The sequence below is a fragment of the Panicum virgatum genome, chromosome 9N (genome assembly GCF_016808335.1).
Source record: "Panicum virgatum strain AP13 chromosome 9N, P.virgatum_v5, whole genome shotgun sequence".
Lineage (NCBI taxonomy): Eukaryota > Viridiplantae > Streptophyta > Magnoliopsida > Poales > Poaceae > Panicum > Panicum virgatum.
The window spans coordinates 56761984-56888725 of record NC_053153.1 but is presented as its reverse complement, the minus strand read 5'-3'; the positions used below and the strand labels follow the sequence as shown (position 1 = coordinate 56888725).

General features: G+C 44.5%; 11 protein-coding genes across 15 annotated transcripts; 2 read left to right on the top strand and 9 right to left on the bottom strand.

Moving 5' to 3' along the window:
- Window positions 1-21098: 21098 nt before the first annotated feature.
- On the bottom strand, window positions 21099-26307 carry LOC120691903. The gene is made up of 7 exons (XM_039975107.1): window positions 26082-26307; window positions 24535-25126; window positions 23039-24354; window positions 22874-22949; window positions 22421-22788; window positions 21736-21834; window positions 21099-21633 (listed from the first exon to the last, which is right to left on the bottom strand). The coding sequence occupies exons 2-7, from the start codon at window positions 25112-25114 to the stop codon at window positions 21478-21480; spliced, it is 2595 nt and encodes an 864-aa protein (XP_039831041.1). The 5' UTR covers window positions 25115-25126; window positions 26082-26307; the 3' UTR covers window positions 21099-21477.
- Window positions 26308-27349: 1042 nt separating this feature from the next.
- On the bottom strand, window positions 27350-33678 carry LOC120687214 (deSI-like protein At4g17486). Of its 3 annotated transcripts, none has more exons than XM_039969205.1 (7): window positions 33458-33678; window positions 32281-32437; window positions 32044-32106; window positions 31576-31692; window positions 31274-31486; window positions 28956-29243; window positions 27350-28036 (listed from the first exon to the last, which is right to left on the bottom strand). In XM_039969205.1, exons 5-7 carry the CDS (start codon window positions 31482-31484, stop codon window positions 27798-27800), a joined length of 738 nt encoding a protein of 245 aa, XP_039825139.1. In that variant the 5' UTR covers window positions 31485-31486; window positions 31576-31692; window positions 32044-32106; window positions 32281-32437; window positions 33458-33678; the 3' UTR covers window positions 27350-27797. The 3 variants fall into 3 exon arrangements, with proteins under 3 accessions (XP_039825139.1, XP_039825140.1, XP_039825141.1); XM_039969206.1 differs by having other exon boundaries at window positions 32281-32490; window positions 33458-33669; XM_039969207.1 differs by lacking the exon at window positions 32044-32106.
- A 4324-nt stretch (window positions 33679-38002) lies between these two features.
- Window positions 38003-42225, bottom strand: LOC120687213 (plant UBX domain-containing protein 10-like). Its single transcript, XM_039969204.1, has 4 exons — window positions 41303-42225; window positions 39133-39303; window positions 38581-38784; window positions 38003-38382 (listed from the first exon to the last, which is right to left on the bottom strand). The coding sequence occupies exons 1-4, from the start codon at window positions 42098-42100 to the stop codon at window positions 38152-38154; spliced, it is 1404 nt and encodes a 467-aa protein (XP_039825138.1). The 5' UTR covers window positions 42101-42225; the 3' UTR covers window positions 38003-38151.
- Window positions 42226-52170: 9945 nt separating this feature from the next.
- On the bottom strand, window positions 52171-55829 carry LOC120691255 (zinc finger HIT domain-containing protein 2-like). The gene is made up of 5 exons (XM_039974288.1): window positions 55575-55829; window positions 55370-55442; window positions 54173-54326; window positions 53703-53744; window positions 52171-53222 (listed from the first exon to the last, which is right to left on the bottom strand). The coding sequence occupies exons 1-5, from the start codon at window positions 55670-55672 to the stop codon at window positions 52351-52353; spliced, it is 1239 nt and encodes a 412-aa protein (XP_039830222.1). The 5' UTR covers window positions 55673-55829; the 3' UTR covers window positions 52171-52350.
- Window positions 55830-59143: 3314 nt separating this feature from the next.
- LOC120690815 lies at window positions 59144-61454 on the top strand. Of its 2 annotated transcripts, none has more exons than XM_039973645.1 (5): window positions 59144-59533; window positions 59672-59886; window positions 60500-60598; window positions 60749-60817; window positions 60917-61237. In XM_039973645.1, exons 1-5 carry the CDS (start codon window positions 59314-59316, stop codon window positions 60989-60991), a joined length of 678 nt encoding a protein of 225 aa, XP_039829579.1. In that variant the 5' UTR covers window positions 59144-59313; the 3' UTR covers window positions 60992-61237. The 2 variants fall into 2 exon arrangements, with proteins under 2 accessions (XP_039829579.1, XP_039829577.1); XM_039973643.1 differs by having other exon boundaries at window positions 59163-59533; window positions 60749-60822; window positions 60917-61454.
- Window positions 61455-62764: 1310 nt separating this feature from the next.
- LOC120690814 (5-oxoprolinase-like) lies at window positions 62765-67416 on the bottom strand. The gene is made up of 2 exons (XM_039973642.1): window positions 67086-67416; window positions 62765-66779 (listed from the first exon to the last, which is right to left on the bottom strand). Exon 2 carries the CDS (start codon window positions 66723-66725, stop codon window positions 62955-62957), a length of 3771 nt encoding a protein of 1256 aa, XP_039829576.1. The 5' UTR covers window positions 66726-66779; window positions 67086-67416; the 3' UTR covers window positions 62765-62954.
- Window positions 67417-67734: 318 nt separating this feature from the next.
- On the bottom strand, window positions 67735-71445 carry LOC120690813. Its single transcript, XM_039973641.1, has 12 exons — window positions 71248-71445; window positions 70873-71150; window positions 70704-70777; window positions 70550-70644; window positions 70071-70168; window positions 69801-69884; window positions 69603-69683; window positions 69406-69510; window positions 69241-69336; window positions 68773-68852; window positions 68533-68621; window positions 67735-68445 (listed from the first exon to the last, which is right to left on the bottom strand). Exons 1-12 carry the CDS (start codon window positions 71381-71383, stop codon window positions 68102-68104), a joined length of 1560 nt encoding a protein of 519 aa, XP_039829575.1. The 5' UTR covers window positions 71384-71445; the 3' UTR covers window positions 67735-68101.
- Window positions 71446-72097: 652 nt separating this feature from the next.
- LOC120690990 (probable trehalase) lies at window positions 72098-80085 on the bottom strand. The gene is made up of 11 exons (XM_039973934.1): window positions 79294-80085; window positions 78038-78157; window positions 77680-77795; window positions 77494-77594; window positions 77286-77395; window positions 77052-77124; window positions 73802-73972; window positions 73611-73698; window positions 73034-73151; window positions 72749-72962; window positions 72098-72536 (listed from the first exon to the last, which is right to left on the bottom strand). Exons 1-11 carry the CDS (start codon window positions 79881-79883, stop codon window positions 72411-72413), a joined length of 1827 nt encoding a protein of 608 aa, XP_039829868.1. The 5' UTR covers window positions 79884-80085; the 3' UTR covers window positions 72098-72410.
- Window positions 80086-96087: 16002 nt separating this feature from the next.
- On the bottom strand, window positions 96088-98192 carry LOC120691361 (actin-depolymerizing factor 10). Of its 2 annotated transcripts, none has more exons than XM_039974405.1 (3): window positions 98043-98192; window positions 97526-97794; window positions 96088-96564 (listed from the first exon to the last, which is right to left on the bottom strand). In XM_039974405.1, exons 1-3 carry the CDS (start codon window positions 98067-98069, stop codon window positions 96408-96410), a joined length of 453 nt encoding a protein of 150 aa, XP_039830339.1. In that variant the 5' UTR covers window positions 98070-98192; the 3' UTR covers window positions 96088-96407. The 2 variants fall into 2 exon arrangements, with proteins under 2 accessions (XP_039830339.1, XP_039830340.1); XM_039974406.1 differs by having other exon boundaries at window positions 97917-98049.
- A 247-nt stretch (window positions 98193-98439) lies between these two features.
- LOC120691524 (mitochondrial inner membrane protein OXA1-like) lies at window positions 98440-103363 on the top strand. Its single transcript, XM_039974600.1, has 9 exons — window positions 98440-98960; window positions 99061-99151; window positions 100592-100633; window positions 100733-100791; window positions 101063-101138; window positions 101227-101358; window positions 101783-101890; window positions 102599-102653; window positions 102753-103363. The coding sequence occupies exons 1-9, from the start codon at window positions 98503-98505 to the stop codon at window positions 102992-102994; spliced, it is 1263 nt and encodes a 420-aa protein (XP_039830534.1). The 5' UTR covers window positions 98440-98502; the 3' UTR covers window positions 102995-103363.
- An 8560-nt stretch (window positions 103364-111923) lies between these two features.
- Window positions 111924-114770, bottom strand: LOC120687356. Its single transcript, XM_039969326.1, has 4 exons — window positions 113480-114770; window positions 112584-112691; window positions 112351-112457; window positions 111924-112255 (listed from the first exon to the last, which is right to left on the bottom strand). Exons 1-3 carry the CDS (start codon window positions 114323-114325, stop codon window positions 112356-112358), a joined length of 1056 nt encoding a protein of 351 aa, XP_039825260.1. The 5' UTR covers window positions 114326-114770; the 3' UTR covers window positions 111924-112255; window positions 112351-112355.
- Window positions 114771-126742: the final 11972 nt, after the last annotated feature.

Below are 126742 nucleotides of genomic sequence, written 5' to 3'. Positions count from 1 at the left end.
TGTAACGTGCCAGTTTAATTCCGTTTGACATTAGATAATCTATATATACAAATTGTGTCATGATGATATTAGCATGCAAAATTTTCCTTCTACATATGGGTGAACCCTTATTTGTTGTCATTATTGATTTCCATGTCTTATGTTGCTCTAGAATTAGTGTTGTAGTCAGTTTAAAGCATTGGCCACTAAACATTCATATATATGTATCTATATATAATTTAAATAATTATGTAGTGCTCCATGGCTAAATATATAAATATTGACTTAGTTATGACACTGGGTACATATTAAAAATAACACTCTTACAGAACATTAAAATTGGCCACTATAGAAGAACTAAGATATTGTATGGAGTTTTTAGGTTACACATAGCTCGTGTTTGGCACAGAAAGGCAATATATACACAACCTTGGGTCCAATATATATGAGTAATAAAATCGGAACAGGGTGATTTTGAAAATAAAAAGGAAAAGAAACTTATCATTCAATGAGAAAATAATAGTTATTGAAGCCCCACCCCCCACAAGGGAAGACCCCTGAGACAATATGGTTGTAGCAAGACCTCTGATGAAAGGGGGAGAAAATAACTTTACACTTGGAGAATTAGTGATCTCCTTGTATGAACTAATACATCCTATATTGCTTTTGCTGCCCCATGTTTTGAGGGCATGTTACTGTGTTGGAAAAACTTTTATTTTCTTTCTTTCTACACATTCCATGTGATGAAAATAGAATCAACAGTAAATCCTTGGGGTACCTTATTTTCTAATCTTTGCCATATGAGATGTCACTATTCTTCACACCTAGGACATTTCATGATGATTGCTAGCATAATACAATCGATGTGCTCATAACACCAAGTTATAATTTCTACCATTTGTGTTTTATGATGTATAACAAGTGAATATTTCCATTTGTTCTTGGGCGTTTTAATAATATATGTCCATAACAACAGCCTGATCAGAATTTCATGAGACACACTGACGGTTACATGTGGATGTGGTGCGGGATGCTTGAGGGTCCATATCTTTGATGCACTAGTTTGTGAATTCATTAGCACCTTATATAGCTTCACAAGGGTGAAAGAAAATAGCTTTCATTTTGTTCTTATTAAATTTGGAGCTTTCCAAAAGAGGACCATATATATTGTATATTCACGTCTTTCACAATTGTTTTTGACCTGTGTATGTAGGTAGTTTAATACTAGAGCAATATCTAAAACAATTATATCAAATAAACTTGTGCTCGTTAGATCAATAATTCATCTATCTGATAAGATTAAGAATAGTCCAATCCCTTAAAAAATTCACCCTTGTGAAGCTATTTAATAACCTGATCAGGATAATCACAGGTATGCGAATGGTGAATCCACCAAGTGGTAGACTTCCTTTTTCCCAATTAAATCAGCTACAACTAGAGCTGCATGGGTTGCAGAGGGCCCATGGGGAGACAATGCACAAATTCCTCCAAGTTGGTGTGTGTTAATTTTATGTTTTGCTAGAGACGAATGCAACTCTTTAGATATTAAAAGACACTGATGGGTGAGATTACAAGGAACTCTTGTTCCATTAATTCCAAGTCATGGTTTGGAAGGAGTTGCAACTCATACTATGAACAACAAGAACAAAGCATTCTTAAAAATGAAAAAACAACTCCCATATCATCTAATTTTTCATTCAACAAAATCTTAAGCTAGACAATGACTCCATTTCCAATCAAACAAGCACCATCTATCATTTTTCTAGGCACACAATCTAAGCACAATGCAAAAAGGGAAGATATGCATTCGAAAAATAAAAATTTGCAATACTAATTTTTTTTTATGAAAACTCACATAGTATCACTGCCATGCATATGAAGTATGAATATTTTGTTTATGATATTGGTCAAACATTTTATATTTTGACTACTAAGAAAACTACTGTTTGAGGACTAGAGGTGGTAACTAAATTAAAAGGCTACCTTTCAAAGTTCTGTAGTTTGGGATTGTGATAAAGTACAACCTAAAATATTTTGAAATGGATATAAGACTTTGGTTTTACTACTGAACAATATAATGGGGTCTAATTAACCTCAGTTTTATGTTTAAAAGGTGTATTTTCTTATTTGTTTTGATAGAAAATGTCCTATTGGTGGGTTCTTTTATGATGACATGCTTTATATGATTATTAGGTTGCTCTTTACACTTGTTTGAGTTAATCTCTTGACGACTTTGGTTTACTTTATCTCCAGGTATGCTCTTTTGGTGTTGACTAATTATTGGAACGCTTCAAGAGAAGAATCTGACGAAGATGACTACTACCAAAAACAAAAATCTGATTCAGATTTCTTGGAAGGTACTTTTCTCAAGATAAGTTCGGATAAACAAAAGGTCACAAGAAATAAGAAGAACAGCAAAAACAAGAAGAAGAAAAGGAGCAAGTCCAGAAAGCAGTCCCATTCTTCCGAAATGCTGAGTGAGCTGCACACCAAACCATCTTCCACATGCGTTAATAATGCAGTCAGTGATGAAGCCCTGCCATTCTCATCCAGCTATGTTGCCATTGACTTACCACTATTGGAGTACAATTCTTCATCCTCTAGTACCTCCCCGATAACAGAACTTATCAATCCTGTGTCCAGTGCATCTTCTGGTAATGAGAAAGAACTATCTAGTAGCAACGACTTCAGAAGTTTTATTAGCACCTCATATTACAGTGTTGCCAGTTCATCGGTGAATGACTTTTCTACTGGAAGTAACGCATCTGTGAATGACACTGGCAGTAATGCATGGAATAACACCATGGGTGATGATGCTGGCAGCTTGTCAGATGCGAGAAGTGAGTGGTCAAGGTCTGCGACAGGATTGACAAATTCCCGAGGGTTTAATAAGTGGGGTGATGATGACAGAAACAAGCCAAATGATCATAAAAGCCTCAGTGTAACAATCAGTTCTCGTAGTTCCTCCCAAGAAGGCTCACTTTGTGGCGAAGATGCTAGCCATGGTGGTGAATTTCAGAAAGTAATCTCAAGGAAAACAGCAAAGAAAATGAAAAAGATACAGCGTTTGCGGAGACCTACTACTAGTCCTACCATGGCAGCTTCTGTACCCAAATCTAGCGCACTTGTCCCAAGAGCTTCAAGTCAGATTACAATAGGACATTACATAAAAGATGATTGCTTTGGCAGAAAACCAAATCATACAAAGGGTAAATACCAGAAGGGACCAAGTTCGAATCGTGTGCCAAAGACTGGTTTTACTGATGAAGAGAATGTTCATAGTAACAGCACAATGCTTCTTATAACAGTGCACACTGCAGGAAATCTTGGGAGTAGTTCAACTTCTCATCATCAAGTGTCCCTAGAGGTTCTCGAGGAAAGCTGTTCTTCAGGATGTCTTCCCTTGCAAGGAGAGCTGAAAGCTTTGGCTCCAGTGGATGGTGCTGCCAAAGACACAGATTCCAGAGCGGCATTGTCGGATAAAAATTGGTCCCTGAATCATCGTGTTAATTCTTCATGTGTTGATTGGGAAGAACAGAAGAAAGAAGAGAACGAACAAGCATTGAGTATTCATGAATCTGTGTTGGATAAGATTATTAAGGCCGTTAACTATTCCTATGAAATTCAAGCTGCATCTGACATTTACATGACATGTGGCCATCCAGTTGCTGACATTGAGATCTTTCTACAATCGGCCACCCCGGTCATTGGACAGATGCCTCGCACAACAAGTAACAGCTGCTTGCAAGGTCACCAACAAGTCGGCAACCAACCATACCGAAATCACATGCCAAGTGATTCCTTGAGGAGCGTGTGGAAATGGTATGAAGAACCCGAGTGCTGTGGTATTGAGGTAAAGGTCCAGAGAAGCTTCATCACCTCTAGTAGAAGTGGAACATACAGTAGGCCAGAGATATGTGCATATTTCGTACCTTATCTTTCTGCAGTTCAGTTGTTTGGACAGTCCTCTTTCAGTACTTCACCGAATCATGGAGGACTCCTCTTTGAGTACTTTGAATGGGAGAAACCTTTTTTACGGCCTCCACTCTTTACCAAGTATGTTGACCCTCTATTATTGTTTACTTTGTGTTTTCACTTTATTATATAATTTATTTAATGCATAGACGGGGAAGGAACAGTGTCTTTGAATCTTTCCCATCTGTGTTAATTGATGTTGCGGCAATCTGATATAGGATCAAGCAGCTTGTCGCTGGTGTGAACCTGTCTGTTATTAATCCAATATTTGGGGATCCTAAGCAACTTGAAAGTGTGAAGCTATCTGATCTTCATCCTGCTTCCTGGTACGTCGTCGTCCTATATCTGCCTAGCTATAGGATTTTCCAATTAATATCACCATTATGTTTCTGTTTCAGTGCTAACCGGATTGCTCCATACGTTTTCAGGTTCTGTGTTGCCTGGTATCCTATCTGTCAGATACCTTCAACTGCAGGGAGCAGCCAAGCTGCCTTCCTGACATACCACTCCCTGGGCAAATTGGTTCCAAAGACTTGCTCTACAGATATAGCCGATGGGCTCATTCCTATAGTTTGTCGTATCGTCGGCCTGCTTAGTTACAAAAACGAGGTAGCAGTTGATCAACCAGTGTACATAGTTTTGGTTCTCCACTCATACTGAGGTCATCACTGCGGAAACCCTTTTTTTTACAGGGAGAGAAGTGGTTTCAACTGGGAGAACAACCAGGGTCCAAGCCTACATCAGGAGGCTCCTTGGAAACGGATCCTGCTGAACTTCTGAATGAGAGGCTGAGGGCACTGAAGCACTGCGCATCAGCCATGTCGAAGGCGGTGGTGCCCAGGGCAACTGGGGAAGCCATGAACTACCATCCAGATTACGAGTTCTTCTGGTCACGCGCTCTCTAACCATGCGCCTGCAGACTTCAGTTTCGCATTGGGACCGACGCGAGGCTTACGTTGATGTGTTTTACTATTTAAATTTAATTTAATCGGATGTTTATTTTCCAAAACCATTGGTATCATTACTGATTGTAGAGTCGGGACCTGCACCAGAGACATATTGGGCAATGCTTTAATTCGATGTGTTTCATGGTCTGCATTTGGTAGTGTACGTCATGATGCGTTTTATGAGATTTTCAATTAGACAGAATGAGCTAGAAAGAGTTGCCAATCAGGCGTGTGTATGCTAGCATACGCGTAGCGTAGCTGGAGGTGGTAAAGTGCCTTAAAAATTAGCCTAGATAATATAAGGACCGGTCTTCAAAGGAATTGGTTCTAATATTATACAATTTTGAGCTAAAAATATATAAAGATTAATTTGGTTATTGTGAAGATATCACTAGAGTCATGATCTGTTAGGACAACTACATTGCTATATGTTAGCGGTCTCATAGGTAGTCTTATGCAAGTCTATGTAGGGTTTTTCATTAGGTGACGAAGAGAGAGGGATGAGAGAGAATAAGGTGGTTGTTTCGCGAGGCAACCATCTCGATCGTAGGATAGAATTTAGGACTATGAGATCACTTTCTCACTATTATATGAGTTGTTATTGCCATCCAACTAAAATATTCTTTTTTCTATGCAAAAATCATAGGTTGTCTCACGCAAGTCCGTGTAAAATTTTTTATAGAGAGAGGGATGAGAGAGAACAAGGCGGTTGTTTCACGAGACAACCGCTTGTAGGCTAAAGTTTAGGACTATTAGATCACTTTCTCACCATTATACGAGTTGTTGTTACAATGCAACTCAAAATATTCTTTTTTTTCTATGCATAAATTATGAAATTAGGTACATACAAGACAACTCATTGTATGTATTACCTCATACATCATCTTAAGATAATGTGGCAATGCATGAGACCGTCTATTAGAGTAGACCAATGTACCTTTAGTTGCCTCCCCAAGGCGTAGCAAATCCCGTCGGTGCACCAGGGCTCTGCGAGTAGCCGAGTACACAATCTCGGAAACAATATTTCTTTTGGAGTAAAATACATGGCTGGTCCTCAAACTTGTCAGGGTGTATCAGCCCGATCCCTAAACTTATAAAACCAGAAATCCGAGTCCTTAAACTTGTCAGGATGTGCCATCCTGGTCCCTAAACTTAGAAAACCAGAAATCAGGATCCATGCAATGACTAAAAGTGGTTTCAAACCATATCTTTAGTTCGAAAACAAATCCAACAAATAATAGATATAGCTTTTAAACCATAAAAATATCTCTAAGCCCCCAAAATTCTTCAAAATTTTCAAAAAAAAAGATACTTGAGATACAGCGGAGCCTAAATAAAAATAATTGGAGCTCATAAAAATATTGGATGAAAATATATTTTCACATTCTTCTAGAGTTAAATCTAATTTTAGAAATTTACAAAAATGTTTTCATGAGCTCTAATTAGTTTCAAAATATTTTCATGAGAATTTTAGAGGCTTGGAGATATTTCTATGGTTTAAAAACTATATCTATTATTTGTTGGATTTTACTTTTTTTTCTTTATTCTCTCGTGCAGTTCTCACAATCCAACAATTTCCTTTTTAAGCTATTTTCTACTCCCTCCATTTCAAATTGTAGGTTGTTTTAGCAAATCTAGATGTATAATTTTTATGATGCATCTAGACATAGTATTTATCTAGGTGCATAGCAAAATTTATATATCTAGATTTGTCAAAACGACTTACACTTTGAAATGGAGGGAGTATTCCTATATAGTTAGTCCCTCGGACCCAACCACAAATGCCCTTCACATCACCTAAAAAATATTTTACTCAAAACTTTTTCATAAAAAGTATTTGATTTACTTTTCCAAAAAAATGTCTGATTTACAATTTCCATGAAGTTATTTAATTAGTTTATACATAAAAGATATATTGTAATAAACTCTTTCATTGGGAAATTCTAGAAACCGAGGACTAAGCCATGCATTCTCATTTCAATTTAGACGAGTTAGTAATAAAATCACGATGCTCTCAGTTCAAAGGTTGAGTGGACATTCCCGGAGTCCCTGTTAAGGTAGCTGTCGAAAACCTTGCTATTTATCGGGTGCATAAAAAATATTATTGTGATTAGTGGCGTAGCTCACTCAGAATTTTAGGTGGGACGGACTCGTGAGATGGAAGTATAAAAATCGATAACACACCAAAATGGTACTTATTCGTAGGGAAAAAAACAGATAGCAAATTAGAATTGTATACTTGTTCCAACCTCTATTGTAACAACCGAAATATCTAAATTATTTCCACCAGACCAAAAGATCCACAAATCTATGGTCTGCCACCACCAAAATTGACCAATGCATAACGAACACTGTTTATTGACAAAAAAAATTCGTGTCACATTTGCCCTGTAAATGAATTGCAAATTGCAATACATACTGTTTATTTTTGACAATAGCCTTACCTTTTTCTTTTTGATGTCTTTACTTAATTACTTTTCACCGATCTCCCTCAATTAATTAACCAAAACTAACCAACTAAACGAATAGAACAAATTAAATAATGAGCAAAAAAAATTAAGCAATAAGCAGCTATGGGCCACAGCCTCTTACCTTGGTAATCATGTATTTATGTAGGTGGTCAATCCTGGCCTGGGCTGCTTATCTGTTTAAGACTCGGAACCACATAGTCAGGGATGCCCAGATGGACTGCAGAAGTGCAAAACGCACGGCCCAAATAAAAGGCCCAATAAAATAAGGGTTCACTAAGCCCAGCAGTGTCATCTTCTCAGGTTTGCTGTTCAGCAGCCATAGTAGACGACGGACGGAAATAGATTGCAAGCGATTAGCAGGTAGTATATGGACACCTGGACGGGAATCAAGCTTCCGAGGCACCGTAACTTGCCACTTGCCATACAGGGCGCTCCGCCCGTTGCTCTGAGCTTCCAATTTCCAGACACTGCTTAGTTTTCCGGATCGTCGATGCCATTAAATCCCACAGAAAATCCCACAGAATATTCACTCCTAAGAGAAATCAAACTCAGGACTTTAAATACTACCTAGACTCATATAACCACTAGACTACATACCCTTTTTTTAGTTAAAGCTTGTCACTTTATTTAAGGCACCAGAGCTTCAGCGGAGTCGCGAACCAATAACAGCCGGGTGGTCCAAGTCCCTAATACGACAAGCATAAGCTAATTCATGAGCTACTGAATTAACAAGTTCTTGGCCCTGTGTGAGATGTTATCCGAGTCACCCCTCTAGGAGTGAGAGTGAAACGAAACAAAGTGTTGAGCAATCTATAAAATGGAGTGAGGCCCTTGACTTGCCCAAGCACAATCTCACCATAAGCCCGATCATACATGAAGTGCATCTTGGAGGGGTGAAGTTCATTACCTTCATGCAAATCTACCTTGGAATCATCACGATCCACAATATATCCACCACCATAGCCAACTTGGTTCCCAGTGTGACCAAACAATATGCTAAACTGAGCCATGGTGTATGTGAACCTTTTTCCTCCAATGAGAAACTGAAAGATCCTTCCACAGTAACTAATACGAAGTGTGGCATAGAATTGGGTCACAATTTCTTTATTCCAGTGGCAAGAGAAACTCATAATATCAACCAAATCCATCTCTTGACAATGGTCATATACAGCATCAACTACCTCCTTGAGTGGTGAAGCTAACCCCTTCAAATAGTTCCAATCAATCAACTTCATCTCTGTGGTGACATGCTTCTTAGTCATGATGATTGACTCATACCAGTCAGCTTGATGGGGAAACCAAAAGCGAGAATCACCACGAAAGCTACGCTCAACGATGGTTGGATCTTCACTGTATCTCAAATGATCAACAGAGTTTCCACCCTTCTTGTAGTTAACCATAGGAGGATCACGACGGTCACGAATTGGGTGAGCAATAGTAGCCATGATATTCTCAAGATATGACAGATCAATATCATGATCAGGATCAATCCTAGGATTACTGGGATCAGCTAGAGCAGAACTAGATTGCCCCCTTGAAGTTCTCCCAGTACCTCTGCCTTGTCCTGGAGGATTTGTTGTACCACGACCTCTCACATTTCTCTTGGTCGCGCCCTTTTTAGTGCTATGCTTGGGCCTAGTGAAAACTTCCTCATCAGAGCTCCCCATATAATCATCATCACTGTCAGAATTAGTGGGAGGACCCTTCTTCTTGCTCACTTTGATTTTCACCATCTAGAACACAAGATAAGTAGCCAAAGTTTAGGATATGATGGAGAAAAAATTGAAAAATTCAATGAACAAGTGATTCTTTTTGCGCACAGCCGGATCATCCGGGTATGGTCCGGATCATTCGGGCCTGTCCAGGTTCGGACCATCCGGGCATAGGCCGAATCATCCGACTCTGCTCGAGAAGATCTTCAAATCCATGTATCTGATGATTTAGCCAACAAAATCCAATGAAACTCTAGGCATGACCTCTAGATAGATAAAGGAGATGATTCATCGGAGGAAATCACCTAGAACTTCCTACATTGAGAGATCGGGGCGAGGGGATTTTGAATGAAATACCTTTGAGATTCCTACGAGAATCGAAGGAGTTCCGGAGGGGTCCGGATCTTCCGAGACGTGGAGAATCAAAGGAACAAGAGAGCTCAACAAATCCTTGGTCCAAAATCCAGATCGCCGCACGAAGCTTTTGGGGAGAAAAAGGGTGGCGGCGGTGGAAAAAGAAAGAGAGGGTTAGGGCATCCCACCGTCGGCTATATATATAGTCCAACTGTTAGGGCCGGATGATCCAGGGTAAGGTCGGATCATCCGGACATGACCAGAGAGTTTTGGGTGCAGGGGCCGGATGATCCAGGGTAGGTCCGAATCATCCGGGTTTACTCAGTAAGGTTTTGGCCGAAAATGTCGGATGATCCGGGGTAGGGCCGGATCATCCGGGTTTGACCAGAGAGTTTTTGCCAACAAAGATAGATTTGATGAGAGATTTTTTATCTGATATTCTGATGTGATAGAGAATAATGTATGGACATATAAGATCCTTAACTCAAAACAATCAACAATACATAACAATGATCATTTGAGGTAAGGGATGATCCAACGATCACAACATCAAAAATTTAAAAAAAAAACACACAAATAGCATTTTTCTCTAGTCTAGGCAACAATACAAGATATGTGCAACATGTCAAGCCAAGTTACGAGAATTCAAGATATTTAGCTCACTCCGAAGAAAACAAAACCTTTGCTCATCAAGGGGCTTTGTGAAGATATCGGCTAGTTGCTTATCGGTACTCACATGATTTAAAGCGATATCTCCTTTGGCTAGTTGCTTATCGGTACTCACATGATTTAAAGCGATATCTCCTTTGGTTTCATGATCTCTTAGGAAGTGATGTCTTATGTCAATGTGCTTGGTTCTTGAGTGTTGGACTGGGCTGTTGGCTAGTTTAATGGCACTCTCATTGTCACACAAGAGAGGTATCTTTTTATACTCACAACCAAAGTCACTCAAGGTTTGCCTCATCCAAAGTAGTTGAGCACAACAAGCACCTGCTGCAACATACTCGGCCTTGGCGGTGGATAACGCAACGGAATTTTATTTCTTAGAGCTCCAAGACACCAAGGACCGGCCAAGAAATTGGCAAGTCCCCATTGTACTCTTTCAATCAACTTTGCAACCTGCATAATCCGAATCGGAATAGCCAAATAAATCAAAAGTGGAGCCCTTGGGATACCACAAGCCAAGGTTTGGAATTAACACTAAATATCTTAAGATTCTTTTAACAACTACCAAGTGGCATTCCTTAGGATTAGCTTGAAATCTTGCACACATGCACACAATAAGCATGATATCCGGCCTAGATGCACAAAGGTAAAGCAAAGAACCAATCATGGAGCGATATACCTTTTGATCCATGGATTTTCCATCTTCATTTAGATCAAGATGTCCATTCACGACCATAGGAGTCTTGATGGGTTTAGCATCGGCTATGTCAAACTTCTTGAGCATATCATTTGTATATTTAGTTTGACATATGAAAGTCCCTTCCTTCATTTGCTTGATTTGAAAACCAAGGAAGAACTTCAATTCACCAATCAAGGACATCTCGAATCTCTTGGTCATGATCCTACTAAACTCTTCACAAAACTTTTCATTAGTAGAACCAAAGATAATATCATCAACATAAATTTGACAAACAAAAAGATTTTTATCTACTTTTTGAGTAAAGATAGTAGAATCGGCTTTGCCCATTACAAAGCTGTTCTTGAGAAGAAATTCCCTAAGCCATTCATACCATGCTCTAGGAGCTTGCTTAAGCCCATAGACCGCCTTACGGAGCTTGAAGACGTGGTTTGGAAACTTGGGATCTTCAAAGCCCGGTGGTTGCTCAACATATACCAATTCGGAGATTGGTCCATTTAGAAACGCGCTTTTCACATCCATTTGATATAGCTTGAAATCATGGTGAGTAGCATAGGCAAGTAAAATACGAATTGACTCAAGCCTAGCTACGGGAGCATAAGTCCCACCAAAATCCAAATCTTCAATTTGCGTGAATTCTTGAGCAACCAACATTGCCTTGTTTCTTGTTATCACGCCATTTTCATCTTGCTTGTTTCGAAAGACCCACTTGGTTCCTATAACATTTTGCTTGGGTCTTTCTACTAAGGACCAGACTTTATTCCGTGTGAAGTGGTTTAACTCCTCTTGCATGGCCATCACCCAATCCGGATCATCCAAGACTTCCTCTATCTTTAATGGCTCCAAGGAAGAAACAAACGAGTAATGTTTACAAAAGGTAGCCAAACGAGAACGAGTGGTTACCCCTTTAGTTATGTTTCCAAGGATGTTGTCCACCGGATGATCCTTTTGGATACTTTGATGTACTCTTGGATGAGGAGCTTGCGTTTGTTGTTGAACTTGTTGAGCCTCTTCTTCATCTTGAGGTTGATCTTGATGATCGAATGATGGTTCTTGATCCATGGATACTCCGGTCCTCTTTCCGGGTAGACCGGAATTGAGACCCGGAGTCTCCGGCTTGATTTCTAGGGTTTCCGGGATACAATGTGGAATGTGTTTTTGATGGACTTGGAAACACCATACCATCCTCATCTTGATCCTCTTGTTCTTGAGGTTTTATCTCTCCAATGGATAGCTTCTTGATTGCCTTACTTGATGGTTCCTGCAATCCTACAGCATCATCAACTTGCTCTCCTTGAGAGCTATTAGATTCATCAAATGTCAAGTCACACGCAATCTCAACGCAATCGGAGGTTTTGTTAAAGACGCAATAGCTGTGAGTATTTGAGGCATAACCAAGAAGAAACCCTTCATCTACTTTAGGAGCAAACTTAGAAGTTTTGTTTTTCTTATTTAGAATGAAACACTTACTCCCGAAGACCCTAAAGTATGATACATTTGGCCTTTTACCAAGAAGTAGCTCATATGCCGTCTTGTTCAAGATCTTGTGAAGATATAGGTGGTTGATTGCATGACATGCCGTATTAATTGCTTCAGCCTAAAATTGATCCGAGATCTTGTATTCATCAAGCATTGTTCTTGCGGCTTCTATGAGTGTTCTATTCTTCCTCTCAACAATTCTATTTTGTTGACGTGTGTATGGTACCGAGAACTCATGACCAATTCCTTCTTCATCAAGATACTCTTCTATGTTGGTGTTCTTGAACTCGGTGCCAGTGTCACTTCTTACTCTCTTGATCTTGGTTTCAAACTCATTTTTGGCTATCTTTGCAAGTTTCTTAAAAGTTTCTCGTACTACACTTTTGTCATGCAAAAAGAATACCCAAGTGAATCGAGAATAATCATCAACAATGACAAAGCCATATTTGTTACCACCAATGCTAATGTAAGCCACCGGCCCAAAGAGATCCATGTGGAGAAGCTCAAATGGCTTGATGGTGGTGACGATGCTTCTTGATGGATGAGGAACACCAACTTATTTTCCCACTTGGCAAGCACTACACACACGATCTTTCTCAAAAGAGACATTTGTTAGTCCTAGGATGTGATCCCCCTTTAGAAGCTTGTTGAGATTTCTCATCCCAATGTGAGCTAGTCGGCGATGCCATAACCAACCCAAACTAGACTTTGCCGCCAAACATGTGTAAAGTTGAGCTTTCTCTTGTGAGAAATCCACAAGATATAGCTTTCCCTTGAGCCCACCCTTGAAAGCAACGGAGTCATCGCTTCTTCTAATGACGGACACACCCTCATTAGTGAAAAGACAATTGAAGCCCGAGTCACAAAGTTGTGAAATGGACAACAAATTGTACCCAAGTGTATCAACTAAAAGTACCTTTGAGAGATTGAAATGCGAGTTTAAAGTAATGTTATCGGTTCCAAGAACTTTTCCTCTTTCATTACCGGCAAATGTGATGTAATGGTCTCCACTTGACTTTGTCAAAGAATCAAACATATTCCTTTCTCCGGTCATATGATTTGTACATCCACTATCGATCGCCCAAATTGATCCATCGGAGGAGTATCCCTACAAAACAAGGTTACTCTTTTCATTTAGGTACCCAACAATAATTGGGTCCTAGAACGTTAGTTACAAGCACCTTGGGCACCCACACACAACTCTTTACTTTAGTATGAAACGTGCGGTGACTAATAAATTTAGCAACCACTTTACCACGGTGGTTCCTAGTTAACACAAAATCCGCATAAAAGGATACATGTGAAGACGGTTCTTGTGTTTGTGACTTGCTTGAGGTCTTGAACTTGTCTTGCTTTGATGAGGATGAACAATCTTGGCGCCCTCATCACATGTAGTTCCTCTCTTGATGAACTTAACATGACTTGATTCTTGATTTTTCCTTTCTCCCTTGTGGATGGGAGTAGTCATGTTCACAAGACCCCCATTGGCTCCTATGGAATGGATTGTGGAATGCCTTGCTCATTCTTCCCAAGGCCTTTGTCTTTCTCAAATCCAAACTTGCTCATGTACCTTGAGCCAAATCCCTTGGTATGCTTCTCAAACTCACCTACCCTTGAATCGGGATTTGTTTTGGATGATTGCTCATTTGGAGATATTTCTTCTTGCAACAATTGAGTGATCCTACTAATTTCCTTCTTCATGGCATTCATCTCAACATTGTTAGTAGCACAAGTTTGAATATCAATGTTATAACAACGTACACAACCATTACTTGTTGATGGAATGAATGAACTAGATTTCTCGCTAGTTTTTGAGTTGCTCTCTAGAGTAGTGTTGTGATCAACCTCAAGTGCCTTGTGAATGGCTTGCAAGCTTGTGAAGCTTTCTTGGAGTTTAGCATTTTCACTTCTCAAATTAGCATTTGTGTCCTCTACCAAGGAGTATTTCTTGGTTAAGTCATTCACCTTTTCTTTTTCACTAGTGAGCAACTCTCTTATCTCAAGAAGTATGTTATCATTGGTTTTGAGAGAGTCCTTAATCCTCTTGTTCTCCTTCCTTTCATAGGCAAGGTCATTGTCAAGAGTTTTAGATGTTTCTCTCTCAAGCCTAAGCAATTCCTCTTGAGATTCAAGAGTTTCTTCTAACTCATCCATTTTCATCATTAGTTTCATTATTTTAGCTGCACCCTTTTTACCATATTGGCTAATTAGACTAGCAACTTCATCTTCCTCATCTAGTTCATCATCCGATGAATTTGTAGAGTTTATCTTCACATTTTTGGCCATAAGACATATGATTTGATCTTGATCCTCATCATCAGTGAGATCTTCAAATAATGTAGTGGAATGATGAGGAGAAGCCTTGAATGCCATGGTGGCAACATCTTCATTCTCGGATTCACTTTCTTCTTGAGAATCCCATTCTTGACCAAGGTGAGCTTCACCGGCTTGTTTCTTTTATCTTGGTCTTTCTTTCTTGGAAGAACCTTCCTTGTTATCTTTATTCTTTTTCTTCTCTTCCGGACAATCCGCAATGAAATGTCCAAGTTTCTTGCACCCAAAACAAGGCTTGTTGGATCTTCTTCTTGGTTCATACTTGCCCTTGTTCTTGCCATAATTCCGAAAGTTGCCATTTCTAAAGACTCTTCTAAAGTTCTTGATAAACAAAGTCATTTGCTCATGATCAAGCTCATCATCCTCTTCATGGCTAGATTCTTCATTCTTGGATGATTGATTTGCTTTTTCTTTGCCCTTGGAGCTTGCTTGTAGTGATATGCCATTGTTCTTAGCCGCTTGCTCTTGAAGCTCGGCCAAATCTTGATTTATCTTGACTCTTCTTAGTTGATCATGATGAGCTACAATTCTTCCAAGAACATTTTTGGCGGTGAAGTGCTTGAATCCTCTTTCGGATTTTATCAAGCTAGGTAGAGTGACATCCCTAGCCATGTATACGATCAAAAGCTTGTCCACAATCTCACGATCACCCCATTTGTCACCACCAAGTGACTTGATTTGATTGGTGATCTTCTTCATCCGATTGTACATTTCCTTGACACTCTCATCATTTTTCATAGAGAAAAGACTTAGTTCATCTTCCAAAGTCTTTATTCTTGATTCATGGACTTTCCTTGAACCTTGATGGTTGTCTTGGAGAGTGTCTCAAGCATCTTTGGCAGTTAGTGCATCCTCTATCTTGTCAAACTCTTCCGGACTCACGGATGTGTGAAGAATGTTCAAGGCTTGAGAGTTTCTTTGTAGCACATATTGTTGCAATGGTATTGGAGTCTCATCTTCATCCAGAATTTCACATCCAACTTCCACAACTTTCCATAGATCCTTATGAATTGCATTCAAGTATCCAAACATCTTAGTTTTCCATTGATTATATCCGGTTCCATCGAAGAATGGGGGCTTTACCATATGAATAGATGCACCATGGTCACTAGGAAGTTGAAATGTAAAATCATGAGACACACGGTGATACTCAACTTTCTTCTTGTCTTTTGATGACTCACTCTTGCTAGAATTTCGAAATGATCTTCGCTTGTGGTCGGAGTCCGAGTCATCACTTGAGTCAATCAAAATCTTGGAGCTAGCTTTCTTCTTCTTTTTGCTCTTCAATTTTTGCTCCTTCTTCCATGCCTTCCATTATGACATCTCATCATCACTTGATTCCGAGTCGTCGTCATCATTCTTGTTTTTCTTTTTCTTGCCTTTTGAGCCACTTGACTCATCTTCAGGTTTACCATCATAATTCTTGTTCTTGTCCTTGTCTTCCTCACCCGTCGCATTGATGGGACTCTTGGGAGAGTGTTCGCCCGAAATCTTCTTTTGTTCTCCAAGCGGTTAAGCTCAAACACGGAGATCCAAGTTTTGATACCAATTGAAAGGATCGACACTAGGCCTAGAGGGGGGTGAATAGGCATGTTTAAAAAATTCTTGAAAAAACTTGGCATAAAATCGTCAGGTCCGGATGATACGGCCCTATGTCGGATCTTCCGGTACTTCTCAGGCCCGGATGATCCGGTGTAGGGTCGGATGATCCGACAGAGAGAAAGAATTTTGCACTAAATTTGAAATCTACTTAGCTTTTGACGAAATCCTTTGAATATAAAGTTGACAAATGAAGTAGCTAAGCCTGTGAACTAGTTTAGCACAAGAGGAATTCAACTAACGAGTAGATCAAGTCAATATTAGCTCAAGAACAATAAGAACAACAATAAATAAATGAAACACAAGATTTAACCCGAAGTTCACTCCACAAAGGAGCTACGTCTCTGTTGAGGTGCTCACAAAGAGCAGGGTTGCCCTATAACCCTTTCCCTCACTCAATCAATCACGTAGAAGGATTGAGTTGCTCACTAGTAAATGTCCACGAAGGACGGGGTAATACAAACTTCCGGGACTCAACCACAAAGGAATGGAAGCTCACCAGCACCTCTAACCATCTAGGAGCCAAGCTCCAAGAGTAACAAACATGAATCGACGAATCAAAGGTTGCTTCAAGTGCTTCTTGAGATGAACAAGTGCTAGCTCACGGAGTGCTCTCAAATCACACCTCGAATCTCATTTCCTCTCAATCCCTAGGTGTTTCCTTGCAATAATCAAGCTCTAGGATGGAGAGAAGTGAAGGAATGAATGCTTTGGAGGCGTGGTTGGTCGGGGAGAAAGAGAAATAAATGAAGGGGGTGAAGGGGTATATATACTCCTACCCCCGAAAGTGACTGTTGTGTGTTTTCTGGTGGTTCCCGGATCATCCGGAGTAACCTCGGATCATCTGGGGTAGTGGCAGAATAGGCCAAAAACACACTTGAATTTCCCAGGTCCGGATCATCCGGCCTGGCCCTTCCAGGCGCTCACAAAACCCCAGGCCCGGATCATCCGGACTTACTCAGTACTGACAAACACTATTTGGCTGGATGATCTGGGGTAACTGACTTACTCAGTACTGACAAACACTATTTGGCTGGATGATCTGGGGTAGTGGCAGAATAGGCCAAAAACACACTTGAATTTCCTAGGTCCGGATCATCCGGCCTGGCCCTTCCAGGCGCTCACAAAACCCCAGGCCCGGATCATCCGGACTTACTCAGTACTGACAAACACTATTTGGCTGGATGATCTGGGGTAACCCCGAATCATCCGACCCAGTGCAGAAACTTTGTGCAGAGTGTTTTGTGAGTGAAGTGTGTGACTCTCAAGAATATCATCTCAAAGTGAAGCATTTTGACAACCTAAAATTCATTCAAATGCGTCCCCCTTGATAGTACGGTGAACCTATACTCAAATTCAAACCAAAAATTAAAATTAAATCTCCGATAGAATCCACCGTACTTAATTTGAAATCGGGGACCTTCTTTTCATCTTTTTCTTGATTTTCTCATTTTATTCCTGCACATACTTTCTTGAAAGCATCATATCCCCAAATTGTGATTGTCAAAAATCACCAAAATCATTTAGGGGCCTAGATGCACTTTCAGGCCCCCACCTCCCTCACAGCATCAACCACTTTGCCATTTCTTGCCTCCATGGTCAAATTCTAGGCATTATGCACAATGGTCGTGCATTGCTTCTCCTGAGCCCACCCTGCCTCAAACCGAAAAGCACAAGCACTAGGCTTGCTCCGGCTAGCTCCCTCATCATCCGGTATCACAATAATTGGCCTTTCGTCAGTGCCTAGGGTCCCCATTAATCACCCGGTAGCCTGGGAAATGTTGACACCAATCAGAGTCTGCCATAGCCCGATCCAGTCGTTCTCTGATATAGTTATCGCTTGTGTGGCTATTGTTTCTCCAAGTAAATGGGTCACCCACAAAGCCAAGATCAGCCAGTGAGCAGCCCTCCAAAGCTTCCCTAAACTGATACATGCATCTCTGCGGTTTTGGTTGGCCACCATCCTTTTCGCAACTCAACAAAATTTCATTAAAATCGCCCACACACAGCCATGGCCGCCTCCGAGCTGCATTCAGTGTCCTAAGACCTTTTCAGGACCGATCTTTTTTATCAGATTTCGGTTCACCATAGAACCCAGTAAACCGCCAAACAAAACCATCCGATTCTACCACATCAGCATCAATGTAGATTCAAGAAATACCCCACAATTGGAGACTTATTTCCTTCCTCCAAAAGATCGCAAGACCCCCACTCTTCCCATTGCAATCTTTAACCACCATGTTCGTCAGCCCAAGTTTCCATCTCAAACCTTTAATTCGCCTCTCATCCATTTTTTTCTCGGACAAGAAGAGAATATCGGGATCCTCCTCCTGATGGTTCAGAAGGCCACGAATTGATGGGCCGTTTCCCAACCCCCGACAATTCCACGCTATAAGCTTCATTGGTTCCCGCAGGGCTGCTCCGGCAGCCCCGCTTTCATTTGTGCTTGATCTCCGACCATTTTCTCCACCACATCCAGCTTCCCCTTCTTTCCTCCTCCTGTTTCCATCTCCACATCTTCTTCCAGCCCCCTCTTCCCCGAAACAACCTTAGCAGATTTAACCCGATCATCACTCTCAGTCGTGGGCCGAGGTTTCTTCTTATAGGTTCTACGAGTGCCCTTATTGTTGGCCGCACCTTCATCAGTGACACTATCTCCTCCTCCAGATGCTACATTCTCCTTTCCATTTCCTCCATCCATGTGCATGACTTGCATGGCACTGTTAATGTGCGAGTCCGCCTCCACCTGCATCTTATCCTCCGGCTCCATTGCATCCTTGGTTCTATCATTTTTCCCCCACCACGCCATCTGCGCCATTAATTCCATCCCCACGCGCCACCACAGCCACTTCCACTAGCTGAGTTGAGGTAAAAGCTAGTGATTTCTTTGTCCTATCTCCCATCTCAGTAGCCACCTTTGCACCCGGCTTAAAAGGGCTTGTGACTTCCTCATTATCTGATGCCTTCTTGCCATCCAATTTACTGCCAGAATCATCTGATTTTTTTCCACGATGGACCATCACTTCTCGAGCCATCAGACCCCCAACGCCCCCCAGAACCTCCACGTGCTAAACTGAGGCTCGACCGCCAGCCACCACCTCGCACAACCTCTGATCTCCACTGGCCATCACCGTCAATCCTCCCTTTCATCGGAATAAACCTCAGTGCCTTATCGAACTGTGGACTCTCCCCCTCAGTGAGTTGAATGGAGCAAGATCTATCTGTATGGCCAATTAGTCCACAAATATAGCAAAAATCTGGCAGATACTCATACACCAATGGGCACCATCTGTCCCTATTTTCCTCCTCATCATGAACCGTGACACCACGCATCAGGGGTCGCCGGATATCAAGACGAACACAAACACGCAGAAACCTCCTAATCGGCACATCTCCATCCTCCATATACACCATCATAAACTTCCCCACCTCCTGCCCAATAGTTTTCCCCACTTCCTTGTTCATCAACCCAATTGGCAGATTCATAATGTGGATCCAGATCGGCACCAACACAAAATCAATTTCATCCAATGTCTTCCTTCGATCCACATCAGCCACCACCATCAATTCCTTTGATATCATCCAGGGCCCTTCATCTAGCGCCTTGCGCTTACCCGATTCTTGGAGAAAAGTGATCACAAATTTTTTCTCACCCATAGCTTTGCACTCGATGCCCTTGATCGGGCACCAGACTCTCCCCAATGCTTGTTCCACCGTTTCCACATGGATCATCTTCTCTGACAGCACCTTGCCAAATGCCTGCACCGGCCCACCCTTCGCCGACCCCGAACTTCCAGCCGTGCCGATCCGCAGGCCCTTCTAGTCCGCCTCCGACAGCTGCAGGTTTCTCATCAAGCCCTCGACGCCCTCCATCTCCTCCTGGCATCAAAGACGTGAAGAACACCAAACCACCATCACCCAAACCCTAGGTTAGCAGAGGGTTCAAGGCTGCTTCACGTAGAGAGCTAGGTGGACACGACGGGGATGGGACGAGACGGGGAGATCGACACCAGCGTGGTGTGGATCTAGACGGAGACAGGGAGGAAGAGAGAGATCTACGGTGACGAGCGGCGATCGCCGGACGGTTGCCTCGAGTCGCCTAGGGATGCCCTAGACGCCGAGGAAAAAAGTACCAGTGAAATGTCGACTACATACCTTTTCGCTATACAGAGGATTTAGATGCACGTCCCTGCTCCACCAACGGGGGAGCTTCGCATCTGATTATGATGGCCCATATACTCAAGGGTAGAGCCAGCCGCACCCAAGCCCAAAACAAATTTCAAGTATTGCTATAAATTTTCCACCCTATATGCACCCCCATCCCAATTCAATGCATCCACAGCCCAGCAACACCAGCCCACAGCTAGTGTTGCACCCCCCTCAAGTCTACGCTAGATCAGCTCTGCATATACTTAATTTAGCCCAACCATAATACTCAATAAGAAAAAGAGTGGTCGAATGAACGGAATCAGTCCAATTTTTTAGAAAGATTGAAACATTAGGTATGACATAAGGGAAAAAACAAACAATCACTTATTCTCAAATCTCGTGTGAGGCAAATCATTTTCATTTACCAAGATCTTCAATGATTTCAAAATACAGATCAGGAGCCAGCAGTATCCAATCCAATGCAAGTCAGTACCCAATCCAATGCAAGTCGGCAAGGCGTTGAATAAACACTACTCTCCTAATTTCTGATTTTAACACATCCACAGAACAGAAGTGAATATTTTTTAATCTAGAGAGAAACATGAACATCTACCACATCAAAGTAAACTATAAATTTACATCTGCTGTGGATATAATGATGCTCACTTGGTACTGTAAATATTCTTTTCTATAAACTTAACTAAACTTAGTAGCCTTCTCAACAAACAATTACAGATACAAGCAAAAATCCTTATATTTTGGGATGGAGGGATTATGTTGGAACAACACTACCAATAATTGCACTACACATTACATGGTTCAGTTTACAGATTACTTGTAGCCTTCTCAACATACAATTATGATAACCGCCTCTTTACATGGACTCTTTGATCTAAATATACAACACAATGCCTGAGTTGCCACAGCAATGCCATCAATCATTTCACAGCAAATTACAGACTGCATTCAGCATCTACTAGCTCCTCCATTTGTGTTCTACGGAATGGAAGCTTTCTCCAGTTGTTTTGGTTCAACCAAGCGGCTTGTTTGATTCTATTGTCAGCAAGCTTGCTTTTTCCGATCAAATTTCTTGGTGCCAACAAATCTTAGTACATTTATAAATCACTCTGGCATTCAGAAAGAAGATTGGTTTGTCCATCCTTAAAAACCTTAACATGGCAGAGCATTCCTCCAGTTTCATCTGCAAAAGTTATCTTTCTTTGTTTCCTTGGGGCTTCAGGATGTGAAACAGCATTCTTCTTTGCTAGGCTCTGCAATTGATAATTAAACATAGTCATGACAGAAATATCAGGTCAGTCCAAATTGGTATATAAAAGAAAGTCAGTGCAATCTTAAAGTAGATATATACGAACCAGTATTTTACAAAAGCGGTTGCAATCTTTGTTCATTATCGACAACCATTTTCTCGTAGTCTTCTCCACTTCTAATGCATCCTCAGAGGCTGATCTGATCTGTTCATCAAAACAGTGCACCACATCAATCAAACATATGACAAGATTGGAGTTGCTTTGCTTCCAAAGCCTAAACCAGTATGTCAGCAAATGACAAGTAAACATTTGTTCTGAAAGAAATTTATAAACTGGAAGAAAATATATAAAATGTTCTGTTCTGTGTTATCTACTTCCATTTTCATTGAAATATATTTTGAATAAGAGCATTTGAAAGAAAAACTATTGTTAGGGTTCCCTCAAAGTTGTGCCAACAATTGACTCTCATGAGAAACAGTCCAGATTAACAGAAAATTTTAGTCATATAAAATATCATTAAGAAATGAAGGCAACCAAATTAGAGATGGTTGTAAGGTTAGAGGAATATCATCAGGGTAACAATCTTGGGCATTATATTGAGTTCCTATCTTAAATCATGTTTTTTAGGAAACTATATTAAATCGTGTTAGTGAAGTTACATTCATTTGAGCAATCCAATTCAATATATGGTGAAACTTTAGCAAGAAGTGCTTATCTATTCATTATGGGAGCAGCAAACTCTATTAGAATTTAAGATGACTACTGTATGTTACATTTAGTAATGTCTCACCTCAGCAATGTTAAACTTAGGAAGTAGAGAATATGCTTCTGATGACAAACTTTCATCCACTATACTTTTCATGTGCTTCAAGCTCCTTATAAGTTTTGCAGCTATGTTTTCTATATCATGCATCTGTCTTTGAGAAAACTCGACAGCTTTCTCAGTGTCCAAGACCATGGATGAACTCCTCATGCAAGAACAAGTGGTCTGTTGATGGGGTGGGGATCCTGTTGAATTGAGACCTCCTTTGCTTGTAGGAGAGATGGAAGTCCTGCCCTTAAGTCTCCTATCTGTGCTAAACATTGGTCTGTCTTGCATGTGTGCTGGCTGAGGTAATGATGTTCTAGTTTTATCACAATCTTCAACAATTTTCCTCTCTGCAACAAGAGAACAAGTATGATTATAAGTTTATAACTGATATTTGTATAAACAATGGAAAGATTAACAAAAAATATTGCTTACTCAGTCTAACTCCATCACACAAATCAATACCAGTCAGAGCATTGCAAAGCTTCTCTTGAGACGTTGGTGACATAATCTGAAAACAAAAACAGGAGGGAAAATATGTTAGTATGGCAATCTTGTTCATCATTTCCATTGTAACATTGTTGAAGGAATGATTCAGACCTTTCTCTTGGACAATAATTTCTTTGGAGCATGTTCTTCATTTGATTCTTCATCAAATAAAAGTTCTGACTTCTTAATTTGCCCATCAGTTTGCAGAGAGGTAGCAGAGGAATTCGGGTCTCCAGCAGATAATTTATGTGATTCTTCGGCATTAGAGATCCCTGGCATGACACCGGTATGGTTTAACATATTAGTACAAGACTGGAATAACTGATGTTGAAGTACTAATTCTTCTGGTCCTTCATTATTAACAGATCTACAAGTGTCACAATCTGCAGAGTTTAACATATCCTTCAATGGCCACTCCACATTAACTGGAAGTGAGATTTTATTATCTGAAGCCATTTTGTCTTCAGAACAGTTACCATTGTAGTCTACAACTGCGCTCTGAATCACAGCAGTATCTGGAAGTCCAACAGAAGATCTATTTTCAGATGCCATCCTCTGCGCATGATTATTTAGAGCATCATATACTATACTTTCTAGCCTTCCATCTTGTGCAATGAAATTGACAGACTGAGCCAAGTCAAGAGTCTTGTCAAAGGAAAATGTACAATCACTGGCTGAATGTCCAATTTCCATATCTAGTAACATATGCTTTGGTCTTACACTGCAGCAGACTACTGAATCCAATTGGAACTCACCGTGCATCTGCACAACCTCCTCGAGTGAAGTGCAATTCATTTCTGTGCTTTCACATAAATCAGATTGAACAATCTTAGGTGGAGACAGCATATCTGTGCTAGACTCATCAATAGGAGACAATTCTTCCAAAATCTTTACACTTTCAGGTTCATTCCCATGAGAAACTCCTGTATTCCAGGACTCATCATTATCTATACAATCATGGCAAGACTGACTGAAAGAACTAGCCAAAATTTCATTCCCGATAGAAGATTTATCTACATCTGAATTAGATATATTACCAGATGTTTTCTGATGATTACTCACTTCACCCAACGGAGAAACAATCTCAGCTGCCTTTTCAGCTGTATTGTCATCAAAACTGCTTTCTTTGACACTGCAGGTTCGTTCACTGGAATGATCAGAAACATCAGCTAATTGATTTGGTTGGTTCATGAAACAAGACTGTGGTATATGCTCATCACCCTCCATTAGCTCCTGTTGCAGCTCAAAAGATAAATGCTCGGAGTTCTTCATGGAACAGCTAGAAGTTCCAAATCCCTCAGAGTAATCCATATCTTCTATTTTTATTTCAGACAGAACATCAGGTTTTCCACAGACCACTACAGCTCCAGCTGTGTTTTTCACTTCAGCGCAACAAATTTGCTCCCCAAGTATTTCTTCAGTACAGTCTGAAAGTGCATTAAACAAAAAAAACAATTATCCACATGATTGAAAGGGAATGTTCATTTCAAGAAAAAGGTATTTGCAGAAATAAGAATAAAACTACGTAGATATTCATCTGAGAAATCTAGATAATTACAAACAGTGATATAAGAATTGTATTTAGTATGAACAGGCTGGTTACTCACTAATAGCAATATTAGACTGCTCCAGATCTTTAACTTTCTTTCCAAACTTCTCTGATGTTGTGTCATGCATTGTAGCTTTGAATGGGGAGCTCTGTGCAGGGCTAAGAGTATTGTCTCTCTTTGATGTTGAATCTTCCACTTCCGCAGCACATAGAGAATATGTTAGTGCTTCCATCTTTCTGTTTGCTTTAGCAGGAGATGTTTTTGCCCTCTTCTGTTTCAACACAATAAGAGGCTTATCAAGATCAAATTCCTCTTTTATTTTAGTCCCATTCTTAATGCCACATTCCAACGTGAATTTTGAAGTCTTCCGATTCTTAGCTTTACACTGAGCTCTGAGATCCTTGAGAGATACATCATGACAATCTTGTTCGCCATCCTTGTTGCTGACAGAATCAACACTTAGTTCTGAGGTTGAAGGAGAGGCAATTTCTTCAGAATCAATGACTTCAGTTTTGACCCGCTTAAAAGTAGAAGAGTCCCTATCAGAATCTTCATCATATATTATGTGAATCTTCTTGAGCCTTGGAGATCTTCTAGGAGGACAGGAATCAAGATTTGTGGAAGCAGAAGCAGTCATTGTAAAATTTCTCTGTATAAATGAAGAAAATCAAGTATTATGATCAGGGGCATGCTCCGTGGATGCATGAATATCATCACTTAAAATGCGGATACTGCTTAAAACATAAACCATATCCAACGAGAGTGTCAAACTTTCCAATAAAAAAAAGCAGGAGATAAACTTAATGTAACATGCAAAATGATTTTGACAAAGAGTCATAATATGTTGAAGGACATGATAGCTTGCCCTTAAATTCTTTATAATATAAGAGATAAAAAAGAACAATGATGTGACCCTACCAAAACAATGTAGAAACAATTCATGAATGTGTGTTCATGATCTTCTAATTAATAAGCAACTGTATGTATGTGTCATACAACTATACAAGAATGAATCAATAAAGCACACTAGAAATGAGTAAGACACAAGCCACTGCTGTACATCAAAGACCAGACTTCCACTAGCCAGCAGCCCAGCACAGAGGCTGAATGAAATGAACACGGTGTAACAGGGTATTTTAAATCGCCAGTCTCGAACACATTTCATTTTAAAAAAAGTACTTTTTGTTCACATTGGCTCTTGTGAATCAAGCACTCTGCACTGGAACTCCCGGCACTATGCAGGGAATCAGAAGGAAGGACAGATTTGCATCCCTTTATGCATCAAGAAACTCTCGGAGCCATTAACCGTCGAAAACTAGTAGACAATCATGACTTCTTGAAACGAGCACTTTTTTCCGAGCGGAGATTTCTTCCCCCAATCCCCGGTGCCACTAACCATCCAAAATCAACAGCAACCCAAATAGTCCTAGCCACGGCTCATCCGGCCGAATCCATTAACAAATCTGTGATTTTCCCCCGTGGAAATGCCAATATAAACATAGATCTACAACATCCTGCAGCTAACGGAAGTACAGAGAGGGCCGCCGCCGCCGCCAACAGTCCGCAGCTACACGGCGGCAGCCTGTTCAGCGGTAGGAACTGACCTTGGATGGCAGCGAACGGCGGCTAACGAAGGAGGGGAAGACGGTGCCCGGATGCCGGATTCGTGGCACCGCCGCTCGGCTCCTTGACAGTGGGAAACCCGGCGTCCGTCAGGAGGAGGGAGAAGGGAAGCCTAGGGTAAGGACTGGGTGGTACTCGTATTATTGCCGCGACGCGCGGAGGAGAGGGCGCGAAGTCGCTGCGCAAATTTCGCGCCAATGTGCGGGCGGGCGGGAAAGCGTAGCCGCAGCCCGCTTCTTGGAGGTTTTCTTTTTGTATTGGAGACGACGGGGGGGAAGAAGATGGGCTGGTCTGGCGGCCCAGCCAGGGGTGGCGGCATTGGTCCATTTGGCTTGTAGAGAATGTCAACGGGACACCTCTTCACGGTTTGCAGTTGTTCAACCGCAGCACAAGAGAAAAACCATAGCCAAGCAAGGGGGGACCTTGAAGCACAAATGATTATTTTTTATGCACTTTGTAATCCAATGCCTAAAGTTACTTGAGTACAAAAGCAGAATCTCTGAATTACACGCCATTCACTATTACATACTAGTGTATCATATACGAAAACGCGGGGAAATCTATTCGTCGCGCGAGCTGCTGGCGCGCGAGCTGTCACAGAAGGGGGCGGCGCTCACTGCAGGTGGCCCCGCGCGGCACTGTACTTCTTCCTCTCGATGTCGCGAGGGTGATGGCCGCGGGGTTGGGGGAGGGGGTGGCCGGGGTGCGGGGTTGGTGCGTGGGGGAAGCGACCGCCGACGAGGTCCCCGGCGGCCGAGGTGGTGGCGGGCGGCGGCAGCCTTTAGGTTCCGGGTTGCCGAGGCTTCAATGGTCACCGGACCTAGAGGAGGGGTTCGGGGGCGGCGACGGTGGCGGGTTGGCCGGCGGAGGGCAAGGCGGCGCGGGAGCGCCGCCGACCGGCCGGGACCGGACTCCCGGTGGACGGTGTCGGCGGCGGGGGTGAGAAGAAGGCGGCGCGGCGGCAGCGGCTAGACGGCGAGCTCGGTTGGCATTGGCGGCGGTGGAGAGCAGCGTGGCGGACGACGGTGACTGCGATTGAATTGCAGGGAGTCGCAGAAGGCGACAAATAGACCCCCCCCCCCCACACACACACACACAACGCCCAGCCTAGCTCCCTCTAGAATCACCCCATTCTTGGGTTTAAGATGCTTGCTTCAGTTAGTAATGCTTTGTGGAATTGTATTTATTGATGCCTTAATGGGGAGTGCTTTGCATTTTCATTTGTACAAATCAAGCAACCTCCAGGCTATACAGCAATGAAGCACAACATTTCACAAGCGAATCAGTCATCATGTACAAACCCAGAAAGGACCACGTCATGTTGCCTGCGCAGATGCAATACAACCGTAAGTCACACACGAAACGCATGTACTACTAGTACCATCACTCCAATGTCACTATAAGTAGAACACCCTTTCAACAGAGCAAAATATCAGACGGCAGCGTCGGCATAGAGAGCAACCATCACTGAAATATTTTAGGACTTTGAGCTCATTGCACTGGGAACTCAAGTTTAAGAACAACTTCTACACACTCTGTACATATTTCAAAGCACAGCTGGAGCCAATGCTCAGACATGCACGACACCTTGTAAATACCTTTGTATCCTTCTTTGATGACTGTTGTAGAAGAGATTGCTGATAAAAAAAATCTTGGTGCTTCAATAAGGGAAAGCAATGTACAGGGTACCTCAATTCTCAGCTCTTCTTCAATTGGGCAGAACTCGACTGTTTTGTATCCCAAGAAGTTCCTTTCGCAGGGGAACGTAGGAAGAGCGAAGACGTTGAGAAGTGTCTTTGGCACAGAGAGATTGAAGAGAAGCAACTCAAGGCACCTGTCAGCCTTCTTTTCTCACTATCTTCAGCTTGGCTATCTGGGTCATGATGGACTGCGTCAATCTTGAGGGACTCTGGTAGAATGCAGTTGCAAACAGCACCTGCACAAACAATGTGATGCGTCTCAGAGAGTGCCATTGACAAAAGCTGATATGGAAGCTAGGAAGATATTCATTACACGAGCACAGACATACTGAGGTTAAGTGACATGAACACACTAAACTGTGCAGTTTCTTTTGAATAACCAAACAACCAGTCTCATTTTGCACAAACTGCTAGGCTTTCTAGATGCGTAAACATAAAATCAGTTCTAGTAAGCATTGTTGCAGATTTCCCACACTTTCCCACAAAGCCAGTTCTGGAGAATGTTTTTGCAGAAAACACAAACCACTCAAAAGATCATAACAGATATAATCTGTACAGCAGCCAAATCAGTGAATGTGCTAGTAGAACCCCTCAAAAGATCATAACAGAGTCTGTACAGCGGCCAAATCAGTGAATGTGCTAGTAGGTGCATTTATAGTATCGAACATTCCCGATACAGCTTGGCCTAACATCATAAAACATCAGGTAGACTCCATTAATGTGCCTTCAAGCAGGAACTGCAGGGTCAGGCATGCAACAAAACACAGGATCTAAGATAAATGTAATCATCACATCTAGTAGTAGTTAAAAAAAACCGGGCAATTAGCATTATTTGGACCTTGAGTGAAACACAAGGACCACTGGTGTATTTGGCTTACTCCGAAACAACTAAACTCTACCATTTCACCTTTATCTCTGACAGCAAACCAACATATATAGTAGTGAAAGAAAAACTAGAAATCTATCTCAATATACTAGCTCCGGTAACCAAAGGTTAACATTCAGACCAGCAAAAGCTGCAGCAAACAGGTTGTTTGGCTTGCCCTGTCTGAAACATCAAGTTTTCTTGACTGGAGATAGTACAATCCAATGTTGCAGCAACCCTTAAATAGCAAAACAAATGGCTGAGAAAGCATGTATATCAAGCATTCATACCCATTCTGGCAAGCCGATTAACCCATTTTGGAATTAAATTTCCTGTCAACCTTTTGCAGATATCCTCACAGAAATGGTTGCAGTTTTTACTTATCAAATGATAGGTATCCCCATTGTAATTTACTGACTGAATCTCCATGAACTCTCTGACTTGGAGAGGATCCAGACATGTAGTTCCCATGTATATTGATTTCCTAAATTTGAAACCAGGACACTGCCGAGGTTCCACCTCAAAAACTCCACTAATCGAATAGTCATGTGCTCCAAATGCATACTCCACGCCATGAACTGTCAAGAAACAAGGTAGAGAATACCATAAGTCACAACCTATAGTCCTATATTTAACAGTTAATTAAACAATAAGTATGAATCATAGTATCATACAATAAGAATAATTGGCAATGCCAATGGCTCTCCACAACTGAGGATTTAACGTGAAAACAAACTGAAATACAATCAGCATTCTGATTCCAAAGGTGCAATTCAGTCAGTCAAGATGAATCACTTATGTCAAGAAGTATGAATTTAGCAAAAAAACAAATTTCTCAAGCCACATTCTTAGCACTATTGCAGCATTAATAGTCTGCAAAATTATAACGTGGACGATCAATTTCTGTTGGAATATGGTTGTAAAAGAAAGTGAGATTTTTAATAATATGGAAAGTATTTTTCAAGAAAAAACACATACGATTTTCACGTTTCTAATATAAATTTTATAATAAATTGATAGTGAAATTTTCTAATGTTTGACTATATTAATGTCCAGTTTTTGCTCCCAAAAAAATATTTATGTCCAAATGACAAGTATTTGTGGCCTAAGGTAGTAGGAAAACACTTTTTCTAAAAAACAAAAAATTTCAACTTGATGGTGGAACTTTTTATATCTTAAACTTTTGTCATGGCATTTCTCCACAAATAACAAAAGTTTAAAATGCCCAAAAAGTTATTTCACAAAATAATCAATTGTGGTGTTCTTATCCATTCTATGCTAATTTTCAAACTTGAATTTTGCCAACCACATAACAGACTGTTTGATACATTAAAGTAGCAGTTTGGTTAATGGACAAGGCCAAAGCTTATGTATGGATAAATAGAGTAAAATATGGTCCCAGGTACTCTATATCAATGTTGGAACAGGCTGGCCGACTTCGCGAAGGGCATCGGCAGCTTTCTTCATCTTCTTGCTGTAGTCTTCAATAGAGAGATTGCCCTGAGTCACGGAGTGGAAGCCGTGACTCAAGAAGATGGCGCGGGAGCTTGGTTCGCCTGGAATAGGGCAGCAATGGCGGTCCAGAGCTAGAGCACCTGTGATTTGCTTCCATAGAGAAGTCGAGGATGGAGTCGGAGACGGATCCATATATCCAGCTGCGAACGCAGCAGTCTGCCTCATTCCAAGCGTCGGTGCGTGGCTCAAGGGGAGGAGTCCCATCGATGTGGCGAAGGAGACCGAACTTGGCGCGCATGGCCTGGAAGAAGGAGCTCCACTTGGTGTAGTTGGAGGATCGAAGCTCAAGCTTCATGGGGATGTGCGACTGGACAGCGACGGTGACGTAGGGTTGTGCCATGGCGACGTCGTCCAGATCAGCAGCGGAGCCAGAGGAGTTGTCGCTGGCGACCGAGGACATCAACAGATTGGATCGGTTGAGGGGGGGCGCAAAGGAGGGCCGGCGCACGGTGGTGTGGTGGGTGGCATGTGAGGGTTCACACGGTGAGGGGAGGAAGCTGCTGCACGCTAGGGCAGCAGAAGGAGGGGGGAGGGGGGAGGGGAACGGCCAGACCTAGGATAGGTCCCGGACTCGTGATACCATGTAGAGAGTTGGGCAAACAACACACACCCTAGGAGGGTGGGTAACCTTTCATTATATAGGCCGTATAGGCTTGGGGGACAAGTAATACAATACAAGCACATATACAACTCTATATATCTAACAGTCACTCTATCTTCATACTTATTTGTAAGATAGTAGTGTTACATGCACTGATATTACTGATTCTCCCTAAGATAGAATCAGTGTGATATTCAAACTAGGGAAGGACTATGCACAAAAGATTCTAAAAACAGCTGACTACAGAATAAATTTTACAGCAAACTAGTACCAAGTGCTACATAGATGTAAATGGACAGAGCAAATAACATCACTCATGAACAACAGTGCGAATTAAATCTTTTATGGCAAGAAAAGTAATGTTGACATTATGGAAACATAAAAGGAATCAAGGAAACTTAGTAGGGTGTTGAAGTTCATAAAAGCTGGCTTAACAATGTAGCTCTATATAATATGTATTGCAACTATGAAACAAAGTGTAGGGCATCATACCTTCAATGCCAGAATGAAATATCCCTAGACCAGCCCAGTAAACATAGCCATTTACTGGTGTCAAATCATATACATTTAGATAAACTGGTGTATTTCCAGGTGGTGGGCTGGCAGATCGGACTTTCGAAAACAAACAAAAATGAGCATAAGATTTCTGGCTTAATTGGAAACACGTGCTGAGATTCTTTTCCTTCTTTGAGCCCGACATCATGACTATACATGAAAGGAAAATGGAAAGAACGATCAGACATCCATTATGCACCAGATAGTATTCAAACAGAAGCTGGAGAAAGCTAACACACCTGATGTTCTATGCTAGCCCAACTGTATGTAAGAGTAATCATACTGATTTGAAAAGAGGGTCTGAGCTAAGTCTTGTTGATCAATGATACACTTCTGTCAATAAACTAGAGCCCAAACTAACAGATAAAATGGAGGAAAAATAAGTCTAGGATCAGTTCAACAATAACATACCAAAAATAAACAGCACAAGCTAGATCATTTCAGTATTCAGAAATAAGCTTCTAAAGAAATACCAGAAGAATTTTCAAGACAATATCCAGATATAACACAAAAAAGTCATCTTTGTTCCTAAGAAAAACATGATAACAAATAATAGAATCTGTCCTGTAGACCGCATTGCTACTTTGGCTAAGATTGTAATGTCAAAGTATTTAATATAATAAAATATCGCAGATTAGTTCAGTTTGAAATATTGTTCAGTGTTTTCACTGAAACTTTTCCACTAAATGTCTTTATAAATTACTTACTAGCAATCAGTAATTCCATATGGTTAAACTATGCCAAAACCTTGCTGCCTTCTTGTCTTTCACCTAGAACAAAAAAAAAAAAGAATCAGACCAGAGAGAGCACCTATGTTTTGCCTGTTAAACTTTTCAGGAGACAGGCATAGCTATATGTGGTTTGCCTTTGTAGTAACTTATTTACAGAATTATCGGCTATAAGTCAAACTGAACCTCACTGAGGACCTGGGAGATAATATGTACCTCAAAGAGCTCCAAGGGTCCGAATCCAGAAGGTCTTGAAGCCCTGCACCCTGAAGGTGTCGATGGCTTGCCTCGCAAATCGCAATGTCTCCAAAACCCACACACCTCGAAGAACCCTGAAGCCTCGAGATATCACTTCTCAGAAGACCCTCAAGGGCTGCAAGGTATGAACTGAACCTTGTGAGTCTACAAGGCCATGGACTCGTGGAGCTATCACAACAAATATACAAAATAAGAAGATGGTCATGACACTCTGATTGTTATTATTGGACCGGTCAACCGTCAAACTTCTACTGGCGTTTGTTTACAAAAAACAATATAGTAGTGTAGTTTGTGTCTAAGAATATTTGTTCTCCTGGTAAAACATGTGGCATATGAGGAACAACCCCAGATCAGCAATCAGCAGAAATCATTTATTATAAAGAATGCAAAATATCAACAATCAATATGGTCACAAGAAGATAATAGAGGTAAATTCTAATCCAGCCAAAAAAATCTGCAGTCGTTTTTATAAGACAAAAGAAGGAAAGCGACGTGTACTGACAATTCAAGCCTCCAATATGTAAAGCTGAAAGCGATGCATTACAGAGCTGTTGCACAAGTGAGCATAAATACATGACATATATCACGGACAAGAGATTAGAGTAAAGAATAGGCATACTTTTCTAAAATTCCTACAGCCAGAAAAAAAAATTGACTCAACAACTACTGAAGGCTACCTCAGGTAAGTCAAAGTTGGTAAACATCTAATACTTTCAAAAGTTCGTAAACACAAAATGACCGAAGTTAGATGTCAGATTTGTACTCTATCTAAAGTTGGTGGGATGTCCAGACAATCCTCATGGCCATCAAGTACTAGCTTGCTCTTGGATACCTAAATAATTCCATACGCCGCCAAACGACCACACTGAAGTAACAAAATTCGCACCATGCCAACTAAAAATTCATTAGCAGAAACACTTGTCTGGGAACCCAAGAAGCCAAGAAATCGGCGCCTGCAAGCGCGCGAGCGCAGCCTGGACCGAGAAAGCGCGTATCCCGTAAGATCTGCCATAGAAGGTGCTAATTTCCTCCATGGATTGGAAGTAAGGCGCAGCATTCCCCAAGAAGTGGCGACGACCTACGAAATTGGACGGGGGGAGACAGAAGGGAGTACAGAAACAGGAGAGGCAATTACCAAATCAAGGACAAACAGGTGGGGCACGGACGTCTCACAGCGTCCGCAGGGGCGGCAGCGCAGAGCACGGCAGGGGAGGAGGATTTGGGGAAGACTCCGGACTCCGGAGGTGGTGGGCGACGACGACCAGCAGAGGAGGAAGTGGAAGGAAGCTGTGGCGTCTCTTCCTTTCCCCTCATAATTTATCCGGGGTTTTCTCTTTTGATTTGATTTTTGCTCTGTTTTGAAGTTTTTTGTTGTAGCAGTACCTACTTTAAATGAGGGGAGATTGAGGACACAAGGCGATTTGGAAAATAAATTGTGTTTCAAAGCCCACGGAGGGAAAAGTATTAAGGTGTGATGTTTATCTTGTTTTTTTAAGTAATATGTGGATTTGTTTATGCGTAGTATTTGTCCAGTAATTCCTCCGTCCTAAATTATTAACTGTTTTGACTTTTCTAGATATATAATTTTTATTATGCATCTAGATAAATAAATATTATGTCTAGGTGCATACTAAAATTTATGTCTCTTGGAAAACTAAAATAACTAAAAATTTGAGACAGAAGAAGTAGTCATTAGTGCAGTCCCAACTCAATTCTACTATGGAGTCTAATCCTCCTATTTATTGTGTTTTGCTGATGTGACAGTATATTTATGTAAGAGAGATGGAGAGAAATCTAGACTCCAGGTCTTATTTAGACTCCAAGTCTTCACGCAAATCAAGAATGAATGTGTGAGAGACAAGTGGGCCATATAAACTAAAGTAACATACTTTGCATTAGGAAGTATAGTTTCTTGTGATGGAGTCTTTGATGCTTAGACTCTATGAGTGGAGTCTACATTGAGACTGCCCTTACTCATTGTCATCACGCATAATTAAGGTGTTAGTCCAATCTCAATGAAAATGTCATGAGCATTTATGTCACATCATCAAATTTATTGAAATTAGAGTCATATTTACGAAGAGAGAAGAGGGGAGTGTTATCGAATAAGAGAGGAATATCATCGCTTTGATACTCTTCCAGCACAGGTATCAAATTCTTAATGTTGGTAAATGTGAGATACTCGCCACTAAAACTGACCTTCCTGTACAATACTACTGTGACAACAGCTCTTAGACATATATGTGATCCGTCCAAGGATAAAAAAGGTAGATGAACTACCCACTTCTAATCTGAGCAAACTCAATAAGACGTAGACAGCTATTTGAAACTTTAAAAACCAAGCATATGGTTGTTATTGATGCGTGCACACGTATTTTTTGTTGTTGCAGCAGCACGTAACCTCACACAGAAAAAGGTCTATTTTATTCCTCACCAATCCACTATATCTACTAACCCTTTAGGCTGAATTTACTTTCCAAACTATTTTAATTGGTCCAATCTACCCTCTACTGGTATTTCTCCTTTTTATTTCTCCATGTACAAATAGAATTTAACTTTAAATTTTCCAAGATGATTTATAACAGGATGCCCTATGCTAGAAAAATAAATTATGAATTTTCATAATTAAATTTTAAACAGAATTATATCTCTATGATCATGTTTGTATTAAATCTTCATAACCAATGAAAATAACCATGATAAATTTTAATTTATTATTTAACATAGACATCATGTTCTCTATCCACTCACAAAATTCGAACATAAAATTCAATTTGTATGCGACAAAAATAAACATCAATAGTGGGTAGATTGGACAGATTGAAATTGTTCGATTAAATTGAGCTTAAATTTTGCTCAAGGGGTTAAACAGATAAAGTGGAAAATTGTATGTGAGGGGAGTAAAATAGATCCGCTACCCTACAAAAATATACTTTCTCCATCCCACAAACACTGTTTGTTTTAACACATTATTAGTAGTTGAAAATGACCATGCTACCCTAATTAACTATACCAGTTGTGATTAAAGACCACACTTTTTATTTGGTTCACTAGATTCTCAATAAATACAAATGCATTGGAACTAGAATATTAACATCTACTTAAGTATTTGATTAGCTTCAAACCCTTATCTACACAATTATTTCTTGATATTTGATATTTCTTTAATTAAATAGACTTTACTACAATCTAAATGAACAATCTTTGTGAGACAAAATTTGAATGCTAAACAAACATTTTTTTGTGGGGGACAAGAGGGAGTACAATCTTACAGTCCATCCCTTCTAATATGCTGCCATCTTCTATTGGTATAGTTTTGGTAGTATCATTCATAGAATATTCATGTGTAGTATGCTCTTTACTTGTAAGTTTTTTATAAAATGATTTTTGCATGTATTTTAGTAAATACTTTTTTTGGCAAAGAGTAATATCTGAAAACCATCCGGTAGCACATGTTGGTCATAAGTTCATTGACTAGTTTTTTTGTTCCATCACATCAATAGTGTAGTGAGTTTTTCCATTGTAGAGGGAGGGAATGAAATTAACTTCTTTGCCAAAATGTCAAGAAAAAATAATGGCATATGTGTTCATGCAACAGTTGAACTATTTATTTCCATCCTATGAAAAATACAGTTCTAGTACTATAAAAAATCTAAGCAATCCTAGAAATTAGACCACAAGTGGAGCCCGTATTATCATCATCCCATCTTTCATTCTCTGTAACTATTAGGAAATTAAGTGGTCAAGTTTTTGAGAGCTTCCTCCGTTCTAAATTATTAGATGCATAATAAAATTTATGTATTCAAAAAAACTAAACTACTAATAATTTGGTTGGAGGGAGTACTAACAAGGGACTGCCCTGTTTAGTTCCCAAAAAATTTTGCACAATATCCGTCACATCGAATCTTCGGACATATGCATGGAGCATTAAATGCAGTTGAAAAAACAACTAATTACATAGTCTAACTGATTAGTACTCCCTCCGTACCCATAAAATTTGACATTTAGGACAACGACACGGTCTCCAAAACACAACTTTGACCACTTGTTATTATAAAAATATTTATGAAAAAGTGCTATATATATACTTTTATGAAAGTATTTTTCAAGACAAATCTATTTATATAATTTTCACATTTGCAAACTCAACAACTTAAAAATTATTGATGATTTATATTCCCAATGTTTAACCTAAATCTTGTCCAAAACATCAAGTTTTATAGGTACGGAGGGAGTACGAGCTGAATCTTTTAAGTCTAATTAATCTTTAATTAAATATTTTTTTTCAAATAACAATGAAACATGCTACAGTACCAAAATCCAAACTTTTTCATCAACTAAACTTCTTTCGTATGTCCTTTCATTTCGTCCGACGCCCCACGCCTTGCGACCGTCCCCCCGCACGTGAGCGCTGTCCTGCCGCTAGCAAATCTAGGCCGCGTGCTAATCCGGAATTTGTACACCCGACTTTTTTTTTGTTCGTCTTCTCGTTTCGTCTGACGACGCCTGCGACCGTCGCCCCTCACGCGAGCGCTGTCCCGCCGCTAGCAAATCTGGCCGCATGATGATCCTGTATAACTCGGTACAATCACCAACGCAATGGCAGCCTCTCATCATTAGGAATGAAAGTAGGAATAGAAAAATTCCGTACCGACCGACAGCAAATACCATTTAAACCGACCAAATACTATATTTTCAGGAAAATACGAAATCAGGATAATATATGGGAAAAAATGGTGAAAACGAAAATGGTTGGATTCCTGACCGAATTCTCGGTTACCATTTTTCAGTCGGGAATTCCCGATTTTTCCCGCTTTCTTCCCGTATGGAAAATACTAAGCGACTTGAGCTGTCTTGGTCAGCTTTATAGCTTCCTCAGTGCACGCATGGATTAATTATAAGACAAGGTGGGACTAAATTGTAGTTCAGTGCGACGCTGCTGGCCTGCGTCTCAGCGCATGCAAAGCACAGCCTCGCGCGGGCATACGTGTGGCCTGTGGGCCAAGGCCTGCTAGGCCGCTAGCTGGTTAACCTTTTGCCCGCTGTTGTAGCGTGCTCGAATGCCCCTTTTTGCCACTGCCTACTGGCTAGAAATATGTATTAATCCCTTGCTAAAAATATTTGTTGGCTTGAATGCTCGATTCATTGATATTCCCGATTTGAATTACCGGTTCCCGACCGTTACCGTAAGATTCCCGATTGAATTATTCTGTTTCCGTAATCCTGTATATCCGATTCCGTTTCCCCGACCGGCGTTACCGTTCCCGTTCCCGTTCCCATAACCGAATAAAAAATATGAAAACAAAAATAGTTGTAGTATTTTCTCAACTGTTCCCGACCGTTTTCATCCCTACCCATCACGACTCCTGCGCTCCCTCCGCAGTGCCGCGGTCGCGTTGCTGCCGCCCTGCCGCGATTCCCTAGTCCGATCGTCCGGTGCCGTAAGACCTCCGCCCCCGACGTGCCGTTCCATCACGTCACCCCCGTGCGGCGCCTCACCGTCGATCCGCCGTTCCTGACGCGGCTCCACAGCCACCGCCCATCCAATGCCGCCACGCTGCGGCGATTCTCTACCCGACCGCGCGGCGCCGCGCGGAGCAATCATCTGTAGCTACAAACCTTTCAGTTTCGCATGGCACCTAGGGCTGATGAATGTAGTCGCTACTTTTAACAACTGATACATGGTGAAGGTGAATTTATTGAATAAACCGAGTACAAAAGAAGGATGCACCTGTGGTGTAATACATCTGGAAATCCTTAACTGTTGCTGAACAAATTGGAAAAAGGAGCACCTATACTTGCGAGTTTTGGTTTTCTGAACTTACAACATCATTGTTCTATCTCGATAAACAGGCTCGCCTGTGGATGCAAGCCTGCTTCTTCCAGCGTCAGGGAGTGCTTCTCTGGACCGTATGTGACCCGTGGGAAATTCGAAACTAGGCTGTACTTCTCTGCTTCCAAGCAATCCAAAGAATCAACGTAGTCATAGAGCGAAGTGATGGGGGCAGAGCTGTGGAATCTCCTCTCTTTGCGTTCTCCAGTCGGAAATCTTATGAGAACCTGCACATAATCAGAATGCTACCCATTAGTTTCACAGGAATTCGCATACATGAATACACTGCTACAGCTAGGAACACTCACTCCATTCAGAAAAATGCTTCAAGAACAGAATGACATCAAGGTGAGCATATTATCCTAGAGTAAGAGCTGAAAAAAGGTTGTCAAAAAAAAACTACTACTAAACAATGCTAAACATACCCGAGTAACGCCAGGCCCTTTATCAGGTTCAGCTCCAAGAGCCATGGCTTTCTCTTGCCTTCTCCTTGCAAGAGCAGCTTCCTTTTCAGCTGCTTCTTCGGCAGCCCTCGCTAGAGCTTCCTCTTCCTCTTTACGTTTTCTCTCAGCTTCTGCCGCCTCTCTTTCACGTCTTTCCAGTTCTTCTAGCCTTTCCTGTTCCCTGGCCTGGTAATTTGCAAAAAAAAAAAGAAAGTGTTACAAGAACTAACAGGCGAAAATCCTATACTAGCAGAAAATCAGGATCATGTTTCTACCCTCTGCCCAAGTTTGCACCATAATTGATGTATCATAGGATAGTATACAGTGGACAAATAAGACTTGAAGGTACAATTTCCTTCACCAGACAAAAATTGAAATGTTCTCACATACAAATAAGACAACCCACATAACCACCTTCCAGCCCACATTGTTGACCAACCCCACCATGCATTCCTTCAAAATATATAGAACATACTTTTCTACTATCTAATGTCAGTAATGTAATGTGCACAATTCCCGTATGGCTTAGGATACCTGGTCAGCTTCAAGTGCAGCTCTGTAGGCAGCATCTTGCTCTTCACGTAAACGCTGGTTATTTAGTCTCTCTTCAGCTTCAATCCTGGCAGCAACGAGTGATGTAGCACATTCTTCAACAACCCGTTGAAGAATTATTATCATCTCTTCAGGTGATTTAGGCCCTTCAACCTTTGGAAGATGAGTATAACATGCATAAGCAATACTGATCAACTCAACTTTTTTTTTTGACAGTTTTACTACCCCAATACAGATCAACTTGATGTGGTATAACATATGTATTCAGCAGTTTTACGAGCCAAATATATACCATACAGTCACACAAACATTACTAAACAATAGCAAGACCTCAAGCCTGAAAGCCTTGCCTCCATCAATCATTAGACTATTAGTGCTCAGTAGATGCTCTATTTCACTCAATTGAAATGTAAGGAGATCAATCTTTTGAAAAAATGATGTCAGCTTTATAATCTTCTCAAGCTTCAGAGGCATTAGCATTAGTACTTTGCAAATGCAGGAAAGGGGAACATAAGAATCTGAAATATGCCATAAAACTAGATATTTAGGCAGCACTGATTAAAATCATGGTTGATGGTTCTCATGGCATCGCCTAGGCGACAAGGCGCTTCCCTTGTTTTGGGCTAAGGCGTCGCCTTAGCCCGCCTAGGCGTCGCCTTAGCCCGCCTAGGCGGCTGGGCGGTGGTGACTCGCCACACATTGCCTTACCGCCGTAAGAACCATGATTAAAATCACACCAATGCTAACCAGATGTAGCATCAACCATTAGGGCTTGTTCGGTTTGGTGGGGATTGAAGAGAATTGGGAGGGATTATAGTGAAGCAACAATGCATAATCAGAAATCAGGTCCCTAAATTACAGGACATTCATTAATGTGCAAATAACGAAACTAATGGACTTATTTACCAGCAGTGCACAGTCTATTCAGCATTAGCTGCTTGGACCATGTGAATAGCATGAACCAGATTGGTTTTTTTTTCAAATATCAATTCAGTCATCTAGAGAAAATATATCACACATTAATTGCAATCAGATGCAAACTCATATAGTCAGTACCACATTAGCAATGCTTTGCTCAAATTCTTACAGTAGAAAATATCAGCAGATCAGCTTTTGTATCATGACTCTTGAGCAGTCGCAGCAAAAATACATAAGATTATCAGTTTATCACACAAAATTCCAACTTTTGGCAGTTATGGAATGGGTTTTGTCAGTTATCCACATTTAATACTCCTAATTAGTGGTCAAACGTTCGAAGTTACTTTAGCGCATGAAAAATTTTGGGAACTAAACAGGGCTTCATGAAATTAAACTGCGAACACTCCACAACAACATAGCCTTTTTTCCCAAGCAAGTTGGGGTAGGCAAACTGCGAACACTCCAAATCCTTAATTTAGTTATGGCAATTGGCAACATAAACACTTTGAAGACAATGTAGCAACACTATCGAGCAGGATAAAAATGGGGCGAAAACTATATTCCCTTGTCCGATTTAGATTTCAACTCCAGTTTAAAGTACCATTCCAAAACAAAAACACAGCCAAACATGCGATACATAGATAATTTTTTTGTGCAGATCACTTGATGACACATGCATACCTAGCTAAAGGTACAGAGTATAAAGTGTTCCTGTTCCCTACAAAGGGGAGCATTACTGTTGTTACAGCTGCTATCCCAAATAGGAATATAACATCTAGCTCAAGAAACTAAACTGCAAACACTCCAAATCCATAATTCAGTTATGGCAACAAGCAACATAAACACTTTCAAAACGATCTAACTACACTATATAGCAGGAGGCACAGTGATACTACGAGCAATCTAACTACACTATCACTAGCAGCAAGCAAGCAACAATCTCCTTTCTTACTATGAACAGCCTCGAATCCAAAAGCACAGTGATACTCTAATTCAGAAACTAAGAGATCTAAAGCATACAGCACGCCCATTCAAGACATTAACATCTAGCAACAATGGTAAGCACTGCCGATCTAAGTCCACTGGATCTAATGGTTTCACACACATACATTCATTATCATTGATGGATTAGAACCAAAAAATCAAAAATCTACCTAGCACAGCAGCTAAATCCAAACTAGATGAAAGTTTGAACTTATTTAGAGCACAAATAGGAGTCATGTCAACACCATACCTGCTGCAATAGCATGATTCTTTGGTTCGTAGAAGCCATGACCACAGCACAAAAGGGGAACCTCGACGCATTCAGGCTGTTACTCATCTTGAACCCTTCGGTCCTTCTGATGCTACCGCCCCACGCAACGAAGTTCTCATCTATGAAGGCCGCGACGGGCTCGGCGCAGAGGCAGCCCCCACAGAAGGCAGGGGTATCCGGGTGATCAGGAGAGTGGAGATACACGAACAGGAGCTTGAATTCCCGCTGCGCTCGCTGCAACGCGTCGGAGAACCCCTCGGCCACGAAGCGCGGGCCGCGGCCGGCGCCGAACTCGCGCTCGAACTCCGCGACGAATTCAGCCGCCTCGGCGGCGGACGGCGGCAGCTCGAGCAGGCGGTCGCCGCCGGCCTGCCCTGCGAGGCCGAGGAGGGAGAGGGAGCGGGACAGCACGCCCCCAGCGACCCAGGCGCCGAGGCGGAAGGTGCCGGCGACGAGGCCGACCCCTCCAGAGACCACGTAGAAGGGGAGCGTCACCAGCTTCCACGCGATCCCCGGCTGCTGCTGCTGCTGGGGCGCCGGCGGCATCGGCGGCGGGGGCGCGACGAACTCCGCATCTGCCAGCGGGGCGGACGGGCCCTGCTCGCGCGAGGACGTGGAGGCGGAGGCGGAGGGGGAGGAGGGGTTGGCGGTGATGGAGGACACGGCGACCTGCAGGTCCCAGTTGTGCGCGGCGAGGATCTCCGTGCAGAGGTCCGGGTCGGAGATGCCGGTGACGGCCTGGAAGTAGCTGACCTTGTCGTCGACGGTCTCGGCCATGGCCGCCGGCGGCGAGGGCTGGGCGGTGCTAGGGTTTCGGGATTGGGGACGCCGGTGGCGGTTAGGAAGTAGGGAGAGGCGAGAAGACGCGAGAGATGCAGTTGCGGGAGCCGGGACCGGGAGGGAGACGGGTCACTACCAGTTTTTTTTTTTCCGACCGGTTAACCCAAACCGCCGGCCACTGGTTCCGGTTTACCGGACCGGTTGGACCGGTAATCGGTGGAAATCGGTTAAATCTAAATTCAAATTCAAATAAATTCAAAAGATCCCGGGCAAGACCGGTTTACCGTCCGGTTTGGCCGGTATACCGGTGACTTGGACGGTCCGGTTCCTAGCGGCATACCGGCCGATTATTCCGGTTTACCGGCCGGTTTGGCCGGTATACCGGTGGTTTCGAGCATTTTTCCGACGCTTAAAAAATGGATCCCCGATGTGAAATAAAAGGAAATTTCGGCATTACCTATGCATGTTTTAATGTAAATGACCTTACCTAAACAATAATTTATAATCATGCATACAAATACAATAGTAATAAGCGTGCATACAAATACGGAGTCATACACATATACACATGAAATGAAAGTTCAACGTAGGAATGGGAAGACCCCCATTTGGGACGCGGTTTGGTATTCGGCGATGGACATTAAAGCGATACCTCGCACTCTAAGCAGCTCAGCCTTGTAGTGTTGCCAAGTTTGGCCCGTCCACACCGATGTTGTCTGCCATTTTTGAACTAACATAGTATAAAAATGGAGGTCTTCCCATTCGTACACTCATCTCGTCGGTGGCTGCATACTGATGTCAGGAATGTGGTAATGAAAAGATTGCCTGGAATCGCTGTATGTCAATAGAGTTTAAAAATAGACGACAACTCATGTGTGCTTACCTGGACCCACATACGTGCCTATGAACACGTCACCCAACCTCTCGTCCACCACCTCAACATACTCTTTTAGTGTGGAAATATTTGTTCCAAAGAAAGACTGCAACTCTTGTTTCATAGTCTGGTAGGCCATCACAACTTCGCACATGTTCGGCTTCTTGTCCTGATCAGCGAAGCGAAGGAACTTGTATATTGGTTGAACCGTGTCGCTGATATATTTCATTGCATCCCACCACTCCATACTTGAAAAATTTGCATGAGTATATCTACCTTCTTCGGTATTTGCCCATTTACTGTGTTGGAACTCAGTAGATGTCATCCACTGCATGAAACGATCACGTTTCCGATAGATGCTCTCTAGGAACATGTAGTTGGTTCCAAATCGAGTGGCATTTCACTTGACCAACTCACCACCAATTGCGTTCCTCATCATTGTATTCAACTGACCATGATTGTGTAACCAATTTGAAATTCGCTTACACTGCTTGATGATAACACCATGTTCAGGCCTTCGAGCTATATCCTTCTGCGAAGTGGACCTTCGAAACATCCTCTGCATAACATTCCCCCTCGTCGAACCCCTACCCCCTCCATGCTCATATGCACCTCCTCTCTGTTCAACCCCCCGTCGGAACTCTGCTTTCGCTCTCGATAGATCCATGGCACGCTGCACCTGAGCCTCCTCATCTTCTTCATCACCGGGATAGTTTCCCTCCGCTGCAGCCTTCTCCCGTCTCAACCTCTCTCGGGCCCGGTCAGCAGTTGCCTTCTTTGCCCTATCCAACTCACGCTGAAAGAAGTCCCGCACATCAGGTGGCATATTCCTGCAATGGACCACCTCCACCCCGCGGTGAACTAAATGTTGCTTCAATCTTGTTGCACCACCTCCTCCTTTCTGCGTACGACAATAGTTGCATCGTCAACCGGGATAAAGATTTTCACCATGTTTCCATACAACATCTCTATCTCTCCCAGACATTTTCTACCTGCATAAATGGACAACAAAAACATCTCAATCAGATAAATATAATCCTAAATCCTACACCTAAATCTTACATAAATCCTAAATTAGTACACCTAAATCTTACATAAAACCTATAACTTTTCAGCCATACACCTAAATGTAACCTAAATCCTAAAACAAATCATCTAATATTCTAAATCATACACCTAAATATGTCCTAATCAAGCATTCTACTCAAACAGGGTGTTCAGGTGGTGAAAAAGTTTGGGTTTGAATACTGTAGCACATTTCGTTGTTATTTGATAATTAATGTCTAATTATATATTAATTAACATTATTAGATTCATCTCATATGAATCAGTTAGACTATGTAATTAGTTATTTTTTAACTATATTTAATATTTCATACATGTGTCCAAAAATTCGATGTGACAGGTATTGTGTGAAAAAATTGAGAACTAAACGTTGCCTTAGTTCTCAAATTTTTTTTACACAGTGCATGTCAAATCAAGTTTTTGAACACAAATATGTAGTATTAAATACAGCTGGAAAAATAATTAATTATAAAGTTTAACTGATTCTTACGAGATAAATTTAATAATGTTAATTAATTCATAATTGGACATTAATTATCAAGTAACAATAAAACGTGCTATAGTATCCAAATTTAAAATTTTTCACCAACTAAACACCCCTTACTGCAACTGCACGGCGCGAACACGCGTGGGTTTTTCATCCCCTTTTTGACCCGAGAACGACGATGAAATTTCAGAGATATACTAAGGGCTTGTTTAGTTATTTATATGTAAAAATTTTGCAAAGGAATCTTGCTAATTTGAAGTACTAAATGAAGTCTATTTACAAAACTTTTTGCATAGATGGGTTGTAAATCGCGAGATGAATCTAATGTCGCTAATTAATCCATAATTAGCGGATGGTTACTGTAGCATCACTGTTGCTAATCATGAATTAAGTGGGCTCATTAGATTCGTCTCGCGATTTACAGCCCATCCATGCAAAAAGTTTTGTAAATAGATTTCATTTAGTACTCCATGCATATGTCAAAATATTCGATGCAATATTTTTTTTGTGTTTACGGGATTTACAGGTAAAGATCTAAATAGGGTATAAGCTGATTTCTTTCAAAAAAAGTATGAAAGCCGATTTGTTCATAAATATACTCCCTTTTGGACGAAAATCGATTTCGTAACGAAACACGATATATGGTTCTACTCCATTTGCTTGCTTCTGCTTTGCGACTGCGATCTCACATCCTACCGACAGTTGGCCGATTGCAACCGTCCGAAGCTCGTCACGAGTCATGACCTGCCGCATACCTGCCGTCTGCGATCGTGGCTCCTCTAGAGTCTACTCCGTAAAGATGAAAATCTAGCCCTGCAAATAAACGACGTGGTAATTGCCACAATATCTCTCGGTTTCAAAATGATGGACGAGACAAAAAGTTAAAAGGAAATATTTGCAGTGTTTGGAAGTCCTATGGATTTCAGGACAGGAGTGTTGACGCAATTCTGGTCACCACACAAAATCACTAGCACGCGCGGATCACAAACGATCCTCAACAGCGAAGTCCTGCGCAAGCCGGTCAGATCGGTTCTTCAGATCGGTCAGACCGTTTGAGGCAGAGACGCCGCGAAAACCTAAAACTACCGCTCCACACCAACGGCTACTTGATCAATTGTACCGACGCTCTTGAAATCATCGTCGGTTTAACCGGCCGGTGAGGCAAGCTCAGAAACCCCCGAAAAATGGAGTCTCTGGACAACTGCACCGATGTTCAATTTGAGCATCGCCGGTCTAACCGGTGCTGAACCCGAGCCTTAGCTTCTGGATCCGTTGCACTGATGATACATCTTTTCCATCGTCGGTTCATCTGGTGCACTCTGTTGACTTGGTCTCTACTGAGCCCATTGCACCGGTGAGTGTAATTTGCCTCACGTCGGTTTAACCGGTGAGTGCAAATTACCTCTGTCTTGGTCCTTTCGACCTGATTTCTTCGGAGTTTTGTATCTTTTCATCCCTTGTAGCTATAAGCCTGATAATGATCATCTTAACACATATATTAGTCCAAGTGTTGTGTGTGTCATCAATCGCCAAAACATTATATTGAAATAAGGCATGAGAGGCAATTTTCGCTACAATCTCCCCCTTTTTGGTGATTGATGACAACACAACCAAAGCAAGCAAGATGAATTGCAAGAATAAAAAATTGGTACCAAATTGAAAAGTTAGAAACTACTTAGCTTGCTCGGATGACATTTCAATGTTCATTTTAAAAGCCGCCGGCATTTGATTAGTCCATAGGACGAAATGCATCCGGCTTGATAGCAATTGTGAAACAATGGCTTGTGGCCAATGTAAGACAATTGTGTGGTTTGAACCATATGAGCAATGAAAATTTTTGTACCTTAGTCCATGGGATCATCAAATTGCACTTCTCCCCCCATATTGACTAAGTACCTCCCCCTATCACCATGCATCTTTTTGCATTGCATTTTCCATTCCTCCCCCTTGTTAATGGCATCATTTACTCCAAACTATTTGCTTGCTTTTAGGGTACATTTCTCCCCCTTTGTCATCAAACACCTAAAAACTTCATAACCACTAATAGCAAGGAGCATTAGTAGCAAAAGGAATTTACTAGTGATAGAGTGTTACACCCACTAAATTTGGCATATTTTCCTTTGTTTGAACAAGCTCCCCCCTTTTTCAAAGCTTGTGGCACTTCTCATCTTAACACCAATTGTGATGACAATTGTGACTTGTAAGGGTAGTGTTCAAAAGAAATTTGAACTCATGGAGATAGCTCTAGGTGACTACAACAAATAGCACTTGTAAAGCATATTAGTCACACAAACGTAAGTTATAGAGTTAGTTCCCCCTAAATGTGTGCATTAGTGTTTGAATCACTTTAAACAAATGTATGCACTTGTAATTCACATAACGGGGATTTAACTTCATAACTTGCTAATCAAGGCATCATAAGCAAGCAATTGATATCAAAAGCATTTTTACCATGAATATGAGAGATATCAAATTGCAAGATATGTTATGAAAGACATATGCCATGTGAGAGAATCAAATAAGCTCATGTAGTTTACAACAAGATATGAATAAGGCATGGATAACCTACCATGTGAAATTTCTAGGAAGGCATATCAAATGAAAGATATCAATAGTAAAGATAAGATCATGCAATCCTAGAGAGGCATTGAGCTACAATGATGCATGAAGGATATCAAATGAATTGAGATCATCCTTTTACCTTGCTCATTACCTCATATGTAGGGGAGGGGAATTTAGGTCACTAATCTTTAATCCATAACTTGGCTTTAGTTCAACTTTGCATGATGCATCCCTACTCATGCATCCCAAACCTTGTCAAACCTCCAAATTCCCCGTAGTGCTTGTTTGGCACCTAAGTTTTAGGGATCCAAACCTTTTGAGAGCCATCCATGGTATGAATAATATCCTTGGCACCAAATAGGCCGGTTCCATCCATATGTTCTCCATCCCATGACATGAGCTACCACCTTGTCATTCTTCTCCTTTTCAAGTATGTAGTGGTTGCTCTTTTGCTTGTTCTTGTGGGTGGGATTGGTGTACATGTATGACGCCTTCAAGTTTGGAGATGTGTTTTTCTTGATCTCTTTAGCCTTCTTGTGTCCTTTCTTGCTCTTGTTCAAGTTCTTGGGCTTGCCATTTTCTTTACCCTTTGCTTTGCCCTCTTTCTCCTTGCATTGGTAGGACTTGTGGCCTTCTTTGCAACACTTGAAGCAAGTCACGGGTTTTCCCTTCTCAAGCTTCTTCACGCCCGCGGAGGTGTTATCATGAGAAGGTTGGGCTTACTCTTGAGTGTACTTTCCTTTGAGCCACCTCAAGTCCGTATATAGCCTTTTCTACCTCTTGCTTGAGCTCATCATTCTCCTTGGCAATGATATCATCACATGTTTCTACAACCACATCCTCATTGCAAGGGGTTAGATCACAAGAGGTAGACGCATCTACCTTGACAATGGGCATAGCACAAGGAATATTGCAAGAAAATGATTTATCTGATGATGATTCACTTTTAGATTCAAGACTCTTATATTTCATTTTAAGCTCTTCATGCTCATTGTCTAATAAATTGTATTTGTTTAGCAAGTTCTCATATCTTGAGACAAATGAGGCATGAAGTTTTTCTTTTGCCTTAAGAGCTTTGATTTCTTTATTTTGTTTAGTGAGATGTTCTTGTTTATTATGGAGAAGTGTCATCATCTCACTAATTTCATCAGTTTCAACATCGGATTCATCATTGGAGGAGGAGTCATCACTTACATCGTTATTACCTTGTACCATGAGACACATGGGAGGTGGTGATGATCTCCGAGGGCGATGGGAGGTGGAGCTCTTACAATTTTTCTTGTGACTTGAGCTTTCACCACTTTTCTTGGGCTTGTAGATGGCGGAGAGAGCTTGAGATCTTGATTTATTCTTTTTCTTCGCCATCTTCTCCATCCCAACCGCACTCCCTCTAATGAGAGTTTTGTACCCAAGCTCAAAGAGCTCATGTACATGCTCGGCAATCTTGCGGTGATGGTATAGCACGGCCCTTGGATATTCTTCATCGCTTGAACTTGATTCATCATCACTCTCATCTTCTTCTTCTTCACTTGAGCTTGATGAGTCTTGTTGCCTTGGTTGATATTTGCATGAATGCTTGGCGGCAAGACTTTTGCGGCTTGAAGAAGAGGTGGACTCTTGCTCCTTCTTTGTCATTCCCATACTATACTCATGAGCAATAATTTGATTGATGACTTGGTTGGGTGTAAGCTTGACCAAGTCTTCCTTTTGCAAGAGTGTGTTGATGATGTCGTAGTCGGACTTGCGAAGGCTTCGGAGAATCTTGCGGTTGATTTCTTCATCTTTAAGTTGATTGAGACCTAAGGCATTGATTTCATTAACAAGTGTATTTAATTGTGAATACATGTCATGAGCATTTTCATTGGGAAGTTACATAAAGCTACTAAGCTCCTCGCCGAGAATATGATATTTTTGATTGACAACATCCTTTGTGCCCTCATGATTCTCGACAATTTGCTTCCATAGCTTATGAGCATTTTCATTAGCAAAAACACGATTAAAAACACTATCACATAACGAGGACAATAGAATTGATTTAGCAATGTCATCATATTGTCTCTCGGCCTTAGTCTCATTTTTCTTGCCTAATTCGGTTACATGCCAAACATCAAGCCCACGGGCTTGGAGATGTGCTTCATAAGCACTTTCCATCGAGGAAAACCCGTGCCATCGAAAAATGGAGCCCTATCGGTACTCATCCCTTCCCCGGACATGATACTCACTCGACGGTGAAGTCGACGGGTCTCCTACGAGCTTTCTCACAAATTTACCAATGGAATTGGCTAACCCTCGTAATAGGTGTGAGACCAGGCTCTGATACCAATTGTAAGGATCACCGGGGTGTCCAACCTTAGAGGGGGAGGGGGTGAATAGGGTTGCTAATTCGCTTTCTAACCTATGGCTCAAACTACTTGCATAAGATAAACCTAACACGTCCTACACATACTAGTTATGACTAAGGTTTATCTATACTACTCTCTACTTACCCCAAAAGACTTGCAACCTATAGCCAATCCCAATCAAACTAACTAGGAAAGTGAAGGCACGCAAGATAGAGTAAATGCGGAAATGTAATACGGTAAGTAAAGAGGTAAGGGCAAGAGGGATGCAAACTCATGAGTAGACACGGTCATGTAACGTGGTTCGGCTCAAACACCTACGTCCACGGGACACCGAGGCTCTTCCGATCACCGTCTTGTACTAGGCCACCAAGGCGCACTGGCAAGCAAAGGCAAGTGCCCACAAGACACCGAGTCTCGTGCACCGCCACCGTCTCTCTCGGTCACCTGGCCGAAATCCACTACGGAGCTTCTCCACCAAGGAGGGGGTCTCCTCTTCCCCCGTACAAAGTGTCGACACCGCTCCACACCAAGTCGGAGGGTCGTCGACGGGAATGCTTTGCTTGCCTCGGCAACACTTCTCTTAAGCTAGCTCTCTCAAGAACTAAGCCTATACAAGTGCACAAAGCACTCTCTCAAAGCTTCTCACAAGTTAGATATGACACTAAGATTTGCTAGGATGGTTGGAGATGATGATTTGCTTGGGCAACACTTCCTTCAACCTTTTTGGCGTCCAACCATATGCAGCAACCGGCCTTGGGGGGTATATATATAGCCCACACACCCCAAAAGAGCCGTTGGGAAAGGCTGACAGAATTCCTGAATGCCGGTTGATCCGACGCTCCAGTTTTGTCATCACCGGTTCAACCGGTGAATGCTTTTTCCCATCTACTAGCCGTTACTGCTCCAACGGCTACTTGATCAATTGTACCGACGCTCTTGAAATCATCATCGGTTTAACCGGTGAGTGCAAGCTCAGAAACTCCCGAAAAATGGAGTATCTGGACAACTGCACCGACGCTCAATTTGAGCATCGCCGGTCTAACCGGTGCTGAACCCTAGCCTTAGCTTCTGGACCTGTTGCACCGATGATACATCTTTTCCCATCGTCGGTTTCATCCGGTGCACTCTGTTGACTTGGTCTCTACTGAGCCCATTGCACCGGTGAGTGTAATTTGCCTCACGTCGGTTTAACCGGTGAGTGCAAATTACCTCTGTCTTGGTCCTTTCGACCTGATTTTTTTAGGGTTTTGTATCTTTTCATCCCTTGGACCTATAAGCCTGATAATGATCATCGTAACACATATATTAGTCCAAGTGTTGTGTGTGTCATCAATCGCCAAAACATTATATTGAAATATGGCATGAGAGGCCATTTTCGCTACAGTCGGGCTGGCCACCGTCACACCGGTCTGACCGGTCAGTAGGACCGGTCTGACCGGTTCGGCCATGTTTGGCAGGGCTGAATGTGGTGGCGGTGACTGTCCAGCAAAATAGTTCGGCGGCATACTATTTAATGGTTGTGATATAAATGCAGATGCTGCCGATGAACTAGGGTTAAGGGTTTCAATAGAATGACTATGATCCAAGACTTCTTCCTCACCCAAACCTCGCACTTGATCGACAAGATTGCGCAATAGATCATTTGTACGGTCGCATGAATCAACAATCCTATCTCCTATGATGGACAGGAATTGTTCAACCAAATCAGGAGACGGAGTGCTTACTTCGCTTGTCGCTGTAGATGGGAACGTCGGCATGATGAATTCTTCCTTCTTGATCACGCCTTGCCGAGTCCTCTTGTAACATGCAAGCAATCTCCTCGTGGCCTCTTCTTGCTCCATCCTGAGCTGGGTCTCGAATTGCTTGCAGCGCTCCTCAGGTATGTCGTCGTACTCAACATCGATGATGTCCTCGGGGTCGATCTCAGATGCATCTATAATATCATCGACCATGGCTGCCGATAAAGATTTCTTCTACCCAGCGGAGTCGCCAAAATATGTTGACGCAATTCTGGTCAACACACAAAAGCACAAGCACGCGCGGATCGCAAACGATCCCCACTAGCGAAGTCCTGCGCAAGCCGGTCAGACCGCTTGAGATAGAGACGCCGCGAAAACCTAAAACCACGAGCTCGGGAGGGACCCCGTCGGAGCTCGCAGATCTAGGGTTGTCCTGGAGTCGGCAGGCCACCCAGAACGCCCTTGAACGCCGTAGAGACGAGCGAAGAACAGCAAGGGGTTGGAAAAGCTAGGGTTTGGAGATGAAAAAGTAAAGGATAAATTTGTTAATTCGATTGGGGTTACCTCAATCGGCCGTGACCCTTCATATATATAGGGTGGGGAGGTCTGTACCCGTTAGGAGTTGTAACCCTAATAAATCTCGTGTCAAAATACAACTCCTAACTCGGATTGGCTGTTTCAGACCGGTCTGACCGTCAGACCGGGGTGCAGGTCTTCCGGGAGGCAACTCTCTCATCCGGACTCCGAATTGGACGATCTATATATGCATTTCGATCGTCTCAACGAGATCAACGCAATGGTACAATCCAATTGACATTTTGACAATGTTACCCAAACCGGTCTGACCGGTTTATAGGACCGGTCTGACCGGTTCGCCCAAATTGACCAGCAAACTCGGTATTTGCCAATTTTGGATGTCAACAAGGAGCATCTCCAACACTGGGATTAAGCTCAGCCCGCATCTTTACACAGGAACAAGCATCATTGCGAACAAAAGAAAACTTAATGCATTGGTTAGGATCACTTTAAACAGGATGTCAGATATGTATACAAATTCCTTCAACAAAATTAGAGTGTATGCACAAACCACCGCATTACAAGGGGAACTCGTTGGATGGATTCAGCCTGCGAGATACGAAGGGTACACAGCGTTGCAATCTAGCAGTAAATCCACATGCCTACAGCTCCTCGATAAGAACCTTGGGTTGCTGCTTGCTCTTTATTTCGGCCTTCCGATTCCTAGTGCCCAACTCCTCGAGAGATACTTTCTGTACTTCGACGATGCGAGCTAAAGACGGCCAAGCCTCTTCCGGCTGCTCATGGACCCAACAAGTCATGAAGAATAGCTTCCTAGCTGCACCACGAAGCTTCGAAGAGCTCTGCGTGCTCTCCATCTTGCCCACTTTCTCCGCCTTGAGCATGCTCTTACCAGCTTCAATGAGTCGATGGAAGTCACTTAGCGCGCAGACAAGCACGTTGTGTCCCAAGGACAGAATGGAGACGATATCATCCAGAAGCCCGATAGCAAACCTGAAACCCCCCGTGTGCCTGTAAGCAGGTGAGCATGTCTCCTCTATGCAAGCCCTCAGTGCTTCAGGTACTGTCTCAGGCTTAGCGTCCTCCCCCATGACTTTAGACATTGACAGGGCAACAGTGCAAGCACCCAATGGATCAGAGTGCCAATCACCGTTGTAGAGCCGAAGTGTGAAGCAGTAACTGTACAAAATGTCGACCAAGTGAACGGCAAGCAGAGGCGATGGCTCTGCCCTTGTTAGCTGTTTCAGCGCTGGGAGAGGAGCTTCTGGCCCTTCTGGGATTTCATTGATGCTAGGCTCTTGGTCAGTCATCGGACCTGATGTGGCAGTGTCTTCTTCCCTCACTTGTCTGACAAGCTGGCTTCCATCAGGGCTAAGGGTTATCATTCTAGCAGACGGCTTTTTCCACCATGGTGTCCATGGTTCAATCATCTTGCTGAGTTCACCTGAGGCCAGAGCTTGTCGAAATCGTTTGACTTCATCATCAGAGAGATCTTCGATCTTTATTTCTTCCCCTGTATGGTAGAAAGAAAAGAGAAGTACTTGCCCAATAAGAGACCCATAAAAAAAACTTGGCGTACATAGCAACATTTAATGCTTCTAACACACATTGCAGCCTAAAATGATAAGGGCATAAGTATCACCAAATATGTGGATGGAAAAATGAGTAAAATGAACATAACATGGATACTGCTATACTGCATTCTAGAAACATAAATCATGAAACCAATGGACAGAAGGAAATATCAGAACAAATAACTAAGTTACCACCAAACACCATCATTCGAACCTAATTAATTATCAAGGAAAATTCAACAGGTTAATGTTGAATTTGCAACTAAAATTCATTACAATGACTAAGAACAAGGTAAGATTGTTTAAACTTTAAAGAACACCAACAGTTTCACAAATACTAAAGAACCTACTATATTACTAGGAGAGCCTACTGTGTTTTCACATTTAGAACAGCACGAAAAGTACTAAACATAACATACCAGACATGACTTTTTGAATAAGCTCCTCCGATAACATTGACTCTGCAGGACACAAAAGTTTAACATGGCAAAATAAATCTCACTGGTTTAAGATAGCAATATGCACGACCAACAATGTACAAGATGACAAATGATCTGTCCATAATTACCAACAGGAAATAAATTCAGAACAGACAAGTCATTGTAACTTAATAACAAGCTATAACCAGGTAAACTGATGTACAAACCATGATTGCAGCATACTGTGCATGGAGAAATTCAAAGTTTTAGTATCCTCCTTAGCAGTGATTGTAATAGAAAAGGTTGCAATGATGCAAACCTCTAGTATTTTGTATATAGAAGAAGATAGAACAACGCCATACGCAGAGGCACATAGAAAAGGCTACAATTATGTGAACCTCTAGTATTTTATTTTTATATAGAAAAAGAAGACAGAACAATGGCATACGCACATAGCACACAAAACATACCATCTTCACCATCGGACTCCATCTCTTCTTCCAAGTGGAGCCGCTTAAGGATATCTAGCATCTTTTTCTTTGATTCATCTTCAGGTTGCATCTGCTTAAGCTCATCCATAACATTCTCACGCATGAAGGATTCAGTGCATTGAAGGCTATGCGCCTGTGACACAAGAACTGATAAAATTATTGGAAGTCAAGAAAAGAAGGCTCTGCAGTGCAAAATTAGCTCCAATCACTGCAAACACCAATATTCCTTCCCATATGCGAGCATTGAAAAGAAGGCACACAAACTTGACAGCTTCAATGAACAAAAAGCATGTCTCAGTCTCTTGGTTTCGAACAGTACATTAGAACCCAGCACAAGCAGTTGCATAAATTGGAAGCTTGTTTTGCATGAACAAACAAATATTTTCTTTCAAAAACTGATTGGAAATCTCAAACAGACATATTGATCCAGTCAGGCCCGCAATTAGACCTCCGATGAGCTTTTACAACTTGATGTCACTTGAGATGTTAGCTGATCCAAAGATTGTGTTCTAACGCACCAAAATAACCCAACTGTAGGATACGAGTAGAGATTCACTAAGGGAACACAGAAATTGGAAACTATGATGTATAAACTTCTTTTAACACTTTTGGATTGGTCTTTTAGTCCTTCAATCTAGTAAATTCATATTATTAAATTCCAGCACAGCAAAGCAGCGTTTCAGCTTCTAGCCTTCTACCATGATTTTCATTAAACAGTGGAATCGGGATTCGTTGTGGCCATTGGTCTAGTAGAGCACCAAATAGATATGGCAAACAGGGGCGGAGCTACACATATTCATTGATGTCAGCTGACATTGATGATTTTGTGCAAAATCAATGAGGAATCACTGTTTTGCACTGCTAATGTGTGGAGCTGACAACACTGTGACATACTTCGACTGCTGGCTCCAACCCTGACGGCAAAGCTAATAATTCCCCTGCAGGTAGCGTGAATCACAAGGAAATTGTAGTGTATGTCATTGATAATTATCTGTCAGAGCCTGTCTTGTCTAGAAGCTTTCAAAATCACTGTGGCAATTCGACGAACACATTGTGGCGGCGTCAGCAGAAGGCAACCCGGGTACACAAGCATCACGAGAGAGAAATCAGAACGCTATCCTACAATCCCAGCGAGGACGCGAAGCAGATCAGACGAGAACCAAAAGGAGGCCGCACCTTGTAGCACGGGAGCGAGCAGTACCGGGAGTTGCAGCGGGGGCAGGTGTACTGCGCGAACTGCTTCTGGCACCTGCAAGCGAGCGACACACAAAGGCACGCGTTAGCACTCGCAGGCAGTTGCCACCAGCCGCCGTGGACCCCGACGCTTCACGGCAGCAGGAAAGGAGGAAGCGTATCTGCGTATGGGGGAGGCGAGGCTCACACGCGACAGATGACCCTGGTATCGGCGAAGGAGGAGGCGGACGGCGAGGACGAGGACCCGGCGGCCGCTGGGTCGGAGACCACGACGTCCCTCTCCATCGCCGCGCGCACGCGATGCCTCTGCTCTTGCGCTTCTCACTCGATCTCTCTCGATTACAGGCGGCGCTCGCTTTGCTTTGCTTCTCCCCCGGCATGCCGCGAGCGGGTGGCGGAGGCCGGAGGGGCAGCGAGCTTTCTCGATTGCTCGGCGGTGATGGGAACACCGTGTGCTGGGCCTATTTGGAGAAGGCCGAACAGTATACCAATTTTTTTTAGGCTTTGGGCTGAATGCGAGTCAGCGAGTGGGCTGATTCCCAAGCAAGCTGGTGAAATTTTTTTGAAACGCCCACACTGTTGTTGTGGACCATGCGAAATAGCCTGGCCCGACTGACCCCTTGTTTAACAAGATGCAGAATTCAAAATTCCAAAACTATCACATCGAATGAGAATTTTATATGTATGAAATATTAAATTTAGATAAAATAAAAAAACTAATTATATAGTTTGCTTGTAAGTTATGAGAAGAATCTAATGAGTCTAATTAGACCATGATTAGGCATTAAATTACTACAGTAATTGCTACAGTAACATATGCTAATGACGAATTAATTAGCTCATTAGATTCGTCTCGCAATTTATGGACTAAATCTGTAATTAATTTTATGATTAGTCTATATTTAATACTTTAAATGTGAAAAGATTCTCTTTTAAAAAATTTACGAGATGCATCTAAACGAGGGCTGACCAGTCGTCGGTTTCTCAAAATTAAAAAAAGAACAAAGAGAGACTGACGCTGACCACGCTGCCTCTTGGGCTTTGGCAGCTGCCATTCTCCTCTTCATCAACGGATACAAGAACGAAAAAGTTCCCTCTCAAAACAAAAAGAAAGAAAAAGTTGACTCACTAAATAGAAGAGAGAAAACCAACTCATGAAGAATAATCTGTGCAACCACCATCGAGATCAGGTTTATCTATTGTGTCCTTAACCAAGAATTACAAGATGGCAGTGAAGAAAGATGCCAAGCCAAGATAAGGATGGAGAAAACCTGCCGAGGGTTATCTGATGATGAACATAGATGCGCCCTATGATGAGAATAGGGGTTGTGACAGTACATGTTATTAGAGATAGTTCGGGAGGCATGGTTGCAGCATCAAATACATTTATCTCATACCTAGTGGATTTGCCGATGGCGAAAGCGTTTGCTCTCAAGGAGGGCCTGATGCAGTGATGCTTGCTCAATATATTGGAGATAACCAGTTGATTATCCAAACTGACTATATGGAAGTTGTTGAAATTATGAAGAATGAAGACTTTACTGTGAATTCAGTTGCCGCAATATGTGATGAATATACTACAGCTTGGAGTGGGTTCGAGAAGATCTTCATTGAGCACTTATGTAGGGAAGTAAATCAAGTGGTACATGAGCTAGCTAGGCAAGCTATGATTACTAGAGGAATTGTATCTATGATGATGATCCCCCGAGTTTTATTGCCCAGTTCTTATCTAGTGATGTAACTATTTTTCATCAACAAAGTTTGCCTAAGAGCTTTTATCCAGAAAAAAACACAGAGAAAAATGTTGCCATGCTCCAAGGTCCACGCCCCCGAGCCACTCCGCATTCTGCGACTGAAGAACTGAAGCAGCACGCTGCTGCACCGGTGCGCGCGTACGTTCGCCATGGACCGGACACAGGTCGAGCGCTCGAGACACAGCTATCGGCACACTCAACCCTGGGGCTAAATGCGGAGTGGACTGGACCGTACGTTTTTTATTACAAAACTAACTGCAGAATTTTGGGGTTAAATTGCGAGACGAATCTAATAAAGTATATTAATATATAATTAGCGGATGGTTAATGTAGCACCACTGTAGCAAATTATAGATTAATTAGGCTCATTAGATTCTTCTCGCAAATTAGCACACATCTGTTAAAAAGATTTTATAAATAAATTTTATTTAATATTCTTAAATAATAAGATTCTTTTTGATGTGATAGAAGCAAGAAAAACTGATGGAAACAAAAGGCCTACTGCTCGTACGTGCTCGTGCCGTCTACAGTCGTCTGCAGGACTGCAGCTACAGACTCTACAGAGTAGCGCCGTAGCGGTAGCTGCAGACGGCGCGGGTAGTTGAGAGCTTGCTCCAGACGAGTGCACCGACAGGCGAAGGTCCGGCGCGGCACGCCGCTTTGAAAGCACGCGCCGCGCGGGTGCGCTGAGGACGGAAGACGCGGAACGGAATACCGAACACGTGACGTACAGCGGTGCGTAAAGGCGCCTCGCCTACGCGGACGCGGCTACGGACCTACGCCTAGCTGGTTCAACAGTTTGTAGAGAGGACAATCTCTACGTACGCTGGCTAGTGAGCTTTGCTCAGGGCCAACAGGAGCTTCTACAATCTTGCGACGGGAGCTCGGGGTATAATCACCGTGGTCGGCTTGGAGCTACAGCAACACTGTAGCTACAGTACCCTCATGTTATGCCTTCCCGTAGGTCGGTGAGCATGTACAATAATCATCCACTATAGTAATCATCTGCTACAGTACATCCGCTACATTATATATTCTCTCTCAAAATCATCTGCTACATTGAATTAGCCAGCCAAACAGGGTGAATGCCAATGGTGTCAGTGAGATGCATTAGTTTACCGAGATCTTGTTTAGATGCAAAATTCAAAATTTCAAAACTATCACATCGAATGTGTACGGCAAATGCATGTAGTATTAAATTTAGACGAAATAAAAAACTATTTGCATAATTTGCTTGTAAATTACAAGACGAATCTAATGAGTCTAATTAGGCACTAAATTGCTACAGTAACACATTCTCTAATGATGGATTAATTAGGTTCATTAGATTCATCTCGTAGTTTACAGATGGAATCTATAATCTATTTTGTAATTAGTTCATGTTTAAAACTTCAAATATGTGCCGACATATCCGATGTGATATTTACGGGGTAAAATTTTTGCATCTGGCCTTGTTTAGATGCTCCATGTAAAGTTTTTGAAATGAAATCTTTGCACATTTGAAGTATTAAATATAGACTAATCGCAAAACTAATTACAGAACTCGTCTGTAAACTACGAGACAAATATATTAAGATTAATTAATCTGTAGCACATACTTACTGTAGCAATTTATTGTCTAATTTGGCTCATTATATTCGGCTCGTAATTTACAAGCAAACCATGTAATTAGTTTTTTATTTGTCTAGATTTAATACTACATCCATATGTCCTAAGATAGTTTTGAAATTTTGAATTTTGTATCTAAACCAGAGCTAAAACCCAAGACAATGCGTCAGTCTCACTCTCACGTGAACCGTGTGTTCAGACTTAAGCTGTCGGTTTGGTTGTAAAACCCATGCCATGTGTGTTCACTTGATCACTTCAGACTTCAGAATTGCAGACTACCGCAGCGACCGTGCGGTGCGGAGGTGGGACCCGGGGATCCCCGACGATTAGACGGGCCATCCGACCCCACACCAGGAGAAGCAAAGCGCAAGCACGCGCGCGCCCACGACCGCGACACGGGATCGTCCCGCCCCGCATCGAACCCAGCCCAGCCGAGGCGCGAGCCCCTGCCGCGCCGCAGACGCCGCGAGAATTTAACGAGACTGGCGCCGCGCCTCGCGGACGCGGAGGAGAAGCCAGTAGTGAGTGACCCGCGGCGGTGGCCACGGCTTGGGGCCGCGCGAGATGCCGGGGGCGGAGGCGGGGGCGCGGCGGCCGACGGCGTCCGAGCGGCGGCGCATGTACCGCGACCTGGCGCTGTCGCTGCGGTGCGGCCTCCGCGACGCGGCCGCGGGGCTCTCCTTCCTGCGCCTGCGAGGCCTCCGCGCGCTCCTCCGCGCCCTCCGCTCCGCCGACGCCGACCTCGGCCTCTTCCGCGACTCCCAGGCCATCCGCGACCTCCAAGGTCTAAATAATTGTCTTGTCATCAGCTCGTCACGGATGCTCCTCTCGTCTCGACTCTGCCTTCCTTTCTCTGCCGGACCAATCGTCGGCCACGCCTGCGTGCGAGCGGAACTGACCTGAGCACGTGTGCTGCGCGCAGTGGTCCCGGTGCTGTTCGAGCACAGCCTGCGCAAGGCGAGCGGCGGCGACGCGGTGGTCACGGTGGCGCAGGTGCTGGGCATGGAGCCCGCCGCCGCCAGGCTCAGGAACCCCGCCACGGACTCCGAGGTCGTGCTCGCGCTCAGGGTGCTCCAAGGCTGCTGCCTCCTCTGCCAGCCCTGCGCCGCCGCGGCGCACCGCTACAACGCCGTCAAGGTACGTAGGGGCCGGCCTCACGATCGTGCATCTTGCGTCCATCTTGGCAAGTACTGTATTGCATCATTGATTCATTGTTCATTAAGAGTTGTTCAGACATTGCATTGCCCAGTGGCAGTGCTCATTCATCAGGTCTGTCCTGCCTGTTAGTTGGGAAATTCTTATCGCATAGTGTCGTAGGAATGTTCGCAGTACATGGAGTACTGGAGCTACAGTTGGTGTGAGTTGGAGATGAACAGTGGGACAAGTTCTCCGTATGTGGGTCGAACACATCAGGTCCATGTCCCACGGTTTCTAGTGCCTAAGTCTGGACCACAAGGATCCCGTAGTCCTGGCCCATAGGGAAGTACTTCAGGCACAAGACGTTCACTTCAAGTTTACTGAGTTATAGTTCCTTGAGGCGAAATACCGAGCTAGTTTGCTGTTACTTGGGTAGGGATTAGTTCATGTGCCGCTACGAAGAGAAGTCATGTTCTTGCCATAACCAGGAGATGCAATGCTAGAACTGGTTTTGGATTCCTTGCACACCAGGGTTATGCGATTTGGTTGCTAGCTCTGGTGCTCATTCTATCTGGATAGCGGATACTGCATTAATTGTGCTTATTATTGTCAGGTGGTTCTGGACATACTGATGACTCGGGGTATCCTTGAGCAAAGAGCATGTTTGGACACTCTTTTAGCATTGCTGGTGGATTGTTCCGAAAATCAAATGGTAAGATCTGCCTCTGGGAAGTGGAAAACCCTTCTTATGTTCTTTCTTCAATCTTCTTACCAAAGGGAAACATCTTTCAGCAGCTTCCATGCACAATGCTGAACATTTCTGTCTGTATCGCTCTTAGATCTCTTACTGTTCTCTTGCTAGGATTTTAAGGAACAATATGGGCTAAATAAAATCGCGGATATTGTTAAAGATTCAGACAGGGATGACCATGTAAGGTCTGTCCATACTCCATAGCCCAGACACATTCCATTGAGACTAACATCTTTATCACCAATAAAATGTTTGCCTCGTTTCTTTTTCCTTTTTCAGGTTAAAATGTTCAGAGTTTCTGCTTCTTTACTCTGGAAATGCAAAAGAAAATTGTGGTGTGGCTTTCAAGTCTAATATACAAGAGGATCTGAAAAAACTCTTTGGAGAAAAATGTGCATCATTTATCTGTTCAATGAACCTGTTCAGCTCAGCTCTAGATTCACAAGTGAGGCAATCTGAGCTGAGCTTTCTTGCAAAGCAGGTGTTGGATTACATGCAGCCATACTGAAGAGGATTATCAGAATGCTATTGCCTCCACATAAATGCAGTGCAGCCAAACTAAAGAGGACCATCACTATGCTATTGCCTCCATATATATGCAGTAATTCAGTAGTCGGAAATGGAGTTTCAGTACTTGAAAATCTATATTTCCTAGCATTAATTTGGTTAGTTATTACTGGTGTTACTATATCACCTAAATTCCGAGGTTTCATCTTGGTTTAAAACCATTGTACAGTGTAAAAGGGAAAATGCATCAAGTTAACAATTTTGTATTGTTCATGGGCACAATGCACATATCAGTTTATTTCTATTCTTCCAAGTCTCGTACCAAAAAGTCTTTATTCTTTATAGTTGACAGTCGATACCCACCTTAAATTCTCAGTATTTCATGATCAATGCACGATCCTGTAATCAACTTGCCTATTACATTGAAAGGAGAGAGTGCCAATCAGTTTCAAATGCTAAATATATTTTTAGAAACAAAAATATAAGATTATTCAACTTGCATTCATCAACAAATGAAACGTCTCTCTTTCCTCAATTTCTCACGTGTATTTTCATTTGATACCAAGCTCCGCTATTTGAACCAGAAAGGATCAACGTTTGGTCTCTTTCACTTGGAACGTGGTATCTGGTATCAAGGATTACTTCACTGTTAGGTGTATGAGTGAGGGAGACGAATGACCACAGTGTTTAATCTGTTCCTTATCTAGTGGAGCCATGAATATGAGGCGAATGATATACCGAGTACTGAAAAATGGTTTTCCTTCCTATTCAACTCAGTAAAACATACTCTGGAACCTATGCAGTCTGAACCCTGGCTAGACTTTGATGAGTAGGTCCACAGAACTATGTAGATCAAATAGGGTGCAGGAGTGCCTTACAGAATCCATACTACAAGTTCTGTTGTGTAGCAAGCTACAGATTCTGAGACTGGATTCATATTAATTAATTTAAAAGGTTTCTATAGACACTTTTGATGGTACATTTTACTTTCCCATACACACATAGGTACAATGTCCTGTATAATCTAACCTTCTCTTTGTAGTCGAAGTCTCACGATTACTTGAAATTGAAATTTACCGTATGTTCATGACAAGGTTTGGTTGCTAGCCACACCTTAAGCGCACAAAAGGTTCTTAAGACGTGTACTTGGTTCAACAATATACAATACAGCTATGGCTTATCAAACTTTTTTTTTTCATTTTGCCCCTTAATTCTCATTGCCAAACTTTGCTACAAGTGTGAAAAACAAAGTAAGAAAATGGTTCAGATAAAGATAATGCTGATTAGCGACAAACAGTTGCATTTAAGGCGTAGAAGCACTTACTGGCACGAGAGCAGTAAACCAATGCATCATCAGCAATATGTTTCGACATTACTGGTTTAACATAAAAGATTTATGGAGAACAGCAGCAAAGAAGCAACAATTACAGGCGAGGTATGCAGGCATGGTTTAACATAAACAAGAAGGACAATAACATGCCGATTTCCATCTAATAAAAATAAGAGAGAATCACAAGCTGAAGTATGCAGGTATAAGAGGGCAATAAAGCTTGTAATTGTCAGCGATATCTTTTGAAATTACTGGATTAGCGTAAAAGATCTTTGATGAGCAACATCAAGTAAGCAACAATCATGCTTTTATTCAGCTCAAATGCCTCAGGGAGCAACCATAGCACCTGGAAAGAATCCCCACCAGGTTGCGTTTGTGTCGGTTTCATTACAATTTATTTCAATAGCGGTGTAGAGCTACAGGAGTACAAAGGAAAGAAACAAAGCAAGGCAGATGGCATTGGCGTCCACAAAAATATCATCAAGGAGAGCCAAACCCGCCACCGCCAGGTGTGAAAAGCTGAAGAATGTCGCCAGCACTTACCGTTATAGTGTTCTTTCCTCCAAGGTAAATCTTTCTGCCATCTTTCCTAACTAGATAGTTTGCACCACGAGCGCCATTTGTGCCTCCTTTAAGTCCCCTGGGAGCATGCACCCGCCTCTCAGAAAGAATGCTCACAACGATAGGTCGTCGGAATTCAATCTCCCTTACAAGGCCATCACCACCTCTGTGGAAACCAGAACCACCGCTGTTCTGCCTGATGCTGAATCTGTGCAAGAGAACAGGGTACCGCTGCTCAAAGATCTCAGGGTCAGTCATCCTTGTGTTTGTCATGTGACATTGAACACCACTTGTGCCATCCCAGGTTGGCCCAGCTCCGCAGCCACCTCCAATGGTCTCGTAGTAACCAAAGGTGTCATCTCCAAAGGTCAAATTGTTCATGCAGCCCTGAGAACAGGCACAGGCTTGGAACGCCATTAGGACAACATCTGTCACTCTCTGAGAGGTTAGCACGTTGCCACCAACCACAGCAGCCTTGTCGCTTGGCGAAAGGAAAGAGCCTTTAGGAATGAGGATCTTCACAGGAGCAAGGCAACCTTGATTTAGCGGTATATCCACATCCACCAGGCACCGTAGGCAGTATATGACAGCAGCTGTTGTAACTGCTTCAGGAGCATTCCAGTTGCCATAGACCTCAGGACTGGTACCTTCGAAGTCGATTGTAGCTTCACCCTTACTAGCATCAAGGGTGAGCTTCAAGTGGAGCACTGAGCCATCATCCATATAATCTTCATCCTCAATTACACAAGACCCATTCTCCTTTTGAACTCTAGATGCAACTGCCTTGAGCATTTCCCTGACGGCAACCTCAGCATTCTTTTGGACATGGATCATATAAGATTGCACAGTAACCAAACCATACTGATTTATTAGTTCTTTGATAAGTGCTATTCCTCTCTGGTTTGCTGCAACCTGAGCATGGAGGTCAGAAAGATTATCTTGGATCCGACGTGTTCCTGGGATCTTGTAGCCAGAAAGTTCTTCTGAGCAAGGTGACTGCAGCAGCTGGATTATTCCTTCCTCTTGGAAAACACCCCTTTCAACAAGTTTAAATGCTTTGATGGCAGCACCTTCCTCCCAAATACACTTCGAGAAAGGAGGCATACTTCCTGGGGTGATACCACCAATCTCCGCATGGTGACCTCTACTAGCAACAAAAAAGACAAGCTTACCATTATCAAAAACTGGCGTGACAACTGTTATATCTGGCAGATGACTCCCTCCTGAACATGGATGATTTGTCACGAGAACATCGCCCTCATGCAGGTTATCACACCAATAATTAAGCTGCCAGCGTACCGTACTAGACATGGCTCCTAGATGCACAGGAACATGAGGTGCATTTGCAACAAGGCCACCATCTGGACCAAAGAGAGCACAAGAAAAGTCTAGCCTTTCCTTTATGTTAGTGGAAATTGAAGTTCTCTGAAGTGTCCGACCCATCTGTTCTGCAATACCCATGAACCGGTGATTGAAAATAGAAAGTTGCACCACGTCTGCAACTTCTTCTGATATTTCTACAGTGCTTGGAGCTGCACTGATCTCAATTTTTATGTTACCATACTTGGTGATTACGGCTTTGCAGTCCTTCTCTATTATCACTGTACTATTTCCATTCATAATAACTGCAGGGCCCTCCAAGACATGGCCATAACCTAGATTCTCAAGTTTGTACAATGGAGTTTGTTGCCATCCATACGAAAAATAAATCTGGCACGAACTTTCTTGCACAGGTTTCGTTGAAATTGGTGTCAATTCACGAGGCTTTAGGATATTCGTACCACCAACACCTTGAACTCTCACATCACATATGAGTATCTTCCTGTTTAGCAATTTGAAGCCATACTCTTGCTGAAACAGTTTTTCAAACTCAGCAGCATAGTCGTTTCCAGATCCTTGCTCTGGCTGCTTTACCATGATGGCAGTATCAGTTCCCTCATACCTCAAGTTCAAGTATGAATCAGTCTTGATGCTTTCGTCTCCAAAACCCTGCTCTTTTAACTTTTCTTTCACCTGTTTGACTAAAAGGGATTCTCTTCTAGATGCCTCTGCAGCAGAATCGGCATTATAAACAGCAGAGTAAGGCTCTTGCAAATCTTCAATGACATCAGCAAGGCCCATTCCATACGCACTCAATATTCCACAATATCGGTGAACAAGCACCTCAGACATACCCAAGGACCTTGCCATAGCGCATGCATGTTGAGGACCGGCACCGCCAAAGCAAGCAAGGGCATGGTTCTTAGTATCATGCCCCTTCATTTCAGTCAGCTGGCGTATAGGCCTGCACATTGTCTCATTTGCAACATTGACAAACCCAAGGGCAATCTCTTCAACTGTCATGTCCTTAACTGATGGGTCCTGACTCTTTCGGTGAGAGTTGATCTCATCAGCAAGATCCTCAAATGCCCTTCTTGTAGCCTCATAATCAAGGGGCATATCTTCATTTGGACCAAATATTGATGGGAAGTACTCAGGAATAACAGTTCCTAGGATCAAATTGGCATCAGTAATCGCCAGGTCACCACCTTTCCTGTAACATACTGGACCAGGGTGTGCTCCAACAGATTCTGGCCCAACCTTGAAAGCACCAAACTGAAACTTAAGCTTTGATCCACCACCAGCAGCCACTGTGTTTATGTCAAGCTGGGGAGCTTGAATTATTGCCCCAGCAATCTGGGTCTCCAAAACTTGTTCATAGCTTCCATCATAGCGGCTCACATCCGTGGATGTACCTCCCATGTCAAACCCAATGAGTGGCTTCTTGGTCTCAAGTTCAGACAAGGTCTGTGAGTAGCCAACCACACCACCTGCAGGGCCTGACAATACTGCTTTATGCCCAGAGAATCTCCTCTCCGGTGCAAGCCCTCCATCTGATTGCATAAATAGCACATTCACTTGTTCAGAACCCCCTTCAAATCTTGACATGAATCCAGATAAGTACTCCTTGATGACTGGTGTGAGATATGCATCCACACTCGCTGTCAAGCCCCGAGGCACCGCACGGACCATCGGAGTCAGCGACGAAGACAGGGACACATGCTTGAATCCCATCTGCAGAGCTAACTTCTCAACCACGAGCTCATGGTGAGGATAAGTATATGAATGCATCAGCACCACTGCCAAGCATCTAATCCCCTTATCAAGCAAACCTTTAAACAAGGGCTTCAATGCTTCCACATCGACAGGCTTCGCCACCCTGACCAATTCCCCGGAGATCCCCTCAACAGATGACCCATCCCCCTCACCATCCTGAACGACCTCAACTCGTTCATCAACCTCAATCACCTCCTCATACAGATTCGACGGCTTCGACACCTTGAGGTCGAATATGTTCGGCCGGGCCTGGTTACCAATCTGAAGCAAATCCCTAAACCCCTTTGTGACACAAAGGGCAATCCTTTCGCCCTTCCTCTCCAGAAGCGCATTAGTGGCGACAGTGGTGCCCATCCTGATCCACTCGATCTTGCCGGTGGGGATCTTGGACGACCGGGGGATCTTCTCCCCGGAGAACTCCTCCAGGATCCTCCTGATCCCTTCAATGGGCGCGTCGTCGTAGTTCGACGGGTCGACGGAGAGAAGCTTCATGACATAGCCTTCTGATCTCCCCGGCACCTCGGCGTAGATGTCAGTGAACGTGCCGCCCCTGTCAATGCAGAACCTGAACTTCTCCACCGCGTCGCTGCCCATTCTCCGCCTCCTCCGGGGTCAACGGGCGACGAATTGGCGAGGAACTGGAGTGCTCTGGAAACACCACAACAACAAGGTTGATACTCGGTAGTTTGGTACAGCTGAGAACTGAGATTAATCTAGAAGTGAGTGACTTGTAGCCATGGTCCTGAGCTTATAGTGTTAATCCCTTTAATCTAATCTAGCACAAAGAACAAGATGATTTGGTGAAGAATTAGCAGGTCTATGCACCACTGATGAATCGATCGAAGCGCAGAGCAGAGAGCAGGTAATAATAATATCCGTGCACAGAGCAGATGGTGGCACGGATGGGTCTCTACTAGGGGACGAGTGAGATGGAGGAGAAGGAGAGCAACTTGCCTCGGTGGAAGAGCGGCAGCGGCTGGGGAAGGAGGGCGCCGGAGAAGACTCTGACCAACTGGAGAGGTGCCGTGGCCTCGCCGCGCCGTACAACCCACCGGTGTTGCTGTGGCCGCAATGGACTTTTGGCGGCGTGGGGGAAAGAACCGCAGGAGGAGCCGAGGAGGAGAACGTGAGTTTGGATTGTGTTGGCTGGTGGGCCCATGTCCGTGTAAGCCACTAGCCTTCAGAGAGTCCCAGATTGCGGGGTCTCTCCGGTTCTCCCAAATCAACCGCGGCACTGCGCTCCTTGAGATAAAAAGAAAAAAAAAAGAAAACTGCACTCCTTTCTCATCTAAAAAAAATTGCATTCCTTCCACCTCCTGAATTATTTGATGGCCTGCAATGCAAATCCTGACCCTGAACCATCCAGGCACCCACCGATCCTTCTGGGCGAAGCCAGGTTCGGGGGTCCAACCTGCTTTTCGCTCGGCCAACACGAGCTAAGTAATTAACACAGTAAGCATCTTTGTGCGGCTGCCTAACTTCGGGGACCAATTTCACAAAACTTTGATTGATTGGTGCAAATTATTATAGCTTTGGAAAAATCAACTCAAAGCTAAACTCATGCTCCAAACCTCCATCAGTCTACATTCAGTATGAGCAACTCTAAATATGAAGCTTGAATATTGCAAAGGTCAAAATATTACATTCAGTATATCATGGGCACAAATTAAAAGTACATTCAGTATTCTGAGATAGGTTACTATTTGATATACAATGCTAGTCAACACTACATCGCGGTCGAAGAGCGTGCCAGGATGCCGCCCTGACCAAGTACAGTGATGAGACCATAGTTTCAAAGAAGATTTTTCCGACAATGTATATCTGTTACAGTTATGAAGCACACTGCGAGATAGTTCTGGCACAACAGTAACTAAAATCGCATCTAGGTCTTCGCCTGGCAAACCCAATGCTGAATGGTTTCAGAGCTCACATAACAATGCTGCTTTAACCATGCTTGACGACTCTACTGCTTAAAATGGCCAGAGGTCGCCCCAAAGTGACCGGCGGGCCTGAAAATGCAAGGTAGGATTCTTGCTCTTGGTGACAACTACACGCTCAAAAGTGCCTTCAGATGCGTCCCGTTTGGTGGCACGACATACATCCATCTGTACTTGCTTCCCCCTTCTAATGGGGCTGTAAATAATCCGGCCCCAACCTCCTCCAAGGTCTGCGCGAATCATTTGTTCCTCCTCCTCCTCTGCTTCTTCACTATCATGGAACAAACTTAATTCGTGTTCATCTGAAGCATAAGGTACCAGGCTGTCCCCTCCATCATTAGGGACCTCTTCATCTTGCTCACTAGGAAATTGATCGTCTACGAAAAATCGCGAGTAGTAAACATGAATTTCAGGAACGACATATACAAAAAAAGACAGGAGGAATAATCATGAATAGATATTACCATAATCGATGATAAGATCTTCTGGTTTTCTCTTAGCATGGCGTTCTTTAAGTGTCTCAAATTTCATGCCATCAAGTGGCCAAGCTTCCCTGGCATAGAGAAGAACAGATTCTTACTTAAAAGTCAAACAGACGCATGCACGATCATGTGGTAACTTAAATAAGATGCACTACTGCAAATGAATGTGCAGAACAAGACATAGCACGAAAAATCTTTACTTCAAAAGTCACAAGCACTTACTCTGGCCGTTTGCCCCTTCTTAAAGCAACATAGCAAAATTTTTCATCCTCAAAACCACGTAAAGGCACACCTTTTGACCTCTGCAGATTAAAAAAAAGGAGATAAGAAAACAATAGTCATTTTAATAGTTAAAAGTACTTTTGTAAGCTTATACTAGATTTAGAAAAAGGTGCTTCAATGAAGCAACAGAAAGTGTAAAGCTCACACTTTACTACACACTCTCGGTCCTGCATCAGACACACCCACAACCCTAAAGATGCTGCTCAGATCTGAGCAATTTTTTATGGACAATAGAAGCATATGTATGAACATCCATCTTATACGAAAAGCAAGCACGGAACAACAGCATAGCATCTTCTGTATGAGGGTGCATGGACTGTGAACTCCTTTTAGTGACTCGGATGTAAGAAATATAAAATTGTTCTCAACAACACAGAAAACAACCAAAAAAAGAATGAAGAACAGAACCTTGTAGGCACGTTGAGATGAAGTCCTCTCTAATCTCTGGACAAAGTGGCAGTACTTGTCTGAATTCTCCAATGGACATCGACCGTCATGGGGGCACTAATATGGAGATTAGAATTAGTATTATTGGAGAGATAAATAAAATGAGCATATCCAGTTCCAACTTACAGGGGCAACCACAAAAGATCCATTTTTCAATGAGGCTTCTTGAGCAACAATGCTCCTCATGTTACTTGGAGGACGGCTTGAGGATTTCTCAATTTTGCGACACTTCTAGAAAACGCAAAGCTTGTGTAAATTAATTGCTACATAACAAGGGAATATGTGAAAGATTCGTATAGAAACATTCAGTCAGTGAAGCATACTCTCTTTTCCATCCAAAGGATATAAGAGCGCATTTGACTTATAATCTTCGCTCCTTGAGGTGTTCCAGGCTCCAACAAAACCTAAGGCATGCATTATTTTCTTCAGATACAAGAGTAACTGAAAGTTATCCCCCCAGCATGCAAATACAGTGAGAGACAAGGACACTGGGAAGGGGTGGAGTGGGGGTTCGATTGTACCAAAACATCACTTGTCAGGTCCCAAAGCTGGCGAACTATTGTTATTCGGTCACTCAAAGAAGGAATCTCCCCAAGTGCATATGACTACAGGTTGAAGGAAGACAGTATTCAATAAAGGTTCAGAGTTCTGACGTTAGGGTCTCCAATGAAATATGAATCGAATAAAAATGGCCTGTTATCTGAAGTAATTCTAGAAAAAGTATATTTCTCACTTGACCATTATTATGATTCATGAAACGCTACAGGAGCAAAGCAATTAACATAAATTACCGATATGACTAGATCGTGTCCACGCTCATGTTTTTCTATGTTGCGGTTCAACTCTTGGATGCTATCATAGCTGTGGATGAGTGGCAACCCCTTCAAATCTACAAAACATTTGCCACATAGACGGTATAATTAACATTCCAGAACTGAAAAATGAAAATAAAATATTATGAACAAAGCAAGCAACACTTTCGAATGATTGACATTTGAAGCATCACCGTCTCGTAAGACAATATCACTAGTGCACTTATCAGATAAAAACACAAGGCTCAGGTTTACATTTCTGAATTCAGATAGCTTTGTCACATGGTCAGTTGCTCCATTATAATTTTGCATTTCAAGATTTTACATTTAAGCCTAACATTGCTACAAGCTTGCAAGTTTCAACACATAATACTACTTTGAACCACCTGAAAATCAGCCAATGAATTGCACAATCAAATATGAATCACAATGTAAGCAACAGCAAGAGTGAAGCTTACTGTCAAGTAGACTCTGCCCTGCTCTCTGCATTTCCTTGGAAGGCTCGATCAGGTTAACCCGCTCTATTGATTTTGGCCAAACTGCCCTCATCGCCCTGCATCGATCAGGTACTCAGTACTAACAGATGTAAATCATGACATGCTTACAACTTACCAAAGCGCTGAGCTTGGCCCGGCACCAAAATCCAACACCTTGGCAGGCGCAAACTCTGGCAACCTCCGTCGAACCTGCAAAGTACACAAATCAGTCCATGAACGTGCTCCATCAAATAAAATCAGCTCACTGAATAACGAACAATATCGAGTTCTGGTAGTCCTCTAACCTCACGAAGCACACGGTGGCATGCTGCATAGATGGCAGGCATGCGTGACGCAACATAGGCAACCGTTTCATCCTCGCGGTACCGCAGGCCGATATCACCGTACGCGGACCGCACCTTCCAGCGCGCTGCCCGCTGCTCGGCACCTGATGGCGCATTGGGGTCATCGAGGAGCGCGCCGCGGGTGGCAGCCGCGGCGAGCTCAATGCCAGTGCCCTTGGCACGGTCAAAGGAGGCCGAGAGCAGCAGCACCTTGCGGTTCATGTGCGCCTTGTCTTGGTCTACGAGAGCACGCGCAAGTGGTTAGCAGAGGGGAACAGGCAATCCGTCGAGCAGGTGGTGGGCGAGGAGGGAGGGCAAGGCACGTCGATCGATTACCGCGGAGGTAGCGCTTGATGGCGCGGCGGAGAGAGAGGGGGACGAGGTGGATACCCTGGGACTGCTTGGCCGCCGTGCGGAGGGTCTCCGGCGACAGCAGCCGCGGCGCCGCCTCCGGCAGTAGCGCGGCCGCCATGTCTCGTCTCGCGGCGGCGCGCTCAAGAGGACCGCGAGTGACAGATACAGGGTTCAGGGAAGTGTCCCAGGCAACTGCGAAGGCGGTTTAGTGTGGTAGACGGTTCGGGTCGAGAAGGAGAACCGTCCGATCGGATACGGACGGCTATGATCAAGGGAAGTGTCCCACAGCTGGACTGATTTGTACATGCATGCAAGTACAAGGAGATCCTTCAATTTGGACATAAGTTTACTCAAGGGTTTAGCTTGGAGAGTGATTTATTTAAATGTTATGTATAAACTCCTGAGAGGTCTGCTGCAACCTATGGTCACCCGACCAGTTTTTTTTTTTTGATAATAGGTCACCCGGCCAGTTTGAATCAAATTGGCGAATTGGGAGATTTTGTGCATCGCAAAATGATACGGCCAAATAACCACAGGTAAATTGTAAATAGGAACATACAAAAAATATCGCATGCTGTTTTTTCTAATTGTGAAAAATTTGGAAACTTGTCTTGAACCCACTTAGATTTCAATTGGATACTAAATAATCCCCACTAATTCATGCGTATTAGAGGAGATTGAAATGAAAGTTAGTTCATTTTTCACTTCAATCCTTTCGACCATACATACTGAGGAGGAATGTATTTATCCAAATAAGGCATTACGGCCTTACGGGATACACGTTTCCTTTGCCAACTGAAGGACCGCGGCCTTTACGGGATACAATCCATCATTAGGCTACCATAAAGCTGATTTATTCAAGAGGGCAAAAAGGATATTTCACTTTAACACGGGGGCTCGGGACTACCGTACATAATGTACATTGTCCAGCAGATACATGGAGATTCTGCTACCTCGTGGGTCTTGGCTCGTGGTACAACAACGAGCAAACAACAGAACACACACACACACACACACACAAACACTTGCCGGCTGACTGCACAATGCAATGCAAATACCTGCATATATGCTGTGTGCGGCTATGCGCGCCCACGAGTTACATTACACCCACTCGATCGTGTATTCGTGTATGTACAGTTGTAAGCCTAATCAGACTGCGCTCCGGCGAGACCAACTTCACCCTGTCGTGAGCAACCTATTTCCTTGTGCTTCGGCCACCCGAATTCTTCCAAGAATGATAATACCACACCATTGGACCAGCCAAAACCAGTCTGCGAGAAAGATGCCCATGAGCTCAAGTCAAAAGAGAAGACAAGTTGGATGCTAGATCTCTGGTTTTATTGGTCAACAGAGTAACCGAGATTCACAGCCTTGGTAATTACTACTAGAAGATATAGCAAGGTGTAAAACTATATGAGGCTGCCAGTAATCTAACATGCTCAACTGCTCATCATCAACAATTGGAAGGGCATTTTTACCGTACCTGGGGCTTGTATTCACCACCGCCTCCAGATTTTCCACAGGCCTCCACATCGTACTTCTCATGCATCGCGCCGGTTGCTTTGTAGGCGGCGTAGTTTGTTCTCACCCACCTTGTAGCAATGTCCTCAGCTAATTTTACTGCCTCCTCTGATCCAGAATGCAACAGCCCCTCAGCTATGAGATGCTGCACCGGAGCCCACCCATTCGGGAAATCCCTGTACAATCATTTGCTCAATTGTTAAACAAACCGAATTTTTATCAAACATAGTTTCCAGAGGTAACTAACCATTGTTGGCTTGTGTTTGTTAGAGAAGTTGCTATTCCTGCGGTACAGAGTAATCCAGATTTCTGGAGGCTTGCCATGACTCTCTCGGATTTTGCAGTGTCGGCAAATTTCGCTGATCCTGGATTAGTTTCAGGCAGCCAAAGTAAGGAGCAATGGGAAAGGCTTAGAATGCTAGAATTTCAGATGTGATTGCTATTCTTCCAGTAATGGGAATAGTTAAAAGAATTTCAGTTTTGTAACTGTAGAATGTTGCATGCTTGTAGCATGGTATTCCCTTGACATAATGCCTTTTGCGCTCGTATATATAAGAGCTTGCTTATATTTTCTTAGTAGGTCTAACCGAGATGAACCTTTATCCCTTATGAAAACGTGAAAGCAGCATGCCAATGTGCAATATCATCAAGCATTGGCAAAAACATGGTGGCAAACGAAAATTTTGCCATTACTGTTACTTTTTAGTTCTCTGTTAAAACAGTTTAAGTGCACAGAACACTCCTGAAGAGACTGCAAAAAAGAGCTTCAGAACAAACCGTTGCACACTCGGACATTAGAAAGAAAAAAACAGTCAAGGACATACCTGAATGATAAGCATTTAACCACAACGGAAAGAAATTGGAAGCAAATATTTTGCGGTTCTGTGAGTCAGACTTCCATTGGTAGACTCCCTGGAATAATAATGCACATCAGTTAACACCACCAAAAAGTGTTATGTCCCAAATGAAAACTGGATAAGACCACTAGAGATCAACATGCTATTGTTAAGAGCACCTGCTGGGAATCTCCATCAGTAGGAAGCCAGTAGTCAAGCCATTGCTCCATCTCAGAGTTCCACAGAATAGAGTCAATTGCAATATGGCGTGCTTTTGAAGCCTCTAAAAACTTTTCAGAGGTTGCTTTCTCTCCAATGATTTTAGCAAAGGCAGCTATGTCCTGCTCCATCTGTATCGTGCATGAAGGTAGTAAGGCTTCATCACATTTACAACTTGCAAGCATTACTACAACAACAATAACATAGCCTTTTTTCCCAAGCAAGTTGGGGTAGGCTAGAGATGAAACCCGAAAGAAATAAGTTCAAAGTTCAGGCACATTGATAGCTAGTCTCCAAGCGCTCCTATCCAAAGCTATCTCTTTAAAGATATTCCAATCCTTAAAGTCTCTCTTAACCGACTCATCCCACGTCAGTTTAGGTCTACCTCTACCCCTCTTTACATTATCGACCCGCTCAAGAACCCCATTACGCACCGGCGCCTCAGGAGGCCTTCGTTGGACATGTCCAAACCATCTCAGCCGATGCTGGGTAAGTTTCTCCTCAATTGGTGCCACTCCGACCCTATCCCGAATAACTTCGTTCCGGACTCTATCCCTCCTTGTGTGCCCGCAAAACCACCGCAACATCCGCATCTCTGCTACACTCAGCTGCTAGACATGTCGCCTTTTTGTAGGCCAACATTCAGCACCGTATAGCATCGCCGGACGAATTGCTGTCCTATAGAATTTTTCTTTTAGCTTTTATGGCACCCTCTTGTCATAAAGGATGCCAGAAGCTTGCCGCCATTTCAACCAGCCAGCTGAAATTCTATGTCTAACATCTTCATCAATATCGCCATTCTTTTGTAGCACCGATCCTAAATACCGAAAAGTATCCTTCTGGACCACCACTTGTCCATCTAGACTAACGTCTCCCCCCTCATGCCTAGTCGCGCTGAAATCACACATCATGTACTCGGTCTTGGTCCTACTAAGTCTGAACCCTTTCGACTCTAACGTGCGTCTCCACAGCTCTAACTTCCTATTAACCCCTGCCCTACTCTCGTCAACTAGCACCGCATCATCAGCAAAGAGCATACACCAAGAGATTTCACCTTGTATATCCCTTGTGACCTCATTCATCACTAAAGCAAATAAATAAGGGCTCAATGCTGACCCCTGGTGTAGGTCTATGTTAATAGGAAAGTCAGTGGTGTTGCCATCACATGTCCAGACAAACGTCGTCGCATCCTTATACATATCCTTAATGAGGGTAATGTACTTAGTTGGGACTTTGTGCTTCTCCAAGGCCCACCACATGACATTTATCGGTACTTTGTCATATGCCTTCTCAAGGTCAATGAAGACCATGTGCAAGTCCTTCTTCTGTTCCCTATATCTCTCCATCAATTGTCGTATTAATAAAATCGCCTCCATGACCTTCCAGGCATGAACCCAAATTGGTTTTGGGTCACACTTGTCACTCTTCTTAGGCGATGCTCGATAACCCTCTCCCAAAGCTTCATCGTATGGCTCAGCTTAATCCCACGGTAGTTAGTATAACTTTGAACATCACCCTTGTTTTTGAAGATAGGTACTAATATACTTCTCCTCCATTCTTCCGGCATCTTGTTTGACCGAAAAATGAGATTAAAAAGCTTAGTTAACCATACTATTGCTCTATCTCCTAGGCATCTCCACACCTCAATGGGGATACCATCAGGGCCCATCGATTTACCTCCCTTCATCCTCTTCAAAGCCTCCCCGATCTCTACCTCCTGAATTCTCCTCACAAAACGTCTGTTGGTATCGTCAAAAGAGTCATCTAACTCAAGAGTGGGGCCCTCACTCTTCCCATTAAACAACTTGTCGAAGTACTCTCCATCTATCCATGATCTCCTCATCCTTCACTAGCAGTCGATCTGTCCCATCCTTAATGCATTTGATTTGGTTGATGTCCCTTGTCTTTCGCTCGCGGATCCTAGCCATCCTATAAATGTCATTCTCCCCTTCTTTCGTGCCTAGCCGCTGATACAGGTCATCATACGCCTTACCCTTTGCTACATTCACAGCTCGCTTTGCAACCCTCTTCGCTAATTTATAGCCCTCGATGTTGGCTGCATTCTTATCAAGGTGGAGGCGCTTGAAACACTCCTTCTCCTTAATAGCCCTTTGCACCTCGTCATTCCACCACCAGGTGTCTTTCCCCTCCTGTTTGGCTCCCCTACTCACGCCAAACACCTCTGAGGCCACCTTGCGAACACATGTTGTCATCTTTAGCCACATGTCATCTGCGTCTTCTCTTTCTTCCCAAGGCCCCTCACCTAACATCCTTTCCTTAAACGCTTGTGCCGCTTCCCCTCTAAGCTTCCACCACTTTGTTCTCGCAATCTTGGCACGTTTGTCCCGGTGGACACGTACCCGAAGACGAAAGTCCGCCACCACAAGCTTGTGTTGAGGGACAACACACTCTCCAGGTATCACCTTACAATCTAAGCAATCACGTCTATCCTCCCTCCTAGCAAGGATAAAGTCGATCTGGCTCGAGTGTTGTCCACTACGAAACGTCACAAGATGGGATTCCCTCTTCTTAAACACGGTATTCGCTATCAACAAGTCGTAGGCTAATGCGAAGTTCAACACATCCTCCCCCTCTTGACTCCTGCTACCGTACCCAAAACCCCCGTGCACTCGCTCGAACCCTACATTAGTCGCACCCACATGGCCGTTGAGATCTCCTATGAATAGTTTCTCGCTGATAGGCACGGTATTAACCATGCTATCTAGATCTTCCCAGAACTGCATCTTGGTGCTCTCACTAAGGCCTACCTGAAGGGCATAGGCACTGATCACATTCAAAACCGAATCTCCAACTACCAACCGGATTAGGATAATCCGGTCGCCTTGCCTTCTAACCTCTACGACTCCATCCTTAAGGCTCCTATCAATCAAGATGCCTACATCATTCCTACCCGGAGTTGCTCCCGTGTACCAAAGCTTGAAGCCAGTATCCTCAACCTCCTTCGCCTTCTGGCCCTTCCATTTAGTCTCCTGAACGCATAGAATATTTACACGTCTCATAATTGCTACATCAACTAGCTCTCGCAACTTGCAAGCATTACTAACTCTGATATTAATTGAATAATACTTTGTGACCACATCATTTAACCCCCCTAAAAAGCTTCCTAGATATGTTGAATATGATGCATCCAAGTCATGTAAACCCATAGATCATGGGAATTCAAATATCATGAAAAACTCAATATCTTACCTTAAATATGAATGTGTTCAGGTCCACGGGTATAATGTAAGTTGTTGCCAACGTTGTCATGTCAGTAGAATTTCTACACGAAAGTTAAACAATTAGCAACAATTTATAGTGCCACATTACAAAAATGAATGTAGTGTCATTGGAGCTGGCACGTCGTTAGTTAGAAGTATACGAAACATCAAATACATGTGCTCGTAGTTTTTTCAAGGATGGGTAAGTTATCAAACATCCAACCTCATCCATCGAGAGCTAAAATCCCATCCTGACTCTGCTGTTGAAGCAATTTGGTGGTAAAGTTTTTCCTTATCAGCTATAGAATTGATCTTCGAAGCAAGTTCCTCATCCTTGAAAGAAGAATAAATTATAGTTAGTTGCTTCCTTAAATGGCAAAAGTTCCATACACTGCCATAGGCAAGATAACATAATCAAAGTTAGACTTTACAATTGTCGCACTTTCCGGCCTAGGTTTGTTCCACCTCGCCTGGTATCGAGACAAGTTATGGACCTGGCCATGATTGTCCCTAATAGCTACATTATGAATCTCTGCATAAAGAAACGATACAACGTTGCATTACTTCTAATCATGCCAAAATATAAAATCAAAACGCTTGATGTCTCCATCGGCTACCTGACATCCAGAAGCTATGCTCTTTCAGCAGAGACCGGAATGCTCCCTTGACAAACTCCACATCACCAGTTGCCCTGTATACTTCCAAAACCATCGAGCTTAAAAGTGGTGGTTGGCTGCAAAAAAAAGCACCTATCAGATTAGGAACAAATGCAATATATTCCCCTTACAAGTTATATCTATGCACGTCATTGGCAGCAATTAGAAGTGTAGGACTCCAAGTAGCAGATTTCATTAATTTATACACCTTCAAATCTTAAAATGAAGCTAGTTATGCACTTATGCTATCTTTCTTACAATATTTTGCACTGTAGATGGTGCAAACTAAAGATCACTCTGGTGCAGGCAGAATTATCACCTTCGGTTAGTGTAGTAGGATCTTGCACCGTTCAGAACAAAACCATATTTTTCCACCAGGTATACAAGGTTAAGCACAACATGCTTTGCTGCGTCGTACATTTTGCTCACCAGTAATCCCCTGCAATGAGCCATACCACTATAAGAGACAAAAACGAGAAGAGTGACAACAACTCTAGTGTAGATCAATATTCAAGGGTTTGTTCGTTTCCAAGGTACACTGGGATCAAACACTTAGCTGTACATTATATAATTAAAAAAAAGTAAGGACGTTTCAGAAATCAGGATCTAGAGCATTAGGCTGCGGGCCTGCGGCGGCGTCCCTGAGGCAAGGACAGATGAGCCTGGACCATGTCAAAAAAAATCTCGTCTCGGATACTAATTGCAATAATGACATGACCACCAAGCTCGCCGGCCAGCAAAGCACGACCACCCATAGAAAATTCAGCCGCCCCTGGTATTCAGATAATCACGTGGCGATGACGAAGCGTACGCCGAACACAACAGACATGCCCAAGCTGGACTTAAGCTGCTGCTGGAGCCGGCTGATGGACCAGCCGTCCGGCAGCTTTGGTGGATAAGTCGCCGGCAGCCTCTTTCAGCGTCCCTCTCTGGCTTTCTCCTCGCTGGCTGGATGCTTGGCTGGGGCTGGGCAGCTCCAGCAGCAGCTTAAGTCCAGCCACTTATGGCGAACCGAACAGGGCGGAAGTCAGTAAGACAGTAACAGACAACTGAAGATGGAGAGATTCCCTTACATGTTCGACCGGAGCACAGGCACCAAACAAGAACAAGCAAAGGCACTGTACAATCTGACTCCAGGCCTTGACTCGTCAATTAAAGTTTCGCGTCCCGAAGAAAGACCTCTCGAATCGATAATATTGTACGTGATCTAGAGCTGTATGTACTAAATTTAGTATTTTAGTTCGAGAGCAAATTAGTATCGTTTGATGCAGTGGCGTATCTAGAGGGTGGACCCGGTGGGCCGCGGCCCACCCAAAGATCCAGCCCAACAAGCTTATTTATTGTATTTTCTCTTTTTTTTCTAAAAGAAATTAACTATATTTTCAGCCTCACAACTAGTTAAAAAAATTTTTATTTGCATTGGACCACCCTAACATTGACATCTAGATTCGCCACTGGTTTGATGGCAGCATGCGACAACGAAAGTGTAACACCAATAAGCTTTTTAAAAAAAAGTGTAGCACCGATGGAGCAAACAGCAAAGCGGGCGATCGGAGGTAGGAGAAGGAGAGGGACCTGACGACCCAGTAGGAGTCCCAGTAGTAGACCTCCCGGAACCTGGAGCCCGGCACGACGACCCCGCCGGGCAGCGGCAGCAGAGTGTGCCGGTCCGGCCGCTTCTCGACGCCGGGCGCCACCCGCCGCGCCAGGTCCTTCCAGAGCGCGTGCACCTCCAGCGCCCACTCCCGCGCCTCGGGGCTCTCGACGCGGGGCAGGAACCCGCGCGGCTCGGGCTCGAAGTCCGGCGTGTCCGCCGCCACGAGGTCGGACCCGGCCGCCCCGAAGTAGCGCGCGAGGTAGGACTCCAGCTCCGCCCGCGACGGCGGCGCCCGGCCCTGGCCCGGCAGCGCGGCCGCCGCGGCGCGCTCGTCGGCCGCCAGCGGCAGGTCGACGTAGAGCTTGGGGTCGAAGCCGTCGGGCCCCAGCGCGCGCAGCGCCTCCGACTGCACCCGCAGCAGGAGCCCGAGCAGCGCGCTGGCACCCTCGTCGCCGGACCCGGCGGCGGCGGGAGTCGGCGCCATCTCGACCGCGCGGGGACGGAGAAGGGAAGGCAGGAGGGCGAGTACCAGGAGGACGCGGTGGGGATGCGGAAGCCCCGCAGCCATCTGCCGAGGAATTTAAAAGGAAGCCGCTGCCTGCGTGCAACGTGGATGGCGCGGTGTCGGTGTGGATGGGGGGGGGGGGGGGGGGGGGGTCTCGGGCTCTCGGCTACCGTAGCCGCCGGCTACGACGCCGCGCGTGGACGGCGGCGAGGACGAGCGCGCGGCGCGGGCCTCGTGAGTCGTGGCCCCCCCTCTCCGACTCTCCCCCTCCTCCGCCTCCCGCGCGACTGGCTGCTGCTCGCAAAAAGCAACCGGCGGGCAGACGGGCAGTGGCCTGGTGTGGTGGGGATTGGGGAACCGGGTCTTTTGGGGCGGCTTTTTGAACCGTGTGCCCTCTCGCTCTCGGCTGTGCGCGCCTGTCGCGGTCGCAGCAGCGCTTCGCCGGCCGGGGCGGGGCGAGCCTCCTATATAACTTGTGGAAGAGGACTTAAATTAGCTTCAACGTGTTAAAAAAATAGTTTAACATTTGAAAATAGTAGATTCAATATTTTTTACAGACTATTTCAACATCTCAAAAATATAGATTCAACAAACCAAATTTTGGATCAATATTTTTTTCAGTTCATCTTCAAAAGCGCGGCCGGGGAGTGGGGGCGGAGGTGTGCGGCGCACCAGCAGCACACCAGTCGCAGCGGCGGTGGCAGCGTGGCAGCAGCAGTAGCCGGGCAGCGCGGCAACAGCAGCACGCGCAGAGGCAGCAGCATGCGCCGCGGCGCAGCAAGCATGCGCGGCACCAGCAGCAGCGTTGCAGAGCAGCAGCAGACCAGCAGCAGCATGCACGGCAGCAGCAACGCGGAGCAGCAACATGCGCGGCAGCAGCACGTCGCAGCGGCAGTGCGCAAGAGCGGCGGGCGGGGCGGCGGCGGCGCATTGCGAGGAAGGAAGAGGAAGAAGATTAGGATTGAAAAGATCTAATAGTTGAGAAAGTTTCCACGAATCTCAAATATTGGAAGGTGAAGAAAAAAAAATTTCGGAAGATTGCTTTCCGGCCGGCAGGGGCGTCTCGTCGCGTGTGAAAACTGCCTTTCGGCTTGGCTTGGGCTTGGCCTGGTGACTGCTGCTGTGTGATTGTGGACGCGCACGGGCCGGGCGGGGGCGGGGGCGGACGGCGGACGCCCTGCGGGCGGCCACGACGTTCGGTCAGTGGCGAGGCGACCGAAGCGCTGGCGGCTTGCTGGTCGTCGGGGCGGCCGGCGGGGATGCCACCGTCGTCCGTCGGGGTCCGTCCAAGTCCAACAGCGAACGCGACGGCTGGTGGTGAGGTTATCCGTTGGCCTATGTATTCCGAGCACGGGCACGCATGTACGAATCGAGGCACGGACAGGTTGCGGTCATGCGTACCGCCTCCGCCCTCCTCCGTAGACCGTGGCGCAGTGAGTATACTTGTGTGGGTTTTATCTTAGGTTAATTGGAATCGTACCATTGCAATTTTTAAGAGTTGGAGAAATGCTACTACAATTTTTAATATTAGAGATATGCTATTCTCATATGTCTTTCAACACCTTGAGCCCACCCGCGAGGTACGTACCCCTTTGACGTTTTCGTATGTACTGTCACTACTAGAAAAATGTCTAAGGGCACTGGTTGTATAAGCCCTTTGGTACCGGTTACCCGCGAGGTACGTACCCCTTTGACGTTTTCGTATGTACTGTCACTATTAGAAAAATGTCTAAGGGCACCGGTTGTATAAGCCCTTTGGTACCGTTTTTTTGAACCGGTACCCCGTTGCTCCTTTACCATCTCAGCTACACAGTTGTTTTGATTGAGAATGAGATATATTCCTTTTAAAGTAACTCATGGATTAGTCTAAGGTACCGGTTTGTGTTACCAACCGGTACCAAAGGCTCCTAAGGTACCGGTTGGTAACACCAACCGGTACCTAAGGCTCGTCTATAGGTACCGGTTGGTGGTACCACCCGATACTAATATAAAAATTATTACCCGGTACCTATGGAGAGCCTTAGGTACCGGTTGATAATACCAACCGGTGCCTAAGGCCCATTCAAAGATTCCATCCACCCCAAAAGTACCGGTATGAAGATGAACCGGTACCTATGCTACCATAGGTACCAGTTTATCTTCATACCGATACTTTTGGGGTGGACCTAAGGCTTGTTTTCTAGTAGTGTGTATTGCCCTTCTGTAAATCGGGATCCCTCGTCCCATCATCGCACTCGATCGCCTGTACGTCGCGTCGATCACTTGAACTCCAGGGCGCTGGGCCGCTGGCGCCAGCGCCTCCCGCCCGTGATGTCTCCCGATAGCAGTCCGCCTGGAGCCCTACCTGCGAGCGGACATTGCCAGCAGACCGCAGTCCACGCGGCGCGTGGCCAGCCCCCCCCCCCCCCTCCCCGCTCGGGCCTGGATTCCTCCCGCAAGCACGCCCACTGGAGCCCTAGACGCCGGCCTCGCCGGAGAGGGTCGCGCCCACGCGGTGGAGACCGTACCCTTGACGCCTCCTGCGAGCACGCCCGGGCCCCTCGACATGCCAGCGATGGAAGCGACGAGCTGGAGGTCGTCCATTCACGAGGTTGATGAGGACAGGTATACATCTCCGAACATGAAAGTTTAAGTAGTGATGTGACCGTGTTGTAATTTTTGGAACTTGTTTTTTTGCTAGGGTTCCGTTCTTAACAATTGCAGAAGTCAATGAATTTGCTACCCTACAGTCAATTTGTTTCAGTTCTCCGGATGATAACCAAGATGCAGTTCCAAATAGCCATGAGAATCCTCTTCCAGTTCCTGCAGAGCAGCCTAATCCTAATGTTAGCCCTTCTATCAACCCTACTGCTGAGCCAGATGCAGACCCTGAACTAGAGTTTGAGAGGAGCCAGACATCTTTGATAATGAGGAGTATGTGGGTGTCGATGATAAGGAAATGTACATGCCAGTACCCCAACCTCCAGATGAGCACACTAAGACTGCACAGGCTGCTAACAGTTCTCCCCCAGAACCATGTGCTAATGCTGCTGCTGAAGGAGGTGTTCTTCTTGAGGCAGAGATTAATGATGCAGATCCACTGGATGTTCGTGTTGTAAATGATGCATAAAACTCTAAAATTTTGGTGGGAGGGCGGTGGCCCGATATTGTTGCATTCAGGAAGGCAATCAGGCATTTTGCTGTGACGACAGGCTTTGAGTTTGCTGATCTGGAAATTTATTTAGAAATATTACTATTTAGAAGTATCAAATAAAATTTGTTTATAGAACTGTTTACACAGACGGGTGATAATTTGTGAGACAAATCTAATTAGCCTAATTAATCCATGATTTGCTATAACGATGCTACAGTTATCATCTGTTAATTATAGATTACTATATCTCATTAAATTCATCTCGCAGTTTAGCCCTATGGTTCTGCAATTAGTTTTGTAATTAGACTTTATTTAACACTTCTAAATACAAAGATTCTCTTTGATATGACATGGTCTAAAGTTTAGCCCCTAGATCCAAACAACCCCTAAGCATCCCAACGGCTATCTATTTAGCTAGTTAAATCTGATGTGATAAGAAAAAAGTAGGAGAAAGAGTAGTCACTCGACCAGCAAATACCTGATCTATTTCACATTGCCGAAAAACATATAAGAGAAATATGTGGGTCTAATAGTATAAAATAGTTTTTGATTTTGTCTCTCACCTCCACATCAGCAGACTACGTAGCTAGCACCAGCTGTTACAAAATTGCGGACGCAATAAGATCATATAGGTTTCATGAGAAGTTGCACGGGCATTAAATGTCACGCTGTATCAGCAAATTTGTTGATATGGCGATCATTGTGAGGAGAGAGCAGGAGAAGTTTCATAGGATGTGAGAGGAGTTTTATCACCATGAAACATATCTGACATAGTTAACTGGTTCTTAACGTATAGTTAACTACTTCCTCCGTTCACAAAAGAGATCTGTGTGGATCAAACTAGTTCAACTTAACCAAATTTATATTAAATAATATTAGTGCTTATATCTTCAAATGCATTTATTATAAAAATATAATCAATAACTAATCTAATGTACTTATTTTGTATCATGAGTGTTACTTTTTTCTATAATCAAACTGTTTGACTCCTTAAAAAGCGAGAATTAGATTCTTTTGTGGACGAACGTAGTAGTTTTCAGTCTTGATAACTGCACTATGAAACTATACATGACAATGACCTCATGGCTGCCCGACTGTATACTCCCTCCGTTCCAATAAACAAGCCATCCTATAGATTTTAGGATAAATTAACAAAAAGATAAAATGACTATAATTGCTCCATATTTATTAATTATATTTGGTATTAATTGATTTTTACATGCGCATGCACTTACTAAATAGGATAAGATGATTTATTTTTTAGAATAAATTTTGAATCCTAGGATCACTTTTTTTTACGGAGGGGGTGCATCGATTGGCTGCAGCTGTAGGAAAACTGTGGCGACCTCACAAACTAGCATACCGGCCGGTGGAGTCCTCGTACCTGCGCTCCCAACACGTAGCCCACTGACTTGAGGAGCGTCGCTGCTACGGTGGCCTTCTACGTCTGCCGTGTCACCCGAACTATCTGGCTCATGACGTGCACCGTTCGTTTCTGCCGTAGTAGCTGCAACCTAACGGTTGCCATCTCTGGCCGATCATCGGTTGCAAGCGCGCGGCCGGGGACGGTTCGAAGAAGTGGTTACATCCGGCGGCGAGGTGGACGTGAACCAGCACGCGCGGCGGGGCTCCTCCTCTCATGACTCAGCAGTCCTAGGAATTAGATCCTCTAAAGTCAGCAAAAATAATTTCCCTCTCCGGTCACACATCTGAGCCCTTCGATTCCTATCCAACCGTGGAGGCACAAATATGAGCTGCCCCACTTGGCTTGCTGGGCGGCTGGGCCGGCCTAACATCAAGCACAACACACGCATTGACGTATAGCTGCTGCGGTAATTTTTTGGCGTGAATCGTTGCTGCGTTGGCGCCGGGCTCCTGTTTTTGGCGCGAGCGATGAAGGATTGGAGGTCATGCGGCAGCTCAGGTTCCTGCTTATGCTCTCCATCAGCAAACCGGTGCCAAAATTTGACATGTGTCATCTATTTTTCTCCATGGGCAAACTGCCTGTTTTATTAATTGGATTGTTTTTTGTCCTCCCTTATTTGATTGATTGAATAAAGACCGGTATAGAAGCTTGAAGGAAACATCAACTTGCATCAAAATTAAATCTGCATATCTAAGATGGAAGAAAATAGTTGTGTAATGTCATGGTTGTTTCTTTTTATTTATTTGCATAGGGTATAGATTTGAGTTGTTCAATTCGATGCCTAATATTATGGCATCTTTATTCTTTTTCTTATAGATTTGAGTTTTCGGGTTTTTGAAATTTCGGTTTTTGAGAATTGATACCCGAAATAATAAAAAAACCTGACATTTCGGGTACCCGAAAATTCGGGTTCGGTTTTGGGTAACCCTGAACTACCCGATTTCATGCAGCAACTCTTCGGCGATAGAGGCGGCGGCGGCTTGGCCAGGGCGCCCCACGGCACGAGGTGGGGGCGGAGGCGTCGGCGGTGTGGCGGGGGTGGGCCGCGGGGGTGGGGGCGTCGCCGCGGCGGGGGCATCACCGCGGCGTGCGGTGGTGCGGTCGAGTCTCGAGGCGGCTGGGGGGCGGGGGGTACTCTGGTCTCTGGTGGCGTTATTGGTGTGGGGCGGCGGGCGGTGTGGCATTACTGGTGTGGGCTGCCTAGGGTTAGGGTTAATGGGCTTGGTGGGCTGGGCTGCAGTGAATAAACATACTTGGGCTGGGCTGTTTCGGGTTGTTCGGGTACTGTGGTTCGGTACCCGAATTACCCGTAATAATTTCGGATACTGTGGGTTGGAGTCCGAATTAGGGTTTGGATTTTTTGGGTTTGGGCTCATGGTTTTCGGGTACGGGTATTCTGCCCACCCATAAGGGAGGGTTTGATTTCTAGTCTTCAACCTCAAGTTGGCATGGAGTTCAATAGTATAGATGAGGCCTGTATGTTTTGGATTAGCTATGGGGTCAAAAAGGCTTTAAGGTGAGAAGGATGTACACAAACAAAAGAAAGGTAGATGAGAAAGTTAGGTCGTGCAGATATGTTTGTGCAAATGAGGGCTAGAGAAAGCCTGATAAAAGGAATCACATAACAAAGTGTCCAAGAGGTGAAACTAGAACTAATTTTCAAGTTCGCATGGGGCTTGTAATGGACAAGAATAAGGGAAATTATAAAGTGACTGATCTAATTTTGGAACACAATCATACTCTTCACTTGCCACGGACCTCATACTTGATGGCGTCTCAAAGAAAAATTTCAGAGTTACAAGATTTTGAAATTGAGATGGCTGACGATGCAGGAATTGGGCCAAAAGCTGCACATGAGCTGACTTGTATCCAAGTTGGAGGCTCAGCTAATCTTAGTTACACTCTTCAAGACCACAAGAACTATTTACGGGGCAAGCGACAACGGGAGATGGCATATGGTCAACAAGAAGCATGCTTATGTATTTTCAGGGGGAAATTACCGAAAATCCATCATTTCAATATGCATTGCAAATGGATCGAGAAGAACATATTGCAAACATATTTTGGGTTGATGCTAAAATGATCACTGACTATGCATGCTTTGGTGATGTTGTTAGTTTTGATACTACTTTTGGTACAAACAAGGAGAGTAGGCTTTTTGGCGTATTTGTTGGGTTCAATCATTTTAGAGAAATGGTGGTTTTTGGTGTTGTTCTCATGTAAGACTAAATATTTGAATCATTCAAGTGGCTATTTGAGACTTTCCTAAGAGCCCATAATGGCAAGCAACCTAAAACAATATATATTGATCAAGATGCTGCAATGGGAAAAGCTGTTAAGGAAGTCTTTTTAGAAGCATGGCATGGTCTATTCACTTTTCACATTATGCAGAATGTTGTCAAGCATCTAGCTGAATTGGATGATGAAAAATCAGGTGCTTCTCCCAAAGAAGAGAAGTAGAAGACATCAATAAAGATAAATAATCCAATAAAGTATTCTTTCAGATTTTAGTGCGTGTATGTATGAGTATGAAGATGAAGCAGCATTTGAAAAAACATTTAACATCATGAGGTCAAAGGCGAGCAAGCAAACTTGATTGGATAGTATATACAAGGTAAGAGAAAAATGGGCCAAATGTTATATCAAAGATGTGTTCACCTTAGGGATGAGAAGTACACAACTCAGTGAGAGTTTGAATAGCGACCTAAAGCGGCATTTCAAATCTGGTTTCAATATAATCACATTTCTTAAGCATTTTGAAAGGGTTGTGGAATATAAAAGAAAGAGAGAACTGAAATCTGAATTTGAATCAAGGAAAAAAAATACCTAGAATCAAAATGAGGACACCTATGTTAATCCAAGCCGGCAAGCTATACACACCAACTATTTTTTAGGCTTTTCAAGGTGAATATGAGAGGTCAATGGTAGCATGCACCACAACATTGGAAGGCACAAATGAATATCTTGTAGCAATTGGGAGTCTAGATGAAAATTTTACCCTTAAGAAGGAGTACAAAGTTACTGGTGATCCCTTAGAGCAGACTAGTAATGCAGCCATGGGCAGTTCAGTAGAATCGGAATACTATGTGGCCATGCTCTAAAAGTCCTTGATTTGAATATCAAATCACTTCCCCCTATGTTCTAAAGAGATGGACACTGGAAGCACGCAGTGGAACAGTCCAGGACAACCAAGGTCGAGACATAAGAATCCAAAAATTAGATGATATGCTTCGCTACAAATATATGGTTCGCAAATTTTACAATTTGGCATATCGAGCTACCAGACACCCAAAGTGCACCTTGTTAGTGGACAACACAATTGACATGCTCAGCAAGCAAGTTGAAGAAGAAATGAATGGTGTTACAAGTCCTATGGATCCCATTACCACTCCCACCAATGTTACTCCGCCCATTGAATTGTTGAGTACAGCAAGACTAAAGAAAAAGGAGGTGGAAACAAAGACCTCGAAGTGCAAAAGAACTTGGCTTGACAAGAGGTGCAAGTTTGCAAAAAAAAGGAGGAAATAAAAAAGAAAATACTTCAAAGTCGTGTGACAAGAAAAAAGGGCCAAAGTTCAAAGGCATGAGCAAGAAAAATAAAAGGTAAAGTTCAAAGGTATGTGACAATGCAAAAATATACCGGATTCTCTCTAGTTGTATTTATTGCAAAAAAATTCAATTGTATTTAACTATTTGATTCTCTTTTATTTGAAGGAGCAAGAAACAATAAAAGTGGCGATCGATGATGGAACAACAGTCCAAAATATATGTCTGAATCATACATCTTTTCATGAGGAAAGGATCACTGAATCCTACACGGTCATCAATAGCTTCTCTGAACTATTGAAGGTAATATTTCAAAGTAATACATTTTTTCTCTCAATCATGTATGGACCATTATGTTGAATTATTGTTTTTCTAATTCTCAGGGAGCAATGAAAGATGATGTTCTTGGTGAATTTTAGTAGTATAGATCATATCCCATATGCACTCAGCAGAATGGCTCAACAGAATCATTGGCCATCATGTTCAGATTGTTTTGGTTTCCTAGTTCTGAAATCAGCCGTAGGAAAGTGGCAAGCTTGCAGTAATGTGCAGCATTTTGTTCAGACATGTGAGCTTGCGGCAATCAACAACATCTTTTATGGATTTCATTCACGATATCATTCCAGATCAATTTACAACACAATAACAATCTTTACAACTTTTATAGTTATACTGTTTAGTAGCATTTGAAATCATTTTCAAAATTGATAGCAGTATACAAACATTTTGCAGTCTCCCCTCTAAGTCTTTTAGTCCACGAACGACCTTCCATGGGCGACAGGGGTTGCCGGCTTGCGGCCACGAAGCTGGAGGAGAAGCGGCACGTCGTGACCATGAGGCTGGAGCACCTCCTACGGACGTCGTCGCCCTCAGGGAGGTGCGCTGGCACCACGTCCTACTGGAGGCCGCCAACACCAAGCTGGAGTGCAAGCTCGGCGATACCCGCCATTCTTCACGGAGGTGTCGCTGCTGCGTTGCTGCGGATGCGGGAGATGGAGGTTGCAGATGGTGGCGGCCGGTTGCGGGAGTCACTGGCTGGGCTGATATGGGCTGAGAATAGGCCTGTGAGATTGGGGTTGGCTGGACTAATGGTTCGATAGGAATTGGAGGGCTCAGATGTGTGATGGAGAGGGAAGTCGTTTTCGCTGACTTTAGGCTATTTCCAGCAGCGCACAGTTGCGAATGCGGAAAACGGATTGTATCCGCACCGTGGCCTAGCGCCCGCATCGCGATGAGAGAAGCCCCTTTCCAGCAGAATACGGACGCGGTCTCGCAAACAGCCGAGACGGTTGCCTCCCGCCAGTGGAGCGCCGGAGCAAGTTGCCTCCCGCCAAAAAGGGATGCCTCCCGCCCAGGTCGGCTCGTGAAGGTGGCTGTCCGTGGCCGGCAAACGGCGCTAGGCTATTCTCCAACGTCGACGTCGTCGCAGCTCCGGAAGGTATCGGCGACTAGGACGAGTAGCGGCAAGAATCGTTGAGGCGACAGACAGAATTGGAATTGAAGCGCCAGAGCATCGGATTGAGGTAAGAAAATGGCTTAATATGCATGTATTTGTTGTCAATCGGTGGTTGGATTAGTTGTTCCGGCGGATCCACCGCCCGTCCACCCAGGGCAGGTGCCCAGGCTTGCCGCCGGTAGGCTGCAGAGCATTGGTTTTGTTTAATCAGATTTTGCCTGTTCTTTGGACTCTTCTTGCTCTCTCATACACGAACATGACAAATTGCAAAATAATTATGGAGGAGACATGCTTTGGACTGGTTGTTCCTTTGTAGAAATTGATGGATTTATAAAGGGAAATTACTGTTTCGGCAAGAACCCTAACTGTTTACCTGAAATTTTTTCCCCATTGTCTGAATGTAGAATGGCTTGGAGAAGGAAAAGAGAGCGTGAACTCTTGTCACGGCAAGACGCTCAGCAGGAGATTGTAACTGGAGCAACAATACTCCAGATAATTGAGGAGGAAGAAGATCGTCCTCATCGAGGCTCTGTAATTAGGAGGGAGATAGTGCCCAGGGATAGGTACAACGGCTATTGGAGGCTGATGATGGATTATTTTGTCGATCACCCTGTCTACGGCGAGAAGTTCTTTCGTCGCCGGTTAGTGTTGTTCCTTTGATAGTTCTCTGCAGTTTCCTAGTGCGAATGCTCTGTTTAATGACTCATAGCATTGTTTAATGAATCATACCTTTGTCTGCAGCTTCTGAATGTCCACAGCTATGTTCCTTGACATTTGTCATGCTGTTTTGGCCAAGAACAAGTACTTCGAAAGGAAAGTCAACGCCGCAGGCCTACCGGGTTTCGCCACAGTTCAGAAGGTAACTGCTGCATTGCGTATGCTTGCATATGGAGGGCCTGCGGACCGGCTTGATGATTATATTCGTATGGGAGAGAGCACGATCCTTGAGTGTGTCGATGAATTCACTAGGACAGTGGTTGAGCTCTATGGGAAATCATATCTTAGGCCACCCAATGCTGAAGATATTGCTAGGCTTCTTCAGAAAGCTGAAGAGAGAGGGTTTCCTGGTATGATCGGTAGTATTGATTGTATGCATTGGGAGTGGGAGAAGTGCCCTACAGCTTGGCACGGCCAGTACAGGGTCATTTCAAGAAACCCACAATTATTCTTGAGGCTGTAGCAAGCTATGACCTTAGAATTTGGCATGCATTCTTTAGCATGCCAGGATCTTGTAATGATATTAATGTCTTACCCAGAGGCATTGGACCTGCAGTGAAATTCAAGGTTAATGGGAGGGATTATGATATGGGATATTATCTTGCCGATGGTATCTATCCTCCTTGGGCTACTTTGATCAATGGCGTCTCTAGCCCTCAAAGCAATAAGCACAAGTACTTCACACTTAAACAAGCAGCATACCGAAAGGATGTGGAGCGTACATTTGGTGTGCTGCAAGCAAAGTATGCAATCATAAAAGGACCAGCTCGGAGGTTTAAGCCAGTAGCCCTGAATTATATAGTTGATTGCATAATCATTCTACATAATATGGGTATTGATTATGAGAAAGGGATGGAGGAGCTGAGAATTGAAGATTATGATGGCGCAACAACGCCAAGGTTAGATCCTAATCGAAACGTTCCAGAAGTTCGTCTATTGATTGCACGACACAGGCAAATCCAAAGCCGACCAGCAAATGAACAGCTCAATGTTAATGGAATGAACTTCAGTCTATAGTATTAACTTAAGTGTCCTTTTATAAGTTTCAGTTTGCTACATACAGTCTATAGATGGCTTTTCGCTCTGATTTGTACATGGGAAAGGTGCCATCATCTGTCTGAGGAAGTTATGTCCTTGTTTATCTTTTTTTGTGCCATGATTTGTCCTAAAATCAATGCCAAAATATTGTATACCATATATTCCATTACAATGGCAAGATGTGTGAGCGTTAAGCAAACCTGTTACCCATTGATTCGCAGAACAAACAATGAGCTTGTCATGCAATTTGGTCTAAAGATGATAAATTTCTCAACGTCTGAAAATGATATAGGTAGCATACAACACACTATCATCTGGATTCATAACAAAGCAACTAGTTCAACACATATTATTACAGGTAGTGCACACTATTACACCTATTGCCCCCTAGGGCCACTGGAACCATCACCTCTCAGGCTCATTGCGGAGATTTGTTTCTGTTTGTTGATGTAGTAGTCCTGAACCCATGGTGACAACTTCTCAAGATCCATGCTCATGACCCGTTCCTCCCGATCTGCCTTCTGCAGTTCGAGTAGCTCTCTCTGTATCTGCACCTGGTCTTTCTGGACTTGCAACTGCTCTTCTTGTAGAGCGAGTTTGCGATCTGAGCGAGAAGCGATGTCCTTGGCTTCTTCCTTGGTTGCCGCCTCAACCCGTACTTCATAAGTATTGTGGCCCATGGACATTTTTTGCAGCACTTCAAGGCAAGCTGAAGAGGCAGTGCTGCTGGTACGCGGCTTCTTTGCCCTGTCCCTGCCATTTGGCCTATCAATTCTAGGCGGGAGTGTGGCATCTGTGCTTGCCTTGGCAGGTTCAGTAGATTGCTCCCCATTGCTTGCAGACATGGAAGCGAGCCACTCGTTCCATTTCATCTCATTGCGTAACATGTACCAACAATGAATGAACTTGAAAGTGGATTCGACAATACCCTCGTACATCTGGAGGGCATCTTTGACCTGCACATATATTCACCAGTTTAAACTTGGAGCTCTCTTTTATTTTAATGTCGCAAAAATCAGAAAGAATGTACTAGGATTTATGCAATGCTAATAGTAGCACTAGAGTCTATAGTTCCTTGCCTTGTCATCTTCACTCTTGCCACTTTGGTTTTTCCTTTCAACCTCAGCGTAGAACCCACATAATCTTGAAGTATCCTTCTGGATATCGCCCCACCTGTGCTGCAGCGAAGATTTTGACCTTGGGCAGTTGTGTTCTTTGCAGTAAGTTGTTATCCTTGCCTAGTATGATCCCGATGACTGGCTCACTCCACAATAGGATCCTTGCTCACGTTCAAGTATGCTGAGCATAAGATTTCATCCTCCTTTGTGCTGAAGTTCTTTAAACGTTTGGGTCCAAGTCCGCCTTTCCTAGGCTTTGCTGGTTTTGCTGGCACAGGGTTCATGTTTTCGGATCCCTGAAAATAGATACCAACAATATAGTCAGTGCAATAACACATTCGACAATGATTTGAGAACACAATTCAATTCTACTACAATTTCAATGTCGTACCTCAGGAGTGAAGTTGTTAAGTTGCTGATCAGTTGGCATGTAGGTTTCATCTATGTCGATGCCAGGGGTGTAATTCACCTCACCCAACTGCTGAGAAGCAACACCGATTCCTTGCCACAAGTTGTCCATTAATTCCTTATCACATATGAAAATTCAGTATGGTGAAGAATAGAGGGTAGCTCATGGAAACAAACAAATTTGCAGTCACTTGAACACAAACAGAGGGGTATTGCATAAACACAACAAATTATTATAACAGAGAAAAATAGATTTCATGTGAGGGAGAGAGAGAAAAACAGGACAGAGAATGTAAAAATAGATTTCAAGTAGACAATTTCTTCATACATTCTTCATCAATTGGTCAGGAAAATCATTCAAAGCAGTGAATCTATGGGGAGTATGATATCGCATCCCTGAATCAACTAGTTCCCACACGGGTAAAAAATACCCCGCCCTCTGCACTTCATCCACCTCTGCATCAAGCCCTATACCACCAATCCAGACTATGCAGAGCAAAGAACTCACCTTGCAACGACCGTAGCCGGAGCCGACGAAGAACCAGCGCTTCCGAGTGAGGAGGGGCATTGGGATTGGGTGCGCCGCCGCCGCTTCCGTCGTCCTCTCCTTGCTCCTGTGCTTTCCTGCTGCCGTGCCCTCTTCGATCTTGCCTTGGACTCCAGCTCGAAGTCGCCGCGACCGGGAAAGGGGGCGTCGGCGCGAGGTTCGCTGAGGGCGGAGAGGAGCGCGAGACAGACGCGTCGGCAGTTGGGTCTTTGTGGATGGGCGGGGAGAGAGAGGATGCGGTGAGGAAAGAGAATGCGTGGATATGCGGTGCGTGGGGGCCGGCTTTTTTTTATGCGACCACATCCGCACCCCGCTGTAGAGTGCTACAGTAGCCGCGCAATGCCCATCTACTCTTTTTTTTTTCTGCATGCGCGACGAGACGGGGGATCTACTGGAAACAGCCTTCCGCTCTCTCCGCCTCCTGTGATTGGCTGCGGGGAAAGCTGCAGGGGACTGGTCGTTGCAGACCAGAGCTTCGCCTCGCCGGCCGGCCGGCCGGCTGGCTCGACGCCAACGCGTCTTGTCCCGTGCGGAAGAGCCGAGTGATGGGTGAGGGTGAGGGTTGCTGTCCGTGCGAACGTGCACGGGCGGGGGATACTGGCTGAACTTTCCAAGCCGAGCCAGACCCACGCGCGTCGTACGAGGGCGACGGGCGGGTGGCCAACTTTGGACGACCTGCGTGCATACTCCCTATTACAATTTTATTTATATATTCTATTAGATTTATTCTAAATTAGATCTAACTAACTTTAATCAAATTTATAAAAAGCAACAAATATACTAACCAAAATATACACTTTCTACATATATTTTATGGTGAATTCAATGAAACAAATACGGTATTGTAAATATTATTATTATTTCTATCAATTTAGTCAAAGCCAATCCAAATTGACTTAAGACAAATCTAATACGATATTGATATTGAGAGAGAGATGAAGACATATCCTAAAAAATGCTAATAAATTTTGCAAATTTTTTTAAAAAATAAAACTTTATCATTCGCTGCGTTATATAGTGCTGCGAACAACGCTGCGGCCTTCGCTGCGTTATCTTCTTTATCATTCTTATCCTCATGCGGCATGGCGCAGACTTCGTTGGTACTTGCATGTCGTTAACTTTGATGGCGTTGGCTTGCACGGTGCTTGTTTTGCACGGCACATGCATAACGCTTATCTTATTCGGCGCATGCTTCTTCTCGAATCACATCTGTGACCATGCTTTTGAGCGATATACATATTCCTCGTGGTAATGCAGCACGGATGTCAAACATACTCACTTTGAATTATTCATTTTTTAGAATAAATGCAACGCCCAGCATTACTTTCTAATCGCCGAATGAATGATTGTTTTGGCATGTTTACGTATCTCTACGTCGGATTAAACTTCTGTTTGGATGCCTAAACCCTTAAGCTTTATGTCTAATAAGATCAATCCATTAGATGATCTCAACAGGTGGACTAAAAGGGTAGACTAAATATTAATTCCACCTCAACTAAACTTTAAACCATCAGTTCTCACAGTCCACCTAATTTGTACTAAATCAATTTAAAGGAATTAACAGTGAAAGATTAGAATTACCTCTCTTTTTTTTCACCTCATCGGCTTATCCTCTTGCCCCCATCCTCTTGCACGCAAGGGCAAAGTGGATATTTGTATATTTTTAATGTATCTCCCACCTAATTTTACGTTGGATGTTTTAAAAAAAATCATACGCCTTAACCTAGCATATTGATATTGCGGTTACACGTGATTTTGTTCTGATAGGGTATGAGCTAATGTTGGAGTGGAAAAGGTATTCCAACTTCAATGAGGGATTTTTTTGTTGTTGCAATAGATATACGATAATATTACAGTAGGATTTTAAATTTATTACTAATGTCGCAGTGGGAGTCTCAGTTGATTATTGATGTTGTAATAGTTGTTTTATAATTGTTCGATGGTGCAATGTTGCGGTTTTCATTTTCTGTATGTAGGAGATGCGAGATGATGTTGCAAAAACTATTTTAAGATGTTGCATAAATTTATTATAGATATTTTAATAGTTGATTTTGATTTACCATGTTACAACATTTTAATCTAATCGACTAATTCTATTTGTTTTATTATTTTTGAAAAAATAGAATTGATTTTTTTAATATTGCAATTTTAGTTAAAAATATGGCAGTTTAATTTTTAAATATTGCAAAAGGTAAGATGATCTTAGAAAACTTTATTTCTACACATTGTCGTTCTTATTAGATGTTGCATAAAACGTCCAACGTATAGTATCATGTTGTGTTAGGAATTTTCTACCAGAATCGGATGATAGAGCCTTTTTCATATATAATTTTATAATGTTGCAAGTAATGTTGAGTGTTGCAGCAATTAATTTCCAATGTTGCGATGGAGCTTCCCGGACGTCCGAGCGCTAGTAGCTTTGAATTTTTTATTCTAAAATCCAAACATATGTGACATATGGACTAAATTTTTAGTCGCATAAAGTTCAATTTGGAGTAAATCTTAATTGTAGATAATCCAAACAGGATCTAATTAGTTGGACGCTGTAATTGTTAACTTGCTATGCGGTTCCATTCAAATGGTAGTGGCTGTCACAATAACAATTGCTCGTAAGTATATAAAAAAGCGATTGCGATGTGGACCTACACACGATGTCACAAGGACCAACTATTGTTCATTGTATTAGAGAAAAGTAATGAAAGGTGATCGATCCGTAAAAACGACGCCTTCATGATCAACGTTTCTGTCATTCGATCGCACCAGCAACTGAAAGGTAACCTATGCAAGTATGCATCACTGAAGGAAAGCAACCAGGATGTTAAAAACCACAACTTCCATGATCATTCAGGATTCAGGTAAGAGAAGTACGGAAACCACGGCAGTTCAAACCCAGTCTGAAACACAATTATATTGGCATAGCAGCAGCCCAGCAGAAAGATACTACGTACATAATTAGATGTAAGGTTCCACATCATATTAGAGGGAACTTATCTAGTTAGACAATCACAGAGTGACAGAGGTGCTACCTCAAAGAAGAAAGAAGAAAGAAACACTGCATGCTCGATTGGGTGTGATCAGCAGCCTACTATTCTACTAGTACATCAGTTGACACGAGCTACCTCGGTAGCACGGTAGGCATTTCTAAGCGACCGGCATGTATAGTGTATACCATGCAGCTAACGAAGTTTCTGTCAATCATCAGGTCCTTGTAGCACGGCCCCTGAGAACTTCCAGATCAACGTCGTCAGGGTCAGTTGCTTGGATCTCAAAGTGCACCCCATCAAGCTCGTGGCGGAACTGATTCCTTGACACGGCGTATATGGTCTTCGCACGGATGCGAGAATCTGAAGGAGACCTGCACGGAAAGAAGACACTTGTTATTATTAATATGAATATGCTATAAGAATTTAGTTGTGAAATGAAAACTCCCTCACTTAATACCCCGTCATGTTGTGAAACGAAAGTTCAGGCCTTGCAGTAACATGAGAAATCACTGGCCACTCTAAAACAATAATCTCCCCTTGGCACTTCCCGATTTCGAAACTTAATTTACTTGCCGAAAGTAGAAAGCATAACTACTGCCTGTCAAGATGCAATTATTCTACTGACACTACTGTTTTGTAAGTTGGAAGTGTTGTCTGTCAAGCATAACAGCTGTGTTGATGGCTATGGGCCTATAAAACTTTCGAAGTTAACAGAGAGCTAAAATGCTAGTCGATGCGCTTGAAACATGTTATAGCTACATTGTGACCACTTTGGACAGATCATGATGTCACGAATTCACAGATTCAGATCATCACTGAAACTAAGGGGGTGTTTAGTTGATGAAAAAGTTTGGATTTGGGTACTGTAGCACGTTTTATTGTTACTTGATAATTAATGTCCAATCATGGATTAATTAGCGCCATTAGATTCATCTCGTATGAATCAGTTAGACTGTGTAATTAGTTATTTTTTCAACTACATTTAATGCTTCATGTATGTGTCCGAAAACTTGATGTGACAGATACTGTGTGAAAAAGTTTGGGAACTAAATGCTGCCTAAAATGTGTAACAACTGCTGTCAGCCTGGCTGCCTGGTTCAGAAGTCGGCTGCAATAATAATGTGTTCTTGTAGTCTAGACACAGGAGTCAAAATGGAGACACCCTGTTCAAGCCTCAACCGAGGCATTGTAAGCACTCGCGGCTACTGTATGACCAGAGCATATGGTTTTGGAGTTTGGACAGGGGACACACCAATTCAGAATCCAGAATCAACAAATCGCATGCCAGGCCAGGAGATGAAAAAAGCAGAGGCGGGGGAAGAAATCACTAACCAGGAGATGAAGAAAATCTTGCTCTTCCTGCAGTTGTCGTCGCTGACGAAATCCAGGTCGTAGACGGCGTACCGGCAGTCGTCCGCCGGCAGCGACGCGGTGAAGTCGTCGTAGCTCTCCCCCGGCGCGCCGGTCTTCTCGACGACGATCTCCTCCCTCCTGTCGTCGATCTTGAAGATAACGTACCGGTGCACCTTCCTCCGCTTCAGCTCCATGAACGCGCTCTTGCTCCGCTCCGGCACGTCGATCCACGCCGGCGAGCCGCCTCCCTGAACAACCAATGCAAGAACCATCTCCCCGTCAGCCCAACACGAACAGACGAACAGAAAACAAGCCCACTAGGTTGCCCAGATTGGGATCAAAGAAAAGTAGCAACAGAAAGTCAAAGGACCATTGCCGCGAACCCAAGAAGCTCCATGGACGGACGGACTGATCAGAAGCTGTGTATCTGAAGCGCGAGGGAGCAAGCCGCAGGGGCGGGGGTTAATAGGAGACGAGATTAGGCATGGGGACTCACCCATGGCAACGCGGCCGCCGCCACCATGTGGCCGTCACGATCCCGGTCTTCCGGCGCGGTGGCGCTGATCCGTGGGCGGCGGAGGAGGGGGATCCCACGGGCCGAGGAGATGGGGTCCGATTATTTTAGCTTTTCCTCACTCGAGTTGGAATTGAAGAAGCAGCGCGCAGGCATTGATGGGATCATGGGATTCGTGCGCGGCGGCCCGCCGCGTCCAGCCAAATCTCTTCCATCTTCGTGCCACGCCACCACCATCACGCGCCGACCTCCCCCCGAAGCTGATTCGGATGGGCCATGGAAGCCCATTTGTAATGACAAAAGGCCCAACTAAATCTGAGAAAGCCCATAGGGTGGTCCATCCCAGAGCCCATCTTGGGCTTCCGACAGACTTCCAGTTCCGGCCTTCACGCTCCCTCTCGCCAGCTCCCACCACTGCGCGCCGCCACGCACCAGCCCAGCCATGGCGTTCGCCGCGCGGAGGAGCATCGCCGCCCGACTATCCCACCACCTCACACGCCGGGTCCATCCCTGCGTCCCCCACGCGCTCACCTCCCACTCCCCCGACGAGCAGGCGAGCTCGTCGCCGGCGCTCCCGACCCCGCTCCCACCGCTCCACACCCCGCTCCAGCGCCGTTCTGGAGCGGCCCAAACCCTAGGCGGGCTCCCTTTCTCGCTCCACCTCGCGGGGCCGACCCGCCGCAGCTTCTCCTCCTCAGCCCCGGCCCCCGACCTTGAGCCCACCCCAGTCGCCGAGGTCGATGCCGCGGGCGTCCTTGCAGATGCAGCGGAGGCGGCGGCGGCGGCGGTGCCGGCGCCGTTCCCGGGGGAGGTTGCCGCCGCGGCTGCCGACTCGTTCCTCCCCGTCGCCGCGCTTCAGCACTTCATTGACGCCGTCCATACCTTTACCGGGCTAAACTGGTGAGCTACTAAGCTTTGCTGTTTAGCTGTAAGGTTCGGGATCTCACTTTGATCGCCTGCTTGATTTGCTACCTGTTCTCCTCTGCTGCTGTGTGTTTAGGTGGGCGTGCATCGCGCTGACAACTTTGATTATCCGGACCGCGACAATCCCGCTGCTTGTGAATCAATTGAAGTCCATGACGAAGTTAAATGTAAGGTTGCCCTAATGGATTTAGTTGAACTCGTTGTAGCCTGTTTTCATAGTTTGTGTATGCATGGATCAAAACCTTATCGTGAAACTATTTCAGTCGATGATGGGAATGTAGAAAGATTTTGTTATTTTCATGACAAAATTGTTTCACGAGTAGTCGTGGGCACGATCTTGTTTTCTTGCACTACTCAAAGGGGTAGTATTACGCCCCATCTAGTTCTCAACAATGGATTTGCAGTTGCAAGACCTTGTCGTATCACACCTTTTATGCACTTCAATTACTATGAAAATAAAAAAAGAAGCATAAGCTCGGCCACGGGTAGATTCTTGGTGGTTGACCGCATGCATTTTTTTTAGTACCTGTCCTCAAAATGTTGAACACTAAAGTTTGCCAATGCTCATTAAATAATAAAAAACCTGGCTATGCAGAATGTGATATTGTGATCTGTTGGAATGCACAGGGTTCTTAGATGTTTGGGTTGTGTTAGTTAATATACTTATTGTTGCCCAGAAAAAAAGAAAAGAAAAGAGTGTACTTACTAGTCACCGCTGTGTATTGCTTCTTGGTTATCATTCATGTGATTCATTGGTGTTACCACAGACCGCTCATTTCTTTCAGTACTTGAGACTTAATTTCTCTCTCTTGAATATTAGATAATGTCTTATAGTACACCCTCCTGTACAAATGTTTGCTTCCCGCATTTGCTGCCAGTAAAAAAATCCTAATTTCGACCACTTATATATTTAGTGCATTTGATTCCAAATGTAGCTCATTTTAGGATTCTAGTCGGTCAAACTTCTTTAACTTGGTCCATCAATATATATAAAAATTTACATAGAAATATAACACATGGTTGATATACCTAGATTCATAATGAAAAATTATATTCAGCATATACCTTTTTCTAATTAAAATAATATGCTTTTATAAAAAATCTTTAAGTAAGTGTCATATTAGAGACTGGTATCTATGTCCTAAATGGCATACATTTGGAATTGAGGGAGTAACTATGTTCGTTTTACTATATGAAAATAAGGTCGCACTGGCATCTATCGAAACAAGTATGCCCATAGTATTTTTCTGAAATATTTTTTTTGTAGTTTTAGTAAATATTGAACAAATCATATCGCACATTTGGTTCTTGATGAGAAACAACATTGATTTGATTGGAACTCTATTTATAAGGGTTAAGTTAGTCCATTTCTGATTTAGCGCCTTTAAGTGGTCAAGTGAAATGCAATACCTTCATTTGGAAAATAAGACTTAATGTTGAACAGAAGGTACTTCATAAGACATTTGTAATGATTTATATTGAATCACTTTATTTCGCTCCTTACTTTCCTAGTGTTATGTTATATGAGCTTCATACTTTCATCACATTTTTCCTTAGGTATAACTCTCAGATGATTCTTTGCTTCTTTCAAACTTTTGCTTTTGCAGGCAATAAAGCCAGAGATGGAAGCCATTAAAGATCAGACGGATGTGAGATCTTGTTCTTAGCTAATCTAAATTATACTTTTGCTGTATTGTTAGTCAAGTGCATTTTGTGCCATGCTAACCTTTCAAGTTTGTATCATGTAGACTATGGATCTAAAATCAGCACAGGAGGGAAAAGCTAAAATGGAGGCACTATTCAAGAAGTATGTAATCGTGAGTAGACTATTAGTTATGTAGACTTCAATGATTTAAAACTGAGCTTTTATTTCCTGGTTGATATACACTGTTCATAGGCACAATATCTGTTGATAACTTTTGCTTGTTTATGCATTCTCACTTTTATTCCTCTGTATTGAGTACGTGAGGAAACAATTTAAAACTGAAGCTCATAACAAATCATTTTCCCCCTTTGTTGTGTGCCATGCATTTGCTCCATTTTCATTAACTTCTTTGATCTTTTTGCATCCACTACAGGCATGGTGTTAGTCCATTTGCTCCAATGAAAGGGCTTCTGATTCAAGGGCCAGTATTCGTGAGCTTTTTCTTCGCTGTGAGTTACGCATACATCTTCTTGCCACTCCAATTCTTTTTTGCACCTTAGTTTGTATAGTAGTACTCTTATTCACTTCCTATTGTAGATATCAAACATGGTTGAGAAGGTCCCATCAATGAAAGGAGGCGGAGCATTGTGGTTTACTGATCTGACGACTCCAGATTCTCTTTACCTCCTTCCTGTGGTAACAGGACTGACCGCCTTCGCTACAGTGGAGGTGTGCACTTTGTCTGTTTCGATTTAGTTTTATGATTTTTTTCATTGCGAAATTTATTTGCTGTACCTCTATTGCATTCTTGAATGCTTGTTTCTCTAGTGGCAAAAAAAAAACTACTACTAAAATAGAAGCCTCCACAAGCAGTTGTGGATGATCATATATTCATGTCGTGTTTTTCAATCGGAACCTGAATTTACTACCATCTGGTCCCCACAAGTGATTATGCATTTGTTTGTTAAACATTTAAACTCACCAGGGTAACTACACTCTGTTCGGCCATGCATCCTTAAAACTATCTGCTTTGTGGGCAACTTATCTCTTCTTGCTTACTGACCACCTATTTTTTAAACCTAAAACATCTACTGTTTTCTATTTTGTTTATCAATTCTACAGTTAACTCTAACAAATAATTATGCTATTGAAGTTTAACTTGCAACAAGGAATGGAGGGAACTCCTATGACCGGTAAAATGAAGAACGTTGCTAGAGGAATGGCTTTTATGACAGTCCCATTTACAATGCATTTTGCCAAGGTATGAAAATATTGCTATATGCTGATAGTTTCTTATCTTTTTACATTGATTGTATCTTTTTTTAGATGAATCAGTGAATCACTTTACCACAATTTTGTTAATTTGGAATACTTGAGTATGTCGTTGCTTTTACTTCAAATCCGAAGTGACAGACACATGAGTAGGCTTTTGTTTTTCTTATACCAAGATGTGAGAGGTACTACAGGCCTATCTCTTCAAGTCTTCATAGGTTTAAATTGTGTGAATGTTAACAAGTTAACTACATTTACTGTGGCTGAAGAAAATGTGTTGATGAAATCAATGACTATATAAGGCAAGTTGTCAGAGAACATGTAAAACACATTAGACTTTTGTGCTGCGACGAAACTGCAGCTTTTACGTGATTCTCTCCTCTTGTTTGTAATTGAAACTTACAACTTGATAAGGTCTGAATGACCAGGTAGCATGGCACTAGTGGCTCCTAAAACTCAGTCATGGTCCACTGGATGTATGCGCTACTAACTACTTTGACTGAAACCTGAAGAATAGCTCAAGTACTGACCTGACTAACTCCTGACAAACTAACGGATGCCCGATGGCACTAGCTGTCCTTAAACTGAATGAACTTGCAAACAGGATTAGACACTGACATCCTGTGAGTTAGATACATGGTGCATCAATTTCCTCGGAACTCAAAAACTTTGTACTCATAGTGTTTCTTTCCTCCAGGGAATTTTTTGTTACTGGATCACATCAAACATATTTTCCCTTGCATACGGTATTGGTGAGTATGATCCCATGCTTTAAGACCTGATTGCTCTAAGTTGTGTTCTGTTTCACGGCCTTAGCTCATAATTTGTGTCCCTTATCTTCTTTTCTTCAGTTGTCCGACAGCCAGCTGTGAGGAAGCTGTTAAATCTTCCTCCATTGGAAGCTGAGCCCTCGCCAGCAACAAAAAGGCCAATCTTCAATTTATTTGGTGGATCTCCTGCAGCAGAGTCACCCGTAGCAATCGCAGGAGCCCAGAGATCTGCTCTGGGGCAGCCTGATGCTGCTGCTCTTGGATATAAGGTCAAAAATCTTGAGAAGAAAGTGAAATCCAGGGGGAAAAGGAAAAACAGGTGAATTTGTGGGCGTTTGGGCACCTGATATGGTCCCAAAAGTCGGATTTTGCATTAGGAGGCTTCCTTTCTTCATCACTTGAGGCTGTATTTTCATTTTTGGGGTTGAAATAAGCCAGAGTAATTTTGACACACAGAATCGGACATAAACAAAATGTATTCCAATAACTTGTGATAGTTGATATTGCTGTTCATCTCCCAAGGATTGAGATGAATATATACTCCAAAATTCAGGGACAGGCAATACCCAAAAATTCTAGAGGGACCGTCTGACAATGCTAGCGACTGGCTAGTAGCTAGCCTCAAATTGTACTATTTCGTTGTATCCACATGCTTCCAGCAGCAGATAAAAAATGCAGTATGTTTCTAGATATTTTGATTAGTGCACCATCTTGCGCTTGTTTCTGCACGCACGCTTTTCAATACGTGAAGTCCAATTGATGATGGCCGAGTCAGTGTGTAAAAGTGGTCGTGCAGACTGTTTGCCTGGATAAATGTTTTGAATCAGAAACAATCCTAAAAAAATATTAGTCCCTCCTGTTCTGTGATTTGTTAATGAAGCAACTAAAGTACTGCAGCAAAGTAATATTCCACTGAAGAGAAGCCTTTCGTTAATGCTTTCAGGCGTGAAGGATTGCATATTCCCTTAATAACTATATATATTATTAGTGTTTGCAAATGGTGGTTATTTTAATACGTCAGTACTCTCCGCCTTCCAAATTACAGGCTACATTTTAAATATATGCTTATGTATCTAAGAGTGGCTTAAAACAATATATATTTTTTAAGAATCAAGATCGGTAAGATTGTAATGTTTGATGATATCGAAACATAATGTTTTTTCTCCTATTATCGTATTGAAAGTTGTTTATACCTGTGGTAACGTTCAGGCAAAGGTCCTGTGTCTACATAAATAATAAATATATGTATCTAGAAAAGTTTAAAATGACCTCTAGTTTATAGAATGGAGGGAGTAATCTTTTGAGCACTTGACATTTTACCGTAAGTGCTTTTGATGCTACGGACCACTACTGGGTATAAATAAGCCCAATGTTGCAATGTTTCTGGCCAGCCTCGCTCTGCTGTTTAGCCGGCAGTAGACAGTAGTCCGAATCTGGACACCCGGACATGCGTGCTTAGCAGGAGCAGATTCTGTTTTAGTGTTCCCTATCAAGCTTTGCAGTCATGTGAACAGCCTCAGCATGGAACTGGGAATTCTCACCAGCATAAATTAGAGGCTCTCTGTCAAGTCTTTTCTCTGAACTGACCTATGCCAGCATTGGCTCCGTTTGGTTTCATTCTAGATTTCCTAGAACCGATATTCTAGCCTCCGCATAAAGGACCAAATGAAGTCTATTTGCAAAACCTCTTCAAGAATGGATATAACATTTCGCAACGAATCTAATGACGGTAATTAATCGATGATTAGCTACAGCGATGCTACAGTACCATCCTCAAATCACGCGATCAAAGGCCTCATTAGAATCTGCAGGGTTCTGAAATTGATTTTGTAAACTGGCTTTGTTTGACACCGTAATTACCAGTCAAAGTGTTACTATTCTCTTGAAAGAACCAAACCAAACAAGACCAATGTTGTTTCAGTTCAGACTTTGACATCAGTTGAGTGTCTACTGATCATGTTTTTTTTTAATTTCTCATGGAGAAGGTTGAAGCTATTCTTTTCATGATGAAAAAGAAGTCATGTAATACTGTTTCATCTTACTGCAGGGAAGTAGACAACAGAACATGGTTTTCGGAGATTTTTGGGTAGAGTGAGTCATTACCGCAACCTTAGGGGCTGTATGCAGATGTATCTGTCACATTCTTGTAATTGTCTCATCATGTATAGAATTCCCGGTCCATATTAAACCCCTTATTTTACCCGCAAAAAAATATTAAACCCCTTATTTGATTCGTTGTTATATATGCCTTTGAAAAGGAATATCCTTGAACACATGCATGGATGTGTTGTACACAATATACTATCTTTCCTGTAAAGTGGGGGATGAACAAACTGTGAATTATTCTGCATGTTATTACTTGTATAAAAGTGAACAAATATGCATCAGAATGTTACTGGAGGTTGCCAAAGTTTTGTCTTGTGTACTGGTGACATAATGCGTTTGTCCTGAACCTGACTCTGGGTGGCTGGCAACTGGCAAGATTGGCTTTACCGGCCTCTCTGAAATCTGAATCATCTGGGTCCGTTTGGATATATGGAAATTGAAATAGTCTGAATTGGAATCAGTTTCTTGAACCTGTCAATTACGGCCTTCACTTGCCAGATTTGTACGGTTAGTTGCCAGTTTTGTTCCGTTTTTCACTTTTTTTCCCCGTAAATGACGCCGGAAGGGCGGCGGGCGATATCGGAAAATCTTGGTGTCCCGGCCGGGTATTATATATATAAAATCTTGTCGTCAACAAGACAACAACGAAACGAACGCAAAATTGTCTGTTCTTTGTCACAGTTGCATGTTGGTACGTACAGCTAGCAGACTAGCAGTAGCGAGAGCGGGAGGCATGCCGGAGGACGCGATCGCTGCAAAGAGACGACGACGGGGCGGGGGCGGGGACATGTCGGCTTTGCCGGCGCACGTCCTCCAAGAGATCTTCTCCCGCGTCGGCACCGTCAAGGATCTGTTCATGTTCGCCGCGACATGCCGCCGCTGGCTTGTCCGCTTCACCGACCGGACCTTCCTACGCGAGATCGTGTGCCCAGCAGGCCTGGGCGAGGGCCTCCTTGGCTTCTTCTTGCAGGACGCCACGCGAGGGGTGCCGGTGTGGACGCGGCCGGCTTCCCCGCAGCTAGCCTCGGCCTGCTCCTTCCTGCCGGCGCCCAGGTCGCTGCTCGGGCCTGGCCCCACGGCTCGCGCGCTCACCTCCTCCTTGGTCGCCGACGGCGACGGTGCCTTCGACTACGCCGCGCGCCCTGGCGGCGCCCTGTGGCTGTTAGCTAAACTGTTGCACATCGTTGTAATTTCTTGTTTTCAGTTGATGCATTAGCTAGGCTAGTGTGGCGCGCACGGGCGGAGGTGTGCCCAGTCCGCGACGCGCCCGGTTCTGTCGGTCAGTCCGCGCCACGATCCTGGTTGCCGCATGCAGCGCGCGCCGCGGAGCAACGGAGTCGCGCACGATCAGCGTCGTGGCGCGGGGAGCTCGGTCTCCATGCCGAGTTGTACGCATCTGCATTGTGTAGATAAGTATCAATCAAAGACCGAACAAGCTGCGACGTCCCGCAGTGAATACTCGCCCTCTCTCTCTCGTTCGTGTGTTCCACCGTGTTCGCGTGTGTTCGTTGCGTTCGCCGAGCATCGCCGGCGATCGTGATCCGAGCTGAGCCTCGCGGCTTGGCTCCAACAACTGGCATCAGAGCTGGTTCATGCAATACGACGGGTCTGTGAGCCCGCCCCGTCAACCACCGGAGAAGAAGTACATCATCCCGCGGCGGCGATCGTTGGAGGAGATGAGCACCAGTGGTGAGAAGGAGGCGGCGGAGCGAGCGATGAAGGAGGCGGCCGGCAACCTGCTGTGGCCGATGTTGACCCGCACCAACTACCAAGAATGGTCCGCACTGGTACAATGCAATCTTGAGGGCATGTACCTGTGGGACGTGATCGAGTCCGACAAGGTGGAGAGGCGCAGAGATCGGCTCGCCATGGCGGCGCTGATCCGGGCGGTGCCACAGGACATGCACTCCCTGCTCCTGGCGAAGAAGACGGCGAAGGAGGCGTGGGAGGCGATCAAGACGATGTGTCTCGGTGCGCAGCGGGTCAAGGAGGTGAATGCGCAGAAGCTGTTGGAGGACTTCGAGTCGATCTCTTTCAAGCCGGGAGAATCGATTGATGACTTCGCCATTCGCATCACCAAGATCGCCACTGATCTGCGTGGGCTTGGTGAGGACAGCATCACCGACGCACACGTCGTGAAGAAGTTCCTCCGGGTTGTGCCGTCACGGTACAATCAAATTGCTGTCGCGATCGAGATGTTCAGCGACACCAAGACCATGTCGATCGAGGAATTCGTGGGTCGTCTTCGGGCGGCGAAAAATCGATTCGAGTCCTCGACGGAGCAGATCACGGACCAGGCGGGTCGGCTGCTGTTGACGGAGGAGGACTGGGCGGCCAGGAACAAGAGTCGCATGTTGTCGGAGTCGTCCTCCGGCAGCAAGAGCACTGGTTAGTCCGGGAGGAAGGAGAAGCCGAGTGCGCGCGGCGATGCTCGTGACTCAGGCACCAAGCTCACATCAATGGGCACGCCACGCCAGAAGGGAAAGTGTCGCAAGTGCGGTATAAATGGGCACTGGGCAAAAGAGTGCAAGAGAGCACCAAAAGAGGAGCGACAGGAAGCTGCACACCACGCCATCGCAGATGCAGATCAACCAGCATTGATGCTGGCACAAGTCTGCAATGTCGTGCGCACTGACACACAGGATGTGTTTCTGAATCAAGAACAAGTGTTCCCAAAGGAGTACAGCGATGGTTCATGGGTACTTGACACCGGAGCTACAAATCACATGACCGGGAACTGTTCCATACTGGTTTCTCTTGATGAATCAGTGCGTGGATCGGTGCGTTTTGGTGATGAGTCCATGGTCGAGATCTGTGGAATTGGTGCTGTGACAATCGCCGGCAAGAATCAAGATCACAAGGTACTGTCAGAGGTTTACTATATTCCATCTCTGAAATGCAACATTGTCAGTTTGGGTTAGCTGGAGGAGGGAGGCTGCAGAATTGAAATAGAAGACGGAGTACTGCAAGTCTTTGAACGCAAGCAAGCTGATAGCCAACGAGCACTCCTGATCAGGGCAGAACGACTAAACCGGCTCTATATTATGAAGGTAACAGTCACTGCACCTATATGTTTGCTGACAAAAATGAGCGATGAGGCATGGCTGTGGCATGCTCGGTATGGCCATCTGAACTTCAGGTCATTACACGAACTCGGAGCACAAGAGATGGTGGAGGGAATCCCAGTGATCAGATGTGCAGAACAGGTGTGCGATGGCTGTGCCCTTGGCAAGCATCACAGAACTCCGTTCCCTCGAGCTTCATCGTTCAGAGCCGAGGCAGGTTTGGAGCTGGTGCACGGTGACTTATGTGGACATGTTACACCGCCGACACCTGGAGGCAAGTCTTTTTTCTTGCTCATCGTTGATGACTACAGCCGATACATGTGGATCGAGCTGCTAGCTTCAAAGAGTGAAGCATTACAGTATTTCAAGAAGATCAAGGTGGCGACTGAGGTGGAGTCAGGCCATCGTCTTAAGGCTTTCAGAACTGATAGGGGTGGTGAGTTCAACTCTGGTGCTTTTATTTCTTTCTGTGATGAATCAGGCATCAAGCACAATACCACCACACCCTACTCTCCACAACAGAATGGTGTTGTTGAACGACGCAACCAGACTGTAGTAGAGATGGCACGCTGTTTGTTGAAGAGTATGCAGGTGCCGGCCAAGTTCTGGGGAGAAGCTGTCAGGGTGGCCGTCTATTTGTTGAACAGGTCACCGACCAAGAGTTTGAAAGGGAAAACTCCATTTGAAGCTTGGTATGGGAAGTAGCCTGGAGTCCGGCACTTGTGCACGTTTGGCTGTTTAGCTTTTGCCAAGAGAGTTGGGCCTGGGGCCACAAAGCTGTCTGACAGATCCACTCGGGGTGTCTTTTTGGGTTATGAAACTGGAAGCAAGGGGTATCGAGTGTATGATCCGGTGAACAACAAGTTAATAGTGACCAGGGATGTGATATTTGATGAAACAAAGGGATGGAATTGGGTGGAGAATGGTGGTGAGAGCAGTGACTCAGATTCAGTGTCTGCAACTTTCAGTGTTCAGTTTTTTGACACTGAACCAAATCCGACAACAGAAGCTGGGCCTGATTCAGACTATGGTGCCTCTCCACTCTCACCACAAGCAATTCCATCGGCTGGGGGTGAACTTCACACACCACCTAGACAGGCTGTACCGGGATCAGTGCCCATCCAATGGGTCTCACCACCGACAGATGCTTCTGAAGGTTCAGATGAAGCACCAAGAAGATATAGGGTGATGTCAGACATACTGGATTCCAGTGATGAGGTTCAGGGTTTTGAATACAGTGGTGCTTGTTTTCTAGCAGCAGATGAGCCAAAGTCAGTAGATGATGCTTTGACCGAGGCTCACTGGAGAGAAGCAATGCAAGCTGAAATGAAATCAATTGAAGAAAATAGAACCTGGGATGTCAGTGAACTGCCAGCCAAGCAAAAGGCCATTGGCCTGAAATGGGTTTTCAAAGTCAAGAAAGATCCAAATGGCAACATTGTCAAGTACAAAGCAAGATTAGTGGCTAAAGGTTATGCTCAACGACATGGAGTGGATTTTGATGAGGTCTTTGCCCCAGTGACCAGAATTGAGACAGTGAGAGTTCTTTTGGCATTGGCTGCACAAGATGGATGGCAGGTGCACCACATGGATGTTAAGTCTGCATTTTTAAATGGTGATCTGTCTGAAACTGTGTATGTTCAACAACCTCCTGGATTCAAAGTTGGTGATGGTGATAAAGTACTGAAATTGAGAAAAGCACTCTATGGGTTGAAACATGCACCTAGAGCCTGGTGTGCAAAACTTGATAGAGAGTTGCAGGCTCTTGGTTTTGTCAGGAGCAAACTGGAGCATGCTGTGTATGTGAGGAGGAACAGCAGGTCTTTTCTGCTTGTGGGGGTGTATGTTGATGACTTGATCATCTCAGGGCCAAATGTCAGTGACATTGAAAAATTTAAGCAAGAGATGAAAAAGAAGTTCAGCATGAGAGATCTTGGTCTTCTCAGCTATTACTTGGGAATTGAAGTGAAGCAAGATGAAGAGGGAATCACACTGAGTGTCAGAGTGGCTATGCAGGTAAAATACTTGAAGCTGCAGGCATGACAAACTGCAATGGGTGTGAAACACCAATGGAAGCTCGACTCAAACTCCACAAGAATGATGGCGAGGCTGTGGATCCAACAACATACAGAAGCATAATTGGAAGCTTAAGGTACATTGTCAACACTAGACCGGATCTTGCATACTCGGTTGGTGTGGTCAGCAGGTACATGGAAGCTCCAAACAAAGAACACTGGGCTGCTGTCAAGCACATTCTCAGATATCTGAAGGTGACTGCAAGCTATGGCTGCAAGTATGTGCGAGGAACTGATCTGAAACCCAAGCTGACAGGGTTCAGTGACAGTGACTTTGCTGGAGATGTGGAAGATGGGAAGAGCACTACAGGTGTGATCTTTTTCTTGGGAAATAATTTGATCACTTGGGTGTCACAAAAACAGAAGATAGTCACCCTATCATCCTGTGAAGCTGAGTATGTGGCAGCAGCAGCAGCAGCAGCCTGCCAGGGAGTCTGGTTGTGCCGGCTAATTGGCGATCTGATTGGGAAAGAGCTGGTGCCTGTCAAGATGTTTATGGACAACATGTCCGCGATCGCTCTGAGCAAGAACCCGGTGCACCACGAGCGAAGTAAGCACATCGACACCAAGTTTCATTTCATTCGTGAGTGCGTGGAAGATGGCAAAGTGCAGGTTGATCATGTCGGGACTGCCGGTCAGCTAGCAGACATTCTGACCAAGCCATTGGGACGTGTGAAGTTCTTGGAACAAAGGAGAGCTCTTGGAGTCGTCAAGCTGCACAGGTTTAGGGGGTGTTTGTTAGCTAAACTGTTGCACATCGTTGTAATTTCTTGTTTTCAGTTGATGCATTAGCTAGGCTAGTGTGGCGCGCACGGGCGGAGGTGTGCCCAGTCCGCAACGCGCCCGGTTCTGTCAGTCAGTCCGCGCCACGATCCTGGTTGCCACACGCAGCGCGCGCCGCGGAGCAACGGAGTCACGCACGATCAGCGTCGTGGCGCGGGGAGCTCGGTCTCCATGCCGAGTTGTACGCATCTGCATTGTGTAGATAAGTATCAATCAAAGACCGAACAAGCTGCGACGTCCCGCAGTGAATACTCGCCCTCTCTCTCTCGTTCGTGTGTTCCACCGTGTTCGCGTGTGTTCGTTGCGTTCGCCGGGCATCGCCGGCGATCGTGATCCGAGCTGAGCCTCGCGGCTCGGCTCCAACAGTGGCATCATCCTCATGCAGCGTGTCCCCCGCCTCCGCGACATCCACCTCCTCGCGCCGTTGGACAGGCACCCTGATGACATCTGCGGCTACGCCATCATCACAGCCGCCGACGCCGCCGGCGGCCGCTTCACCTTCTCACAAATGCTCGTCGCCATCGAGGACCCCTCCGACTGTGTGTTGCACCTCCACTTGTACACCGCCGCCACGCGCAGCTGGAGCGCACCCACCCGGACCATATGCCTGCAGGTCGGCGGCCGCTGCTTCTCCCGGGCAGGCCAGAGATCCGCCGTCGTTCACCAGGGCGCGGCACACTGGCTCTGGTTGTGCGGCAGCCGCCTGTACAAGCTCAGCGTGCAGCTGGGAGTAGCTGCAGCAGGGCCCATCTGCTTTGCCTTTACAAGGATACCCGTCCGCGCCGGACGCAACACGTTCCTCTGCGTCACTGGAGACGACAAGCTTGCGGTCGTCTGCGTGTATATCTCGCATGTGGCTGTTTGCATGGAGGAGGCCAAGGCGTGGGAGCGCACTGTCTTCACAATACCAGCAGCGGTGCCCTACCCAGACATACCCCCGCTCTGGCAGCCCTTGGAGAAGTGGTTTGATTTGAGCAGGGGGTCGATGCTCGTGCTCTACAGAAGCATCGCGGATAAATCGAACCGGACTGAAGTGCCCTATGAGATGGACTTGGTCGACTTCTTCATGCTTAAGCTTGGTGGTCTAAGCTCTAGAGGATCATCAGGATAAGTTATAATTAGTAACATTTCAGCATACGTTATTTCTAATTTAGCAGCGCTACTGCACCACCATTATTAATATGTGCCCCAGCTGAGTAGCACACACACAGCACCAACTATTGTTGACAGGCAGGGGTTGGCATCAAACTTGATCTAAGTCTTCACCACCAAGAGTAGGGATGGATACGGGTACAAACCCGCTCAACATGTAACAACATAAGTCACCAAACAATCTCAGTGCCTTACAGAATAACACGTTACCACTATCAAGTTCAGTGTTTAGCTCATGACGAGCAAGTATCCAGCTCCAACATGCAGCAACACAACAAGTTTATCACAAGTTCAAAGAACAGCTTGCAATCGACTTGTTCCAGTAGGCAGCAGGCTCCACTTTACACCAAAAGCACAGATCCGCTAGACTTCTTGAAGATAGGAATTCCTAAATTGCTAGTTCCTACATAAGCAGAAACACACATTAGTTAGCTGCCATTAATCTCACCAAAAGAAATAAGCAGAGAGAGGAGAGACCGAGCGGCGAGAGAGACATACTTCTCCTAATTCTCAGCTCCTGAAAAGTTCTGGCTCTGACCACCCTTGGCCTTCTTTCCAGAAGGTGTCTCGACCGGGGATCCTATCCTCTTGACAATATCTTCAGCCTACAATATAAACCAAAAATAATAATGGGACTATTTAGCTATCTGTCGATAGATTTCTTCTGTCCATATTTGACAACCAAAAGAAATAAGCAGATAGAGGAGAGACTGAGCAGCGTGAGAGACAACTTTTGCTAAGTTCTCAGCTCCTGAAAAGTTCGGGCTCTGACCACCCTTGGCCTCCTTGCCAGAAGGTGTCTCGATCGGGGATCCTCTCCTCTTGACAATATCTTCAGCCTACAATATAACAAAAGGATAATAGGACTATTTAGCTATTTGTCGATAGATTCTTCTGTCCATATCTGACAAAATAATGGGACTATTTGGCTGGTTTTGTTTCAAAATCAAATAGATCAACCAAATCAAATTCACACTAAAAAATGGCGTATGCTAACAAAAACAATATTGTTTTGTAGTTCCTAATTCAAGTCTGGATACATATTAGTACACTGATTGCAAAAATGGTCTCCTGATTGCACAAACAAAGTACTTGTATAAAACATGAAGCTTTGCAATAAGTTAAAGCTAGTAAAAATATTGAATAGATTATTACTTATAGCTCATAGTTAAGAAATTTACAAGTCAGATGTACTACAATTATAATTGAAGATGACTCTGATTGGGTTGTTTTTTAGCTGGTAGCAATGTTTAAGATTCTGTACATAAGAAAGTCACAATATATAAAAAAAAACTTGACTTGCGGGGGGTGAGACCGCCCCCACGGCATTGTTTAAGAGGTAGAATGACCTCACAGCAGGCCAAGAAAACCCCCGAACCCCTGCCCCACCCGTACACGGGGCCCGTCGCCTTGTGAGTTAGGCCGGGCTCCACAATGCTTTGGACGTGGGACAAGCGAGGGAGTTTTTTTCCTGTGCGAGCCGGGGATCGAACCCCCGACCTGGTGGTTTTCGCTTCCGCACTCCCACCAGCCGAGCTAGCGCTCGTTCGCAGAAAGTCACAATATGAAAAGCAGTAAAAGCACATAAGCTAGTAAAAAGAATAAGAAAGAGTTGTTTAGTGGAGACCTTACGCCATGTAGGCATGTGAAAATGTAGGAATGCAAGAACAAATTCAGAGCCACTGGGTCCAATGTCTCTGGTCCTTTTGGATTGAACTTCAACTGTAAAGATTCTTTCTCCAGAATCAATGCAGATAGTTTCTTCCCCCTCGATGAAACCAACTGCAGACAGAGAAAACGCTGAATTGATTGCATCGACTGGAAGGATTGTCTCCAGGTCAATCTCAGAAGTGAGACTCCACACTGGTGGTGTATCGTCACTCAAGGTCCATACAGATATCTTATTCTGTCCATTTCCTTCTGCAACATCTTCATCATCATCTGCAGCAGTTCCAGCAAATGCGAATCCTTCTGAAGTCGCAAGGAACATCCCTGAGTCTGTATAGGCATTTTCTGGAGCAAGCACCACTGACAGCTTCTGGTCACCAAGGTCAAATCTCAGTGCTGCTCGTACCTCCTCTCCCTCCAGGTCATGCATCTCAAGCATGAAGTATAGGGCATCCCTATACAGCACAGGCTGGTTCTGCTCTACCACTGGATGCTCAGTGTAACGATTGTCCTCTAGAGCATAGGTCTGACTCCACTTATTTTTGTCTAAGTTGTAGATGCTCACCCATGTCACGTTGCCTTCAAAGAATTCTATCTGGTCAAAGGTATCAGGCCTGTCATCACATCCCACAAGAACGACATTGAACCCATGAAGCGAATAGCAGTCGGCATCACTGCAGTCGGAGTGAGCAGCACAGATCACCGCCCCGGCGCAGTATTGATACGGGCGCGGGGGCTGAGGGAGGAGGAAGTGCTCGCCAGTGACTGGTAACCACACTATCAGATCATCTGGGCTGCGGAGCATAAGAACACGACCCTTCCGGACGTCGAGCGCGTACCAACTGTCGGTGCCGACGTTCGGTGAGAACAGTGGGGAGGGGGGCTGCAATAGGAACAAAGCGGTTCTCACCACTGGCTGGGCTATGGCAGGAATGGAAATACCCCACGAACGGCGGCCTGCCGTGGCGTCTGCCGTAGGGTTGGCGGAACTTTTCGCCGGTGAGGACCTTCAGCCAGTTTTTGCTGGCGAGAGCGAAGCAGACCAGACGCGCGGGGTCGGAGGGTGGGATGCGGATGCCGATTTCCATCACCATTTCATCCATACTGGCTATTTTCTCGTTGGGTGGGTCGGAGGGAGGGATACCGGCAGATTTCTCCATAGGATCGGCCGAGCTTGCGTGGGGAAGAAGGGGAAAGTTTCTGGCGATCTGGCCGAGCTTCCGTGGGGAAGAAAGAGGAAAGTTGTTCGATCTGGCTGGGTAGGTAGGTAAACGGATCGGATATTATTGATATTATATTTGTTTTTATATTTTTGTTTGAATACGGAGTCGAATACGAATAGTTTTAGTTTTTGTCAGATAAAATTACAATAGATGTCAATATCACAAAAATGTAACTTTTGAGTATTCGGATACGAATCGGCTACGGATATTGAATACTCGGAAATGGATATTGATGAATAAAAACTCTTTCAAATCGGATCGAATTCAAAAACAATCAGAAAATATCTGTATTATTTACATCCCCATGGCTGAGGGTGCTTGGAGAATAGGAAAGTAGTTTGGCCGCCGGAGCGTCGCTGGCCGTGATTAGGCTTGGCTGGGCCCAATTAAAGAGCAAATGCTGCAGCGTGCAGCCCATGGGCCGAAGATGACGGGTCCGTCGAAACATTCCGTACCGGCAGCAGTCAAACCCCAGAAATCCTATCCATCTTCTATTAGAATTTTAGTGGACATATCTTCTACTGTTTGAGATTTGTGCATCATACAAAATTGCATCTGATACACATTAGGGGCATCAAACATGCGCGTAGCGGGCGGAAGTGGAGCAAACAGACAGCATGAGGTGGACACGTGTCGCACCATGAGTGGAGGGCGTGGTTGAGAAGTTAAACAAGTTCGTAACTTCAAATCATATTTTCTCTCGAACCATGAATCCGATTTACATTCCGTTTGAACCAAAATATTCTTTAGAATTAATGGAACAAAACAAGATCCAATATGTTGTTTTATTTTTTTATTTTAGAATTTCAACATTTCAACATACTATCATAACATTTTGAATAGGTCATTTCAACATATGTAGTATACTATTTCAACATTTATTCTAAAAATGTTGAATTGGTTTATCCAAAGTGTAGGATTAGTCTTTTCAGAATGTTGAATCAATTCGAAAAAATGTTGAAGATGGTAATACCTGAATTAGAATAGAAAAAATAGAAAGAAGCAAAGCACAGCAAATCAGAGGGATCGATAGCTTGCATCTCCGCTTCTGCACGTTGTTCGTTGCACTCTTGGCCCCCTGTTTTGTGCTAGCTGCATGCAATTAGGGTGACAACTATCCTCCTGCAGCTGCGCTGGGCCAGTCATATATTAATTGAACCTTGGACTTTAAAAATATCACATCTATCTGTCTTCCGGAAGACATATAGAAAGCCCGTCAAACCCAGCCTCACTACTGTCCACTCACTCGCCGTAGCCCGTCCGGTCCACGAGCCTCAGCGCCCGTGCAGCGCGCCCCGCGACGCAGGCGGCGAGCCGCGCTCCCAACTTGCGTGCATCGGGCCGGAGTCCAGCTGTTGGAGATGTGTACGTGCATGGACCAGATCGACTCACCTGATTGATGTGTATGCCTGTGAGAGTAGTGCAGGGTGTTAGGATCTCTGCTTTGTAAATGCCCAAACAGAGAGCATGAACAGTAAGAAAGGTGGTAATGAAAATAAATGTCGAACTCTCCAATAATGATCAGAAATTCAACCCTTTACACTGTGGAGAGAGGGAGCTATTTTACCCATAGCCCTCGGCCAGGTCTTCCTAAATTGCCCCCTCCCAACTCATTTACAGCTCACTCTCAGCCGGTTCCGGGGTAAAATTACAAGGTGAGAGGTTTACAAATCCGACCTTCTCACGTATTCGGGAGGTGTACAAATCCGACCTTCTCACATATTCATGTTTTATTCACATGTCTTCAGCCGCCGAAGGTTGCAATAACCTTCGGTACCTCCAGGAGTTTGGGCCATGAAGGTTCCATCAACGATCGACCAGCCATCATCCTCGTTTCCGGTCGTGGGCTCTTTTCCCGAAAGTCTTGATCTTCGAGTTTTGCTTCCGGGTGGTCGTTTGTCACCTTCGACGCGGCGGAAGCGGTACCCTTCGGACCGAAGGCCTTGATGTTTGCGCTTGCGCTCCTGGGCAGCCATCTGTTACCTTCGGCCTTCAGAAGGTGACATCCTTCGGCCCGAAGGTCATGGTTTTTGAGCTTGCGCTTCTTAGTGTTCGTCCGATACCTTCGAGTATGCTTGGCTCCATTTCGTAATGGCCCTGCAAACAGGTTAGGGAGCATTTCTGAGGGAGAGGGCTTGACCCGAAGGTCCAATCCCCAACAGTAGCCCCTCGAGGGCGAGGTCCGAAGCCGACGGTCCGAACCCTTGTTATTAAAGAAGATTGCGTGTAACCTTCGGGAAGCTCCCGAGGAAAAACATCTCCCGAACCGTCGGCTGCAACGGTCGGTTTTTGTTGTATACGTGTCGTTCTCCGATTGCGCCGCTTGGGCTGCCGTCTCCTCGGTTTTATCATTGGAACTGTTCCTTTTCACCGCCTATATAAGCGGAGGAGGGGGGTAAAACATGTGCCCTCTCGAGCTTTGCTTTGCTTCGTCGCTTTTTGCTATAAAGCGCTTTGTCCGAAGGTTCTGGTTTCGTGCGCGGTGAAGCTGCTCATTTTCTTCGGTGTAAGTAACTTTGCGGCTCATGGCTCGCACTAAACAGACAGCGAGGTTGATCGAAGGTTCGTTTGAGCCTTTGTTTCTAATTTGACTTTGTTTTTTATTTATTTTTGTAGTTATGGCATTCATTAAGAGGGCGGTTCTCCGTACAGACTCTTGTCCAGCTCCCGAAGGAGAGGCGGGTGGTTCGCAGCCTTCTCAGCAGCAGCAGTCTAGCGAGAGACTTTCTGCTGTGTCTGCGGACGTGTCGGAACTGATGGCTCCGGAGAAACGTAAGACTCTGCTTTTCGAGCCATCTGTCGTATCTCAGAGCATGATAGACTTCTACGTTACGAAGGGCTATTTCGCCGAGGCGGTTTGTCGCCCTCCGGGGGCAGAATTGATTCTTGTACCGGAGACCGGCGAGGTTGTGGTCTTTAAGGATTTTTTTTACAGCGGGACTTAGACTTCCGATGGATCCAATTGTGCCGAAGCTTTTGGAGCCATTCAACGCAAAGCTACATCATTTCACTCCGAACGGGATTGTTACATTGGCCAAATTTCTGTGGGTAGTGCGGAGCTTCGGAGGGGAAGTGTCTGTGGATGCTTTTTGCAGGCTTTTTCAGCTGCACTGCCAGCCTCGTAAGGTCTATGTAGATGATGATGCCGAGCTTAGCGAGGTTCAGAACGGCTGTTGCACCTTCGTTCCTCGTAAGCCGAACAAAAGGACTGGCCTGTTGAAGGTTATGCTCTCAACAGCTTACAAGAACAAGTGGGAGGGAAACTGGTTAGGATACTGGTTTTACGCGAAGATTGGCTTCCCCGATCCCGAAGGTTCTAGCGAGGAGACGTATCTTCTTGCTTCGGACATTGAGATGTTCGATCACGTTTATCAGCCTGCCTTCAGCAAACGAAGGCCAGGTTTCAAGTCGTGTCTGGAAGCTTTCATGACAGCTTGCCAAGTTTGTGGTGGCCGAGATGCTGTCGAGGAATTTTTGGCTGCCAAGGTTTGGCCACTGGCTGCTGGCTGGTCTCCGTTGAGGTTCGAGCGCAAGCGCTTTGTTGGCTTGAAGTTCGATGTGATTTCTCCGGTTTTTGGACTTCGGAGACCCGAAGGTGCCAGTGACGAAGTTATTGTTGATGAGCTAGAGCGTCGGGCTACGGAGATACTGGGGCCATGGAACAAAAAGGAGTACCGTTCTTTGGTGGAGGTGTGCGGAGGGAACCTTCGGTTGAACCGTTGCCTAGCTGAGATGGGCGTCGCTTACGAGCCTCGGCCGGTCCCGGCTAACGCCGTTCCAAGGATGACGCCGTCGGGGAACATAGGTTCGGAGGTTCCTGAGGTGAAGTCCAGAGGGAAGGCTAAGGTGGAGGTGGCGGGGAGCTCCGGGGCTATCGGTACGCAGGGGCGCGGTCGCGGTCGGAAACCCTCGAGCACGAAGGTTTCAGTTGCGTGGGCTGAGAGCGCCAAGAGAAAGGCGCAGGATGAGGAGGTTTCTTCGGGCGACAGCGGTACGCCCTCATTTATGGAAGAGCTCATGGGGACGGTGGGCGGGGAGATTGTAGTTCCCGAAGGGAGGCTTTTTAGATCCCGTTATGATCTTAGCGATGAGTACGGGACCATGCTTTTCGGTTTCGGCCGTCGGGTTGAGGTGGCGAAAGCGTTGATTAATCTTCATTGTTCATCCGAAGGTACGACGAAACGCCGGAGGATTCAGAGCCTCGTCAAGACTGGGGCCAAGCCTGCGGACCTTCCGAAGCCGCCCGTGCCGAAGGGGGCTGCCTCGACGGCCGATGTTTTGAAGGACTCGGTTCCGGTGCCGAAGGACGCGCAGCCTGTTCTTGCTGTGAACATCGAGGAGGGGAGATTTTGGTAGGTGAGACGCTGATGGCGCTCAGGGGTGGAGAGGCTCGTGGAGGTTCCTCTGCTCCACCTTCGGACAAAGAGGTGGAGGCTTTGGAGGGGATGACCTTCGACGAGTCTGGTAAGTTTCACCTACTTGGCTTTTCCTGATTTCCTAGCTTGTTCGCCGCTTCCGAGGGGGTTTTTACTTATGTTATTTTCTGCAGCTGTGTCGGCGTCGATGCAGCAGCTCTTGGCCGTGATGCATGGGCCTGGCGCGACTGGGATTCTCCCTCCCGAGAAAGGTTTGGGGTCTTGTTTTATTTTTGTCTCTTGATCAATTTTTAGTGTTCCCGAAGGTGATTTTGTTTTTGTTTCAGGGTTTAGTGCGGCGGTGGCGGAAGCGTCTACCTCCGACGCTGCTTTCATTGTTGCTGAGCTGAGCAAGAAGCTTGCCGACGCCAGTCGTGCTTTGATGCAGAAGGCCAAGACGGACGCGGACCTTCGGGTGGCGAGTGCCACCGAGAGACTGAGTTTGGCTGACAGGCTCCGGCGGGCTGAGGCGGAGATTCTCATTTTGAAGGACGAGAACCAACAACTGAAGGCCAGGTGTTCGAGGCTGGAGTCTGCTGCTTCGGATAACGAGAAGGTTCTTGAGAGCCTTCGGAGGACCGTTGAGGGGGATGCGAACGAGAAGGCTGCCCTCAAGAACAGGATTATTGAGCTGGAGTGGGTTCAGGCGAAAGTGACTGAGCTTGAGCGGGTCTTACCCGAGGTCGCCAGACGGGCCGATGGGGTGTACCAAGAGTACAAGAAGGCTCTTGCTGCCCTTGGAGCGGAGCCTTTGCCTTTGCCTAAGCCGGTCGAAGGTCCCCAAGTTTTCTTCCTGCTTTTGGATTGGTTGCTGTCGGAGTTCGAGGGCCTCGGTGAAGTGATGAGTATTGCAAACGACAACGCAGCCTCTGTCTCCTTCGAGGGGCTTGTTGGAAATCTTCTTCGTGCCGGCGCAGTTGATCTTGCCTGACTCGATGATTTTCAGTATGTACCCAACGAAGGCTTGGCAGCGGAGGTGGGAAGAATTCAAGAGGTGAAGGCTGCGTTTTTTAAGCGGTTATGGGAGTCTTCTGGCAAAGTTGCAGGTCGGACTTTGGCTGCTGCAGCTGCTGGGGTAGGGTCGGTTCCAGCGACGTTTTTTTTGTTTTTCCTTTTGTTTTGCTATTAATTGATTTCATCTCTTTGGTGCAGGAGGCGACCCCTGATCGGCCTTCGGGGATCGACGGGACGCCCGAGGATAGCAGGACTCCTTCGGGACGCGATGGGAACGTATCGCCGAGGGCTCAGGTCTAAAGATTAGCTTGTGGGGATTTGTTTTGAGGACTTGAAATTTTTTGTAAATATTCCCGAACTGCAAGACGCAAACAGTGCTAGTGTATTGATGAGCTGAGAGGCTTTCAGTCTTGCTCATCCTGGATGCAGCGTTGCGGAGTACTTATGCTGGTCCGGTCGTGATTCGTTGTAACTTTTGTTTTGTTGTCTGAACGCTACCTTCGCGAAGCTTTTCAAAGTGTATAATATTCTTTCTAGGCCTACTATTGCGCCTTTCGGGTTGCCTTTCTGTGCGTATCCTTCGATTTGTCCTTCTGGATGCAACCTTCGAGATGCTTTCTTCTCATCCTTCGAGGTGCTCTGAAATGCGCATCCTTCGAGATGCTTTGATGTGTGCATCCTTCGAGATGCTTTGTTCGCATCCTTCGGGGTGTTCTGATATGTGCATCCTTCGAGATACTTTGATGTGTACATCCTTCGAGATGCTTTGATGAGTGCATCCCTCGAGATGCTTTGTTCTCATCCTTCGGGGTGCTTTGTTACACTTGGTAAAAACGCTTCCTGTATTCTTCGGCTTCGTTAGTGGTGTTAGGACCCGAGGAGTTAAGTGCGAGGAATTTTAAGAAAAACGTCTCCCCCCTTTCTCGCACTTGGTTCGTTGGTGTCCCTATTTCGAAGGTTGGGGGTTTGTGCTTTTGGTGCGTTAGTGCTTTGCTGGTCGTGATTCGTTCGGGTAACAAGTTGTTGCCATAAGAGGCAATGCGCGCAAATTTTGTTCTTGGAAAAACGTCTCCCCCCTTACCTGCGCGGCGTTGTCTCATTGGATTGTCGAATGATGGATGCCGAGGGTTCGGAAAGAAAAAACGTCTCCGCCCTTTCTGGCATCCGTCTTTCGATTCTTTCGAGTTGTTTTTTTGCCATAGGTTTTTTGGTTTGGACCACTTGTAAGGTCGAAGCCCCTGCGTTTTTGCACTTATGGTGCGTTTGCTTTTTTGCCGAAGATTTTTTGGTTCGGACCATTTGTAAGGTCGAAGCCCCTTGGCGTTTCTGCACTTATTGTGCGTTTGCTTTTTTGCCGAAGGTTTTTTGGTTCGGACCATTTGTAAGGTCGAAGCCCCTTGGCTCTTCTGCACTTATTGTACGTTTGCTTTTTTGTCGAAGGTTTTTTGGTTCGGACCATTTGTAAGATCGAATCCCCTTGGCGTTTCTGCACTTATTGTGCGTTTGCTTTTTTGCCGAAGGTTTTTTGGTTCGGACCATTTGTAAGGTTGAAGCCCCTTGGAGTTTCTGCACTTATTGTGCGTTTGCTTTTTGCCGAAGGTTTTTGGTTCGGACCATTTGTAAGGTCGAAGTCCCTTGGCGTTTTTTGCACTTGTTGTGCGTTTGCTTTTTGCCGAAGGTTTTTTTTGGTTCGGACCATTTGTAAGGTCGAAGCCCCTTGGCGTTTTTTGCACTTGTTGTGCGTTTGTTTTTTGCCGAATGTTTTTTGGTTCGGACCATTTGTAAGGTCGAAGTCCCTTGGCGTTTTTTGCACTTGTTGTGCGTTTGTTTTGATAAGTATGCAAAGTTTGCGGATTCTGCATACTTTGCTAACTTACTGTTTTGTTTGGCATGCAGATGTTTGCCGAAGCTTGCCATTTTGGCTGCTTAGGCGAGAGTGATATTGTTTGGGGAAAATTCATTGTATTGAGATAGTTTACACTGGGTCCGCCTCATCAAAAACCTCACCTCCTGTGCGGAGTTTCCCCTTGTGAGGGAAAGAGTACGACCCGTTTACATTGTATGAAATAACTGAAAATAAATGCGAAGGTCCACGATCGCTTATAGCTTCGCGATGCGTCCTTTTTGCAAACTTAAATGTAGTATTTTTTGAGGCTGTCGGCATTCCACGGATGCTGCAGCTTATTAACTTCGGCGTCGGACAAGTGATATGACCCTGGCCTGTTGCTTTTGATTACAAGGAATGGTCCTTCCCACTTGGGTTGTAGTTTGCCAGAGGTTTCGGCATTTGGCTTCCTTTTTAGGACCCAGTCTCCAACTGCGATGTCCTTTTTCACTATTTTCTTGTCTCTCCACTTCGTTATTTCTTGTTGATACTTTTCTAGATTTTCCGAAGCTTGCAGGATGTCTAGCTCTATGAGGTCTTTCTCTTCAGAGGGTGTGCCCTCGACTTGATGGGTCACCCTTAGGCTTCGATTTTTAAGCTCTTCTGGTGTCATTGCTTCGGCACCATATAGTAGCCTGAATGGAGTGAACTTGGTGGTTCTTGATTCTGATGTGTTGTGGGACCAGATGACCTTCGGGAGTTCATCTACCCACTTGCCCTTTTTCTGATCGAACAAGCACTTCTTAATGCTGCCGAAGACGATGCCGTTGGCCCTTTCGACAGCTCCGTTGGATTGCGGGTGGTACACCGAGGCAAAGATTACCTTCGTGCCCACACTGTAACAGAATTCTCTGAAAAGCTGTGAATCAAACTGTTTGCCGTTATCAACGGTGATCTCTCTTGGGACCCCGAACCTGCAGATGATGTTCTGCCAAAAGAATTTTTTGATTGTTTCTGAAGTGATATTGATTAGTGGCTTGGCTTCGATCCACTTTGTAAAGTACTCAATAGCAACTGCTGCGTACTTGTAATTGCCCTGAGCTGTTGGTAGGGGGCCCACTAGATCAATTCCCCATCTTTGAAGAGGCCAGGTAGGGGGTATCAGCTGAATTGGCTCCGAAGGATTTGTGGACTTCGGGCCCATCATTTGGCATGCTTGGCATGTTTTCACTATGTGTTGAGCATCCTTCAGGGCTGTTGGCCAGAAGAATCCTTGCCTGAAGGCTTTGGAGACAAGTTGTCTGAAGCCAATGTGAGATCCGCAAGACCCGGAGTGAATTTCTTTGAGGAGCTCGATTCCTTCGGTCGTTGAGATGCACTTTAACCATGGGCTGGTTACACCTGACTTGAATAATTCTCCTTCGGAGATGACGTAGCCCCTCGCTCTTTGGAACATTTTCTTTTCCTCTTTATCATTTGGCAGCTCAATGTTTCCCCGAAGGTACTCCATTATAGGTGTTCTCTAATCTTCGGCTGAGATGACTGAGATTTGTTTTTCTTTCTTCGGCTTGACCGAAGGTTCTTTGATTTCTTCGAAAAATACATCTGGTGGTAACTGCTCTTTTCTTTATGCTGCCTTTGCCAGTTTGTCTGCTTCGTCGTTCATGTGCCTCGGGATATGAACGATGTCGAAGCCTTTGAAATATTTCTCCATGGATCTAACTGCATCAAGGTACTCGATAAGCTCGGGTTTTCTTGCCTCTAAGTCCTTCTCGATGTGATCTCTAACAACCTTCGAGTCTGTTTTGACTATGAAGTTTTGGTGCCCAAGGGCTTTCATTTTGCGAAGTCCCAAGAGCAAGGCTTCGTACTCGGTTGTGTTGTTGGTTGATGATTCTAGTTTGCCGAAGGTAAGTCGTGCTGCGTATCTTGTTTTTGCTCCCGAAGGAGACTCTATGATTGCAGCAATGCCCGCTCCGTCGTTACACCAGGCCACATCGCAGTGCACGATACAAGTTTCAGTCGAAGGTTCTTCCTTGAGTGTTGGGGATGTCCAATCGGCAATGAAATCTGCTAATACTTGTGATTTAATGGTTGTTCTTCTTTCGAAGTCTATATAGAACTCCGATAACTCCGAAGCCCATTTTGCAATTCTGACTGAGGCCTCTCTGTTGCTGAAGAAGTCATGCAAGGGATGATCTGTTACCACGATTATCTTGTGAGCTTCGAAGTAGTGTCGAAGCTTCCGGGCAGACATGACTACTGCATATGCGATTTTTTCTAGCTCTGAGTACAGGAGCTTCGAGCCTGCAAGAGCTTCGGATACGAAATAAACAGGTAGTTGCTTCTTTTTTCCTTCGCTCTCTCTCTCGAGCACGAGCGCTGCGCTGACGGCAGAGTAGGATGCTGCGATGTATAGGAGCAACACATCCTTCGGGTCAGGTGAGGTCATTTTGACCATGTTCTGTAGGTGGTTTTTGAGCGCCTTGAGGGCTTCGCTTTGCTCAGGGCCCCACTCAAATTTGTTTGCGTTGCGAAGGACCTTGAAGAATGGTAGGCTTCGGTCTGCAGAGCGTGGGATGAATCTGTTTAGGGCTGCAATCCGCCCTGTAAGTTTCTGTACGTCCCTGATGGACTTTGGCTCCTCCATGTTCCAAAGAGCTTTTACTTTGTCAGGGTTTGCTTCGATGCCTTTGGTGGACACAATGCATCTTAGCACCTTTCCTTTGTGAACTCCAAAAATGCACTTGTTGGGATTTAAGGACAGTCCTGCTTTTCTTAAGCTTGCGAAGGTTTCGGCCAAGTCTGCCACGTGGTTGCTTCTTATTGAACTGGTTACAACAATGTCATCAACGTAAGCCAGGACATTCCTTCTAAGTTGATGCTCTAAGACTACAGAAGACATTCTTGAAAAAGACTGTCCTGCATTCTTTAGTCCGTCGGGCATCCTCACGAAGCAGTAGGTGCCGAAGGGAGTTATGAAACTTGTTTTTTCTTCGTCCTCTTTCCTCATCCAGATCTGATGGTATCCGGAGAAACAGTCCAGTAGAGACATCAGTTGACTGTTTGCCGCATTATCGACGACTCTGTCGATTCTTGGCAATGGGAAATCATCCATTCTGTCAAGGGTCTTCTTCTTCTCCGGGCACTGGTTTGTTCTGTGGTCGGAGTCAGATCCATGGAAGTGACAGAAGAATTTTTTGGGATCACGCGAAGGTCCACGACCTCGGCCCCTTCCTCTGCCGTGACCTCTGCCTCGTGCCCCGGACGAAGGCTGCTTGTCGTTTGAGCGTTGGGGCTCTGGCTCTGGTGGTGTCATGAAGGGATCGAAGGTTATCTGATCCTCATCTTCGTGCGAAGTTTCCAGAGGTAAGATGAGCTGGTGAGCTGGCTGCTTCTCTTGCTGCCATGTTTGCTGGTTGTACTTTTCAGCCTGACGCATGATTCTTCTTTGCTCGACCCTTCTGCGGTGGTCGGCGTCTGACTTCGCGTACTTTTCTGCTTCTGAATAAAGCTCCTCTAGAGTCCTCGGAGGCTCTCTTATGAGGTGGGCGGCAAGCGGACCAGGCAGGAGTCCCTCGATGCATTTTTCTATTGCATCTTTCTCTGGAAAGTTTGGAATTTGAGCCTTCTTTTGGATGAACCTCCGGAAGTAGTCATAGAGAGGCTCGCGGTCATGCTGGGGGCACTTGAAATCTTTGACAGTGTTGGTAGTGAGCCTTCTGAAGCCCTGGAAGTCCTGGAGGAGCCTTCCTTTCAGCTGATACCAGTTGTTGATTGATTGCGGAGGCAGGTACGAATACCAGTTAGCCACAGAACCTTCGCAAGCCATGACGAAGGACTTGGCCATGGTGGAGTCGTCACCTCCGGCCGAAGCGATGGTTGCTTCGTAGGCCATGAGGAACTGAGTTGGGTCTGTTGTGGCGTTGTACTTGGGGAGTTGAGTTGGCTTGTAGCCGAGCGGCCATGAAGTTCGCTGCAGAGCGACTGAGAGTGGCGAGGTCGGGTCAAATGGGAGGTTGACCGGCTGTGGCCTTTGGTTCTCATTATGAGCGAAGGCTGTCTGTAGGATGATGCGGTTTTCTTGCTGGGAGGAACCTTCGGGCATTTCTTGGTATACCCTCTGTAAGCTCTCAACTTCTGCCTCCATCTCTGCTAGCCTGCGCCTGGCCTCGGCTAACTTGTTGGCTTGGTCCATTGCCCTCTTTTTGGTTGCAAGCTGGGTTTCGATGTTTTTTTTCTTCATTTCGAGGGCTTTGAGCTTGAGTGCTGCTTCTGTGAGTTGATGAGCTTCGGTGTTTTCAGTGTTATCAGACAGGTCTCCATGAGGGGCAGTTTCGTTGTTGATGTCTTCCATTTGTGGGTTGACTGCTTCGTGCTGCGGTTGGGGGCCGTCGAGGTTGTGGCCAGGCTCAGTGGTGGTGCTTGTGGTGCCGGCGATGGCTTTCTTCTTCGCTGGGGCCATCGAGGGTTGTCTTACGTGCTGGAACGGTGGGCGCCGCTGTTGGGATCTCTGCTTTGTAAATGCCCAAACAGGGAGCATGAACAGTAAGAAAGGTGGTAATGAAAGTAAGTGTCGAACTCTCCAATAATGATCAGAAAATTCAACCCATTACACTGTGGAGAGAGGGGGCTATTTATACCCCTAGCCCTCGGCTAGGTCTTCCTAAATTGCCCCCTCCCAACTCATTTACAGCTCACTCTCAGCCGGTTCCGGGGTAAAATTACAAGGTGAGAGGTTTACAAATCCGACCTTCTCACGTATTCGGGAGGTGTACAAATCCGACCTTCTCACATATTCACTT

Excerpts from the sequence above, each read along its gene's own strand:
- LOC120687214 (XM_039969205.1), bottom strand. The coding sequence starts at position 31,484 with ATGATGTCGGGCTCAAAGAAGGAAAAGAATCTCAGCACGTGTTTCCAA. Across the intron at positions 29,244-31,273 it reads ATTTCATTCTGGCATTGAAG|TTCATGGCGTGGAGTATGCA; the intron begins GTATGATGCCCT and ends GTTTCTTGACAG. Across the intron at positions 28,037-28,955 it reads TAATCGGCTTGCCAGAATGG|GTGCTGTTTGCAACTGCATT; the intron begins GTATGAATGCTT and ends TTGTTTGTGCAG.
- LOC120687213 (XM_039969204.1), bottom strand. The coding sequence starts at position 42,100 with ATGGCCGAGACCGTCGACGACAAGGTCAGCTACTTCCAGGCCGTCACC. Across the intron at positions 39,304-41,302 it reads GAATCATGCTATTGCAGCAG|GTTGAAGGGCCTAAATCACC; the intron begins GTATGGTGTTGA and ends CATCTTCCAAAG. Across the intron at positions 38,383-38,580 it reads AAGGGCCTGGCGTTACTCGG|GTTCTCATAAGATTTCCGAC; the intron begins GTATGTTTAGCA and ends GATTATGTGCAG.
- LOC120690813 (XM_039973641.1), bottom strand. The coding sequence starts at position 71,383 with ATGGCGGCCGCGCTACTGCCGGAGGCGGCGCCGCGGCTGCTGTCGCCG. Across the intron at positions 70,778-70,872 it reads GCCACCGTGTGCTTCGTGAG|GTTCGACGGAGGTTGCCAGA; the intron begins GTTAGAGGACTA and ends TGTACTTTGCAG. Across the intron at positions 69,337-69,405 it reads GATCTTTTGTGGTTGCCCCT|TGCCCCCATGACGGTCGATG; the intron begins GTAAGTTGGAAC and ends TCTCCATATTAG.
- LOC120687356 (XM_039969326.1), bottom strand. The coding sequence starts at position 114,325 with ATGCTCCGCAGCCCAGATGATCTGATAGTGTGGTTACCAGTCACTGGC. Across the intron at positions 112,692-113,479 it reads ACATGCCTACATGGCGTAAG|GCTGAAGATATTGTCAAGAG; the intron begins GTCTCCACTAAA and ends GTTATATTGTAG. Across the intron at positions 112,458-112,583 it reads GAGCTGAGAACTTAGCAAAA|GCTGAAGATATTGTCAAGAG; the intron begins GTTGTCTCTCAC and ends TTTATATTGTAG.
- LOC120691255 (XM_039974288.1), bottom strand. The coding sequence starts at position 55,672 with ATGGAGAGGGACGTCGTGGTCTCCGACCCAGCGGCCGCCGGGTCCTCG. Across the intron at positions 53,745-54,172 it reads GGAGTCCGATGGTGAAGATG|AGTCAATGTTATCGGAGGAG; the intron begins GTATGTTTTGTG and ends TGTGTCCTGCAG. Across the intron at positions 53,223-53,702 it reads TATTCAAAAAGTCATGTCTG|GGGAAGAAATAAAGATCGAA; the intron begins GTATGTTATGTT and ends TCTACCATACAG.
- LOC120691903 (XM_039975107.1), bottom strand. The coding sequence starts at position 25,114 with ATGACTGCTTCTGCTTCCACAAATCTTGATTCCTGTCCTCCTAGAAGA. Across the intron at positions 22,789-22,873 it reads GTGTGATGGAGTTAGACTGA|AGAGGAAAATTGTTGAAGAT; the intron begins GTAAGCAATATT and ends CTCTTGTTGCAG. Across the intron at positions 21,634-21,735 it reads ACCGCTTTTGTAAAATACTG|AGCCTAGCAAAGAAGAATGC; the intron begins GTTCGTATATAT and ends TATCAATTGCAG.
- LOC120690990 (XM_039973934.1), bottom strand. The coding sequence starts at position 79,883 with ATGGCTGCGGGGCTTCCGCATCCCCACCGCGTCCTCCTGGTACTCGCC. Across the intron at positions 78,158-79,293 it reads GACTCCTACTGGGTCGTCAG|GGGATTACTGGTGAGCAAAA; the intron begins GTCCCTCTCCTT and ends GGCTCATTGCAG. Across the intron at positions 77,125-77,285 it reads TTTAGCTCTCGATGGATGAG|AAATTCTACTGACATGACAA; the intron begins GTTGGATGTTTG and ends ACTTTCGTGTAG.
- LOC120691524 (XM_039974600.1), top strand. The coding sequence starts at position 98,503 with ATGGCGTTCGCCGCGCGGAGGAGCATCGCCGCCCGACTATCCCACCAC. Across the intron at positions 98,961-99,060 it reads ACCTTTACCGGGCTAAACTG|GTGGGCGTGCATCGCGCTGA; the intron begins GTGAGCTACTAA and ends CTGTGTGTTTAG. Across the intron at positions 101,891-102,598 it reads TTACAATGCATTTTGCCAAG|GGAATTTTTTGTTACTGGAT; the intron begins GTATGAAAATAT and ends TCTTTCCTCCAG.
- LOC120691361 (XM_039974405.1), bottom strand. The coding sequence starts at position 98,069 with ATGGTGGCGGCGGCCGCGTTGCCATGG. Across the intron at positions 97,795-98,042 it reads CGGCGGCCGCGTTGCCATGG|GGAGGCGGCTCGCCGGCGTG; the intron begins GTGAGTCCCCAT and ends TTGGTTGTTCAG. Across the intron at positions 96,565-97,525 it reads AAGATTTTCTTCATCTCCTG|GTCTCCTTCAGATTCTCGCA; the intron begins GTTAGTGATTTC and ends CTTTCCGTGCAG.
- LOC120690815 (XM_039973643.1), top strand. The coding sequence starts at position 59,314 with ATGCCGGGGGCGGAGGCGGGGGCGCGGCGGCCGACGGCGTCCGAGCGG. Across the intron at positions 59,534-59,671 it reads GGCCATCCGCGACCTCCAAG|TGGTCCCGGTGCTGTTCGAG; the intron begins GTCTAAATAATT and ends TGCTGCGCGCAG. Across the intron at positions 60,823-60,916 it reads GACAGGGATGACCATGTAAG|GTTAAAATGTTCAGAGTTTC; the intron begins GTCTGTCCATAC and ends TTCCTTTTTCAG.
- LOC120690814 (XM_039973642.1), bottom strand. The coding sequence starts at position 66,725 with ATGGGCAGCGACGCGGTGGAGAAGTTCAGGTTCTGCATTGACAGGGGC.